The sequence below is a fragment of the Budorcas taxicolor genome, chromosome 5 (genome assembly GCF_023091745.1).
Source record: "Budorcas taxicolor isolate Tak-1 chromosome 5, Takin1.1, whole genome shotgun sequence".
Lineage (NCBI taxonomy): Eukaryota > Metazoa > Chordata > Mammalia > Artiodactyla > Bovidae > Budorcas > Budorcas taxicolor.
The window spans coordinates 28,259,953-28,404,131 of record NC_068914.1 but is presented as its reverse complement, the minus strand read 5'-3'; the positions used below and the strand labels follow the sequence as shown (position 1 = coordinate 28,404,131).

The following is a 144,179-nucleotide window of genomic DNA, read 5'->3' as shown; positions in this document are numbered from 1 at the left end:
TTAGTTGTGGCACACAGGCTCTTTGATCCTCTTGCTGCATGTGGTATCTTTATTTGAGACATGTGGGATCTAGTTTCCTGACCAGGGCTCAAACTCGGGCCTCCTGTATGGGGAGCACGGATGCTTAGCCACTGGACCACCAGGGAAGTCCCATTTTATAGATTCTTGCTCTTGGTAAATAGGAATTATTCTTTCATTTGAGACTGTCGTTGCCTTCCCCCACCCCTGCAGTGCCCAGTTCTAGGTAGCAAGACAGCAGTAGGTTTTTGTTTTTTGTTTTTTTTTTTTAGTTCTTTATTTTTTACTTAACAATATTGTATTGGTTTTGCCATACATCAACATGAATCCACCAAGGGTGTACACGTGTTCCCAATCATGAACATCCCTCCCGCCCCTTTCCCATAGCCCCCAGCTTTATTTTTTCATGAGCAGGAGAACACCTTGTCGCCTGTTTTCAGGCAGTGATTCTAGCTTTGGTCCTAATATCATCTAGTACTCTGAATTTCTCATCAGTAGCTGCTACAGCCTGAATCTGGACTCATGGATTCAGTTTGGCTTACTGTTTTCTATTCTATTTCTCATTTGTCCAAGAGTTTATCTTGACTAGCCTCATTGACAGATATAATGCCTAATATTATATTTTACCTATTACTGCTGTGATGTGGTAAAAATGTGAATTGTGCTCCATTGTGTGTGTGCTTGTAAATTTGTTATTAGATCGAAAATTATAAATATAATCCTACTGGTATGATGTGTTTTATTCCTCCAGATAAATTAGTAGGAAAAAAATTTAGGCAAGTAACCAAGAATTCTCGGTAACAATGAGATGATCTGGGATGGAAATAAGGAAAGCTTAGTTGCCGCTTACAGTTCTGCATGCAGGAATCAGGCAACCTTGGAATGATATTTGTGTCCCTCTAGTTATCTGTCAAATGGGATTTGGTATAGATATATAAAATGAATAACTGTGGAACAACCATGGCCTCCAAAATTCTGATCTCTTAGGTATCACTTACAACATTGTGGAATTCCATGGAGTAATACCATATTTTATAAGAAAAACAACCTTCCTTGATCAGATAAGCTTAATAATTCTGTTTAAATGAAGGAAAACAGATTTATTTACTGCTAGAATCCCAGAACCTTTAATGTACTCATGACGGGGAGTCTTCCTGAATGAGCCATCCATGCAACACTTTATAAGGTCAAGATGAAACAAGCAGGTTTTGTGTTGGAACCTGCATGGACAGGTTGGACTTGGAGCCTCCCTTCATTTGATTTTTAAGGAATAATTTTTTTTTTTGAGAGTTTGTGTTCTACAAAGCAAATGTTTAAAATTCAGTGTTTGATTTTTTAGTTAGAATGTACTTTCTAGAAGATAGCATATTGGTATAAACTACAACTGATTGTCGTCTTAATTTTGATGGAACTAACTGGGTTGAGTATAAACTCAAAGAACAATAATAACAACAAAAATCTGCCTAGGTCTTCAGCCCACTGTTTAACCTTATTAGCATCCTACTCCAACCACTTACAGAATTAAAGGTAAAAGGAAATTTGAATGGGACCTACCACAAATTCAGAGTCAGAATCTTATATTTGGAAAGAGAGAAATAAGCCAGTTAAGGAGAACAATTTCATGGGGCTATACTAATGGGCCCTCAAGTGCTAGCTTCTGTTCTTATGGATGACTACTCTAACCACTTAATTAGGTTAGATGAAGCCAGGACTTCTGTTTCTTAAAAGGGAGCAGATGTCATTTGCCTGTTTTTTTCCAACATGATGATAAGTAACCTGGACTACAAAGAGTTTTCAAATAGCACTGGTCAGCAATTTCAGTAATTATAGGATTTGGGGGATGATTTTTAAAATGAAAGTATACTAGATCTAAAATATATGTATTAGCAGATATATTTTTAGTCATTGAGTCAGGCATATGTCACAAAAAGCAATATTTAGATATAGTTTGTATATTTTATCTATATCCTTATATACCTATAGTAAGCTTAATTTGCTCTATTATTTGAATTAATATTTTTATACATTTTGTATCTTTCTTATAAGGTTCTATCTGGCTAATCTCTTGAGTTCTTATATTGTACTTTCTTGAAATTTGAAATCATTTCTGAGAAACCCTTGGTAAATATCCTCATTGTTTGCAATGAAGTGAGATGTGAGAACTGAGAGAGATTGCAACACAAGCTGAGACTGAGTTCTTAATTCCTTTTTTAGAGCTACTTCCCCTCTGGCAATTCCTCAGACAAGAGCAAAAAATGAGGTGATAATTTTGGAATTTTAGAATCATTTTAAGGGACCCCAGAGGTCATTGACTTATTGCTGCTTTCTGATGATAATCTGTAATAATCATTTAAAAGATGCTTGTAGCCTGCATCATTATTTCTGATGACTTTTAAATATAGCGAGCAATACCCTAGTTAATTAATTTCCATAATATTTATTTTCTTACCTTTGCCTCATTTATCCCCAGGCATCATAAGAACATAAAATAAAAAACATCTATAGTTGAATAAAGTCATTTATTTCATTCTTAGTTGCTTAATATGCTCTGCCCACCCTCACCTCCCTTGTCTCCAAAAAGAAGGATTTGAGTTGGCTTAGGGAAGAATGGCTCCCTAGCAAAAGCAGAACTAAGTTGAGACATTAAATGCCCTCATGATCTGACTCTAACTTAGCCCTCCAGTTGCAGCTCTTATGATTCTGTCTCGAAGTTTATTCTATCAGCACTTAATCTCATGCAACTGACTCATGGTTGAGTCTGATTTCTCCATCTGCAGGAATGGTCTCTCTTCCTACCCATGCCCAGCTTGTCTCTTAGCCTGGTGAACTTCCACTTTTTCTCTAAAGCTCCCTAAGCAAGACTAGGGACTTTCTAGATGGTCCAATGGTTATGACTCCATGCTTCCACTACAGAGGGCATGGGTTCAACCCCAGGTTGGGGAGCTAAGATCCTACATGCCATGTGGCCAAAAAATAAGTGTACAATAAAAATAAAACTGTCTTAAAAATAAGTGAGGCCTTGCTGAAACTCTTGGGTTGATAAGTGCCCTTTTCTGGACTCTCATAATATCTCATACAGAGGCCTACCTTGGCAAATTCTGGAATGTATTATGTTTATGTGTTTTGTTCCTTCTTGCTTGAAAAGAACAGATACATCTATGTGTATAGCACAGTAGGTGCCCTGGTCATGTTTACCAGGCTCATGAGTGCCATGTGGTGTAATTGCACAATAAAAGATTTTGGAGTTAGGTAGGTAAACTCCAGTAAAATGCAGATTAAAAAACAAAGCTTTTTAAACAATGAAGAAGGTTCAAAAGGTTGGAGATAGAAATTTCTGAAGACTTTAGTGGAGGATAATTGCTCTCTTGTATCACTGAGGTATTGATGTGTTCGATATAAATGAATTTATTGTATGTGCCCCAGTGCGTAAGTGACATGCTGAGTAGGATTTAGAAGCTGACTATATCCTGGCCCTGAAATTGGCTCTATTCTTACACCAAACTGCATTGCCTTCATAGTTCTCTGCTGTATTCTACAACTCAAAATAGGTTCTTTTTCTTTGGATGTATTTTCAGAGTACATGGCACAGTGCAATCTCTCTGGCTTACAGACTGGCTTGAAAAGTGGATTTGCTATTGCTGTTGTTGAGTCACTCATTCATGTTTGACCGTTTGCGATCCCTGGACTGCAGCATGCCAGGCTTTGCTGTCTTTCACTATCTCCCTGAGTGCGCTCAAATTCATGTCCATTGAGTCAATGATGCCATTCAACAATCTCGTGCTCTGTTGCCCCCTTCCCCTCTTGTCCTCAGTATTTTCCAGCATCTGGATCTTTTCCAGTGAGTTGGCTCTTCACATCAGGTGGCTAAATTATTGGAGCTTCAGCTTCAACATCAGTCCTTCCAATGAATATTTAGGGTTGATTTCTTTTAGAATTGACTGGTTGGATATCCTTGCAGTCCAAGGGACTCTCAAGAGTCTTCTCCAGCACCACAGTTCAAAAGCATCAATTCTTCAGCACTCAGCCTTCTTTATGGTCTAATTCTCACATCCATATGTGACTACTGGAAAAACCATGGCTTTGACTATTTGGACCTTTCTTGTCAAAGTGATGTCTCTGCTTTTTAATATGCCGTCTAGGTTGGTCATAGTTTTTCTTCCAAGGATTTGCTATAGGATAAGTTAAATTCTGAATATGGTGGTAGAAAAGGACCCAAGAGATTTATCAAATTTGTCATTTGCTGTGAGTTGACCTTGGGATTATATGAAATTTTAGGCTCTCTGCTCTCAGTCCCTGAAGACAGTGACTGAGTTTTATTAGCATTAGCTGTTAGGCTGTTTAGAATAGTTTAGGAAGTTCTCAGCAGCACAAAGTCCATGCTTAATAAATGTTCAGTGCCTGATATGCACATCCAACAATTTTTGCATCAAAGAATAATTTGTTAATTATTATTACAGTGATCTCTATATTTGTTTTCTGACTCAGAATCCCCAGTGTTTCCCATAAATATAGATATGAGATGTTTTGCTGCTGATAGTATTTTGTTCAAAGATAAAAGATATGTTGACCTAAATTAACTACAGAAAGCCAAGAACATCAATTGGAGCTTTAAAAAATTATCTTGCTTCCCTTACAGACACTTTGATCTTAAAGTATCATGCTGTCTGTAATCTCCTTACTTCTTAATCCCACTGACTGGAAATATCAATATTCTAGCAGGCTCAAGTGGGATGTTTCTGTGGAGGTGAAAGGGGGTCAGGGGAAGGGGAGGAAAAAGGCAGGAATAGAAACCAGATCTGTCAAAACTTTCAGATACAAATTCTTACTTGACTTTTCTCCTTGGATGTCTCATTGTTGTTTGAAATTTACCGTATCTGAAAATGAAATTTTTCGTTTTCCCCACTTCAGTGACTTCTGATCCTGCCATTTTCCACCATCTCATCAGCGCGAGTTTCATCTTCCTCTCTGACCTCCAATCTTTACTCTTTCTTTACTGCTGTCTTCTCTCAAATCCATCTCTAAACCATCTGCAACCTGAGTAGCTTTTGCCTTCACTTTAAATGAGAATCTGAATTTCCTTGTCCCTCTACGGCCACCACTCTAATCTAAGCCACCCAGACCCCTCACCTGGGACCACACACTAGCTTACCAACAGATTTGCTTGTTTACCTTTCTCCTATGTCGCCTATTTTTAATGGCATCTCAATCATCCTTTTCAAGTTTAAGTCAAGTTATGTCTTGTCTCTGCTCAGAAGCCTCCAAGAGCTTCCCGTCTCTTCCAGAGTAAAATTCAAAGTCTGTCCCATAGGAGACCAGCCATTGGAAGATCTCATTTTCTGTGCTGTCTCTCTGGTCTTCTTCAAGCACATCACATCCCCTCCTTTCTCAGGGCTTTTGCCTTGGCCTCCCTCTGCTAGAATGCTGTTCTCCAGGTATCCTCCTATCCCACTCTGATCTCCATCCTGTCCAGGTGTTATTGCATTATTGAGGCTTTTTTTTAAATCTGTCTACCTAAAATAATAACCCCCTCACATTCATCACTCCGTGACTCCATCCATTACACTGCTCTTTTTTCCCTTTATTACCTGTCATACAATGTATTTGCTTGCTTCGTTTGTTTTACCTTCTGTTTCTCTTCATTAGAGCATAAATTCCATTTGGTAATAATTTCTTTTCCTCCGTGCTTTGTCCTCACATTCCGAGCATTGGACATAGCGAACACCAAGTAAACATTCATTGACAAAATGAATTTGCTTGAAAAAGATTAACAAAGAATGTCCTTGTCCATTGACTCATTTGCCCCTCACAAGGAACCCATGATAATAATGGGTCAGGAATTCTTACTTCTGTGGTGGAAAATTTTTAAAAAAAGACTTCAAGAGTGTCTTTAGAATTCTTGACAAAGACCCACAAAAATCTAGAAAAACAATAGAGAGTACTCCCAAGTCTATGACATAGGGTGTTTCACAAAACTGGAATGCAGCAACAGGGTCTCAATAGAGGCTGGGGATGGGAACACTGTCAAGGTGATTCTGGCTTCTTCCCTAGGAAGGCATAAGAATACACGAGACTCAGTCTCCCCTTCCGCTATTGCCTCTTCTCTTCTTTCTACATTATTTTCTCCCTGCACATTAGCTTTTTCTGTTACTTTGTCCATATGACAGAATGACACTTTCCATAGCTTACCTTTTATCAACGCTGTTGGGGGAGAAAATCTGATGAATAAGGTCTAATTTGCCGTGGGTAAGGAGTATGCAGATGAGATGGACATTGCTTCTCAGAAAAATGGGAATCATTTCAAATTGGTCATATGCCCCCCCAAAATATCTGTTTAGAAGTGGAAAAAGCATCTCCCCAAAGTAACACATTGAAGGAGGGTAGAGGCTGGACTTGAAGTGGGGTCTTCTCTTCCTAATCTCATGCTTTTCAGACTTCTCCATATGTAGTGTACTCTTTAGTGAGTTACCTGTGAAACTTCTATATGCCTTCAATGACCGTTAGCAAGATTGGCTGGTTAAAAAGACAAAATAAAAATGGCCTAATTTAACATTTAAATTAAAATTAAAATTTAAGGAGAAAAAAATAGCATATAGGAAGGGGAACTTTGATATTCTGAGACCCCCAACCCCAATTACCATGCTGCTGGAAAGATGGCTGCAGCAGTCAGACCATTTGCTTAGGCTGCTCTTCATATCCAGGGTGCTGGAGAGTGTGGGGGGAGAGAAGTACTTGCTGCTTTTGTGTCTCAAGAGAGTGCCCAGTGGAACATCAAGGGCATTGGTCTGGCATAATTCCAGCACTGGTGAGCATAATCCTGCTCTGTAAAATATTTATTTTATCAAATTTATTTCAACTTCATTCCTTTCTGAGAAAGCAATGGAGGCAGCTCAGTGCTACTATTGCTTTATAAAAAATGTAATTTACTTTCCTTTCTGCCCAGAGTTAATTTAGCCCCATTGTGTCCTTGCCCCAAGTTCATGGGAATGTGACTTCACTAGGGAAGAATCCACATAAAGACTGTACATTATACTTTAATGTCAGAAAGGTGGATGAGTTGACATCTTAGAACGGAGAGTGTATCACCCTTTTACTAAGAGATGTAATAGCAGAAACAGTCTTGACTGTGGAAACTGCCATAATAACTGCTCTGCTCATTTTTTATTGATGATGGATAAAAATTCTCATAATACTGAAGCACAGTAACTTGCTGGAATATAGCTTCAGGCTGCCCCTAGGGCAGACTTTATTTATGCATCCCTACTTTCACTATTTGTAATGATAATGATGATAATAATATTAACAATAATAATAATAAATATAAGTACGTTCTGAATTACAATAGGAATTAGAAGTTTCAGCTATTTTCACCTTGACCTACTCTGCTGTATCTTCTTTTTAAAGATGTAATGCAAGAAACACCATTATAATCCTCACCATTGTTCTGGTTGCTAATAGACCTGTGCTAGCGATTTGGAACAGAAAGTGAAATCTGCCCACTGTGGGTTTTGCTAGTTTTGCAACTCTTAGTGTAGCCTTTTTAAAAATTATTAATTTATAAAGTGCCCTGAGCCTTACGGAATATAAGCAACTGAGCAGGCTGAGGGAATAAAGTTACATAAATCACTATTAAGTTAGTAGCATAAACCATAGTGACCCTACGATGGCTCAATACAGTAGTTTTGGAGAACAGGCACAACCAGAAAGTTTCAAGAATCTAAAAAAGGAGTATATTTTAAAATATGTAGATTTGTATCATAATTTATAAAAACAGGTAAAAATGGGGATTCATGGAGAACCCAAAGAATCAACAAAAACCAATAAGGTCAGGATAATGTTTAAAATTCTTATATAATTTGATATTTTGAGGACTTCAGAAGTGTTATGAGTGATCAAATTGTAATCAGGATAACAAGGACAAATCACAAGTGATAATCATGCTTTCCTTGAATTGGGCTTGCAGCCCACCCAGACTTGTAAAACTCGTCAGTGCATTTATTTGTTTGGTTGTTTTCATTGGAATATAATTGCTTAACAATATTGTGTTCATTTCTGCTGTACAACAGCATGAATCAGCTATACGTATGCATATATCCCCTCCACCTTGGCCCGCCACCTTCCCTGACCCCACCACGCTAGGTCGTGACAGAGCTCCAAGCTGAGCTTTCTGTGCTTCACAGCAGCTTCCCACTAGCTATCCATTTGACACATGGTAGCGTATATATGTCAGTTCTGATCTCCCCGTTCATCCCCCCCTCTACTTCCTCCATGGTGTGTCACATGCTTATTCTCTATGTCTGTGTCTCTATTCCAGCCTTGGAAATAGGTTCATTTGTACCATCTTTCTAGTTTCTACATGTATGCATTAATAGACAATATTTATTTTTCTCTTTCTGACTTACTTCACTCTGTATGACAAGACTCTAGGTCCATCTGCATGTCTACAAGTGACCCATTTTTTTTTTCCTTTTTATGGCCGATTAATATCCCATTATCTTTTTGTACCACATCTTCTTTATCCATTCATCTATTGATAGACATTTAGATTGTTTCCATGTCCTGGCTGCTGTAAATCGTGCTGCAATTAACACTGGGATACATGTCTCCTTTTGAATTTCAGTTTTCCCAGGAGTGGGGTTCATGGGTCATATGGTAGTTCTATGTGTAGTTTTTAAGGAACTTCCATAGTGCTCTGTGGAGGCTATATCAATTTACATTCCTACCAACAGTGCACAAAGGTTTGCTTTTCTCCACACCCTCTCCACCATTTATTATTTGTAGATTTTTTGTTTTGATGATGGCCATTCTGACTGGTGTGAGGTGATACCTCATTGTAGTTTTCCTGTCCAGAACACTGTGTAGTATAACTTTGCCAGGTGTAATAGGAAGAATTTCTGTCTAATCTTAGCACCAGCAACAGTAGCACTTCTGAGTAATGGGTTCATTTAGTATTTAATGGTCCACACTAATTGACCACACTTCCCTTTACATACTGGTAATAAGAGAGAAAAATTCTCATTTATAGCCTTCCCAAAGCAGTGTATAGATCCATATAGTAAGTGTCTTCTTGTCATTTCTGAATTCACTTTATATTCCTGGGGGCAGGAGGAGAAGGGGACGACAGAGGATGAGATGGCTGGATGGCATCACCGACTCGATGGACGTGGGTCTGAGTGAACTCCGGGAGTTGGTGATGGACAGGGAGGCCTGGCGTGCTGCGATTCATGGGGTTGCAAAGAGTCAGACATGACTGAGCGACTGAACTGAGCTGAACTGAACATGTTTTTATTATGTTTAGTTAGCTTTATACATCTGGTTAACTGCCTTACTTAAATCCTTTCTGGAATGAATGTGGGAGTTAGGGAGGAAGAGAAAAGGGGAGAAATTTGAAAATTTTAGACTTCGACATAAATATAATTTTCTATTACAAATTGAAAAATCTATTTTTCCTGTATTTACAAAAGAGGTAACTAAATTCCCCTTAAGGGATTCATATCCTTAATGCTAAATACCTTTGATAGTAAATATCAGTTTTAGCTTGTATCATGTTCAAGGATGTAACTGTATTAATCCACATTGAATATTACTGTGGGGTTTAAAATTGTGGGATAGTTTCTTAATAGGTTTCTTGCCTCTGTTCCAATTTATTCCTCTATAAAATGTCAGTAATTGCATGTACCTTGAAGGCTTGCAAAAGTTAAAGATAATCTCTATGAAGAACAAATCTTAACCTTCTTGTTCCTAAATGTTCTAATCTGTGAAATTGGTATAAAATAGAACCTATGTCACAAGTAGGTTTGCAAAGATTAAAGAAGAAGGCATAGTAACAAACTTAGGAAAATTCCCAGTACATTATTGTTATTATTTCTCATATTTTTATTTTACAAAAATTTTATAAATACCCAAAATTAATTTCTCCAACTTAAAAGTTGGAAATAGAGGTTTACTGAAATAATCCATAGTAGGCTTCTTAAATGGTCTTAAAATGGCCAGATTTTAAAAGTCATTTAGTTTACCAATGCCTCCTTGGGCTTCTCTGTTTACATTGATCTTAAATAACACAAGCTCAGTTACTGTGGAACTGTAGTTGTCAGCTGGGTGATTTTGACCCCTCCCCACCCTCTCTCTGCATTGGAGAAGGAAATGGCAACCCACTCCAGTATTCTTGCCTAGAGAATCCCAGGGATGAGGGAGCCTGGTTGGCTGCCGTCTATGGGGTCGCACAGAGTCGGACCCGACTGAAGCGACTTAGCAGCAGTAGCAGCACCCTCTCCCTAATGCTATATAACTTTGATTGTAAATATCAACTTTAATTTGTACCTTGTTCAGGGTACATTTGTCAATGCCTGGAGTCATTTTTGATTGTCATAGCTGGAGAGGGTATGCTCATGGCATCTAGTGAGTAGGGACCAGAGAGGCAGCTGAACATCCCAGAATACACAGGATTGGCTTGACACCAAAAAGCGATCTAGCCCTGACTGTTGACAGTGCCATGGTTGAAAAATCCTGGTGTAGATTTTTTTTTTTTCTTGGCCGAAAGGTGAATAACAGAAGAAACTGTTAGAAAACTGGTGGAAATCAAAATCTTTCTCATTCAGTTACTGCTGTTGCTGCATTTCTGCCCAGATTTTAGTTTTCAGTTTAGTTTAATCACAAGCTTAACAAATACAGTAAGAAAATTAGGAAATATAGCATGGTATAGTTTAAAAAATTCTGGCAACTGTCATTACCCACTTGCCTCTAAATACACAAACTGTTCTATCTTCAAAAAAGTCACTTAGACCCAAATGAAGAATCTCAGAAAGAGCTGTCAGAGACTACCTCTAGCACACATCCCAGAGGAACTCTAATGCATGTGAGTCCATGGGGCTATGCAGAACAATATTTTGGTAATGGTGAAAAGTTTCTAAAGGCCCATAAAAGGAAATGAATAGAGAAAATAAATTTAAAAATAAGTGAACTAGATATGTTTCAAAGTGGATAGAGGTCAGACATGATCTGAGTGAAAAAAGCAAGTTATCAAACAGCTTGTTAGAGTACCACCATTTCTATCAGAATCTTTTTTGGTGGTGAGTGAGGGGGGCCATGGAACTTTCCCGACCAGGTATAGAATCCACGCCTCCTGCATCAGAAGTGCAGAGTCTTAGCCACTAGACCACCAGGGAAGTCCAAGAGTCTTCAAAGAAAAAACAAAAAAAAAGAACAAATATCAGCAGCTAGGATTGTGTTTGGCTGTGTTTGCAGAAATTTAGTGGCAGTGGCTTAACCAAATCAAGGTTTATGATTTTATCTTGTAAGAGTTCAACTGAAAGAGATTCAGATGAAGGTAGCTCCAAGAAGCCATCAGTCAGGTCCCACAAAGTGAAGGGATGGGATGCTTATACAATTAATCAGGTCTGGTGGTCCAGAAAGGGGACAGGGTATATGATGATCACTTGTAAATATGTTTAGTTAGTCCATTTCTGATGGAGAGCTTGACAGTAGTTTTCTGGGGTCCTCAAACCTGCAACCAGAGTTCCTTCCCTCCTCATTCTATCTTTCTTTTATCTTCAAGATGGTGATAGCTCCCATGCCACACAGTGCATTCATGCATCAGGTCCACAGAGAGGGAGGGTAGAAGGTGACTCTGAATCTGAATATATGCACTCTTACCAAGAAAATGATGGGGTTTTTTTTTTCCAGAAGTTTCATCTTCTGAAATTCTGCTTCCACCTTCTTGACCAAAACTAGGTCACATCCTCTCCTCTGCTCCCCTCCCCTCCCCTCTTTAGCTGCACAAGAGCCTGGAGGGGATGATGAATGGCCTTCTTGGACACTGCTTCCTGGGCAAGACCAGGGTCCTGATAGAATGGAAGAGGGGAATGACAGTGATTAGGTGGACAAACAGAATCATCTTCCTCGAGTATTACAAAATGTTTAAAGATGGGTAGTGAAGACATAAAAACATGGGCTGGGAGACTATATCCCAAATTTATGAGAGCGTGTACCTCTAGAGAGGGAGAGAAAATCCCACTGAGTAGGCACACAAAGCAGATTTTCCCTTCATTCCTATTTTATTTATGTGTTTAATATGAAAGATTTCTGAAGCAGATATGATAGAATATTAAATTTTAAAAATCTGCATCTTCAATATATGAAATGTATACTCTGTTCTCTTATGTAAGTTTTCTAAGTTAAGGAAAAATCTCATAACTTGCGTTAACCTGCAAAGTACTTGGGATGATGGTATGTATTCTTTTGTCTCAAGAGAAAGACAGACATGAGTGAATCTACCCAAATAATGAGACAAGTGAGGACTGGGATGAAAAGTGGAGGGAGCAGCCTCCTCACTGGCCACAGAGCTGGACAGTCCTTGAAAGCACCAACCCCCAAACCCATATTGCATACGGCTTCCCCCAGGTGGATATTCTGAAACAATTAACTAGGATTTAAGCAGAACCATGGGGAAAAATTTTTAAGTATTCATGATTCATCTCGTTCTCAGTGAAAGTCAGCATAAAAGCTTGCACGTACAATGTTTCCAAATAGCTGACTGTCCTAACATTTTCTTTCATATGAGGTAGGTCACACGGGATACTCATACAAGAGGTGCTTTTATGAAAGGCACTTTATCCACCCCACCACCACCAAAAAAAAATAAAAAAGTGTAATGAATTATTTTCCAAAGCTGATGATTTCGGAGCACTCATTTTCATGAAAGTCAAAGTCACCCCCACTCAGTAATGAATTCCTTTTGGATGCAATTCAGACTTTCCAAGGTTACCAATTCATATTTTACAGAAAAAAAAATTATTACCAGTCTTCAAGAGATATGCATGAGAAGTTGAGGAACAAAAAGTTGAGGAAGCCAAAGTCCCAGGATGAGGTGACTGGGCATTTCCTGAGCACTTGAAGAGCTCATTTTCATGCCAAGGAAGAAGCCAGTTTAGAATAGGTTTTAATTTCTGTAAATGAAGAAGTCAGAGAAAGAATAAAAAGGAAGACTTAGTGATTTTCTTTCACTTTCACCTGCTGCAGACTCATGGCCCTGTGACCTATAGTGCTTCTACAAAAGAGGAAGAGCTTGGAAGGGAGAAGGAGGGAAAGATTCTGTGTCGGGGAAACTCAAAAGGCCCTCTGTAAAACAATCCCACATCTTCCCTGGCACAGTGTCTTTTATTAATTCGTCTAAGGAAATATGGTAGGGGTTTCAGTATGGGAAGGAAGAAAAATGAGTTTTATTTTTTTCTAACTCCATTAAATACAGAAAAGGAGACAATAAAAATAAAACACTTTGGCATAATTAATCCCAGGACCACAGAAACAACAGCAGCAATTTTCTTTGAACAAATGTGGACAACACAAAACTGTCTTTGGGAAGAAGCAGGCAAATTATTCGGTTGTCTAAAAAGCTAATCTGGGTTTTTCCACAGGATCTTGGCTAAACAAACATTTTGGCCAACCCAATACTTTAATATTCCTGAGGATCCGAGTTCTTGAGAGCAAATCAGTTTAGGGCCCAAAGAACCAAAGTGGTAGTTTTGTCCCATTCTGATGACGCTGACAGGTGTTCTTGTCATCTTGTGGAAGAGGCTTGGACCCACTTCCAGGGACAGCAGGACAATTTTGCTGGTCAAAGCTAAGTTTGGAAAGTTTCAGACCAATGGGAAAAGTGAATCTATTTAGATTGTGAAGTAGGTTTGTGTTCACTGCTGCTCACTGATGGATAGAATCATTTTGTGATGTGTCCCTGCCTGTGGAGCTGAACCTTTGGATTTGAGCTGTCATTCAGACCCAAAGATATGACCTTTGCTGTCCTTTTGGCCACTCTGAGTGCTCATTTCCTCAGTTGTTTAAGAAAACAAACAAAAAAAAACAAACCTTGCATGGTTGTGAGGATTAAAATAATTTGTGTGAAAGCTTTGGTTAAACTCTGAAATGTTGAGCAAAGAAGATTGTCTTTAGGGTGTTATAGATGCTATGTTATTAGCAGAAAACTAAACATGTTTAATTTTTTGTTCTGTTGTATGTATTTTGCTTTTGTGCAAAGCTCATTTGATCTTGAATGTGCCATTCATGAGAGTAAACCTAGGATGCCCCTTCCCTTCTTCCAATTTTCATTTCTTCGCCTTCAAAGAGGTAAGGAGATCTAACATCCCTTCAAGCTCAAAGGCTCCAAAGGTATGTGACTCAAAGTACAAACACAGAGCAGAATCTATCTTGAGTAAAATCCTTGTGTGAGCCAGTCGGAAAGGAAATCAACAGCATGACATGAGTAAGAGAGCATCGTTAAGGCAGTTGAAGCTAAAACATAGAAACTGGTTGATATTTGCTTTGGCTTCTCCGTGAAATTAGAGAAATGAGGTCTCTATCCTTTGGAAGAGTTTGATTGAAAAGAAGATTTTTATTAAGTTTTAGAAAAGTCATGAGGCAAGGGTGAATTCTCTGATAGCTGCTCAGATAGTTCCTGAACATTCTCCCTTTAAGGGACTGGAGCTTTAATGAATGTGGCTGTCACCCCCAGAGGTGTCATGCACAGGATAACAAATGGCTCAGCACTGGGATGTTCAGTCTTCTATGGAAGAACACAGAACACACAGATTCGAGGGGAAGCTGATTTTGCTTGGTGCTGAGTTTACATCTGGGCTGGGAGGTGTGCAGTTTTCAAACGTGAATTACCAGGATGCTGTAAATCACTGGCACTCAGGCTATGAAGAGGTGTGTGTGTGCCACAGATCCAGGGATGTCTGAGAGCTCAGTCAGGTCTGACTCAACAACCTCTAGAGTAGAAGCAACAGCAGATCCAGAAATATCAGCCGCAGCAGCTCAGGCTGCTAACTCTCAAGCCAGAATAAACCGGACTGAATGAACTTTTTTGTCACATCTGATTCAGCAGCGTGCAGCTTAATGGACTGCTTCCCCAGAGAGAAGTGGTGGACATCTGCTCTTAAATATGACTGACATTTTCCCCAGCTAGCGTTTTCTCTAAAGCTTTTGTGTCCTAGATTGCTGAAGGTTAATCTTAAACTTTTTGCAGAGTTAATGAAAGAGGTTCTAATCTGCAGGTATAGACCCTGTGTGTCTTCCTTTTCTGAGACTGTTTTTGCTGTGATGGAGATGGCTAGAATGTGATGTGCCCACTAAGTCTTCCTCTCAATCCACTGAATCTGTAAAAATAAATGTCACTGCTCCCTCACATGTGACAAATGAGCACGTTTTGTCCTGGACATGTACTGAGAACACACTTCAGATGATTCTGAAGGTCCGAATAGTGCTTTCAAGTCTTCCGTGGTGCTTTCGCACGGGCAGTGTCCCACCACTTTGAGCCTGGAAATATGGCTGAGTTCAGACAAAACCTCTCCAGAACAGCAGCATCCTTTGAAAAGAAGAGAAAAGATTATCTCCAAAATCATTCCAGGTCCATGATGAGCTCTTGCCTTGTTTGAGGGGTCCTACAGTGACTGTCCCACAGTGATTAAGAGCCATCACCTACAAAACATATTTTCAAAAAATAAACAACTTTCATTTCTTTTAAATCAGCCCTGTCAGATCTCCTTTCTTTTTTTGCATCCCCTCTTATATTTCCAAGTGTATGTTGGGAGCTTGGCTGGAAACTTAGGTCCTACAGAAAACCCAGAGAGAACTAAAATGAACCCTTCACAGGCATGAAGACAGGTGGTAGGGCATGAAGTTTTGGCAAGGTATAGTACCATTTGTGTGTGTGTGTGTGTGTGTCTGTGTGTCTGTGTGTGTGTGTGTGTGTGTGTGTGTGTGTGTGTGTGTGTACAAGCCATAGATATAAATTTCCTCAAAAGCAAGGATGATGACTTATTCATTTGTGTGTCCCTTGCATAGCTGGCAGTGGCTTATATGTGATAGGCTTTAAAAGAGATTTGTTGAGGCCATTGATCAGTCATAGGGCAAAATATTCTACAGATACTGTAAGAGTCAACATGGAGCATAGACAGATGAAGAAAGCAAGGTCCCAATTCCAGAGTTTCCACAGGGTTAGGTTCCAGGCTTCAAATTCCCCAAAACCCTAAGACAGGTACTCTTCATTTCTCCACATGAGGTTTTGTATTCCTTCACAGAGGTAATACTGACAAGATTGAGAGCTGAAGTTGTTCATCATAAAAATATAAATTAACCCACAGTTTTAACAACTAACTCTTTGGTATTTTTTTATCTTTAAAGATTTAATTAGTATATTATCCCATTTATATGAACTCATCTAGCTAGCTAGCTAGCTAGTTGTCATCTATGTCTATCCATCTATCATTTTTCTATCTGAAATAAAATATTCATGAAAGAATGATTATTATTTTTAATGATTAGTGATGAACATTGCAGTAAAGTGGGATCCCATGTGATTGTTGCCCTCTTACATTTCTATATGTTTGAAATCATTGCACTGAACATGTATGGCTTGTATAATCAGAGAAAAGCAGCACAATTATATTCATTATGCAAAAAAAAGAAATAGGATTCAGCAAACATGTGAATGAGGCGAGTCAAAGATGACAACTAAGACTAAGCCAAAATAACTGGAAGGTTGGTGGTTTTGTTAACAAGCATTGTGGGTTCAAGAAAAGGGCTGATTTCCCTGATGGCTCAGTGGGTTAAGAATCTGTCTGCAATGCAGGAGACATGGGTTCTACCCCTGGATTGGGAAGCTACCCTGGAGGAGGAAATGGCAACCCACTCTAGTATTCTTACCTGAAAATGGACAGAGGAGACTGGCAGGCTGCAGCCCAAGGGTTACAAAGAGTCAGAATCAACTGAGCATGCATACACTGGGAGAGGACACATTTTGAATCCAGCTGTGCACATGGTGGGCTGGGAGCACCAGGAGATCATTGCCATGGAAACATGAAGAAGATGCTTGGGAAGCAACTGGTGCTGTGGACCTAAGGGGCCACTGATGGGAGTGGGATTGCCAAGGGAGAGATCAGCCAGATGGACGAGCTGGAACTTGCACATTTAGAAAGTGAAGGAGCAGACAGACCCATGGAAAGAAGGAACCAGTAATGAGAAGAGATGAGAAATGGGAGGTGAGGATTCTCACATCACCAGGAGAGTGGCCACAAAGAAAAAGAATTCCGGGAACCCAAGGCCCAGTGCTGAGGAGGAGGACGGCTGGAAAAGCCTGTGGTGTTTGGTGAGGAGGTCTCCTTTTTAATTAATTTCATTGGCGTATAGTTGATTTACAATGTTGTGTTAGTTTCAGGAGTACAGTTGAGTGAATCAGTTATACGTATATCCAGCTTTTTAGATTCTATTCCTATATGTCATTAGAGAATATTGGGTAGAGTTCCCTGTGTGAAACACAAATATCATATGATATTGCTTATATGTGGAATCTTAAAACAAATGGTGATTAGGTCTTTTCCTACATTCATGCAGAAGAGTTTCTTGGCGTTATATTATCAAAGAATAATTAACATTAGGAAAAGCTCAAAAATGATAAAGGAACAAAGCAGAGTATATACATAAATATGTTTTATGTAAAAACACATTTTAATTTTATAAAAAACTAGAGATGTAAATAAGCACAGAGAAGTAATGTACTCACACGTAGTTTTTTAGCAGCTATTATGTGCCACCCACGGGGGACCCAGAGAGGAACAAGATACGTACTCTTGGCCTTTAGGTTTTCATTATAGATAGGGTAGACAATAAACAAATAAATTTATAAAGCAGAGATAATTTCCCCTAGTGATAAAATCTAGGAATACAATAAAGATAGAGGTGATGGAGATTATTCAGAAAGGGAAAACGTGATGGTCTCTCTGAGGACCCTGCACTTCAGCTGGAATCCAAATGAAAAGAAGGAGCCAGCTCTGGGGAAATGGGAGAAGGGGTGGGAGTTGTCCCAGGTAAAAGCACCAACAGAACAAAGACTCCCAGGTAGAAAGCAGCTTGGTGAATTCTGTAAACAGGCAAACTTTCAGTGTGTCTGGAGCAGCGAACTGGTTATAATAGAGTCTAAGACATGGTCCATGGCCTCAGACAGCTCACAGAGACATAAACAAGTCATTGCATGTATCATGATAACCACTGGGAAAGAGACAAGTGCAAAGTGCTGTCAGTACACAGTAAAGGCGAGGGGCTTGGTCCAGGAAGCAGGCAGATGTGGTCTTTGCGCTAAGCCTTCTGAAGCTTTTGTGGGGGTTTCTACCAGAGCTGGAGATCATTGCTGGGTGGGATGTATTGCTAGAAGGGGGACATTTCATAATCAGCAGGGGAAAATATCACTAAGACAGTTTAAAGAGAAGCTGTAAGATTACAGCTATCTGTAATACAGGAGAAACTGCCTCGTTCAGCCAGATCTGAGAAGAGGGGAAGGCTTCTGGGGACCACTGACCTGTCTCTTCTCCTGCAGATTCTTTTCCATGACCATGACTAGTGACAAAGCCCACAGCTCTCCATCCACGTTGTCTTACCTGACATTTTCATCAGCACTGCTGCTTCAAGGGAAACCCTAGAAACCAGGGAACCCCGGACTGGAGGATGTCTCTGCTTCTAGAAGAGGCCTGTGCTCACTTTCTTGGGTGCCCTTAGGATGCAGAATAACCTTTCCTGATGGGGTTGTTCTTCCTCCCCTAAAAATCAACTCTGGCTGGGGATATAGGCCACCCACAAGAGCTGAGGGATAAGTAGACAAGGAATTAATAGTGGACTGGTGGCAATGTTACACTGAAGAAAAGAAAAAGCAAAGCACGCAAACACATAGCAATGTAAAAAAAGCTCGCTCAGTTGCGTCAGACTCTTTGTGACCCCATGGACTGTAGCCCTCCAGGCTCCTCTGTCCATGGAATTCTCCAGGCAAGAATACTGGAGTGGGTTGCCATGTCTTCCTCCAGGGGATCTTCCTGACCCAGGGATTGAAACTGCAGCTCCTGCTTTGGCAGGTGAATTCACCACCTCTGTACCACCTGAGAGGAGAAGGCGATGGCGCCCCACTCCAGCACTCTTGCCTGGAAAACCCCATGGATGGAGGAGCCTGGAGGCTGCAATCCATGGGATCGCTAAGAGTCGGATACGACTGAGCAACTTCCCTTTCACTTTTCACTTTCATGCATTGGAGAAGGAAATGGCAACCCACTCCAGTGTTCTTGCCTGGAGAATCCCAGGGACGGGGGAGCCTAGTGGGCTGCCGTCTATGGGGTCGCACAGAGTCGGACACGGCTGAAGCGACTTAGCAGTAGCAGCCGCAGTACCACCTGAGAAGCCCCAGCTAAGTAAAGGATAATAGCAAATTTAGGAGATCATGAGTAGCATGTTATGGTGGCAGCTGCATGTGTAAGTGTGTGTGTGTTTGTGTGTGTGTGTGTGAGAGAGAGAGAGAGAGAAAAAAAAAAACAGTGATAGAAAACAAGATTGAAAAGTCAATTTTGGGCCAACTTGTGATAGGTCTTAAATGATTTCCTTCAGACTTTATGCTTGATCTTGTTGAAAGCAAGACATCGTCAAAGTGTTGAATAGAAGAGATGTGATAAATCGTGCCTTTTAGGATGGTTCTGAATGCAGTTTGGAATATTTGTATGGGGGATTAGAGCAGGAAGTTGAATGACCGTTTGAGAAATGACTGTGGTCAGCGAGGTAAGAAGTGATGAGACACTAAATTAGGGTGATAGCAACTGAACTAGAGAGGCAGGTCATACACTGAAAGGGATGATAAGCAATAAAAGCGAAAGAATTTGGAGATCACTTACGTAGGAAAGATAAGAAAGAAGAGCCAAGGGTCAAGGGTGTCTCCAGTTTTAGCACGGGTACCTGAGGGGCTAGTGGCTACAGGCCATCAAGTGGAACACAGGGAGAGGATATAATGCAATCTGAGTGTGGTACAATAAGTATTCTATGTATACTGAGTGTATGATGCTTGCAGAATATCTGGGGTCGTGGGAGGAGATGCAAATCTAGGCATAGAGTTTAGGAAAGAGGTGGAAGTTAGAGACTGATAACTAGGTATGGATAGGAGTTAGCTGAAACCAAGAGAGCTGATGAAATAATTACAGCTTTTGACCCAGCTGTTAGCTGTCACTTGGGTCATATGGGAACTCTTGAATACTAGAAAGAACACTCTTTGCCAGAAGGTAGAAACAACCCCCAAGATCCCAGAACCACAACCATCCAAATTCTCCAGCCACTTACTTGGCAGAAACTGAACGACTGCCTCCACAGAGAAAACATATTTTGTCTCATAAATCCAATTTTCCTTGCTTGAAATATCTTAGTTTAGATAAAAAGACTATATGATACCTGACATATGGTTGGTTTAGGGATTTTTGTTTTCCACAGTGATTTGATCAGATTTGCATACAATCCATTTGATCACTTCACCACCATCCGTTGTAAATTTAGTTAATATTTAACTAAAATCTTAAGAAGTTTATCTAAACAAATTAGATGGGCTATGGATATGAACATGGAAACAGATGCATAGACTCCTTCTGAAGTTTTCTCTTTTAGGGTTCCTTTAGTTCATTCTCTCTCTCCTGGGGAAATCAGCTTGACTTTTTAATTCAATGTGAAATTCCTATATGGTTTGTCTTGCTTGTATGAATGTCAGGGAGTGCAGAAGTGTCAGACGGGCCCTTGTAAAGTGGTCTCTGTAGTGTTCATCAAGACCCAATGGGTGATCTTGGTCAGTTGATTTTTCTGGCTTCTTTTAGATATATTCATTTTTTCATTTCCCAAGGTTTAACACTTCATAAAGCAAGCAGAATTTGACATGTCTGAAACCTTCGATTTATCTAATACATCTAAAATAATCCTTTGTTGGGTGAAAAAGATCAGTGTGCTTTCCCTTTAATTGCAAAATAATATTGGCAGCAGGCGCAGTTGGTGATATTTATTTTTCGTGAATAATAGCCATGAGCATTGGAAGCTTGAGCCATCATTTCATCCATGTACTAGCTACCGGTAAATTCATGGATAACATTTATAAAGAGTTTACTCATGGTTTTCTCCCTTACGTTTATGCAATAAAATATCTAAGTGATTGTTCCTTATTAGCATTTATAAGGAACATTCTTTTTAAAACCTATATAGTAGTATGTCGTGTGAAAGTAAAAGGGTCACTCCCTCAGTCGTGTCCAACTCTTTGAACTCTACAGTTGCTAAGTATTTGGCATTTATGTTTATTTCTATATAGGTATCGTTGTGTGTATATGTGTCGTGTTTGACTCTTTGTGACCCCATGGATTGTAGCCCACCAGATTCCTCCGCCCGTAGGATTTTCCAGGCATGAATACTGCAGTGGGTTGCCATTACCTTCTCCAGGTGATCTTCCCTACCCAGAGGTGGAACTCATGTCTCCTGTATTGGCAGACAGATTCTGTACCACTAGTGCCACTTGGGAAGCCCATTATGTAGTATATGTGTTCCCTAATTTAATAATAACCCTATTAATGGGCACTCCACTGCTGTTATAGAAAATCCTACTCTGAACAGGCTTGTGTATATATTTTTGCACACATTTATCTGCAGGATACATTCTTATAAGTTGACTTTGCTGGTCAAATGATAAATGTATTTTAAATTCTGACTGATACTGCCAAATGTCTTCCAAAGGAGTTGTACCAATTTGCGTCCTCACCAGCAATGAAAAAGATGCTTCTTCCCTTAATCCTTTCTGATAGAGCATTCGAAAAATTTTTTTTTTTTGGAATCTTCATCAGACTGTTCACTGAAAAATGGTATCTTGTAGTTTAGTCTGAATTTGAAAAATGGTATTTCACTGTGGTTTGATTTGCATTTTATTATTATTTTTTAATTATATGTATTTATTTTTTGGCTGTGCTGACTCTCCATTGCTACTCAGACTTCTCTCTAGTTGCGGGGAGCGGGGCCTGCTCTCTAGGTGCCGTGTGCGGGCTTCTGGTTGCAGTGACCTCTCTTGTTGCAAAGCACGGGCTTTAGTGCGCGAGCTTCGCTAGTTGTGGCGTGTGGGCACAGTAGTTGCAGCTCGCAGGTTCTAGAGCGCAGACACAACAGTGGTGGCGCATGGGTTTTGTCGCTCCATGGCCTGTGGGGTCTTCTTGGACCAGGGATCCAACTTACATCTCCTGCATTGGCAGGCAGATTCTTTACCCCTGAGCCACCAGGGAAGCCTGATTTGCATTTTCTTAATCATATCTTTTGCGGTGAACCATATACTTAACATCTTTTGTTCATATTTCCGGTGGTGTTCTTTTTCTTTTGCTTATTTGTGAGAGCTGTTTGCTTATTTGTGAGAGCTGTTTGCTCATTAAGAACTCATGCTTTCTTACATTTGTTGCAAAAATATTTACCCAGTTTTTTGTTCAACTTTTAAACTCACTTATGGTATATTTATGATATAAAATGTTTAGTTTTATAAGTTGAAATATATGTATCACCTATGGTTACTTCATTTTATATCTTGCTTTGAAAACATCCTCACCATTACAATTGTCGAAACATAGTTCTCTGTTTTTTATTTTTAATGTTTAATTCTTTGATCCATCTGGACATGTTTTAGATATAAGGATTGAGGTAGGAATCCAATTTAATATTATTCAAGCCTTAAACCTCTTATAATAGTCTATCACTATTTATCTTTTATCAAAGTCCTTGTATATTTCAGTTTATTTCTTGAACTTGTTCTGTTTCATTTTCCTTCTTGACAGAATCCGATTATCTTGCTTACGGTAGCTCTTTAGTAAGTCTAATGAAAGCACACTAATTTTTTTCTCCCTTTTAGTATTTTCCAGCTACTATTTCATGCTTATTTAATCATAATATTTTAGAATCAATTTGTGTAGTCATTAGAATTAAAATCTTGATTTATTCCAGAGATTATATTAAAATTTATAGATCAATTTAGGAGAAATTGATACTTTCTAAAATATCAAGACTTCTTCTTACCATTCCCCAATAGAATATATCTTTCTATTTGTTAAATTATTTGTTGAAGGTCCTCAAAGTTATTTCAAAAATTTCTTCACATGAATCTGGTACATTTCTTATTCAGTTTATTCCTATGTAGTTCATGGTTCTAGTTCATATTATAATGGAAATTTCTTCAAATTTATGTTCTATGTGATGTTTGTATATAAAAAAGCTATTGATTATTGTATAATTTCAGATTATTTGTAATAGTTTCTTAGGTTTTTTTGTGCATTTCCTGGCTGTTCAGGACACAATCATCTATAAGTAAATGATCAATTTGGCTCTTCCATTCTGATTTCTCTACCTGTCCTTTCTCTTCTCTGAGTGCACTGATACTCTTCTCCATAAAGGAAGGTATTAGTGATGTATTGGTGATACCTATTGCCATTTAGAAGTTTTAAATCTTTACAATCTGTCATTCTTTTCTTTCATAGCTTCAGGGGTTTCTAACTTGCCTTGGAAGGTATTTCCCACTCCCCAAATGCTAAAGATACATTTCATATTTTCTTCTAATATTTTAGAGTTTTTACTTTTACACTTAGATCTTCAGTCCATCTGGAATTCATTTCTATATATTGCATGAGATAAAAAATTAACTTTATTTTTTCCAGATGGTTTGCAGAATTTCCCAACATCATTTATAAAATTGGTCAATCTTTCCTCACTAGTTTGAAATGCCACTTTCATCACATTCTAAATAAGTCAGTTTTCTTTTTAAGCCAGAGCTTAAAAACTAAATGAAATGAATTACAGTAGAGAACAAATATAGGAAATGGAGGCATAAAAACAAACATTGATAGAGTTCTACACAAACTATTTAATGTATATAATACAATACAAATGTCATTCATAGCAAATAGTATAAATATAAACATTCAGAGCAAATATTCTTATAAAATATTCTAGTAAGAAAGATTTAGAGGATGGACACCCATGAAATATAAGTGTGCAAGAGTTATTTAAACATTGTTTACAGTTACTCCCATCATGTGGATTGTTATTTAAAGCCTCAAAACTATAAACCTCCTCAAGCTGCCTAGTTTAACTCCAAATCAGATGTTACTGCGAGAGGATCAGAATGTACGTTAAGTAAAAAAACAAAGCCTAAAATTAGAGGAAAAAAAGTAATGCTCTCTTCTGTTTTTAGATTTCTAGATGATTTGGCTTTTCACTGACATATCCAAGGCTCTAGATGTATGTCAGCGTGTATGTCATACATATATGTAGAGTGAAGGGGGAACAGTGGTTCTGTGCAATCCTTTTTCTCTTTTAACAGAAGAGTTAGTTCAGAGTCATTGAGATCAACTGCCGAAGATAACAAGAGTCAGTGTGAACTCTGAAACCTTGGTGGACATCCCCAAGTATGTGCACTAAAACCTTGGTGGACAGCCCCAAGGCTTTGAAAGATCTGTGAAATAACAAGTTAACAATTACTATTATGATACTGAACCCTATAGTTCTCGGCCACATCCTTTTCGTCTTCAAAAGCCTGAAGTGCTCCTACCCTTCACTTTGTTAGTGGCGCTACAACAGAGGTAACTGATGCATTTGTGTAACAATCTTCACTTTGGAAGATTAGAAAGAATATTATTGGCCAACAAAAATTTCCATTTCCTCATGTTATCTGTTCCAGCTTAAATAAAAATTAACAGAGTAGTCAAAAGAGAAAGACAGTTCACTAATCTTGCAGTGGCAAGTCATGTCCTCTAGGAAGTAGACAAAGTCCAGAAGATGATTGTGAGGCATGTTTCTACACAGCGCCACTCTGTCGTCTCACAAATGAAATGGCAGGATTTTAGGAAGGACATTCAACTGAGTTCATCCAGCAATTAAATAGCAACAACAGTAATAACAACAACAGCACCAACAACCACAAATAAACCACTTTGTTCAGTGGTGAGGATATGGATGTTCTGTGTCTGTGAGGGGTTGGTAGAGAGGTATGGCCTGTATTGCATTATATGAATGATATAAGTCAGTTATGTTGTGCAGATAAAGCAGAAGCCAGTCCCAGAATGTCAGCCTCTGGGAAGTAACTGCTGTCCAGGGCACTTTACAGCAAATACTATAAATGTTTTAATAGTTTAAAAAATATCCATAATACTATAAATGGATGTTTTCAAACATTACAATATTTAGCAAACTACAATAAAAACATGCAATTAACTAAGTCAACTTTTAAGTTTTCATCAAGGGTCCTAGGCATACAACCTGAACTTAGGTTTTATTTTTCAATAAACTAAATGAATGTAGATTTTCTTGACTATGAAAAAAGGTCCAAGAGAGTGGCTGTTCTGGCAGTCAGGTTAGCAGATGTTTCCCTTAATAGTCTTTCCTGGAAAATCTTGCAGAACATGAGTCTCTTTTGCATCCACTACTTGTTGAGACAGCTTGCCAGGTGGCGCTAGTGGTAAAGAACCTGCCTGCCAATGCAGGAGACGGGAGATATGGATTCAATCTCTGGGTCACGAAGATCCCCTGGAGAAGGAAGTGGCAACCCACTCTAGTTTCCTTGCCTGGAGAATCCCACGGACAGAGGAGCCTGGCGGGCTCCAGTCTGTAGGGTCTCACAGAGTCGGATGTGACTGAAGTGACTTAGCATGCACGAACTTGCTAAGATTGTCTTGGGTGCTCTCTGCCTTCCTGGCAGTGGGGTAAAGCTAGACTCTGGACTTTCTTTTTCCCAGGCCTTTGGAGGACTGCTAATTACAAAATACTTAAATACTAGAAATTCATTCACTGAGCCAAGCCAAGTCTCAGAGTCAAAAGCATTTTTTAAATATCTGCACAACAGCCATACTTCTTCATACTTTATCTATTTTTAGAGGCCCAATATTTGTTTTGCTGGAAAAGAAAAATTAAAGCATAAAAAGCATGCCCATGAGCAAATCTGCAATAATAAGCAGCACATACATGTTGTAGAGGAAAACATTCAACATAAGACAGTCAACATAAAAACAGATTCAGCTGAGTATCTTTATAAATAGAAGTTATTATTTTATGTTTAATTGCTAAACGTTTTAAATAACATGCCCTTAAAAGTTATCAAGTTCTTTATATAAATACAATTTCCTGATGCTAACTTTTCATAAAATTATTATGGAAAATTATAAATGTACTCTATTATTTTCATGTGTAATTTTGCAATCATCATATTGTTAAAATTAGAAACATAAGGAAGAAAAGAAACAGAAACATTATCAAGCACCAAAGAAACTATTAACTGAAAAATATTAATTTTTCTGTATAAAAAGTTTGTCTATGCAAGTATTAAATAATTTGAACAGATATCATGTCACACAGATTTATAGATAAAATTTGTCCCAACTGGGTGTCCCTAGGTCATATCCAATTTAAGTTCACACCCTGCCTTATCTTTAATGTCTCTTTCAATTCCTGAGCATAATAACAGGGTGGAATTATGCGTTGAACCCTAAAGGAACAGTTTTGGAGTTGTTTGCCTTATATAATTACTGCTATAAAGCCAGGTTAGTTTTCACACTGTATCTTTAAAAGCAAAAATCATTTTAAAAGGTTCTGAATCACCTCCAACGGGAACGTACAGAGGCATATGAAAGGAAAATACAGCTATTTCAGTACTGGGGAAATGCAGTCATAATGCAGGGAAGAAAAGCGAATTTCCCGGTTTCCACAATGCTGTGGCATTTTCTGACCCCCGTCACTCATCAAGGGCTGTCGGTGGTGAGGAGGGCTAATGCAAGCCTCCATCACCACCATCTTCCCGAGACCAAAGGCCGGCTCCAGCAGTGGCAGTTCAGAGGCACTCCCAGGACTGCAGGCGGACGCCAGCGATTGTGGTACCACTTAAAGGGCCTGAAATACCTTTATTCACTGCTTCAGTGCTTTCTTGCATCAACCCACATAATTCGACTTGGCAATATAGAAAATGGTAAAGTGGAGTTAAGGGAAATCCTGACGAAGACTGCAAATCATGTTCAGAGTGGAAATTGTGACTCTGTCAGCATTACCAGTATTTCCTGCCCAACAACCAGTAGATCTGTAACCAAAATGGCTTGCTGTGAATTTTGCAGCACCCAAGCCAAAGCAATAACATTTCCAGAAAAGCATATGCACCATGACAGAAGACCACAGCAGCCCAGAAAAATGATTTTCCTGGGAAGGTCCATGCAGTGATGAATAGGGCTCTTGATGCTATGGCAGCTGGGCAGAGATTTTCACTGTTTCCAGCCCACAGTGAGGTAATTTTAAAGGCACTTTCCCCTCCATTTGTTCTACATTCACTGAATGTACATTTTTTGATGTCAGAGGGACACTGCAGAAAAGATCAGATGAGATAGTCTGACAATAGAGCCAAAGTTCAAAGATGCTCCATTTTCAGGTAACAGCCGCGACAGTTTGTCTGCATTAAATCTCTTGAGGGCATGTCACTCTCACCCGGTCCACAGCTTTTCAAACAGTTCAAAACAAACAAATCACTTAGTCGTTGAACAACTCTAACATCTGATACCATCACACAGAAGTTGTAGCGATAGCCACTAATCAAAGTTCTTTTCATTCCGTTCAAAAAAGAAAATTCCTCAGCTTTGGTTTAAGATCACTTTTTATGTTGTTCTTTTGAAAATTATTATATGCCAAAGCTAAAAAAAGAGAGAAGATTCTGTCTGAAAGACGAACCAGAAAAGTCAAGCTGTCTAGCTGCACGCTGCTGTCAGAGACTAACTATGGTGTGGGGTGGGAGTCATCGGAGGTGACTGGCGAGGCCTGTAAAGGAATAGCCAAGGCCTCCATGGAACTGCCTGGCCAGGCCTCAGGTGAGACCCCACGCTCAGCAGGTACATCCGGGCATCTGTGCTCTCCTTTCAGGCGTTCCGGCTGACTTCGCAAGGAAGCGCGTACATCCAAGGCCAACACCACCAGGCGGTAGAACTGTAACACCACCACCAGGAAATTCTTGGCAGCAAAGAACACTAGCATCTGGTTGATCACTTCGAAATAGGTCATGAGTATGAGCCGCACAACAAGGAAGGGACCATCTTGTATGAAGATACTGATTCCAATGTTCCATAGGTCGGCACTGTATTGGCAGAAGAACCGGCTGGAGAACCCCCTGGTTGTCATGGACACAGGGCACACGACATTCTGTACTGAAAACACAAGACAGGCCAATTAACGCAGGTCTCTGAAATGCATAAAAGAATGGAGTGGGTAAAAGCCATCAAACATTGGGGCTACGCTAGTTCACGATTGGGAGTGAGCCTGTAATTTCATTCTGCGGGGCAGGGGCATAGAAACAGCTGAAACTACCCTGCCATTGGACAGCCTTCATCATTTTATATTCAAAATGCATCATCTGTTTCAAGTCCAATCAAACACATGAAAGAAAACCAGCCTCTACTTTCTATCCATGTAAAAAAAAAAATCCAGCTCACCTTCAAGTCCTCACACTGGGGAGAGCACCATTAACTAGCTAGATAAAGAACAGAAGAAACCGCCCTGTCTGTCTTTGAAGTCTGCAGCATAGGGAGGCATCAGGGCGGCAGGGTACTCTGGGCCTCAAGTCAGGGAGTCTGGCTGCTGCTTCTGGCTTCCTTACTTTCTAACAGCAAGATGCTGGCCATGTTACTTAGGCTGCCTGGGCCTGCAGTTTCCTCCTTTGAAAACTGCAGAACAATGATACCTTTGAGGAGAGGGCCCCCTATTCCCTGATTCTTTTTGTTTCCATTAGACTAACACCCTGTGGAGAAGGCAATGGCAACCCACTCCAGTACTCTTGCCTGGAAAATCCCATGGATGGGAGGAGCCTGGTAGGCTGCAGTCCATGGGGTCGCTAGGAGTCGGACACGACTGAGAGACTTCACTTTCACTTTTCACTTTCATGCATTGGAGAAGGAAATGGCAACCCACTCCAGTGTTCTTGCCTGGAGAATCCCAGGGATGGGGGAGCCTGGTGGGCTGCCGTCTATGGGGTTGCACAGAGCTGGACACGACTGAAGCAACTTAGCAGCAGCAGCAGCAACACCCTGGCAACTCTCCTTTCTCCCTGTCCATCTTTCCCTTAAGATAATGTATGACTTACCTGGCTGCTAAATTTGGAAGATGAACCGGAGTATACATGGCCAAGATCCTTCTGCATCCTTTCTTTGGTACCTACCTATTTACTGGCTGACTCACTCAGGCCTCTATGTAAATTGTGTTGTGAAAATTCAAGTGCTTCTTCAAATTCAAACTTAAGTCATGTTAAACATATTTCTCTAATGGTAGTGGGAAAAAAGCCCAAATAACTGCCGTTGTTATTGTATTTTGTCTAATTCCTTATGGTTTTGTTTCACAGTTTACAAGAAAGACTGGATATAATTACTGATTTTCCAGTTGAACAAAAGGAGGTCCAATCAACAATGGAACCTTATTTGTTTTAATTTTTAAAATGTAAATTTAATTCAGGGTCAAGGGCAGAAAATAATCCTTTTATAATAACACAGCCTTCCACGTGGAGTTTTCAAACAAAGAATGCCTTCGTCTATTGGAGCCTGCAAATACTATGAAGCCGCTTTGATATGGGTGCACATAATGTACTGTTTGTTGGAAAATACAATAGTGATTTAGTCAGAAGTAACATTTGGTCTTTGTTTTTCAAACAGCTGCATAACATTATCGCCCATGAAAGTTTACAAAATTTCTTTCTTAAATAAAAATTTTCTAAGTGAGGCTATAAACCACAAGATATGGGAGGGTGAGGACGAGCAGAGGGAATGACAAAAGAAAAACCAAGATAAGATCAATAATAGTCTTTCCTAAGATGTTAGGGTCAGGAAATGTCTCCCAGAGGATTTCCTGAGGGTATCATTCAACATCTAAACTGATGGTGCCTAATATGCTGGCAGAGGACACCAGCTGATCAATGGGTATAGAGCACGTGTGTGTGTGTGTGTGTGTGTGTACTTATTTGTATACATTTGTTTGCAATTATTAACTCATAATTAGGTTCTGAGCATTTCCAAAAAGCCACAGCCATGCTTTCCATCTATTCTATTGACAGTTTTGTTTTGCAAAAGTGGATGATAAGGTCTAAAATGGCCTCTGAAACCTCTGTGCTTATCAAAGTGGACCAAAAAGGATGCAGAAAAATTAAATATCTTTGTACAAAAATTCATTCTACCCCTGAGGTCATCAGGTAGGGTTCCATAAGAGAGGAATCAGACTTGAGGAAAATATAACTATTCAATCCAAGAACTTATTCAGAGTGAAATGGCATCCAGGAGAATTGCTACATCAAAATTCTAGGGCTCCTAGAATTTATAGGCTCACTCCAGGTCAATGCAGTACAATAAAACCATCGGTATTAATAAAAAAAAAATTACATTCTATATCTGTGTTAACAACACAGCCATGTATGACCACTGAGCAGGCTAGTGTGACTGAGGAACTGAACTTTTAATTTGATTTAATTTTAATAACTTTAAATTGCCACATGTGGCTAGTGGGTACTGTACTGGATAACGTAGCACTGGATCATCAGTATGAAATGCCTGAGGAACAGTTTACTTCTGGCAAAGGCTTAGGGGGTGTATGTCTTTATTAAAATAAGCCCAGGGGAGTATAAGACCCACTACTGAGGAAAAAAATCTAGTTTTCCATGTGGCCCTGAAACTGCTCTTATTCCTTTCGACTTTCTAATACAAAGGTCTGACAAAAGAATGAAAATGACCCCTTAAAAATATCAAGAGATAGCATTTATATGCCAGTAACTATGCTAATAAGCACAGTTGTTGCAAACTACATCTTATTTTTGTCACCAAAAGAACACTCAACCCTTACTACAACAATTATCAACCTTATTTCATGGATGAAAAACTGAGGCTCCTAACTAATTTTCAGAAGTGATGGAACCACTGTGTGAAATGGACATAAGGCTGTGCTCTTATCCTCTCAACGACCTCAGGTTCACCAGGTACCCGAAGGGAACCTTCTTGTGGCTCTCCCCAGCTTCAACCCGCTTTTCTTCTAAACTGAGCTGGAACTAACACTGAGCTATCAAAGTGATAAGAAAATGATAGTCCTCTCAAATGATTCCTTAGCTTCATTACAGTTTCATAATCAAGAGCTGTTATTTTCGGTTTCTCTGAACAAACATCAGATACTTACCTGCCAGGTCAAGTGGAAACTGTAGCATGCTCCAGGTCCATATAACAAGGATGGAATAGACCAAGGCAGGGCTGTTCCTGGGATGTAGACAATATTTTAAATTAGTGATGAAAAACATGATCACATGCAGAAAAATATTTCCTCTTTTCTCTCCTTTTTGACTATACTCTAATAAATGAGAGCTGTCAAAATATCTTGGCACCAAGATATTTTGACAGCTCTCATTTACTAGGGTATAATATCTAATATTATAAGATATTATCTTGGTGATCACCAATATATATTTGTGAAAAATCCATGCATGATTAAAATGAAATAATGAAAAAGAAGTTTTTAAAAATATGAAACTTCAAACCCAACTTCCACATGTGGCAACATCTATGTGAATCATGGCAAAACCTCTCGGTCCCATATTGCAGAATTTCGTTTTACAGAATCACAGAAGCATTATAGGACAAAAGTTAGATATTAACCTGAAAATTCAGAGGGGTTATTTCAAGAAATTTGAAGGACAGAAAGTGAAAACTGTCCCAGGTTCCCAAGACTCTGACTTAAAAATCCCTCTCCAAAGGGTTGGATAAAGCTCAACAATTAAGAGCTTAGCATGTAAAAGAAACTCCATCCTCAGCTGGAGAAAAAAGTGGGAGGATAAATCCAATAATCAAAGGTTTACAGTGGACACTAGGAGGTAAATTATTTCATTCACAATTGAACGTGTTTCAGTTGTGAATCAAGGAATATGATTGTTTCATTCACCGCTGGATTCCCAGTGCCTAAAAGAGTGCCTGGGAAATAACAGTCACTTAGCAAATATTTATGGAAGGAATTGTTGCATGTACAAAAGGATCCATACCTGGAAAATGTACAGATGTCATAGACCGAGGAGAATGGTCTCAAAGACTAAAGTCAGAAAGAATAGAGGTTACAAAAATATAAAGGATATGAAAGAAGAATCAAAGTCACTCTTTTACAGCAAAAACCCAAAGGAAGTTATCAATTTGAGGTTAGTGGTGTAATAACAGATTTTGTTGCCAACTTCTCTGTCAAGAGGGATTTCCAGAATGGAGAGGGATAGAAAAACATCAGGGAAGAGTAATTGAAACCAAATTCAATGAGGTGATTGTAAGGGATGTTTTTAAATGTTCCGAGTATTGAAGTCCTGAAAAATTAGATCTCAAAACTCTGAGAGAATTTGTAAATGAGATTTCTAAGCCATCATTATCTGTCCTGGCAGATGATGGTGCAGACAAGGTTGACAAAAAATGAGGTCTTAACTTTCAAAACGAAGCAAAAGTATATCTTGAACTATAAAAGTACATTTACTATTAATCCCCAGTTAGATTATAAAACTGGTTACTTGAAAGATTTCTGAGAGCCTGTATTGAAGAGAACAGTAATTACTAGGAATCATCATAGGTTTTCTGAGAACAAAAGCACTCATCTAAGATTATTTTCTCTCTCTCTCTTTCCTTTTCTTTAAAAATAGAGTTAGGATTACTAAGCAGGTAATGATATATAAATTAATAATAGACATTTGGATTTAAACAAGGCTCATGAAAAAGCCTCCCGTGGTGTTCTTATTAGCAAGATGAAGAAATGTTCTGGGTGTGAGTACAGTTAGGCGGATTCCTAACTGCGTAAATGACTCCCCAAAGGAAGCTCTCTACCGGGTGGCTGCGGCCCTGCTTTTGATTCTGTTGCACTTCACATTTCATCCCTGAGTTGGTTGCTGATGCTGATGGAAGGCTTCTCCTATGCACATATGACACTGGAGGTTGGATCAGAAACCAATACCCCAGAAGACACAACCAGGATCCCCAGAGATCTTCACAGGGTGTAGCTGAATGACCTTTAATAGGATAGAAGAGGTGGCACTTCATAGCAGCCATTCGAAACGCTCAAGGATTTTCCCTTCCTATTATCTAGTTATGAGTCCACAGTGTGATATAATTTTTGATTTTCCAAAATCAAATGCAATCATAGATCACTTTCCAAGAAGTATAAGTCAAGAATTTTAAATCCAAATGCCTGGGGAATGTGATCTATAATTTTCCCTTTGCAGTTTCAATGTCTACATTTAGCAGACCTTCAATAAGTGCCTGGATTTTTAAATAATCTTACCTGCAGTTTCTGAGCTCATACTATGTGCCAGGGAGTTTTCTACGTATTTAGCTCTGCAGTCACACTTAATCCTCATACCGGCTCAACAAATGGGTACACTTATGATCCCTATTTGGCCAGTGATTTTAGCATCCACCCTTTTAACCTTTATGTGATAGTATTTCCATGAAGAAAATGGAAAGTTTTAGCCCTGCTCTGTTCTACAGTGTTCAGAGTATATCTGAAATATTATGTGCTGCCTTCATGTTTTAGGAGGAACGTTTAAAACGTCTTTGGTCCAAAAGAGAGACTCTTGGATGGTGAGAGACCTCAGAGCTATGTTAGACGTGGCAGAGTTCATGAAACTAAAAACCAGACGATTCCTTAAAAACTGAAAGCGTTATCATCTGAAAATGAATTAAACTTATTTCTTGTGACTTCAGAGAACCAACTCAGGTTCAAAGGATTTTAGCTGCACCTATAAGAATCCAAATTTCATCACAATAGAGGAAAGTACTTTCTTATAATATTAACTCAAAATAGAATGAGTTGCCCCTGGGGTTAGTATATTCTCTATTAGTGAAAATGTTCAAAGAAAGTCTGGACAAAAACTTATTGAGAACATTTTGGAGAGGATTTTGCAAGAGATGTAAAATAGATTTCTCCATAGATGGTCACTTTTGAAGTTTCTTCTCATCTCAGACTTCAATAATTCTACCAAAAACCTCATGTGCAATTTTGTCTGCAAGGCAGTAGAAAGAAATGGTAAGGCATGAACTCTGGTGCTGGGTTGCCAGAATTCAAACATCAGCTCTAACCCTCACCAGAAAGACAGGGCATGGGCCTCCAATTCCAGACTAATCATTTACCAGCTACCTGAATATGAACAAATAATATAATACCTATGTGCTTTAGTTTGGTGGTTTAGTTGCTAAGTCAAGTCATGTCTGACTATTTGTGACCCCATGGACTGTAACCTGCCAGGGTCCTCTGTCCTTGGGATTCTCCAGGCCAGAATACTGGAGTAGGTTGCCATTTTCTTCTCCAAGGGATCTTCTCCTGCTTTCGTTCATGCACTTTCAATGACAGTAATAATAGCTACTGGATTTTATTTGATAGTTGTATTACATGTTGTTTAAATATGTTAAACATATAAAATCAGCTCTCAGAACAGCACATGATACAGGCTAAGCATAGTTGAGTGCTACAAGCTATATATATATATTACTAGGTAACCTTGAGACTGTCACAACTTCTCTTGACTGCCACTGTTAAACTTACAAAATCCTGATACTGATGGTCTCTACTTAATGGTGTTATTGTAAAGACTAAATAACTTATCACAACTAAAACCCTTAAAGCAGTGCTTGGAACACAGCAAGAGATAAATATTACCAACCACTACTATTAGTAGTAGTAATAGTATTTTTATTATGGGAACATACTTCTTAAACACTTTGTGCTTTAACTTCATTATTATACAAAATAGGGATAAATGATAAACTGACCTTGACCCTAAATAAGATTCTAACTCTATGATACTGAATATATATTTTTTGCAAGTGTTCTCTGAGCACATGCAGTATGGGAGAATGTGGGTATTGACAAATGTATTAGTAAAGTTATCAAACATAAATTTTGAAAAGATGACAGAAAATCTTTGGAGCAAATTTGCATTATGAATTCAGGCAGTAAAATTTACTCAGGAAGGTTAAATGCTGGAATATAATTAAATCACTAAGCTTAAATGGCAAACACTCCAAACTTATGAAGGAATTTTGGAATGAATTTATCCAACATTATCTCTATTGTGTAATTGTCTCCCCCACTTGTCTTGCCCCATTTTCTCATGTGTAATCTATCTTCATAAATGTCAGCTGACAAGCATGTAAGCAGACAATGGACTCTATTCATAGAGAGACAAAAGATCTTTTGAAGTATAATTATAGATGTGAGTATCACTTCTCTACTTGGAAAACTTAGGAGGATAAAAGACTGACATTTGGTAGATCAGTACACCAAAACTATTGAGTGAAAAACTAAAGATAAAGTCATGCACTGCTAGTTGTTTTTAGTTTTTAAGTTTATTGATTTACAATGTTGCGTTAATTTCTGCTGGACAGCAAAATGACTCACTTATACATATATATATGTTCTTTTTTTTTATTCCTTTCCATATGGTTTATCCCAGGACGTTGAATATAGTTCCCCATGCTATACCGTAGGACCAGTTGTCTCTCCATTCTATATGTAAGAGTTTGCATCTACTGACCCCAACTCCAACTTCCATCACTTCTCCACCCCACTTCTTGGCAACGATGTTTGTTCTCTATGTTCGTGAGTCTGTCTCTGCTTTGTAGGTAGGTTCATCTGTGTCATACTTTAGATTCCACATAAGTGGTGTCATATGATACGTCTTTTTCTGACTTACTTCATTTAGTATGATAATCTCTAGTTGCATCCATGTTGCTGAAAATGGCATTATTTCATTCATCTTTAATGACTGAGTAATGTCCATTGTATACAATAGATATTTAGATCATTTCCCTGTCTTGGCTATTGTAAATAATGCTGCTATGAATGTAGGAGTGCATTGTATCTTTTTGAATTATAATTCTGTCTGGATATATGCCCAGGAGTGAGATTGCTGGATCATTCTGTGCTGTGCTGTGCTTAGTCACTCAGTCCTGTCTGATTCTTTGTGATCCCATGGACTGTAGCCCACAATGCTCCTCTGTCCATGGAGATTCTCCAGGCAGGAATACTGGGATGGGTTGCCATGCCTTCCTCCAGGTTGCTGGATCATAGGGCAAGCCTATTTTTAATTTTCTGAGGCTCCTCCATACTGTTTTCCAGAGTGGCTGCACCAATTTACATTCCCAGCACAGTGTAGGAAGGTTCCCTTTTCTCCATGTCCTCTCCAGCATTTGTTATTTTAGACTTTGTAATGATGGCTATTCTGACCACTGAGAGATGATACTTCATTGTAGTTTTGATTTGCATTCTCCAATAATTAGTGATGCTGAGCATCTTTTCATGTACCTATTGGCCAGCTGTATGTCTTCTTTGGAGAAATGTTTGTTTAGGTTCTTCTGCTCATTTATTTATTTATTTATTTTGTGTTGTTGAGTTGTGTGAGCCGTTTGTATACTTTGGAAATTAAACCTGATTGGTCACATTGTTTGCAGATATTTTCTCCCATTCCATAGGTTATTTCATTTTGTTTATGGCTTCCTTTGCTATAAAAAAGCTTGTACCCTTGATTAGCTCCCATTTGTTTATTTTTGTCTTTATTTCTATTGCCTTGGGAGACTGACCTAAGAAAACATTGGTATGATTTATGTTGCAGAGCATTTTGCCTATGTTCTCTTCTAGTTTTATTGTGTCTTGTCTAATTGTGTCTTTATGGCATTTTGAGTTCATTTTTTATGCACGTGTAAGGGTGTGTTTTCATGCATTGCTAATTTGCTTAACTATGTCTTTTTGGAAGTGTAAATTCGTCCATAAATAACAGATAATCAGTGGATAGACTTGCTCTAGCTTTTTAAAAAGCATCTGACAAGCTCTTCAGAGGAGGGGACAAATTAAGGGGAGAGAGAGAGAAGGAACGAAAGGAAATGAAGTATTAATCTAACCTGGAAGAAATGTTTCACCAAGCAAAAAGAGCTAAATTAAAAGAACACACAGTGTGAACATAGAAAAACTCTCCTTTGTTTGGTCAAATATTTACAGTGAAGTTGCAATAAGGCTACAGGAACATTTTACCAAATGTGTTTTTTCTTTTCAACAGATGATCTATGTTCAAAAAAAGACTGCACAGAGTGATCTCCAAAGGTGTAAATAACCACTTAACTGTTGCTGGCAACTATATGGAAATTTAGACTTGTTAAAATGTTGGAGGGTGGCTTTAGCAGAATGAAATGGTCAGCAAACCCTATCCCCAGCAAACATACATAACAATGGAAAAATTATCGAGAACAACCACTTCATATCTCTGGAAATAAACCAAAGGCAAATAGTAAATTGAGTAAGTTATTCATGAAAACCTGGTAGAACTTTAGTTAAGAAGAGTGACTATCTAAGGCATTCTTGCCCATGGGATATTCCTTTATCCCTCCAGCTTTGTATGCAAAGGAAAAATTGCATCAGACAGTTACATAAATGAAGACTTCATTGAAGGTCATTGCAGTAAGGGAGAGAGACTGAATTCACCCCCATTGAAACAAAAGGCTGAAGCGTTTTTAAACAGGGGGGTAAACCAGTGGAAAAGTACTAGAGGACATTAAAGAGGGAAGTTGGTCAATGTGATTAGGCTATCTGTATTTGCTTATTGGCACTGATCTAAGTTATGTTCCTATCATCCCAAAGAGTCTAGGAGACAGAAGTGCTATCTCTCTTGATGATCAAATTTCAAAGGGCTGGCTCTTACATCCTTAAAAAAGATATTCCTGGGTCATATTATAAAACTGGAAAGAGGGTGAGAAAAGACTTGCATCTCAAAGGGACAGAGGAAGAATTTACAACCCCAAGTGTTTTTTTTAAATAAATGCTTTAAGGAAAGGAAAATCAGAGGCCTATATGCAGGAATAAACCTTTTTAAAGTTTAGTCAAGATGAGGGAAATGTTAAAATTGTCTTGGTCAATCGGAGTAGTGGTTTTTACAACAGGGAGAGCTTGACAATGAAAACCAGAAGCTCCTTGTAATCAGAGTATACTGACTTGATTTGGAGTAGAGTGTGGAATCCCATGGTTAAAGGTGTGGTCAGTGAAGGTAACAAATTTGGTTGGAAATGAATGGAGAAGTCAAAAACTTTGCTACTTTGAGGTTTCAATCCCAGTCGGGGTGAGTGGTTGACTAACTTGAAATTTAATGGAGAAACTCCGAGAACAAGAGAGCCAGAGAAAGGCTAGGTAACATCTCCATGTATGCCAGACATATGCAGAGATGATCCAAGAAGGGTCAGTAAAGATTTGAAACTGGATAAATATGAAAACTTTGATGTGCTTTCCAGTTCATAAAAAGATCCATTTGTTCATGAAAGGTGGAAATCAAAAAGGCTAAAGGCATTTGATCATAATCGCTGCTCAAATCATTTGACTGATCATAAGCTGTGCAGTTATAGGTGTGACTCTAATAGCCACACTAAAGACAAAAATAAGAAATAAAAAGAAACAAAACAAGATCAAGCAGAGACATCAGTGACTGGAATCCAAGGGAAGATAGAATCCTCAGAATAAATTCAGGCAGTTTATTGAGACAACAAAAACAAGAAGATGCCTGAGGCATATGGGGAAGCCTGAGGATAATATATTGCAACACAATATAAAATGTCTAGTTTTTAGCCAAAAGAGTATGAGACATGCAGAGAAACAGGAATGTGTGATTCAGCTCAGGAAAAAACAACAACAATCAATCAATCAATCACTAGAAACTAACTCTAATGGGGTCCAATTGTTGGGTTTAGCAGATAAAGACATCAGAGCAACATAACACATATCCTCAAACAATGAAAGAAAACTCTGTTCCATAAACCAAAGAAAAGTATGATGACAATGATTCAACAACTAAATAAGTGAACTATGGAATATAAACTAAAAAGAGACTTAAATAGAAATTCTGGAGTTGAAGATATGGGAACTGAAATGAAAATTTCACAGGTGAATTCTGCAATTTGACTCTACATATATATATTGGAGATGGTAGACAAATCAGTGACCTGAAAGATAAATCAGTGAAAACTAACCAGTCTAAAGACTAGAGAGTAAAACAGGAGAAAAACAAGAGTCTGAGAGACCTACAGAATGCAATTAAGTGTATCTATTTGTGATAGAAGTCCGGATTCATGTTGATGTGTGGCAAAACCAATACAATATTGTAAAGTAAAAATAATAATAATAATAAATAAATAAAAAGAAAGTCAAAAAGAGAAGACTCAGAAAGAAGAGACAATGGAGGAGAAAACGTGAAGAAATTATGGCTGAAAAGTCCTCTGTATGAAGAAAAATATTAATTTACATATCCTAGATCAACAGATCAGAATAAACTGGAAAATTCTGAAACAGATGGGAATACCAGACCACCTGACCTGATTCTTGAGAAACCTATATGCAGCTCAGGAAGCAACAGTTAGAACTGGACATGGAACAACAGACTGGTTCCAAATAGGAAAGGGAGTGCCTCAAGGCTGTATATTGTCACCCTGCTTATTTAACTTCTATGCAGAGTACATCATGAGAGACGCTGGGCTGGAGGAAGCACAAGCTGTAATCAAGATGGCTGGGAGAAATATCAATAACTGCAGATATGCAGATGATACCACCCTATGGCAGAAAGTGAAGAGGAACTAAAGAGCCTCTTGATGAAAGTGAAAGAGGAGAGTGAAAAAGTTGGCTTAAAGCTCAACATTCAGAAAAGTAAGATCATGGCATCCAGTGCCATCACTTCATGGCAAATAGATGGGGAAACAGTGGAAACAGTGGCTGACTTTATTTTTGGGGGGCTCCAAAATCGCTGCAGATGGTGACTTCAGCTATGAAATTAAAAGACGCTTACTCCTTGGAAGGAAAGTCATGACCAACCTAGACAGCATATTAAAAAGCAGAGACATTACTAAGGTCTGTCTTGTCAAGGCTATGGTTTTTCCAGTAATCATGTATGGATGTGAGAGTTGGACTATAAAGAAAGTTGAGCGCAGAAGAATTGATGCTTTTGAACTGTAGTATAGGAGAAGACTCTTGACAGTCCCTTGTACAGCAAGGAGATCCAACCAGTCTCTCCTAAAGGAGATCAGACCTGGGTGTTCACTGGAAGGACTGATGTTGAAGCTGAAACTCCAATACTTTGGCCACTTGTTGCGAAGAGCTGATTCATTTCAAAAGACCCTGATGCTGGAAAAGATTGAGGGCAGGAGGAGGAGGGGACGATAGAGGATGAGATGGTTGGATGGCAATCACCGAATCAATGGACTTGAGTTTGGGTAAACTCTGGGAGTTGGTGATGGACAGGGGAGGCCTGGCGTGCTGCAGTTCACGGGGTTGCAAAGAGATGGACACGACTGAGCGACTGAACTGAACTGAACTGAACTGAACTGAGATCAACAGAGTCATAGTAAGAATAAAGACAAAGATATCCAAACCTAGACACATCTCAGTGAAACTTTCAAAAGTCAAAGAGAAAAAGTAACTCTTGAAAACAGCAAAATAATTAAATAAATAAAAGATCATTTGTGCTGGGTAACAACAAAACAATGGCTAACATCTCATTAGAAAATAGAAATAATGAAGGTCAGCAGAAAGTGGAATGATACATATAAAATGCTAAAGTAAAAACTATTGACCAAGAATTCTGTATACAATGAAACTGTTTGTCAAACATGAAGAACAAATACATACATTTCTGCCAAAGATGAGAAAAATTTGTTGCTAACAGATTTGCCTCAGACGTGACAATAAAGGAAGTCTTTCAGGTTGGAAGAAAAATGACACTGAAAGTAACTCAACTCCACAAGACGGAATGAAGAACATCTTCAAATATGTGGGTAAATATAAGTGAACATATATAATCATATCTTAATTTCTTAAAAATTAATCTATATAACGGTAATGATAAAACTGTACTGTTTGGTTCATAACATATAAAGATGTCACTCATATATAACAATAATAGTAAAAAAGAAGGGGAGGAAATGGAACTATTAGAATGTGAAGATTTAAATATATATATTGTCTTCCCTACTTACATCAATAGAAAAATCAATAGAGGAACTAAAATTGTTCATTAAATATATTTTTAAAGCAGTAAATAACATAAGAACAAAAAGGAAATGAGACGTAGAGAAAAATGAATGCAAAATGGCAGATATAAATTCAACCACATCAGTAATTACATTAAATATTAATGGATTGAACACCTTTTAAAAACTTAGAAAGTGTCCACCCAAATTCGTGTGTACCTAGACTTCAGAATGTGATCTTACTTGGAGGTAGGGATTTTGCAGATGTAATAAAAATAATATGAGGTCATACTAGATTAGCATGGGTCCTAATCTAATGACTGGTTTCCCCAGAAAAAAGAGGGAAAATTGGAGACACAGACACACTGGAAAGAATGCCATGTGAAGACAGAGGCTAGAAGACAAGTTTCTGTTAGATTAAGCCACTGAGTTTGTGGTATTTTGTTATGGCAGCCCTGGGAAATTAATATACACTCCAATTAAAGGACAAAGATTGTCTAACTGAGAGGAAAATACAAGATTTAAGTATGCTGCTGCTGCTGCTGCTAAGTCGCTTTAGTCGTGTCCAACTCTCTGCAACCCCACAGACGGCAGCCCACCAGGCTCCCCTGTCCCTGGGATCCTCCAGGCAAGAATACTGGAGTGGGTTGCCATTTCCTTCTCCAGTGCATGCAAGTGAAAAGTGAAAGTGAAGTCGCTCAGTCGTGTCTGACTCTTAGCAACCCCATGGACTGCCGTCTACCAGGCTCCTCCGTCCATGGGATTTACCAGGCAAGAGTACTGGAGTGGGGTGCCATTGCCTTCTCTGAGTATATGTGGTATATAAAGAATACAGTTTAGATGTAAACATACAGAGTTTGAAAAAAGAGTCCATGTCAATAGTCATAAAATAGAGTGCCTAGATTCATGAGAGGCAAAATAGACTTTTAGACAAGAAATATTACTAGAGAAAAAGAGTGACATGTCATTATGAAAAACAATTACTACATCAGGAAGAACTTTTAAAAATTGCACATCTTAAAACAGGACCTCAAAATACATGAAGCAAAACTGACAATACTGAAAAAGAAACAGACAATTCAACAATTAGAGTTGAAGATTTCAGTGCCCCACTCAATAATTAATAGAACAACTAGGCAGAAAATCAATAAGGATATAGAAGACCTGAAGAAATATATCAGCCAATTTGACATTCTTTAAATTTATAAAACACTCAGTTAAGCAACATGTTCTTTTCAAGCACATATGGAATATTCTCCAGTATAGGCTGTATGTTAGGCAACAAGATAAGTCTCAATATCTTAAAAGAGTTAATTTTGTATATTCTCAGACTACAGCAGAATTAAGACAAAAAAATGCAGGAAGAAATTCAGGCAATCCCCATATGGAAATCAAATAGCTTTGCTTCTAAACAATTCAGAGGTCAAAGAAGAACTCACAGGAGAAATTGGAAAATAATTTGAATTGCATTAAACAAAAAAAGATAACATATCAAAGCTTATGAGATGCAGATAAACCAGTGCTTAGAGGGAAATTTATAACTTTGAATAGCATACTAGAAAAGGGGAAAGAGTTCCAATCAATAAGCTTCTATATTAAGAAACTAGAAAACAGAAGTGCAAATTAAAACAAAGCAAACAGAAGGAAGGAAAAATTAAATATCAGAACACAAACCAATTAAATAGAAAACAGAATAATAATATAAAAAAGTCAGTGAAGCCAAAAATTAGTTATTTTAAAAGACTGAGGAAACTGAGAAGTCTAAGGAAAAATAGAGAAGACGCAAATGACCAACTCAGAACGAAAAGGGCAGGACCATAATAAGTGACTCTACAGGAATTGACACAGGTATAAAGGAATAACAGAATGTTCAGCTTCATACGAAAAATAAACTTAGATAAAATGGAAGAAATCCTAAAATGTAAAATATAATAAAACTTGACCCAAGAGGAAACAGGATAACAGAGTAGCCTTATTAGAAATAGTGATATTGAATTGGTAATAAATATCTTCCCACAAAGAAAAACATAGGCTTAGACAGCTTAAGTGAATTCTATAAAATATTTAAAGAAGAAATAACACCAGTCTTATACAGAGCCTTTCAGAAAATAAAGAAGGAACAATTCTTGAGATATTCATTGAGGGAGTATTACCCTGATAGCAAAGCCAGGAAAAATGCCATTTGAAAATATTACTGAAAGACAGTGTGTTTTACAAATATAGATGTAAAATAATTAACAAAGTGTTAGCAAACCAATTCAACAGCATACAGAAAAGATTATACACCATAACCAAGGGATATTTATCCTAGGAAGCTAAGGTTGATTTACCATCTGAAAATTAGTTAATGCAATACACTATATTAATAGAATAAAGAACAGCCACCACATAACGATAATAAGAAAAACAGGAACATATTTGACAAAATTAAATGTCCATAGAAAGAAAGGAGAGAGAAAGAAAGAGAGAGAATGGAAGAAATAAAGAACTCTCAGTAACCTAGATAGGGATTTCCTCTAACTGATCAAGGGCATCTAATAAAAATATCTGTGTAAAACCTATAGCTAGCAACATCCTTAAATGAAAGACAGAATGCTTATCCTTTGAGGTTTAAAAGTTCACTCATATTTATTCATTTATTTATTTATTTTGACCATGCCTCATGGCATGTGGAATCTTAGTTCCCCAACCAGGGACCAAACCTGCACCCCCTGCAGTGGAAGCATGGAGTCTTAAGAACTGGACCACCAGGGAAGTCCCCACTCATACTTGTGTTCAACACGGCATGAGAAATTTTAGCTGGAGCAATAAGGCAAGAAAAAGAAATAAAAGGCATATAGATTAGTAAGAATCAAAACTATCTTTGCTTTCAAGTGATATTCTCCTATATGTAAAAAGCCCTAAGGAGTCTACAAGACTAATAAGCATGATCGATGGGTACAAGATTACTACACAGAAGTCAACTGTATTTCTATGTAGTGGTAATAAAAACATGAAAATGATATTAAGAAATTAAGGAAATATTTCTATCAAAAAAAATACTTAGGAATAAATTTAGGAAGTGGTGTAAGACCTATATGTTGAAAATTATGAAACACTGCTAAGAGAAATCAAGGAAAATCTGAATAAGTGATGACATAGTTAGGATTCATGGGGTGGAAGACTTAATATTGTAAAGATGCCTCTTCTTCATAGAAATCACGGTGTTAGTTGCTCTGTCATGTCCAAATCTGTGACACCTTAGACTGTAGCTTATCAGTCTCCTCTCTTCATGGAATTCTCCAGGCAAGAATACTGGAGTAGGTAGCCATTCTGTTCTCCAGGGGATCTTCCCAATCCAGGGATTGAACCTTGGGTCTCTTGTATTGCAGGCAGATTCTTTACTGTTGGAGCTACCAGGGAAGCCCGAGGCTTAGATTTAATACAATCCTTATTAAAACTCCAGCAGTATTTTTTTTTTTTTAGAATTTGACAAGCTAATAATAAAACTTATATGAAATTGCAAAGCATCTAGAAAAATCGGAACAATTTTTTGAAAGAATAATGCTAGAGAACTTAAGAATATCTAGTTTCAAAACTGATCCTAAAATGTCAGTAATCACAGTAATGTGGTACTGGCATAAGGACAGACACACAGAGCAGATAGACACACAATAGAAAGTTCTGGAAAACTCCTTACATATGTGGTCAATTGATTTTTGACAAGGAGTGCCAAGTCATTTTAATAGGGAAGGGATAATGTTTCCAACAAATGGTGCTGAGACAGTTGGCCCCAGCTGGGACAAAAATTAGAGCTGGAACAATGCCAAAACACAAAATGAAATAACACAAAATATGAACTTAGACTCTTACCTCAAGATACACAAAAATTAAGTCAAAATATTAGAGAAAAATAGTTCTAATTTTTCGTGAGGAAAATATTTCTTAGAATCTATGATTCCCAAAGCCCTACATAGAAGAAAAAAATGATAAATAGGATCTTATCAAAATTAAAAAAAAATCCGTTCGTCAAATGACAGCATTAAAAAATAAAAAGTTATACACTGGGAAAAATATTTACATTTATGTATCTAATAACAGACTTGTAACCAGAATATATAGACAACTCAGTAAAAATTTAATCCAGTGAAACATGGGCAAAAATTTGAACAGATACTTTCACCAAGGAAGATATATAAAAAGCTAATCAGCACATGAAAGATACTCCACTTCATTAATCATTAAGAAAATGCAAATTAAAAACACAATCCAGTAATACTATGAGCCCACTACAGTGGTTATAATCATAAACACTGAAAAAAATGTGTTGGTGACGATGTTGAGAAAATGGAACTCTCACACCTTGCTGGTGGGGGTGTTTTTACATAGGTATAGCCACTTTGGGGGGCATCCCTGCTGGCTCAGTGGAAAAGAATCCATCTGCCAATGCAGGAGATGTGAGTCCAATCCCTGGGATTGGGAAGATCCCCTGGAGAAGGAAATGGCAACCCATTCCAGTTTTCTTGCCTGGGAAATCCCATGGACAGAGGAGCCTGGTAGGCTAGTTCCAGGAGATCGCAAAGAGTTGGACACGACTTAGCAACTAAACAACAACAACAGCAATAACAAATAGCCATTTTGCAAAACAGTTGGGCAGTTTCTTAAAAAGTTAAACATGTACTTAGCATAAAATTGAGTCATTCTACTCCTACATATATATACAAGAGAAATGAAAACAGATGCATACAAAGGCTTGTAACTGAATGTTCCTAGCAATATCATTTTCAATAGCAAGAAAACTGACTACAGAATGGATAAATAAAACGTGGTATATGCATAGGATACTAGTCAGCTATTAAAACAGAGCTTGACAACCCATACAATGAACAATGGGAATGAATCACTGAAATATTACGCTATGTGAAAGAGCCAGACACAAAGACCATACACTTTATGATCCCATTTACATAAAATTTCTAGAAAAGGAATTTCCATAGCGATATAAAGCATATCAGTGTTTGCCTAGAGCTGACAGTGGGAGTGAGAATTGACCGCAAACGGACACAAGGAATATGGATTCTGGTGATAGTTACACAAATCCATAAATTTCAAAATATCACTGAACCATAGAATTACAACAGATGCATTTGTGTTGTATAAAATGAAGTTGTTACCAAAAACTTGCAATATCTCATGAGTCCATGCAAATTCATAAGAATCAGAAAGATGAACTTTGTGTAGGTATATGGAAGGAAACTGATTTAGGTTAAAAAAAACAAACAAACTGGATTTGAGGTATTACCCAGGATGCAGGAAAGAGAGGTAGACATCATTATGATATAGACATCATTGCAGGTTTTCTCCTAAACCTGTCAGCTCAAATTACAGAATAAAATAAAAAAGAAAAGAAAATGTTGTAATAGTAAGTGATGCTAAGTAGGTTATAATGAAGTAACCCTCTTTTCTATATTACATGGAAACATCCTTTACATATACACTAAATTTATGCTTTATGATTGTCTTTTTGAGGCCAAAAGGGAAAGCTATGCTGCAGTGAGAGAGTTTGTCTTTCCTTTGAAAACATGGCAATCTGCAGTGTTTATTCTTAACAGTATGGAACCTGAGATGAAGTCAAACTTGGGAGGTGGGCCTTAGGTGGGAATAAAAACTCTCAGTTCTTTCTGGGCCTTGATTTTGGAGGCTTTGCGTTGTGAGATATGCAGGAGTGCAGTGGAAACCACAGACGGTCTCTAATACAATGCAGTTACATTACAAATAAAATGATTTCATTTGAGATCATGAAACCCAAAAAGAAATTGAAAAACAATAACCTGAGCAGCGTTGATTCCATTCTATTCTCAGGACTGGTGTAAGTTTAGAATGAATAAAATGATTTATAAAACACTCAGATGAATGTGCAGGTGGGGGAAGAAAATGCTGAATTGAAATTACCTGGGTGAGGACAGGATTGTGTATCCTTTGGTTCATCACTTGGTCCCTATTAGCTCCCCAATCTCCAGTAGCACACTTCTGGCCCACACTACATAATCAGTCAAGAGTTGGTGAATGAATGATCTCTCATGACTTTCAGAGTGTTTTTTCAATTGCCTTGGACGATCGACATTTTAGTCATTAACATATTTAATATTCAACATCTATTGGCAAACTGGTCTATAAAATGCCTCTTGCTGTCACTTGTGGATGGGCCTAAAACATTTGAGCATTAAGATAGCCATAAAACCGTCTTTAGATGTGAGAAAGATCAGATGAGTCCCTCAAAACGTATTCCTCCCTGAACTTCCCCCTCTTCTACCTCATATCCCTTGGATCTCACTAGATATTTGGCATTTATGTGTTTATTTCTATGTAGGTATAGCTCTGTGTGTGTGTGTGTGTGTGTGTGTGTGTGTGTGCGTGTGTGCACGTGCTCAGTCGTGTCTGACCCTTTGCAACCTCAGGGACTGTAGCCCGCCAGGTTCCTCTGTCCATGGGATTTTCCAGGCAAGAATACTGGAGTGGGTTGCCCCTTCCTCCTGCAGGGAATTTTCCCAACCCAGAGACTGAACCTGTGTCTCTTGCATCTCCTGCATTGGCAGGTGGATTCTTTACCACTGTGCCACCTGGGAAGCCCCATAGGTATAGTCAATTGTGTGGTGCCTGTAGTTTTTTATTGTTTTTATATGCTTGGTCATGATTTTTAAATGTTTTTCTTGTAACCTCACTGTATTATAAATATTCTAATATGTCTGAAAATATGTTACACAATGTAAAGCACTGGCCACATGTAAGGTATTAAAGCCACAAAGCTAAAATCAACATTTTCGGGACTTCTTTGGTGGTCCATTGGCTATGACGCCTTGCTCACAATGCAAGGGGCCTGGTTCAATCACTAGTCAGGGAACTAGATCCCATAGGCTGCAACTAGGAGTTTGCATGCTGCAACTAACACCCTGCACAGCAAACTAAGTAAATATTCTTTAAAAAATAAAATTGGCATTTTGAGGACAATGGATCAACTTAGACTAGATTCTTTTTAAAATTCTATATCTACTTAAGATATGAGAAAACAGTATAAATGGAACAGGAAATGATCATATAAAGGTAACCTCTGATAATGATACACTTTGTACTATAATTGGGATATTAAGTTTACTCAGTAGGTTAGTGTATTTTGCTCAGCTTTATGTTTCGTTATTTGAGAAACATAGCATAAAGTAAACGGTAGCATTAAAAGCCAGCCTCATTGCAATTTATTTTTATAGCATAGTGCATAACAACCTGAGCTGAAAGTACATTCAGGCACTGAGACTTAAATCCCTAAAGGTAAGAAAGTGTTCCATAAACAGATGTGATCACGGATTCTGGGTTTATTTGCTTGTGGCAAAAATAAAAGTACCAACTCAATAAGTTTTAATTTATAGGCATCTACACCAGATAGCCTTTGGGCACTTTGAACAGAACTGATTAAAAATAAAATTTAGGAAAATAAAACCTAATCTGCGCCATTCTCCATTCACACCAGGGAATATAAATTCCTCAGTCAGCTAGGGGAGAGAGTCCTCCATGCCTCCTTGAGGTACTTTCCTGGAATAGTAGCTCTGCTCTGCAAGAGACACTTAAGGTTGCCTACATTCCTGGACACTTGAGCATGTGAAAGGGGAGCCAGGGATGGTTTTCAAGTAACCATGGCTTCACCTAACCTGTGGTCATGCAAATAGGCAGAGCTTCTCTGTTCTTACCCATGGGAAATATTATCAGCCTTTTTTCTGTAGCAGCAACGTCCTTTACGTATTCAGTCAGACACAACTGAGTGACTAACACACACACACACAACTTTATTTACATATTCATATACAACTTCTACATATGTACATAGCACATATATGTGATACATACAATTATATATATATATATATATATATATGTATATGCATGCGTGCATGCTGGATCCCTTCAGTCATGTGCAACTTTTTACAACCCGATGGACTATAGCCTGCCATGCTCCTCTGTCCATGGGATTCTCCAGGCAAGGAAGACTGGAGTGGATTGCTGTGTCCTTAGCCAGGGGATCTTCCCCAGCAAAGGATCGAACGGGCATCTGTTATGCCTCCTGCATTGGTACGCAGGTTCTTTACCACTAGAGCCATATAGGAAACCCAGATATGTGTATACATGTATATATGTGTGTGTATGTGTGTCTGTGCACATTGGGGTACTGGTTAATATATACCTGAACAGCAACAAATTCTATGATTCTACCACTGGATATATGATATACTGAAAAAGCTTTATTAATGCAAAATATAAATAATAGAATGAAAAAGCAGGTGTGTGGGCCTGACCTTGAAAAGAAGGTCTTTTCATTGCAGGGCCTACTTACCTCACATTTTCTTCTTCCAGGGTCTCACTTGTGAATTCCAATATGTCAGCAGCTGTCCCCACAAACATAAGGAGAAGTTGAGAGAGTTGATCCCGAGTGATCCCACTTCCAATGGGGAGAAGCCATCTTCCAATTATTAGCATTAGAAGGAATGTCTGATGGAGTCCCAAAGTCCAGACTTTCTCACATACTGTAGATAAGTTATTTACAAAAACTTTGGCCTGTTTAACAGAAATGTTATGCAGACAGAGGAGTTATGAACTAGAACTTTAGAAAGGCCTTTTTCACCATGGTTTTCAATGAAGAGTCAGCTTTTGTGGAAGAGCATTTCCAGAAAATAATTCTTCATTTACCAAAGAAAGTAAAACTCTTTTTAGCTGAACAGTCTTTTAAAAAAGAAACAAATGCTAATGTCTCTTTAAAATGGGGCAGCCTTATAACTGAAAGTAATTTAAATGTTTTACTTACTAGTGAGGTTGTACTTATATTTTAAATGCTAATTTTGTAACTTTTCACAGACAATTTCTCATATTATTTCATCAGTCTCTGTAATAAGTATAACATATCGCAACATTTTTTAAATTCCATATTAAAATTTTAAAGTTCCTATATTTTTATAGATTTCAAATTTGAATTTACTAATCCGGTAATATTTTCAGCATGGTACAGACCTTCTCCTTTGATTTTTATTGCTTTAAAACACTATCAAAGGAGAAAATATATGTTTATTACCTAAAAGAAACAGAAGAATTATAAGGTTATTTTTATTCTGAACATTTATTATTAAATATAAGCAAGCAACCAAATTTCTTCTGCCCTTATTCTTGGACTCTGGAGAAAATTTCCATCCCATTCATGTATTCCAAATACTATCTCTTGCCCACTTAACATCTAGTGTTCAATATCTTATTGGCCTTATAGGTTATGATCTTCTAAGGACTACAGGGGTGTAGCTCTCCAGTGGATGGACAGTGATTCCAACTGACTTATACAAGTGACTTAACTATATTTCTACAAATTTATTTACCCCTCTTGATCACTTGCTGAGGTAAAATGTAAAGGTGACGCGAGAGAAAAATACGTCTGTATGCTAACCTGATTGAAGCCATGCAAGAAGATCAATAATCTTTCATTTGCACATTTCATTATATGTCTTCTATGACTCTTCCCATTGCTGATGTTTAGTCCCTAAGTCATGTCTGATGCCCTTGCGACTCTATGGACTGTAGTCCTCCAGCCTCCTTGGTCCATGGGATTTTCCAGGCAAGAATACTGGAGTGGGTTACCATTTTTTCCTCCAGGGCATCTTCCCCACCCAGAGATCAAACCCTTGGCTCCTGTGTTGGCAGGAGGACTGTTTACCAGTGTGCCACCAGGGAAACACTCATGAGTCTTTCCAAACATCTTATTTGATTCTTATAGGATGCATGTTGTAGTAGTTGCTGTTTAGTTGCTAAATCACGTCTGACTCTTTCACAACCCCATGGAATGTAGACCACCAGGTTCCTCTGTCCATGGAATTTCCTAAGCAAGAATACTGGAGTGGTTTGCCATTTCCTTCTCCAGGGGATCTTCCTGACACAGGGATTGAACCTGTGTCTCCTGCTTGGCACTCCTCTTTACCACTGAGCCACCTAGGATATAGGAATGTATGCTAGCAGGGTAAATATTAATGTTTTCAATTACCAGATGATGAACTGAGAGACGGTGAGATTGATTTGTTAAAAGTGACATGAGTAAGCTGTGATTGAAGGTTGAATTAGAACCCAAAACTAGTTCTGTTAAGCTCAACAGAATCAATAGCCTATCTTACTATTGGAAACATGGTTCAGTGAAAGGGGCCTTGGTCTTGAGTCTCTCATAGGCCATAGTTAGTTTGCCAAATATCAAACATGGGGAGAACAAAGAAGAGATTCTATTTTGGCTGAAAACCTTCCCTATTGTCAATATAAGCACCTAAAAATATAAAGGGCAGAGGAGATCAAGAAGGCAGAGGAGTAAGTGGACAGTACATCTCTCTCCATGGCTGTATCAGGAATACACTTTCAGACACAGAAGTGCACGCAGAGCACCAGCTGAGAGCAGACAGGAGGACCTGACAAGAGGAAAAGAATATACAGAACCATGCAAAACTCAGTAGGATGAAGAACTAGGGGCAGAAACAGGAGTGTTAGTAGGATGGGACCTGCACTCAGGGGATGGGGGAACTGAAGCAGGGGTCACCCAATCCCCACAGGGGCAACTGTCTGAGTCAGAGGAGAAACATTTAAGGCTGAGAGTGAAACAGCTGATCTGTGGTAGCCTAAATGGAAAGAGAATCAGACAGTCCTTGCTGCAGCCATACATACCCCAGACAGGGATGCTGGTCCCCCTGCATGCGCAGCAGCTGGGAGCTGGAGTTTAGGGATTGTGGAGCAATCCCAGGGCAAGGACTGCTGTTGACTGAGAAAGATGGAGTGAGGGTATGTGAGGGAGGAGATCCTGATGGGAAATGCCAGTAGAGGAAAGTCAGGCAGCCATGTAAGCAAGGCAATGCTGCTGAGTCATGCATACTGGGCGGAGCCATCACTGTAGCCTCTCTCTTCCCACAAGCCAGCATCCGCAGCTGAACAGTAGAGATGCTGGCCCATTCTAAAGCCTAGTGCACTGAACTACAGAGTAGGACCCCACCGAGGGTGCTCTTTTAAGTGACTGATGTGCCAGTCTAGAGTAGGACTCCAGCCAGGGGGCCCCTCTCTATGTGCCTGATGCACTGAACTACAGAGGAGGACCCCAGGCAAGGGAGCCTTCTAAGTACCTCAACGGTTGGAGCTACAGAGAAAGACTGGCCAAAGAGGCCTTCTGATCGATTGCCAGCTACAAGAGGCTTGGAAACAGACTCTGATAGGGCCATAACTCCTGTGGCGGAGGCAGTCCATGTTCCTGCACACTTGGCACTGCCAGGGTCCCCACAAGACAAGCAGTGGTGCCACCTTCATGCTCAGCTCTCACTGGGGCAGAGGTGCCACAGGCAAAGAGTCTTGTGTCTATGCACACAGGTTCACTTTGGTTGTGTCTGACTCTTTGCAACGCTGTAGACTGCGGCCTGCCAGGCTTCTCTGTCAGACAGGGGCGTTCTCCAGGCAAGAATACTGGAGCGTATTGGCCAATACTGGTTGCCATACCCTTCTAGAGTACTGTATTTCCTGCTGCCCTAGCCACCAACTCCCCTGAGTACCTGGTGCTGCCAGAACCCCTGCAACCCAAGCAGCTGCCGCCTCCACACCTGGCCCTCACAGGGGCAAACCCAAGTCCTCCAGGGCAGGCTCAGGAGCAAACCGCAGTGGACAACCCACATGTAGAGGTGGAAATAAAACCACAATCGAACCCCAGGGGCAGTGGGGCTAAGGCAGAAGACCCAAAAACCTTCCCACCAGCTGTACAAGTTGCAGATTGAATCCACATGATCAACTAGGCAGACTGTGTGCCTGTGGAATATATAAAAGGTCATTGAGAGCTCCCACAAAAGAAAACACACTAGTTCTAATAGCTGTGGACATTGGAGGCAAGAACACACAAGAGTAGGACCAGAGCAGAATCTGAGCGGCCCCCACAGCAGGTCCAGAGATCAGCAAGCGCGGTGTTGGAGGGCATCCTAGGGAGGTGAGGTGGACTGTGTCTCCCAGTGAGGGAAAGGACTCTGACTGCCGTGACTCAAGGAAAATATGTATTATTCTTATTTATTCTTATTTTTTGACTTGTTCTTTTGATTCTTTTAGATTTTCCCCCCATTTTCCCCCCTCTGTTGTAGTTGTCAATGTTATTGGCACTATGAAATCCAATTAGGCGTTGAGCTTTTTTTTTTCCCTCAGTCACATTTTTTTATTGTTGTTATAAACCTCTGCCTGTATGTTGGGCTTTTGCAGTTCTGTGGAGTTTTCCTTTTTTATGTTTCTCTTTTTTTAATTTTAATTTTTAGTTTTTTAAACATTATTTTTTCTACATTTAGTCTTTTGTTGGCTTTTCCTACTGTTCTTTTCCCCTTACAGTTAATCTTTAACAAATATAAATCTTCCTTATCTACCTCTAACTTTGCATATCTATTCTTTCATTCTTTTCTTTCTCTCCTTTCCTCTCAACATATTTGTTAGTTTTATTTTCATTGCTTTATTCCCCAGTTGGCACCTTGCTTTAGTTTTGTTTTCCAGTTTTTGCTTTAGTTAGTTTTGTTCTGGTAGATAAAATTTTTGGTTTCCTTAGTTTGCCAGGTCAATATATTGTACTTTATTTTTGCTGGACTATTTTTATTTTGCTTATGAGTGTATATGTATACATGTACATTCAGTCACATTTTTATTGTTCTAAACCTCTGCCTCTACATGGGGCTTTTGCAGTTCTGAGGAGTTTCCTTTTATTTTCTCTATTTTCTCTCTTCTGTTTTCTTTTTTTTTTCCTTTTCTCTTTTCTATAATTGCAATTTTTAATTTTTTAAAAACTATATTTTTTCTATATATTCCTTTGTTTGCCTGTCCTACTGGTCTCTTCCCCTTGCAATTAATCTTTAATGTGTATAAATCTCCTCCATCTATGTCTATTTAAATTTGCATATCTATTCTTTCTTTTTTTTCTTTCATTCCTTTCCTCTCAACATATTTGTTAGTTTTGCTCTCACTGCTTTATTCCCCACTTGGCACCTTGCTTTAATTTTGCTTTCCAGTTTGTGCTTTACTTAGTTTTGTTCTTAAGTAGTAAATATAATTTTTGATTTCCTTTGTTTGCTGGATCAATCTACTGTACTTTATTTTTGTTGGACTGTTTTGACTTTTCTCATGGGTGTATATGTATATTCCATTATTTTAATTATTATTTGCCTGATTCTGTAACTACCATTTGTCTGGGGTTCATCTCCGGTTTCTCATTTTTGGATATTTGTTTTAATCTTACTTAATGCCATAACAAACCACTTGTGGAATCTTTGCTCCTGACCACTCTGAGCCTTTGGAGTGGGAACACTGACTCCAAGACCCTAGACTACCAGAGAACTAACCCTAGGGAGTATCAAATAGTGAGAACTCACACAAATGAAACCACTTGAATACCAGACCCAGCATCACCCAACCACCAGTAGCACCCTGTGCAGAATGCCTCATCTAAATAATGAAAAAAACAAAACTACAAACCAAATCATCAGCAGACAGGAGTACCACCTCACTTAGCATTGCCCATCAGAGGAAAAACAAACAAAAACTCAATACAAATCTCACCCTATATGAAACTTACACAAGCCACTGGACCAGTGTTAGGAGAGCAGAAACCAAAAGGAAGATAGAATCCAGCTTTCTTCAAGGAAGGAATTCAACTTTCCTTGAAGCCTGGGAAAAGGAGACCTCAAACACAATAAGTTAAAAAATAAATAAATAAATAATGAGAAGGCAGAGAAATACTACACAAATACAGGAAAAAACTAGAAACACAAAATCCAAATAAATGAAGAGGAAACAGGCAAACTACCTGAAAAAAGAATTCAGAATAATGAAACTAAAGATGATCAAAAACCTTAAAATGGAGAAAATGGAAGAATCAATTAACAAAGACCTAGAAGAATTAAAGAAAAAACATAAGAGACAAACAACACAATAACTGAAATTAAAAATACTCTAGAAGGAATCACTAGCAGAATATCTGAAGCAGAAGAATGAATCAGTGAGCTGGAAGATAAAATGGTGGAAATAACATCTGAACAGCAGAGCAAAGTAAAAGGAATGAAAAGAACTGAGGATAGTCTCAGAACTCTGAGACAACACCAAACACACAAACATTCAAATTATAGGGTTCTCAGAAGAAGAAGAGAAAAAGAAAGGGTATGAGAAAATTTTTGAAGAGATTATAGTTGAAAATTTCCCCAGCATGGAAAAGGAAATAGCTAAGAGGCACAAAGAGTCCCATACAGGATAAACCCAAGGAGAAACACACCAAAACACATACTAATCAAACTAACAAAGACTAAACACAAAGAAAGAATATTAAAAACAGCAAGGGAGAAGCAACCAGTAACATACAAGGGAAACCCCATATGCTTAACAGGTGATCTTTCAGCAGAAACTGCAGGCCAGAAGGGAATGGCAAGATATAGTTAAAGCACTGAAAGGAAAAAATCTACAACCAAGATTACTGTACCCAGCAAGGATCTCATTCAAAATTGATGGAGAAATAAAAAGCTTTTCAGATAAGCAAAAGTTGAGAATGCAGTACCAGGAAACCAGCTTTACAACAAATGTTAAATGGAATTAAATAGTCAAGAAACACAAGAGAAGAAAAAAGATCTACAAAACCATCCCCAAAGAATTAAGAAAATGGCAATAGGAACATATATATCAATAGTTACTTTAAATATAAATGGATTAAATGCTCCAAGCAAAAGACACAGACTGGCCGAATGGCTACAAAAGCAAGACCCATATATATTCTGTCTACAAGAAACCCACATCAGACCTAAGGACACATATAGACTGAAAGTGAGAGGATGGAAAAAAAAATATATCCCATGCAAATAGGAAGCAAAGGAAAGCTGGAGTAGCAGTCCTCATATCAGACAAAATAGACCTTAAAGATTACAAGCTACAAGGAAGGACACTACATAGTGATCAAAGGATCAGTCCAAGAGGAAGACAGAACATTGGTAAATATCTATGCACCCAACATAGGAGCACCTTAATACTAACAGACATAAAAGGAGAAATTGACAGTAACACAGTAATAGTAGGAGATTTTAACATCCCACTCACACCAATGGACAGATCATCAAAACAGAAAATTAATAAGAAAACACAAGTCTTAAATGATACATTAGATGAGATGGATCTCATTGATATCTTCAAGACGTTCCATCAAAATGCAGAATACCTTCTCAAGTGCACATGGAACATTCTCCAGGATAGACCGCATCTTGAGTCAAATCAAGATCAAACCTCAGTTATTAAAAAAAATTGAAATCGTATCAAGCATCTTCTCCAACCACAGTGCTATGAAGCTAGATGTCAATTACAAGAAAAAAGCTGTAAGAAACACAAACACATGGAGATTAAACAACACATTAAAAAACAATGAACAGATTACAGAAGAAATCAAAGGGAAATCAAAAAATTTCTAGAAACAGATAACAATAAATCATGACAACTCAAAACCTACAAAATGCAGGAAAATCAGTTCTGAGAGGAAGTTTATAGTAACATAATCCTACCTCAAGAAACAAGAAAAACACTGAATAGACAGCCTAACTTTACACCTAAAACCACTGGAAAAAGAAGAACAACAACAACCAAAAAACAAAAACCCAAAATTAGTATAAGGAAAGAAATTATAAAGATCAGAGCAGAAATAATGAAAAATAAAGAATGAAACACTATTAAAGGTTAATAAAACTTAAAGATGTTTCTTTGAGAAGATAAACACAATTGACAAATCTTTAGCCAGACTCATCAAGAAGAAAAGAGAGAAGAATCAAATCAACAAAATTAGAAATGAAAAAGGAGAGGTTACAACAGACAATGTAGAAATACAAAGGATTATAAGAGACTATTATGAACAACTATATGGCAATAAAATGGATAACCTGGAAGAAATGGATAGAGTGTTAGAAAAGTTCAATCTTCCAAGACTGAACCAGGAAGAGATAGAAATTATGAACAACCCAACTGCAAGCATTGAAATGGAAGCTTTGATTAAAAATCTGCCAAAGAAACAAAAGCCCAGGATCAGAGGGCTTCACAGGAGAATTCTATCAAATACTTAGAGAAGAGCTAATGCCTATCCTTCTAAAACTCTTTTAAAAAATTGCAGAGGAAAGAACACTTCCAAACTCATTCTACGAGGCCAACATCATCCTGATACCAGAACCAGATAAAGACAACACAAAAAAAGAAAACTCCAGGCCAATATCACTGATGAACATAGATGCAAAAATCCTTAACAAAATTTTAGCAAACAGAATTCAGCAACACATCAGAAGGCTCATACACTATGGTCAAATTGGGTTTATTTCAGGGATGCAAGGATTCTTTAATATATAGAAGTCAATCAATGTGATACACCATATTAACGAATTGAAAGATAAAAACCATATGATCATCTCAATAGATGCAGAAAAAGCCTTTAACAAAATTCAGCACCCATTTATGATTAAAACTCTTCCAAAAATGGGCATAGAAAGAACCTACCTCAACATAGTAAAGGCCATATATGATAGGCCTATAGCAAACATTATTCTCAATGGTGTAAAACTGAAAGTATTCTCCCTAAGATCAGGAATAAGACAAGGATATACACTTTCGCCACTATTATTCAACATAGTTCTGGGAAGTCCTAGCTGCAGCAACCAGATTGGAAAAGAAGTAAAGCTTTCACTGTTTGTAAATGACATGATACTGTACATAGAAAACCCTAAAGATAGTATCAGAAAATTACTAGAGCTAATCAGTGCATTTAGCAAAGTTTCAGGGTACAAAATCAATACACAGAAATCACTTGCATTTCTATATGCTAACAATGAAAAATCAGAAAGAGGAATTAAGGTATCAATCCCATTCACCACTGCAACAAAAAGAGTTAAATATCTAGGAATAAGCGTATATAAGGAGACAAAAGAATTGTACACAGAAAATTATAAAACACTAATGAAAGATATCAAAGATGACATAAACAGATGGAGAGCTACTCCATGGTCTTGGGTAGGAAGAATCAATATTGTCAAAATGACTATACTACCAAATGCAATCTACAGATTCAATGTGATCCTTATCAAATTATCAACGGCATTTTTCACAGAACTAGAACAAAAATTTCACAATTCATATGGAAACATAAAAGACCCCAGATAGCCAAAGCAGTCTTGAGAAAGAAGAATGGAGCTGGAGGAATCAACCTTCCTGACTTCAGGTTATACTACAAAGCTACAGTCATCAAGACAGTGTGGTCCTGGCACAAAAACAGAAATATAGACCAATGGGACAAGAAAGAAAGCCCATAAATAAACCCATGCACCTATGGATACCTTATTTTTGACAAAGGAGGCAAGAATATACAATGGGGCAAAGATAGCCTCTTCAATAAATGGTGCTGGGAAAACTAGACAGCTGCATGTAAAAGAATGATATTAGAACACTTTCTAACACCATACACAAAGATAAACTTAAAAGGGATTAAAGACCTAAACGTGAGACCAGAAACTATAAAAACTCTTAGAGGAAAACATAGGCAGAACACTCGACTACATAAATCAAAGCAAGGTCCTCTATGACCCACCTCCTAGAGTAACGGAAATAAAAACTGAAGTAGACAAGTGGGACCTGATTAAACTTGAAAGCTTTTGCACAGCCGAGGAAACTATATGGCAAGGTAAAAAGACAGCCCTCAGAATGGGAGAAAATAATAGCAAATGAAACAACTGACAAAGGATTAATTTCCAAAATATACAAGAAGCCCATACAACTCAATCCCAGAAAAACAAACAACCCAAGCATAAAATGGGAAAAAGACCTAAACAGACATTTCTCCAAAGAGGACATACAGATAGCTAACAAACACATGAAAAGATGCTCAACATCCCTCATTATTAGAGAAATGCAAATCAAAACTACAAGGAGATATCTCCTCACACTGGTCAGAATGGCCATCATCAAACAGTCTACAAACAATAAATGCTGGGAGAGGGTGTGGAGAAAAGGGAATGCTCTTGCACTGTTGGTGGGAATGTAAATTGATACAGCCACTATGGAAGATGGTATGGAGATTCCTTAGAAAACTAGAAATAAAGCCACCATATGACCCAGCAATCTCATTCCTAGGCATATACCCTGAGGAAGCCAAAACTGAAAAAGACACATGTTCACTGCAGCACTGTTTACAGTAGCTAGAACATGGAAGCAACCAAGATGTCCATGGACAGATGAAGAAGTTGTGGTACATATATACAGTGGAATATTACTCAGCCACAAAAGAAACACATTTGAGTCAGTTATAATGAGGTGGATGAACCTGGAACCTATTATACAGAGTGAAGTAATTCAGAAAGAGAAAGATAAATATCATATTCTAATGCATATATATAGAATCTAGAAAAATGGTACTGAAGAATTTATTTATAGGACAGCAATGGAGAAACAGATATGGAGAATAGAGTTATGGACATAGGGAGATGGGAAGTGAGGGTGAGATGTATGGAAAGAGTAACATCGAAACTTACATTATCATATGTAAAATAGATAGCCAAGGAGAATTTGCTGTATGGCTCAGGAAACTCAGTCAGGGGCTCTATATCAATCTAGAGGGGTGGGATGGGGAGGAAGATGGGAGGGAGTTTCAGACGGGAGGGTATATATGTATTCCTCTGGCTGATTCATGTTGAGGTTTGATAGAAAACAACAAAATTCTGTAAAGCAATTATCCTTCATTAAAAACTAAATTAATTAAAAAAATATATATAGGGCAGATCCCAATCTTTTCATTATATCATTCCTTCACAATTGTCTGTATCTCTCTTTGTACATAGGTCATCTGATCTAAGTGTTAAAGGTTCCTTAATACTGCAAGTTAAATATATTTATTAATGCATATAAATATATATGCCCATTAGGCTTGTTAAATATGTTCAATAATAGTTCAAAATACAATTATCTTGTGACTTTCTGAGCCAAACAATTGGCGAATTTCCCTAGGGAAGAATGAGCTGAAAGGTATAGAAAGTGGTATTCTCACCAAGTGAAAAGGTGATTTGTTAGATCCCTTACCATACAAGGAGAAAGCTCTCACCGTCTCAATGAGATCATCTGCTCTGTTGGTATGTTCAGCTGACAAGAGAGTTTGATTGAAGTCTTCTTTTCTGCTGGTATTCTGTGACAATCCTCCAGATTGGCCACTGCAATACTAAGAAGTATTTTTAAAAAGCAATGTATCAGAAAATATCACAGTAGGCAGCATTTAAGATGGCTTCAGTGTATCTAACAGAGTATGAGCAAAGATGTGAAGTTTCTGTAGTATGCATAAACATTTTCAAAAATCAGAATATAGCCTTGAGGTAGAAAACACTTTTAAGTTAATATGAGAAAAAAATCAACTATACATGTCTCATTTTCCCACAAGTCTATGAGGCTGTAGATGCTCTAAGTTCACTGTGGAGAGCTGTAGAATTTATGAATTGATCTCTGGGGTCCCTTTCTTAAATCATGGAACAATTATAAAACAAACCAACAACCAATGAAAGCATGTATGATCCTGGTCAAAGCATTCATTCAACGATTTTATTACTTGTTCAGAGCCTCTTTATTTAAAATACCATTTTGCTGATGTAGGTAATTCAGTTACTTTCAATCATGTCTGTTAAGCACTGTAACAACCCCCCAAAAATGATAACATATCTACCCATCAACATATACATTTTACATCACTCTAGAAGCCAATTTAGATTTATAGAAAAGTTAACAATAGACCTAAAATAAATGGCATTTCCCCCTCCTTATTCTTTCATTTTGCATGTAAATTTCTTTATGTTACTATGTGTGATTTTTAATCCAACCAGAAGCTGGGAATCTGAGGTAGAGAAAGAAAAGAGAAAAGTACATAAGAGAGGAAAGGTATGACACTTGAAAATGTAAGTGTAGCCAATGATTATTTCACAAACTCATTAAAAAAACAGACTGATTTTTTAAAAAATCTGCAGAGCCAACATACATTTGAAGTGCACACACACACACCCACACACACAAACACAACCACCACTGCACATCCATGATCACACATTTGGATTTAGAGAGATTTTTTTTTTTAATGCTATCACTGAGAAGTATATTTTTCTTAATTAATTCTGGATACTTCATTGATCATACTATGAGCTACTTGGAAAAGTAGAAAGGAAAGTCTGTCAAGAAGCTATTTTTTTCCCCTTCCATCAAAACAACTAGTGTTATGGATGGAAAAAACAACAATAACAACAACTAGTATTATGGGTGAAATGACAAGAAAAATTAAGAAAAATGGCCATGTGCCATATCTCTAAGAGCAAAAATGTAGTTGTTTGCACACTTTTTTTTTAATATATAGCTAAGGCTCCAAGAAAAGATAATGAAGATAACAAATTAAATCTTTGAACCAAGCAACAAATCCTCATGGCAGGAGCTCTGTGACTCTAAGAACCTAATGTTCAATAGGAAACATATTTGAACACTTCTTGGCAGGCATGAAAGCAGATTGTATATTAAAAGTGGTGACCTTGATATGTTTTTCACATTTTTATCACTAAAAATCCATAGACATCTTGTTATTTTTTAAAAAATTAGTCATCTGTACTGCAGCATAAGATAACATGATGGCAAATGGCTTTGTAGCTCATATTATGGTATAAAGACCTGAGTCCCTGTTCATTCTTAGAATTCTGTTTGTTATAAATTGATGCAAGTTTATTTTAAGTGGCAGTTGTACTGGATTGCACAGAACAAACTCCTAAGACCTAACCTGACTTATATTGGTTTTATAGTAATACTGTTTACAATCAGCATTATATAAGTGAGTTACATGGATGATCTGGGTGCCAGAAAGTCACTTTTTCATGGGCTATGTCTGAAAACCTTTAAAAGCTTCAAAAACATTCCTTTGGTTCAAACCAGACATCTTCAAGACCAGAATATTTCCATTGCTTTAACTGTGCCAATTCATAAATAGACTTGACTAAGAGTTAAGGTCATAATTGTTGTCACAAACATTTTCTTTCCATTCATGTATACCCAGTCAGATTCAGAAGTGAAGGTACAGAATTGATCATCTAAGGGAAATGTTATCATGAAATAGGTCAGGATGTTTTTCGAATGCCAAGTCATAGGTTAGAATGTTTAGGGTGCAGAGTAAATGGAAAATGTGAAAGCAAATTAAATTATCCTTTTCAATCATGAAACATTCAGATGATATTGATGCAAATTCCTATAAAACATAAAACACATTATTGAAAAAGGCAGTGTGATTTAATGAACTAGGGGTTAAGACCCAGGTTCTAAACCCTAGAACTGCTGTTGATTAGCTGTGTGGCCTTGGGAAAATTACTTAACCTTGCTGAGTTTCAGGTTCCTATTCTCTAACATAGAAATCTACATACCATGTCTAACTTAAGGAGTTGCTGGGTATATGAATGAAAAAAAGTATCTGAAAATAGTTTGAAATAAAGAACTATATGAAAATGTATGATATGATTATTATCGTAACCAAGATTTCCTACATGAATAGACTAAGAATTTCCGTACCTTCCTTTATTCTGACATTTTTTATTTCTTTAAATGCAATTCTAATACTTTTTTTATCTCTCTCTCACTTTTTTCCACTTCCAACTCCGCCCACCCTGCCCAATTCACAATCTGGGCATTCATTTTAATTCTCAGTGTCAAAATGAGTCAGATCCATTACTACTAAAGGTCGAATTTTTTTTGTAGTGTGAAAATTAGAGAGGTACTGCCTGGGGGCTCAAACATCTTTTATTTTATTTTATTTTATTAAAAAGAGAGTTTTTGGTTGCATGCTATTTGTTGTAATGGGATTTGACCTGTATATCAATTGACTGTGCAGAGCTTTCTACTATAAAAGCATTTGGGGAAATGAATTGTTATTGTGGATGATAACCTTGTCATAGAATTGGATGTGAAAAAAGTGATTCAAGTCACCAGAGCTTATTCTCGTACCCCTGAAAGTAGTAAGTAGTAAGGAAATTAAAACAGTCCCTTGATATCCTAAAAGCTGTAGTAACTTGAACCAACCAATCTACTGTGACAAAAATTCTTTTGCTACAAACATAGAGATAGCCTTTGACATTAATATTCTTTAGACAGGAGATTTAGGCAGACAGATGTCTTCTTCATGCCTACATTATTGGTACATGCTTGTGGAATTCCACAAAACTAGTCCACAGAACTAAACTCCCCTCTGTGTGCCTAAAATGTTGAGCAAACATTTTCCAGATAAGATTTGAATATCTGAAACATGTATCAGAGGCTTAACTTTGCTATAAAGTGACCTTCTATAGCAAAGAAATCTGTGACAGTCTCACAGATTTTACCAGTAAAGATACAACATTATTATATCATAACTACAGTTCATCTATAAAACATAATCCTGTAACCTGAGCCCTGAAGATGTGAAGTCCAGGCTGCAGTCCAATGGACTGCACAAAGTGCCCCCACTCCAGTGTCATATAGGAGCATTGATGACAATCAGTGGCTGAATCCAGCCTAGATCCTGCTACCTAGGGTTGCCCATATAAGAAGTAATTCACTGAAAAATCAGCACATCTCTCTAGAGCGGGATGGGGAGAGGCATGGGAGGGAAGTTCAGGAGGGAGAGGATATAAGTCTGCTGCTGCTGCTGCTGCTGCTGCTAAGTCACTTCAGTTGTGTCTGACTCTTTGTGACCCCATAGACGGCAGCCCACCAGGCTCCTCCGTCCCTGGGATTCTCCAGGCAAGAACACTGGAGTGGGTTGCCGTTTCCTTCCCCAATGCATGAAAGTGAAAAGTGAAAGTGAAGTCGCTCAGTTGTGTCCGACCCTCAGTGACCCCCTGGACTGCAGCCTTCCAGGCTCCTCTGTCCATGGGATTTTCCAGGCAAGAGTACTGGAGTGGGGTGCCATTGCCTTCTCTGGATATGTCTGCTTATAGTTTATTCATCTTGTTGTACAACATAAACTAGCACAACATTGTCAAGCAATTATCCTCCAATTAAAGAAATTTAAAAAATTAAGTCAGTGCCTCTATTTATAGATTAGGGACTCATATTGGAAGCCACTGTTTCTTTTCTAGGTCAGTGTGGTCTTAATATATATAGCATACCCTTCCTGATCATGGGTTCCCTGGTTCCTCTCTTTTACACTTATTTTGGGGCACTTGAATGAAATTCATATTTTACTAAGACAGCTCTTAGGACCTCAGAAGTGAATCTCCTATAACCTGCAAAGCCTGTATTTTAAAACAGACTATTTCAAATAACCCTTCCGAGTTTGACAGTGTTTGTATAGCAGGGCACAGATGATGGAGTTTTGTTTTCGTTGTTCCTGTGCATGTGTGCTAAGTTGCTTCAGTTGTGTTTGACTCTTTGTGACCCTATGAACTATTGCCCACCTGGCTCCTCTGTCCATGGGATTCTCCAGGCAAGAATACTGCGGTGGATTGTCATACCTTCCTCCAGGGGTCTTCCCAACCCAGGGATCAAACCTATGTCTCCTGCAGCTCCTGCATTGCAGATGGATTCTTTACCCCTGGGCCAAAGGGGAAAATGTCATTTTATAGGATGCTAGACGATTGAGCCTTGCCCATTCTTTTTTTTTTTTTAATTTTTATTGGAGTATAGTTGCTTTACAATATGGTATTAGTTTCTGCTGTACAGCAAAGTGAATCAGCTATATGTATATATATATACATATAGCTCTTTCAAATTCCTTTCCCATTTAGGTTACCAAAGGCAATGGCACCCCACCTCGGTACTCTTGCCTAGAAAATCCCATGGACTGAGGAGCCTGGTGGGCTGCAGTCCATGGGGTCACCGAGGGTCGGACATGACTAAGCGACTTCACTTTCACTTTTCACTTTCATGCATTGGAGAAGGAAATGGCAACCCACTCCAGTGTTCTTGCCTGGAGAATCCCAGGGACGGGGGAGCCTGGTGGGCTGCCGTCTAGGGGGTCACACAGAGTCAGACACGACTGAAGCAACTTAGCAGCAGCAGCAGCAGAGCACTGAGTAGGGTTCCCTGAATTATACAGTAAGTTCTCATTAGTGATCCATTAGTTATCTATTTTGTACATAGTATCAATAGTGTATATACAACAATCTTAATTTCCCAGTTCATCCCACCCACCCTCCATTACCTTGGTATCCACATGTTTGTTCTCTCTGTCTGTGTCTCTATTTCTGCTTTGTAAATAAGATCATCTATACTAATGTTTTTTCCAAATTCCACATATATGCATTAATATATGATATTTTTCCTCTCTTTCTGATTCACTTCACTCTAAGATACTGCCATGGGGCTTCCCAGGTGGCTCAGTGGTAAAGAATCCACCTGTCAGTGCAGGAGATGCAAGAGACATGGGTTCAATCCCTGGGTCCAGAAGATTCCCTGGAGTTGGAAATGGCAACTCACTCCAGTATTCTTGCCTGAAAAATTCCACAGACAGAGGAGCCTGGCAGGCTAGGATCCATGGGGTCACAGAGTGCAGCACGACTGAGCGACTAAGAACAACAGTCTGTCGTACAGAGCCCTGCCCAGTCTTAGTACAGTAACTCACTGAAACTGCAAGGGATAAAACCAAAATTGTATACCCCCATGTAAACTGTAGCATATTGGAGGGGCAGTGTTAGGAACAAGATCTCTAACCCAGATTATTAATGAATACTCTTAAATCTTAAATGAAAGTGACACTTTCATTAGTTTAGACAGATCGTGGATTCATTTCCTTTTTGCTGAAGGGTCTTATTTAGTCAATTCTTGATAACTCCAGTTCCTTAGAAAAGTGCATTTCTGACAGAAATTGGATTATAATAGGAATGTAGTTTGTTGCTGAGTATTCAACTCTCCAAAAGTACATACCTGGGTTTCATGGTGCATTTCAAGAAGCCATAATGATGGAACAATGCTAATCAGATATAAAAATATGGCTGGTGAAAACCTGTGAACGAGGTAAAAAGATAGTTCAGCTTTCATAATTTTTTTTAAAAGAAAGAAAACAAGTGCACATACCCTGACCACACTGAGTCAAACCTTTTAATCTCAAATGTTTATTTCAAAGGGGAAAAATGCATTATGTGATTCCTGCCATATGGATTATAGAGAAACAAAGCAACTGTAAAAGGCACTAGCAGCTGTCATTCTCACTGAATTTCTAATCCAATTAATAGATGTTAATTTTAATACGGTTTAATGGGACACTGCCAATTAGTCTCAGGCACAAAACTGGATATTTTGTGTTTAATATGAAAGCAAATACAGCAACAGTAAATCTTGATTTCTGAACACTGTAATTTCGGGAAGGTTGCCTACGTTTTTCAACATTAACCTGAAATTCTGAGAGCTCAAAAAATAACATTCTGCTAGAAGACAAAAATCAGATGATAAGGAATAAGACTAAACAGAAACAACTGGCTTTGTGTGTTTCTGCTAAACCTAGGAAAAATAAAAATACAGGCACACCTCATTTTATTGTGCTTTGCTTTATTGAGCTTCATAGATACTGTGTTTTTCTTTACAAATTGAAGGTTGGCGGCAACCTTGCGTGAAGCAAGTTTGCTAGTACCATTTCTCCAACAGCATTTGCTCACTTTGTGTCTTTGTGTCACATATTTCAAATTTTCTTCTTATTATTGTGCTCTGTGATCACTAATCTTGGATGTTACTTCTAAGATTCACTGAAGACTCAGATATAGCTAGCAATTTTTAACAATAAAGCATTGTTTAATTAAGCTTTGTTCATTGTTTTTTCAGACATAAAGTACACTCAGTAGACTATGGCCTATTGTAAGTATACTTTTAAATGCACTGGGAAACCAGAAAATTCATGTGACTCTCTGTATTTCAGTGGTATGGAAATGAACGTCCAATATCTCCAAGGAATGCGTATATAAACAAACCACAGATGAAGGGTTTGGTATCTCTTTGAAGGCTATCTATAGTAATTATTTTCAGACTCAAATTCAGAGGGCAGTCCGTAGAGAGGACTCTCATTTGTACCTGGACACATCAAATTTAAATGTTAGTTTTGCCACTGACCTCCCAGTTTGCTTCCTAATCGACAAAATGGGAACAGTCATGTATTCGTCGGCTCAGGCTGCCATAACAAAACCCATAGACTGGGTGGATTAAACAACAGAAATTTATTTTCTCACAGTTCTGGAGGTTGGAAGTTCACAATCAGGCTTCCAGAATGGTTGGGGTTTAGTAAGAGTTCTCTTCCTGGTTTTTAGACAGCCACCTCCCACTGTGAACTCACATGGCCTTTCCTGAGTGCACACACATCACAAGAAGAGAAACGGATTTCTCTCTTCTCTTCTTATGAAGCCACCAGTCTTAGTGAATTAGGACCCCATCCTTGTGACCTCAAATAACTCTACTGACTTCCTAAGAGCTCGGTCTCTAAATATAGTTACTCTGGGACTTAGGGCTTCAACGTATGAATTTTGAGGCAACACTGTTCAGCCCACAGCAGTCACATTTATCTCACAGGAATTTTTATGATATAGTTGACCCTAGAACAACATGGAGATTAGGACTCTCTGTGTAGTTGAAAATCCACATATAATTCTGAGATCGACCCTCTATATCCACAGTTCCACATCCACAGATTCAACCAACCATGGTACTGTAGTATGTATTTATTGAAAATAAGATGCATATAAGTGGACTTGCACAGTTCCAACCCATGTTGGAACTTTCTATAAAGCAGTGTCTGGCAGAGTTGTACATTCTATAACAAGTAGCTGTTACATAATTATGGGATGTCATGCAATGAAAACACATCCTTCAAAATTTGAACTGAGATAAAAATTACATACTTTACAAATTTATTTCTTCCAATTGCATTTTATTTTAGATTGGACTCTTGCTTTATAAATCATCTTAAAACTGTAAGTCAGTGTAATTTTATTAAAATACTTTTAGTACATTCATGCGATGGTTTAAGATGACCTGAAAAATAGAAATGTTAATTGCTCAAAAACAGAATTTGAGATGAAATTCCACTAAAATCATATGGTTATAATCCGGGGGAGGAGAAAGGGAGTGAATAAACCTAAATGGAGGAAAATATTTAGAATGGACTGTTTAAAGGCTATTAACCTTTTCACTAATGTCTCCTTTCAACTTCTGGGAAGAGAAAGGGCAAGTGAAAGCAACTCTTAAAAAAAATCAGTATTTAAATAGACATTACCCTACCATCAATTTCCTGCAGAAATTAATTTGAAACAAAGGGTTATGGGTCAAGATATTATTAGAATCTGACTTAGACAATGGTTGGGCTGCAGAAAGATATCCAAGGCCGCCATGTCAAACATGCTTTTAGAAGGAAAAGGAACACTTAATTCTTTGACCTCCCATATCAACGGAAACATCAGGAGAGAATATTTCCTTTGTGAAATTAGGGAAGGATATGAATTCTGGTTGGAGGGACAGTTGGACTCTGTAAATCTTCTTTTGTATGTGTCAGATTTGGCTGGGCTGCAATTTTGTTGACTCTCTCAGGATTAATTTTAGGATTAATTCGCCTGGCAATACTGTTAAAATAATAATCTAAGGAAACTATATACTGAACATATCATAGTTCTTGGAAGAGTTCAAGAATAAAATAAACAATCAATCACCCTTAACATCTTCTGTGCATGAAATTTATTTCTACAATTGGAAAAAAGACTATCCTGTTTCAACATGTTTCCTCTAATTAGAAATCTAGTTATGCGTTTTAAAAAACATTCAAAATCTAGGATTTTCTCTGTTGCCTATTACAAAGATTAAAAATTCCCTAATCAGATACATATTCAAAGCCTTTTCCTTTCCTCATCTTATCTCTACTTCCCTTTCCTCTACCATATCCTATCAAGCTGAGCAACTCAGCAGTTTCAACCTGCTGTGTATTTAAAATGAAACAAAACAAAATGTTTTGGAAAGTTTCCCTTGTTCCATCCCTCTTCATCGTCAGACCTCTTTGACGTCTGTGAAAGGGGGTGGGAATCCCATTAAGTGCCTGAGAATTAATCATATTCAAGTCAAGAGCATGTGGGTCCATTGTCTTCCTCCTCCCCCACCCCTGTTCCTGACCCTCTTAACCCTATACCTAAGAGGATTTGCTGGAATTCCCAAAGGCTTCCAGGTAGAATTACCAAGGAAATGCCTAGTCCACAACGTGATTAATAGCAATTCAGAATTAGGAACTTCCTCCCCTAGCTCCTCTCTCTCTCCCTCTCCAGTAGCAGGCTATGGTAGTTGTTCAACTGATTTTTTTTTTAATTATAGAGAAAATAAAAGTCTGTTATCTAGAGAAGTATTGAAAGGTATAGATACATTGCATTTTTACATGAAGGGTACATTTCAGTTATATGTTTTATTGGACCATGGGTCCCTGTTAAGAGCAAAGGGCTCTTTCGTCCCTTCAGGTTGGTCCATCTGAGAAGAGAGGTTCTGATGTGGATTTTGGAGCAGATGTCCTTCAAATTATGACTACTTGTTTCAGAAAGCCCTGCTCTTATATCTCTATCAGTACCCTTCCTATATTTTGAAATACAGGAATTCACTGCAGTAATTAATTTTAGCTTGTATTTCTCTTGTGACCCAGCACATTCTCCACTGTTTTCTTGTTGTGTACATTTATCATACGATTCGGCAGATCCTGAGTCTCTAATTTATGTCCTTTCCCCCTTCCATCTCCTTCATCTTTTCCTCTCCTCAGTAGTCCCTGCTGTCTTTTTAAATCTCCATTGTTGTTGTTCAGTCGCTAAGTCATGTCTGACTCTTTGCAAACCCAAGGACTGCAGCACGCCATACTTCCCTGTCCCTCACTATCTCCCAGAGTTTGCCCAAGTTCATGTCCATTGAATCCAGTGATGCTTTCCAACCATCTCATCCTCTGTTGTCCTCTTCTCCTTTTGCCTTTAATCTTTCCCAGCATCAGGGTCTTTTGTAATGACTCGGCTCTTAACATCAGGTAGCCAAAGTATCGAAGCTTCAGCTTCAGCATCAGTCCTTCCATTGAATAGTCAGGGTTGATTTTCTTTAGGATTGACTGGTTTGACCTCCTTGCTATCCAAGGGACTCTCACGAGTCTTCTCCAGCACCACAGTTCGAAAGCATCAATTTTTCACACTCAGACTTCTTTATGGTCTAACTGTCACATCTGTACATGACTACTGCGAAGACAATAGCTTTAACTATATGCACAATTTGTTAGTAAAGTGAGGTCTTTGCTTTTTAATATGCTGTCTAGGCTTGTCACAGCTTTCCTTCCAAGAAACAAGTGTCTTATAATTTCATGGCTGCAGTTACCCTCCACAGTGATTTTTGAGCCCAAAGAAGAGAAAATAGGTCACTGCTTCAACTTTTTCCCCTTCTATTTGCCATGAAGTGATGGGACCGGATGCCATGACCTTAGTTTTTTCAATGTTGAATTTTAAGCCAGCTTTTTGCACTCTCCTCTTTCACCTTCATCAGGAGGCTCTTTAGTTCCTCTTTGTTTTCTGCCATTAGAGTGGTGTCATCTGCATATCTGAGGTTGTTGACAATTACCCGGCAATCTTGAATCCAGCTTATAACTCATCCAGCTCAGCATTTTGCATGATATACTCTGCATATAAGTTAAATAAGCAGAATGACAATATACAGCTTGTTGTACTCCTTTCCCAATTTTGAACCAGTCATTTTTTTTTCCATGTAAAGTTCTAACTGTTGCTTCTTGACTTGCATACAAGTTTCTCAGGAGACAGATATCCCATCTCTTTAAGAATTAGTGTTTATTTATGAATGCTTAAAGTTAATACTTATTAAGCAAATGCTTAAATGTTTGAATGACTAAATTTATAAATAAAGGGAAGACTGAGAAAGCTAAACAGGTGATGGCTGCTAGCATCTACAAGGACCTTTTGTTCATATTTCAGCAGGCCTGGTAGCAGGTACAGTTTCTAGGTTGTGTCTCTTGAGGAACTGTTACACTGCAGTAGAAATTTCATGAACTTGAGAGACCCAAATTTGAATCTTGCCTCTCCCATTCATTCATCTTTGGAAATTCATTACTTTTTCTGAGACTCAAGATCCTTGTCTATGAAATAGGTTATATCAACCTCAGGATGGTTATGAGGAGTAGAGAAGACAGTGTTATGGGCTTGATATTGTACTAAAAAAAGAGAAAAAAGCTAAGTTGATTTCTAACTCAAACCTTCACATATGTATTTCTCCCCCTTGAAATACCTCTCTCCCTCACTTTTCACCTTATCATCTCCTTTTCAAAGTTCATATCAGCGCTGTAGGACTGCACAGAAGAACTTTCCTTGTCTTTCCATGCTTCAGTTGGGCCTCCTTGTACAATTGGGCCTCCTGCTTATCCTAGAGCACTCTTCACTCTTATTCCATGGGTGTTAAGAGAATTTCAACATTTATATGTGTGCATACAGGTGTGTGTCTGTGTGTGTGTTTGTGGTCACTTGTCTCCCAGCAATTCTAAGTGATATAAGCAAAGAACTGTACCTGACTGTGTCTATCTGCACATCATGTCCTCAGCTCCTTCCACAGTACCTGGCACGTGATGGTCCATCCCAAGTATTAATAGTGATCTCATAAGGTCCTAGTTGATTTACAGTTCTGACTTTCTTGACACTCTGTTGCTGGTCTGACTGGAAATCTCCTTTTGAAATATCATAAATTGATTCTTATCAAAAGTTTTCCTGAAGGAAACATTATTCTGTGCCTGGATGAATTTGATATTTTTTCTACGATGCAGGATTTAATATTTCAAGGTGACATTTAGACATTACATATTATTTTGAAGGTTTACAATATTCCTGATAGTGCATTGTCAGTGCAGTTCATTTCTGGAACCAAGGAGAATGTGAATCCTAAAAATTAAAAACTAAGCCTGATCCCACCTTTTTCTGTATAATGAACCAAACTGCATACCCTTTCATAGGGGCTTCATATCATTTTACTCTAGTTTTCATGTCTTAATTGTATTGAAAATAAGTAGATGCCAACCATAAGCCCTAATATCAGAGAGGGGTCTAGCCACCTCAGAAATAAGTGAAATCAAGTTTCTTGATGATTGTTTATAAAAAATAAGTTACACCAATCATAGACTGACAAAAACTGATAAATATATGAATAAATGATTAAGATACATCCAAGTGGGATACTTTTAAAACATTGCTATTCAGATCAGTTCAGTCATTCAGTCATGTCCGACTCTTTGTGACCCCATGAATCGCAGCACGCCAGGCCTCCCTGTCCATCACCAACTCCGGGAGTTTACTCAAACTCATGTCCATCAAGTTGGTGATGCCATCCAGCCATCTCATCCTCTGTCATCCCCTTCTCCTCCTGCCCCCAATCCCTCCCAGCATCAGAGTCTTTTCCAATGAATCAACTCTTTGCATGAGGTGGCCAAAGTACTGGAGTTTCAGCTTCAGCATCATTCCTTCCAAAGAACACCCAGGACTGATCTCCTTCAGAATGGACTGGTTGGATCTCCTTGCAGTCCAAGGGACTCTCAAGAGTCTTCTCCAACATCACAGTTCAAAAGCATCAATTCTTCGGTGCTCAGCTGTCTTCACAGTCCAACTCTCACATCCATACATGACTACTGGAAAAGCCATAGCCTTGACTAGATGGACCTTTGTTGGCAAAGTAATGTCTCTGCTTTTGAATATGCTATCTAGGTTGGTCATAACTTTCTTCCAAGGAGTAGTCATCTTTTAATTTCATGGCTGCAATCACCATCTGCAGTGATTTTGAAGCCCCCAAAATAAAGTCTGACACTGTTTCCACTGTTTCCCCATCTATTTCCCATGAAGTGATGGGACCAGATGCCCTGATCTTAGTTTTCTGAATGTTGAGCTTTAAGGTCTGTGAAGGTCTGTTTTGTATAGTTCTTCTGTATATTCTTGCCACCTCTTCTTAATATCTTCTGCTTCTGTTAGGTCCATACCATTTCTGTCCTTTATCGAGCCCATTTTTGCATGAAATGTTCCCTTGTATCTCTAATTTTCTTGAAGAGATCTCTAGTCTTTCCCATTCTGTTTTTTCCTCTATTTCTTTGCATTGATCACTGAGGAAGGCTTTCTTATCTCTCCTTGCTATTCTTTGGAACTCTGCATTCAGATGCTTATATCTTTCCTTTTCTCCTTTGCTTTTTGCTTCTCTTCTTTTCACAGCTATTTGTAAGGCCTCCCCAGACAGCCATTTTGCTTTTTTGCATTTCTTTTCCATGGGGATGATCTTGATCCCTGTCTCCTGTACAATGTCGCGAACCTCATTCCATCGTTCATCAGGCACTCTATCTATCAGATCTAGTCCCTTAAATCTATTTCTCACTTCCACTGTATAAACATAAGGGATTTGATTTAGGTTATACCTGAATGGTCTAGTGGTTTTCCCTACTTTCTTCAATTTAAGTCTGAATTCAGCAATCAGAAGTTCATGATCTGAGCCACAGTCAGCTCCTGGTCTTCTTTTTGCTGACTGTATAGAGGTTCTCCACCTTTGGCTGCAAACAATATTATCAATCTGATTTCAGTGTTGACCATCTGGTGATGTCCATTTGTAGAGTCTTCTCTTGTTTTGTTGGAAGAGGCTGTTTGCTAAGACCAGTGCGTCCTCTTGGCAAAACTCTATTAGCCTTTGCCCTGCTTCATTCTGTATTCCAAGGCCAAATTTCCCTGTTACTCCAGGTGTTTCTTAACTTCCTACTTTTGCATTCCAGTCCCCTATAATGAAAAGGACATCTATTTTGGGTGTTAGTTCCAAATGGTCTTGTAGGTCTTCATAGCACCATTCAACTTCAGCTTCTTCCGCATTACTGGTTGGGGCATAGACTTGGATTACTGTGATATTGAATGGTTGCCTTGGAAACAAACAGAGATCATTCTGTCATTTTTGAGATTGCATCCAAGTTCTGCATTTTGGACTCTTTTGTTGACCATGATGGCTACTCCATTTCTTCTAAGGGATTCCTGCCTGCAGTAGTAGATATAATGGTCATCTGAGTTAAATTCACCCATTCCAGTCCATTTTAGTTCACTTATTCCTAGAATGTTGACGATCACCCTTGCCATCTCCTGTTTGATCACTTCCAATTTGCCGTGATACATGGACCTAACATTCCAGGTTCCTATGCAATATTGCTCTTTATAGCATCGGACCTTGCTTCTATCACCAGTCACATCCACAACTGGATATTGTTTTTGCTTTGGCTCCATCACTTCATTCTTTCTGGAGTTCTTTCTCCACTGATCTCCAGTAGCATATTGGGCACCTACCGACCTGGGGAGTTCCTCTTTCAGTATCCTATCATTTTGCCTTTTCATAGTGTTCATGGGGTTCTCAAGGCAAGAATACTGAAGTGGTTTGCCATTCCCTTCTCCAGTGCACTACATTCTGTCAGACCTCTCCACCATGACCTGCCCATCTTGGGTGGCCCCACGTGGCTGTGGTCCATGTGATTAGATTGACTAGTTTTCTGTGATTATGGTTTCAATGTGTCTACCCTCTGATGCCCTCTCGCAACACCTACCTTCTTACTCGGGTTTCTCTTACCTAGGGCATGCAGTATCTCTTCACAGCTGCTCCAGCAAAGCACAGCCGCTGCTCCTTACCTTGGACGAGGGGTATCTCCTCACCACCACCCCTCCTGACCTTGAACGTGGAATAGCTCCTCTCAGCCCTCCTGCACCCACACAGCCACTGCTCCTTGGACATTTTGCTATTACCCTAGTAGAGACATTACTTTGCCAACAAAGGTCCGTCTAGTCAAGGCTATGGCTTTTCCAGTAGTCATGTATGCATGTGAAAGTTGGACTGTGAAGACAGCTGAACACCAAAGAATTGATGCTTTTGAACTGTGGTGTTGGAGAAGACTCTTGAGAGTCCCTGGGACTACAAGGAGATCCAACCAGTCCATTCTGAAGGAGATCAGTCCTGGGTGTTCTTTGGAAGGAATGGTGCTAAAGCTGAAACTCCAGTACTTTGGCCACCTCATGCGAAGAGTTGACTCATTGGAAAAGACTCTGATGCTGGGAGGGATCGGGGGCAGGAGGAGAAGGGGACAACAGAGGATGAAATGGCTGGATGGCATCACTGACTCGATGGACGTGAGTTTGAATAAACTCCGGGAGTTGGTGATGGACAGGGAGGCCTGGCGTGCTGCAATTCATGGGGTCGCAAAGAATCAGACACGACTGAGTGACTGAACTGATCTGAACTGAACTGAATGAGCTATCTGCCCTTGGAAACTCAGATTTATTACAGTTCTAATTAGCGTTCCCTTATCACAATACAGAATATGCCCAACATTAAGACTTTAATGTCAAATTGCTTCCCTTTTGGTCAGCTATTTTTTCTAAATTTACCTTCCTAAAGATAATTTTTCTCCACAGAAATTTTCATTTGTTTGTTTATTCACAGCCCTTAGCCAGTAGGCCAGTTCTCCCTAAATATACAGCGGCGCATCATCCTTATTTTCCTTTATTTATTATATACTTACTTGTTGACTAATATGTTTGTAGGTCTTGCTACATGCTAGACCCTACTCTGAGCTCTTAAAGAACTATACTCATTGTTTTATTTTCAGTTCACTTCTTCCAAAAATAAAATATTATTTACCCTACAAAGTTGTCATTTCAACATGACATAATGTTTTTCACAAAATGATTGTGTCATGACATTGAGCAATTTAGCTCTGCAGTGGATTATATTTACTTCAACTTACCATTAGTCTAGAAGTAAAATTCCATTTTCCTCTTCCCCAAAATGATATGTATTAATGTTTTCGTATTGAAAAAGTAACATTTGTTCATTTTAGAAATGTATAACAATAGAAATAAGTAAATAGAAGAAAATTAACCATAATATCACCCAATACCCTGCATAGCTTTTCTCTCTGCATACAATGAGGATTCTAATCTTCTAATTATATGCATAAATCTGAATAGATAATATTTAAATGAAGCCAAAATAAAGTTCCAAAATTACTCTGAGGTGAACTGTCATTTATTTTGTATTTCACTTCTGAGTATTTCCTACTCTACAAAGGCAGAGTGGAATTATCAGGATATACTAGACCCAAGTTTCAAAATCTCATGTTAAACCACCTCAAGGGTCCTCAGAATTTCTGGAGCCCTTTATAATAATAGGTTTATTTTCATGGAAATTAAGAAACTAGGTCAAGATATCCTTTCATACACCCCTGAATCCTATCTAACAACTTAAGGACTGTCCTCCTTACATGGAGACTGGTTTCTTGAAGTGGGCCAGGGTTTGCATCTGGGCTGCTCAGGAGGCCTCTCTGTTAGCACAGGGAGAAAGGGCAACTGATAGGATGGCCTCCAGCTACCATCTATCTCTCTGCCACCCCTCAGAATGCACCGAGTGCTCCTGCAGAGCACACAGCCCCCGGATGCCTAGGAAGCCTCTTATCTGCACCTCTCTCCTAGAGTCCTTTGCCTGTGTCTGCCCATGAGAGGAAGGACTTGGCGGGAGAAGACAGGCCACAACCAAATGGCCATAAGCTGGTGAGAATGCCCCACAAATGGAGATCTGAATAGGAAATGTGTATGTTTCAACAGGTACCAAGATCACATGATGGGTTTGTTTTCTCCATGATCTTTAGCGGGGAGGTGGCTCAAATGGTCAAAAATCTGCTTGGAATGCAGTAGACGCAGGTTCAATCCCCAGGTCAGGAAGATCCCCTTGGAGAAGGGAATGACAACCCGCTCCAGTTTTCTTGCCTGGAGAATCACATGGACAGAAGAACCTGGTAGGCTACAGTCCATAGGGTTGCAAAGAGACACAACTGAGAAAAAAACAACAGACTAATAATGAGAACAAAAAAGACAGGATTTCAAATTGGTCAGGAATACTTATTGTAACAGCATTTTCAAGTGTTTGAAAAATGCCCACAGTTAGGTTTTATAAAAGGGGAATACTTGTGAAGGTGAATACTAGCACTCTTAATTAGAGCTTTCGTGATTTGTTGTTGCTGACTTTGTTTTTTAATTTTTTTTTTAAGTTTGTTTGGGTGTGCTGAGTCTTAGTTGTGGCATGTGAGGTCTTCCATCTTCATTGAGGCATGTGAAATCTTTAGTTGTGGCACACGGGATCTTTAGTTACGCCATGGGAACTCTTAGTTGAGTCACGTGGTATCTAGTTCCTTACCCAGGGATCAAACTCAGCCTCCCTGCATCGGAAATGAGGAGGCTTAGCCACTGGCCCACCAGGGAAGACCATAAATGTTTTCTTTCATAAGGGAATATTCTCAAACTATAATATCAACCTCCAGCAAAATTAATATTATATATTTCACTAAAAAATTTCCAAGTGGATATCTAAGGCAAGAACAAACTCTATTAAAATTGAAGTTGCTCACATTCAAAGCTCAGGAAAATGCCTCACAATGACTAAAGGAGCTATAGGGACAAAATATGCATTGATTTTATGATCTACATTACTGTTTTTTCTCATAAAAATTCTGATCTAGAGAACATCATGACCTCTTCCTAAATGAACTGGTTCCAGCTGAAACCCTATTGCCACCATTCCCTCAACCTGAAAAGCCCTTCTCTCTTTTCTTCTCTTCACTTTTGTAAAACCACCAGCCACTTAAAAGGCCAGCACCTAAAGCACATACCTGAGAAATTTTCCTTGTCTAACAAGCCTATTGCACAGACTGTATTTTTATTCCGCAGCCTTTCTGCTCTTTTGGACTTAATTTGTCAAAAATTATTTGGTACTCAGAGTATTGTTTTGTCTTGTCCTCATATAACTGCATATGTTTTATGTTCCTTCAAGAACACCATCATAGTGCCTAGTATAATAAATGAATGTTTAATGAACAAGTAAACTTAAGTGCTAATGACTACAGGAATTTTAATGGTCTCTCAGGGGATTCAATGGATTATGGATGTTATTTATGTATAACTTTAATTTATTTCACTCTATAAAAGACAGTGGTATTTATTTCTGTTCTGTGGAAGAGTTTGGTTGTTCACTTTAGGATCCATGAAAACAGTCTAGAAATTTTCCCCTTTTCTATCTTCTTTTGCTCTGCTTTGATTTTAAAGGGATGTTCTGAGCTGTGGCTGTGTCTAGTCTAAAATTTTCTTCTTTTTTAAAAAATACTTATATATTTATTTGGCTATGTGGGTCTTACGTGTGGCATGCAGGATCTTTTTTCTTTCTTTCTTTCTTAAGTTGCAGCATATGGGATCTTTAGTTAGAGCATGAAAACTCGTCTTAGGAATCTAGTTACCTGACCAGTGATTAAACACAGGCCCCCCGACATTGGGAGCACAGAAGAGTCTTAGCCACTGGACCACCAGGAAAGTCCCTTAAATTTTCTACATTCTCTTCTAAGCAAAACCATTCTAGTGTTCATTTAGCAAATCACCTAGGATTTACCTACCCAATTTTGAAGCAGAGAAAATACTTTGACCCTTTCTGTACCAAAGAGAATACTTGATCCCAAAAATGTCTGCAGTTGTACTGTCCACAGCAAACCCAGTTTGGTTGCTGAATGTAGAGTACAGCATCTAGGTGATGGAGCTCAGTCCAGGCATGGGAGTACTTCTCTGGGTTTGGCTTCCTCATTTACAAGCAGGAAATAGCACCGGGCTTTTGTGAGGAGTGAATGAGGGAATCCAATCAATGCAAAAGTCTGGCTCAGGAAAAGTGAGGGTTCACAGGTGCTAGGATTGTTTTTATGACTTATTATTGCTAGTTGTGACCTTTGGTAAGTGATCTAGCCTTGCTATGCAGCAGCATCCTCATCTTAAAATGGTAATAAAGATGAAAATGAATTCATCAGGTCATTGTGAGGATTACATGAGATAATGGATAGAAAGCAGGCTTGGAGCATCATCAGTACTCAGTATCTCAGTAACTGTTACCAACTCCATGATCAGCATCACCATCACTTTCATTGTCATCCTCATCCCCGTTATTAACAGACTATCAGAAAATGGCACAGCCAATTTATTAAGAGGCTTTTCCTAATAATAAAATAGGTGTGTGGAACAGGAAACTGAGTTAAGGAGATACTAAGCAAAGGACCCCTACAAGACCCAACGAGGGCTGGCAAGGGCATGCATCATCGAGAGGACTTCTTTTTTCCCCAAGGTTACTCATTTTTATTCTAATAAGCATACAACATTAAGTCAGTGTTACACCAGCTACCTCTTGGACAGCCCAAAGATAAAATATAACCCCCTTCCCTGAACAACTATGGATGGTAAGTTTATATTCAGAGAAAATAAAATCAACTCCACCTTGGCATTTTATATTAATAGTTGTGAATTGTTAATAACCATTAGTGTGACTTTGAAAGAAAGTTCATTTTTTTAAAAAACTGCATGTCAAAAACCTATATTAAAAAACACTGATTTTCTTTAGCAAAATGATTTATATACCCCAGGTCTGACACAATAACATCAGTATTTTAGAGGAATTTCTGAAATAGGGAGAGACATTGACATGGGGAAAATAAACCTGGAAGTAAAGGTGAGTCTTCCTTTGATGGAAAAGTGAAGGTATTCAGATGTATCCTGATGCTGTATGGATAATAATGCCGCTGCTATGAGAAGCAGAAATACATGAAATTTAAAATTAGATAGATATTAGATATATATGCGTGTGTTATTCCCTCAGTCAGGTCTGACTCTTTGCAAGCCTGTGGACTGTGCCCTGCCAAGCTCCTCTGTTCATGAAATTTTCCCAGTAAAAATACTGGAGTGGGTTGCCATTTCCTTCTCCAGGGATCTTCTTCATCCAGGGATTGAACCAGGGTCTCCTGCATTGCAGGCAGATTCTTTACTGTTTGAGCCACCAGGGAAGCCCTTAGATATATATCTAATTCTAAATTATATATATATATATATACATATATACACACGCTGACTCATGGGAGCTGCCCATACTAATTTGCACTTTGATTTTCTCCCAAACAAGTACAAGTAATTATAAAGTATTATAACCTTAATTTTCAGCTCTGAATATATCAGGTGAACATAGTATGTGGAGAAAAACATGGGTATCATTCAGTGGTTCAGCTTCCTAGGAGTCCCATTTTAAATGTAGACAAAATTATTGTTTTGATCCCAAGTTGCAAGTCCTCAGTTTCCCCCTCAGTCAGTCTCTCCTATCAGGAAGTTACCGTAAGCCTCTTATCATTCTCCATCAGGGGGCGGACAGACTGAAAACCACAATCACAGAAAACTAACCAATCTGACCACATGGACCACAGCCTTGCTAACTCAATGAAACTGAGCCGTGCTGTGTAGGGCCACCCAAGATGGGCGGGTCATGGTGGAGAGTTCTGACAAAACATGGTCCACTGGACAAGGGAATGGCAAACCACTTCAGTATTCTTGCTTGAGAACCCTATGAACAGTATGAAAAGGCAAAAAAATAGGACACTGAAAGATGAACTTCCCAGGTCGGTAGGTGCCCAATATGCTACTGGAGATCAGTGGAGAAATAACTCCAGAAAGAATGAAGGGATGGAGCCAAAGAAACAACACCCAGTTGTGGATGTGACTGGTGATGGAAGTAAAGTCTGATGCTGTAAACAGCAATATAGCATAGAAACCTGGAATGTTAGGTCCATGAATCAAGGCAAATTGGAAGTGGTCAACAGGAGATGGCAAGAGTGATCATCGACATTTTAAGAATCAACAAACTAAAATGGACTGGAATGGGTGAATTTAACTCAGATGACCGTTATATCTACTAGTGTGGGCAAAAATCCCTTAGAAGAAATGAAGTAGCCATCATAGTCAACAAAAGAATCTGAAATGCAGTTCTTGGATGAAATCTCAAAAATGACAGAATGATCTCTGTTTGTTTCCAAGGCAAACCATTCAATATCACAGTAAGCCAAGACTATGCCCCAACCAGTAATGCTGAAGAAGCTGAAGTTGAACAATTTTATGAAAACCTACAAGACTTGGAACTAACACCCCCAAAATATGACCTTTTCATTATAGGGGACTGGAATGCAAAAGTAGGAAGTCAAGAAATACCTGGAGTAACAGGCAAATTTGGCCTTCGAGTGCACAGTGAAACAAGGCAAAGGCTAATAGAGTTTTGCCAAGAGAACACACTGGTCATAGCAAACACCATCTTCCAACAACACAAGAGAAGACTATACACATGGACATCACCAGATGGTTAACACCCAAATCAGACTGATTATATTCTTGGCAGCCAAAGATTGAGAAGCTATATACAGTTAGCTAAAACAAGAATGGGAGTTGACTATGGCTCAGATCACAAACTCCTTATTGCCAAATTCAGACTTAAATTGAAGAAAACAGGGAAAACCGCTAGACCATTCAGGTATGACCTAAAACAAAACTCTTATGATTATACAGTGGAAGCGACAAATAGATTCAAGGGATTAGATTTAATAAACAGAGTGCCTGATGAACTGTGGATAGAAGTTCGTGACATTGTAGAGGAGGCAGTGACCAAGACCATCCCCAAGAAATAGAAATGCAAAAAGGCAAAATGGCTGTCTGAGGAGGCCTTACAAATAGCAGTGAAAAGAAGAGAAGCAAAAAGCAAAGGAGAAAAGGAAAGATATACCCATTTGAATGCAGAGTTCCAAAGAACAGCAAGGAGAGATAAGAAAGCCTTCCTCAGTGATCAGTGCAAAGAAATAGAGAAAAACAACAGAATGGGAAAGACTAGAGAGATCTTCAAGAAAATTAGAGCTACCAAGGGAAGATTTCATGCAAAGATGGGCACAATAAAGGACAGAAATGGTATGGACCTAACAGAAGCAGAAGATATTAAGAAGAGGTGGCAAGAATACACAGTAGAACTATACCAAAAAGATCTTCACTACCCAAATAATCATTATGGTATGATCACTCACCTAGTGTCAGACACCCTGGATTACGAAGTCAAGTGGGCCTATGAACAAAGCTAGTGGAGGTGACGGAATTCCAGTTGAGCTATTTCAAAACTTTAAAGATGATGCTGTGAAAGTACTGCACTCAGTATGGCAGCAAATTTGGAATACTCAGCAGTGGCCACAGGACTGGAAAAATTTCCGTTTTCATTCCAATCCCAAAGAAAGGCAATGCCAAAGAATGCTCAAACTACTGCACAATTGCACTCATCTCACATGTTAGCAAAGTAATGCTCAAAATTCTCCAAGCCAGTCTTCAACTGTACATGAACCATGAACTTCCAGATGTTCAAGCTGCTTTTAGAAAAGGCAGAGGAACCAGAGATTAAATTGCCAACTTCCGTTGGATCATCAAAAAAGCAAGAGAGTTCCAGAAAACATCTACTTCTGCTTATTGACTATGCCAAAGCCTTTGACAGTGTGGATCACACAAACTGTGGAAAATTCTGAAATAGGTGGGAATACAAGATCACCTGACCTGCCTCTTGAGAACCTGTATGCAGCTCAGGAAGCAACAGTTAGAACTGGACATGGAACAAAAGATTGGTTCCAAATAGAGAAAGGAGTATGTCAAGGCTGTGTATTGTCACCCTGCCTGTTTAACTCATATGCAGAGTAAATCATGAGAAGTGCTGGGCTGGGTGAAGCACAAGCTGGAATCAAGATTGCCGGGAGAAATATCAATAACCTCAGATATGCAGATGATACCACCTTTCTGGCAGAAAGTGAAGAAGAACTAAAAAGCCTCTTGATGAAAGTGAAAGAAGAGAGTGAAAATGTTGGCTTAAAGCTCAACATTCAGAAAATTAAGATCATGGCATCTGGTCCCATCATTCATGGCAAATAGATGGGGAAACAGTGGAAACAGTGGCTGACTTTTTTTATTTTGGGGGGCTCCAAAATCACTGCAGATGGTGACTGCAGCCATGAAATTAAAAGACACTTACTCCTTGGAAGAAAAGTTATGACCAACCATGACAGCATATTAAAAAGCAGAGACATTACTTTGCCAACAAAGGTCTATCTAGGTAAAATTCTAGTTTTTCCAGTAATCATGTATGGATGTGAGAGTTGGACTATAAAGAAAGCTGAGCACCAAAGAACAGATGCTTTTGAACTGTGGTGCTGGAGAAGACTCTTGAGAGTCCCTTGGGCTGCAAGGAGATCCAACCAGTCCATCCTAAAGGAAATCAGTCCTGAATATTCATTGGAAGGACTGATGCTGAAGCTGAAACTCCAATACTTTAGCCACCTCATGCAAAGAACTGACTCATTTGAGAAGACCCTGATGCTGGGAAAGATTGAAGGTGGAAGGGGAAGGGGAAGACAGAGGATGAGATGGTTGGATGGCATCACCGACTCAATGGACATGAGTTCAAGTAAACTCTGGGAGTTGGTGATGGACAGGGAGGCCTGGCATGCTGCAGTCCATGGGGTCACAAAGAGTTGGACACGACTCAGTGATTAAATTGAACTGAACAAGTCCCTCGTGAAACAAAATAAGAAAATATGACTTTTTCTTGAAAATAAAGCACAATGCTAACTCAAGATAACATAAGAGTCTTCTTCCTAAACCATGACTCAGATCCCTGAAAACAAAATCATTTACTGGTAGCATTCAGTACATGCCTACAAAAATGATGCAATTTTAAGTCACTCTTTTGCATTGGAAAAGACCCTGATGCTGGGAAATGTTGAGAGCAGGAGGTGAAGAGGGTGACAGAGGATGAGTTGGTTGGTTGGCATCACCTACTGAATGGACGTGAGTTTGAGCAAACTCCAGGAGATGGTGAAGGACAGGCAAGCCTGGCATTCTGCAGACCATGGGGTTGCAAAGAGTCAGACAGGACTGAGTGATTGAACAACAGCAAGGCTCAGGATAGAAAATGCCTACACACAAACACACATAAACATGAAGATAATGAGTATTGTAAAACTCTATATACGTGGCAGGCAGTGCTGATAAATCCAGTGCACAGTGGAAACTGTTAGTATTATTAACTAAAAAAGTTAAGGAGAGTTATCAGGCAGTCCGTATGAATTCGCTATTTGGGCAGCAAATGTAAGGAAAGAAATAGTTTATCTCCTGGGAGAATTTCTAGTGCCCACATTGGCCACATGGAAATCATAGGGTCTCCTTCTTTACACCTGCATTTCATCCTCTCTGATACCCCGTAAGATGGGGGGAAGAGTACTTGTATTCCCCAACTTTGTGGCATTTTTGTAAGCACTCTTGGTAGAGGGATATACATACTATCAAATACTACAGAATTATATCCGACAAAGGTCTTCTCTGCTACTCAGAACTTGTTCATGATCAGACTTCATATGATATCTGTCAAATCTAGGTTTTTCATTTCTTCCTTTGAACCCTCTAAATATTGTACAGTTGAGTAATCAAAACATTTCATTGAGTTTTTTTACAGAATTGAATTGAATTTGCAATGAAATTAGGACAGAATCTCTTTTGATTCCTAATTTATCTTTCCTGTGTTTAGTTGGAGGCCACCCAGGCATTTTCTAACATATGATGTTTCAAATGAGATATGGTAACAGTTACACACTAGTGTATATAAAATAGATAAACTATAAGGACCTATTATATAGCACAGGGAACTATATTCAATATCTTGTAATAACCTATACTGGGAAAGAATCTAAAAAGACTACATATAGTCATATATATATACATATATATGATCCATATATATGTGTGTGTGTGTATATATATATATAGTCTTTCTGTAGTGATTCAGCTATACATATATATCACTGAATCATGTGTTGTACACCTAAAACATTATAAATCAACTATGCTTCCATTTTTTTCTTAATGAGATATGGTAAAATATAAAATTTAGAAGGAATTTTTCACGTAGATGAAGGGGACATGGTGAGAAGAGACAATGAAGAGTTGAAGAGAAAGTCAGTACTTCTCTGTCTCCTGGGAGGGTGTCAGAAGTGACCCAGGACATGCTTAGCTCTTCCTTCTCTCAGTCCTTTTTGCCTCCCTGGCTCTTCCCATGCCTGACTCCTCTCTCTAACAGGCTCAGCTCCCTGATCGCCTCTCAGCAAGACATCTCACTTTCCACTCAGTAGAACCTTCCCCAAGTCCTCCATCCATCTATAACCCAGCCCATTTAGCCCTTCACTGTTCTGCTCAGTGGGTTTTTTTTCCTTCCCATTTCACTACGTATAACTGACACACAGTACTGTATGAGTTTAAGGTACACAGCATAATTATTTGACTTATATACATCATGAAATAATGACCACATAAGTTTAATGAACATCCATCATCTCATACAGATACAAAATAAAAGCAAAAGGAAAAAAAATATTTTTCCTTATGATGAGAACTCTTTAAGATTTACTCTCAGCCACCTTCACCTGGGGCTTCCGAGGTAGTGCTAGTGGCTAAGACCCTGCAGGCCAATGCAGGAGCCGTAAGAGACACGAGTGGGAGTTTAATCCCTGAGTCAGGAAGATCCCTTGGAGGAGGGGAGGCCATGGCAACCCACTCCAGTATTCTTACCTGGAGGATCCCATGGACAGGGGAGCCTGGCAGGCTATAATTCATAGGGGCACAGAGTCAGACACAAGTGAAGCAGTTATGACTCATGCACAGGAGCACCCATGCGTGTACTTTCATATCTAACATAGAGCAGTATTAATTGTTTCAATCATGTTGTACATCACATCCCCCATACTTATTTGTCTCATAACTGAAAGTTTGTACCTTTTGACCTTCATCCAATTCCCCCTCAGCACACCTGTTTATTATTTATTTATTTTCTGAGTCCTCTAACTAAAACATGAGTTCTTTTAGGGCAGGATTTTACCTGTTTTATTCACCTCCACTTTCTTGGCACTAAAAAGAATATCTAACACGTTTGAGATGTACCAGGTATTTTTGCTGAAAGAAGAATAATAAGGCTCTGTGCTTCCTCCAGAGAAAAGTGCTCTCTTTCCCACCCTCACTTCCCTCAGGATGTTCATTACCTACCCAGCCTCCACTTCTCTCTCACCCGTTTTTCCTGCTCCCGTTCACACGCTGTAAAGTCCCTTCCCCCTCCCCACACACCATAACCCCCACACCGCCTCCTTCCCCCACGCCAACCCCACCCCGGCTATCACTCCTCCTCACATCCTATCTCTGGGAAATTGTTAGTGTATTAATATCCTTGCTCTTCCAATCGCCAACTCAGTGATCTCAAGTAAAATGATTTAACAGCTTTGTGTCTCAGCTTCCTCATCTCAAAATGGGAGAAAACAGAAAATAACTATAGCCGCTGTCAAGATCACGTGGGAAATTCTGTAAAACACTTGAAAGAGCCTGAACATCACTAAATGCTAAATATTCATAATAATTCTTATCCCCACATATTTGAACACATCATTGAACTGCTACCTTTGATTTTAAAACTTCAAATGTGTTTGCTTTCTGTTTCTTTACAGTATCTAGCGTGTCATGCCCACTTATTAAGCAAGTGAACAAAAGTGGTTGTCTGATTCAACTTAATAAAGGGAAACAGAAATAATGAAGTAACCAAGTCAGTAAGATATTTTGTTCACTCAAAGATATGTACCTTGTATTCTTGAAATTTTGATGAAGAAAGCTCAGTGCTTAAAATTCTGTACTTTCAGCAATAAATTAAACTTATATTTTTACATATTCTCAGATAATGTCTGCTTGAAAGTGAACAGGCTTCAAATTTGTCAAAGTCTTGGTCACTTTTTTTCTCTCCTGAGCAATGTTTTATCAGTATTAGCTGGAAAGGAACTGGAAATCTTGTCTGCTACTGGACTCTACCTAAATGATAATTCATGGGGCTTCCTAGGTCGCACTCACGATAAAGAACCCACCTGCTAATGCAGGAGATATGAGAGATGCAGTTCGATCCCTGGATCAGGAATATCCCCTGGAGGAGGGCATGGCAAGTCACTCCAGTATTCTTGCCTGGAGAATCCCATGGACAGAGGAGCCTGGCAGGCTACTGTCCATAGGGCTGCAATGAGTCAGACACCACTAAAGCGACTTAGCACACGGGCATGCAAATGGTAATTCACAGATCCTTTTGATTGTTGCCCAGACAATAGAAAATAAAATCAAGGAAAAAAATTAAGCAGTAATCAAACTTAGAGAATGCACTTATGGTTGTGGGGGAGCTGGGGGAAGAATGAGGGGGAAGAAATAGTTCAGGAGTTTGGGATGGACATGCACACACTGCTATATTTAAAATGTATAACCAACACAGGGAACTCTGCTCAGTGTTATGTGGCAGTCTGGATGGGAGGGGAGTTTGGGGGAGAATGGATACATGTATATGTAAGGCTGAGTCCCTTTGCTGTCCACCTGAAGCTGTCACAACATTGTTAATTGGTAATACTACAATATAAAATGAAAAGTTTTTTAAAAATAAAGCAGTGATACTAATTTTTATCTTAAATGAATATAAGTGAATAGCAGATGAAATTAATAAATACTAGGGCAAAAGAACCAAATTCCACCAGCACACATTTCTTGGACTTCATGAGGAATGTGTCATTGGCTTCCCTTCTTTATCCTATATGATCCCCCCAAATTAAGCTTTTCCAACTGGCAAGTTCTTAGTGCTGATGTAATGTTGCCTGTCCCTGGACAGCTGAGCTCAGCAGCTCTAGTTCCATTTTTCCTTTCCAAAGAATAGCTAAAGAAACATTCTTTGGATAAGTGTAATATGTTTGCTACGTTACAAGAAATTTTGTTCACATTTTCCTCTATAGCTCTGTTTATTGCCCCATTATTTCTATAGATTTGATTTATTTGGGGCCAGGTGCAAATTTTAATAAAAAGAAAAAAGTTCAAACCAGCCCAGAGCAGTCTAAAGGAGGCTTATAGATCTAATGTTCCAGAAAAGACACTTTCATTTCATGTAGGCACAGAGTTCAGTCCACCGTTCAGACCTCAATTGATGGATTGATTTTTAATATGAGAGGGTTTTCCCTCTCCTCCTCCTTTCTCTTCTCCTTTTTTTTCTCCTCTCATTCTCTCCCTCCTCCTCCCTGCCAGCTACCCTCCCCTCCACCTCCCACTTCTTGACTAGTACATAGATAATGTATTCAATTGATACAAAGGATAATTCTTTGATAAGTTTGTTTTTAAAGAAACTGAGGCAATAATATATACAGCGCTGTAACTTTATCCTGACAATGTATCATGGACATTCCTCAAAGTCAATACTAAAACCTACCACAGTATTTTCAATACCAGCAAAATATTCTATAGTATGGGTAGTGTACAATTTTTCATAATCTCTAGATGAATGGTCAGGTCGCTTTTAGCTCTATTTTCCACTATCAAGATGAAATTTAGTATTTTTGAATGTATGTCTTTATATACAGGTACTTTCGGTTCTATAGGATAGAATAAAAGATGTAAGACAAATGGATTAAAAGGTAACATATATATTTATATAGATCTCTATAGTAACATGTTCATAGAGGTATAGATGCTGCCATAACTTTGTCTTTTAAAATATCATTTTAACATTCCATTTTCTGATTTTTTTCCTCAAATTCATGAAAGAACATTGTGTGAGCTTTGTCCATCATGCAAATGATCATATTTATAGACTCAACTGTAGTTGATAGCAACAGTAGAACAAAGTTTTACTAATTACATTTGTATTTAGATCATTTTACAAAGATTCCTTTGTTCCTGAATTTGTATAATAAACCAAGTCTATCAAGGGTTTTTTTTTTTTTTTGGCATATTCTCAAATATGGTCTAGATATTGAGTCAGCTTTTTTTTTTTTTTTTTTTACTGCTATATACAAGGTAGCTCAGATTGTAAAGAACCCTCCTGTAATGCAGGAGACCAGGGTTCAATCCTTGGGTTAGGAAGATCTCCTGGAGAAGGAAATGGCAACCCACTCCAGTATTCTTGCCTGGAGGATTCCATGCCCAGAGGAGCCTGGTGGGCTCTAGTCCATGGGGTTGCAAAGAGTTGAACATGACTGAGTGACTAACACTTTCACTTTACACATTTTTGCTATAATATAAAATATACATCATGGTCCTATTCTGAAACAAAGGTGAGAATTGTTTTCTGCTTTTTGGCCCTGAACCAATGGTTTATTGGCTAGCCTCTCAAAGTTTTTTAACTTGAAAATGTGTCCACTTGACATAGAATAATTTTTAATAAGAAAAAGTCTAGGATCTCGAAAAGACCATCTCTTTTGTATTCACTGATCATCAACATGTATCATTTCATCTAATTCATAATAACCTATAAGATATGTATTTATAGATAAGGAAACTGAGACTGGAAAAGGTTAAGCAACTTGTTCAATGCCTCACAGCAAGTAGGAAAACCCAGATTTTACTCCATTATCTGTCTGATTTTGAGGCCATACTCTCTATACAAACATTCCCCTAGTTTCCTGTTTAACTTGACACATTGGCCATCACCTGTTTTTGTCCCAGCCTTTTTTCTTTTCTTGGTTTTAAGTTACATGTCCATCTTAGCAGCCAGTGGTCAATGGTGAAGGTGCCATCGACTAGAGTATTTCTACACAACTGGCATGCAATTTTGACTTAATGTGAACTGAGCCCTCTTGTCCACTCTTGGAGAAGAAAGAGGATGTTTCAGCGCCAGTTAAGCTCGTCCTTCTTCTGAGGCTGACATTTTTTCCAGAGCCCTGATGGTGGCTGCTGGCAGGACTACTTTCCATGGAACATATATCAGCCTCAGTCTTCATCCTCCCCTTACTGAAGATCTTTTCTACCCCAGCATGTTAAAGCTACTCAGTAAACACTAAATCAGTCTCATGTGAAATGCTTGCTAGATGAACACTTTTCTCCCTTTTGTTTCTTTAACCCTAAGGCTTATCTGGGGAACTAATACCATTTATCTTTGAGACTTCCAAAAGACACGCTGAAAAGTACCTCAGATCTCTCCTATTTAATAAGCTGTTAATGAGGGGAGGGTTAGTGACGTGGTTCCAGTCCTTATTGTATTAAATTAAGGTTCTACTTGAATAATTTCTTCACTGATAATTCTAGAAATTTTTCAACATTGGAAAATTTAAGGAAGAGTCACATCATTTTAAGAGACAACACATTCTCTCCCTTGGATTGTCGTGAAATACACAGCCTGTTATAGTTTAATATGTAAAATCGTTAAAAGGTTTTTTTTTTCTTTTTTTACTTAATATTCCATCATGTATATAATTCTTGAATTGGTTAATAGTATTTTCCTCTTTTTCATAGCAGTACGATTTTTTTTTAAATATGGACATACATGAAAACACAGACTCTTTTAAAAATAATAATAATAATAATGATAATTCAGGAAGAGGACTAACTCAGATAGTTGGGATGAAAATCTCCTGGGAGTGGAGCGATAGAGATAGCCGGTCTTGTAAATGGCAGGAAATCTTTCTCTCAATTCTTTGATTGCCATCCAAGTCTTTGGGAAGGAAATAAAGCATCAGGCAGAACCTGTAGTGTGGCACGTTGAGTTTAAGGCTGAACCACCGCGTGCCAATCCCTTCCCCAGCATCGCAACCCCTCTTTGACAAGATGGACTCACCACTAACCAAGGCTGTGAAGCAAGCCCGGATGCTTCACAGAGCTTGATGCCAAGCCAGGGCGCCCTGGGCTGGTACAAGCGAAGCGGCTAAAACCACAGACGTGCTGCGAGTGGCTTCTCGCCCCTGGACGCTGCCCGATGCGCACAAGCTCTCACTCAAGGCTGCCCAGAGAAGAGCATTCCCATAACTGCACGCAGCCAGGCTAAACTGTGCACACTCACACCTCAAATTCAGAATGCCGAGGGCCTGACGCCCCTGATGAACTCTCCGCAGAGCAAGCAAGCGCTGCCCTTCTTTTTCCCGTCTTCCGAGTTGCCAGCCCTGGGACTGGGTGGCACGTGGGTGCGACTCGAGCCTTCCCCGTGTTGCCCTGGGACCCTGGGGGCACTTCGGCGTGCCCAAGAGACGCCCAAGCAACCCGCGCTGCTTCGACGCTCCCAGAGAGGACAAAAGGGGTCCACATCCCAGTAAAGAATCGGCAGCCTGCAAGGAGATGGGCTCCAGGGGCGGCCAAGAGTGCCCCAGGGGAGCGTCCCAGGGACTCGGAGCGCCCTCCCTCTCCCGGGGTGCGCTCACCATTTGTAGCCTCTGCCGCGCTTGAATTTGAGGGTCAGCGCCGTTTCCAGAAAGAGCAAGAGATTAAGCAGCGCCAGCAGCCAGTACCACGGCTCCTTCTTCACCACGGTCACTCGCCAGACTCCAACCAGCGAGTGCAGCACGAAGAGGAGCCGGGTGGCCAGAGCGTTGAGCAGGACCAGTCCCTCCATGCCGCCCGGCGCGCGCGCTGCCCGCGCCCCGCAGACCCGGCCGGCAGCCGGGGGCGGAACGTGACAGCTCCGAGACCTGCGGCGGCTGCCGTCCTCTCACCCTCCCAGAACAGGAGAGAGCCGCGCGCCCCTCCCCCAAACTTCCTGAGAACTCTCCAAAGAGAGGAGATGCTAGCCCCAGCTTTCCAGGCTTTCCGGGGAGTATGGGGCTGCCCTGCTCCGGCTCCCAGGCGTTGTTCTCCTGCTTTTGTCCATCTCCCCTCCCAATCCCTGGGGGTCCTCTTTCCATCCCTGCCTTGACCCCCCCACCCCTCAGGCTTCCGTGGGGTCACCGAGAACTTCCCCCATTGGAAAGAGGACGGAGGTGCACAAAAGGGCTTGGGGCTGCACACCAGGAAAGGGGAGGGGGTGCGCACGGGGAGTGTCCCTTACTTTTCCACTGAAGTACTTTCATTCACTCACATGTTGTATAGGAACCGGGTCTCCTGATGACTCTAAGATGCGATGCAGGAAAGCCAGAGAATCTGCTATCCAGGCAGGTTTAGACATACAGATCCAGCCCAATTTGAAGAATTAAAACTTCCCTGGACTAGAGGAAATGAGGCGGGCTAGGTTTTTTTCCGCAGAGCTCTCAGTACCTCACTTAGCAAGACAGGTAGCTGGGGTTAGCTCTACTTTTGGGACAGGTATTATTAAAACAAAGGGATATTCTTTATTATGTCTCTCCAACCCTCACCCACTACCCTATTTTTTTCCTAAAGGAAATAGAGTGGCAAAACAGGAAGGCAGGGGGACAGTGCAGAGGAGATACAAGATAAAGCCAGGCTTAGATTGGAAGGAGAAATTCATGGAGTGGAGAACTGTACCCTTGACATCAATGACTAATGAGGTAAACTGCCTTTCCAGCATCCAAGGCAAAGAGGAAACTGGAGTCAGGGTTTCCCAAAACACCTCCATGATTTTTGTTTCCTTGTTTGGTCTCCTACCATCTGTACCACTATTTACTTAACATTTTTCCTTAAACGAACTCAAATTTTTACTGAAATAATGTTTAAAGGAAACTTTCTATCACTTATAAATGGAAAATCAGTGCAGTAGGCTACAAATGGGAGGTAATTGCAAAAATAAATAAGATAAAATGAAGCTAACTTACTGAGATCGCACTAGAGATTAACTATTACCTTCCAAGGCTCTATGCCTCAGCTTCCCTTTTTCTGGGAAAATAAAGACATGCTGCTGCTGCTGCTAAGTGCTGGGAAAGATTGAAGGCAGGAGGAGAAGGGGATGACAGGATGAGATGGGTGGATGGCATCACTGACTCAATGGACATGAGTTTGAGTAAATTCTGGGAGTTGGCAATGGACAGGGAGGCCTGGCGTGCTGCAGTTCATGGGGTCACAAAGAGTCAGACATGACTGAGTGACTGAACTGAACTCAGTCCTGTTACTACCAAGCAGGAATACTCTCTTGCCCACATTAGTAAAATTAAAAAGTATAACTTAAAGAGAATATTTCTTGGTTAGGTTTATTCAACTGAAAGTCACCCCATACCTTTCTTAAAATTAGGTTGAAATTTCTGAAGTCTGTGATTATTGTCTTCATTAGGTGAAAAAAGATCCAACTGCTTAAAAGAAGTTCACTTATTTCTGGTGATGTGATTAGGGATCTTTTTTTCCTGTGGAAACCCGGTAGTGATATCCTGGAGCTGTTTCTCATGTGCCCTTCAGTGTAGGCTGATGGCACTGTGACCAGCGACTGTACAGGAGTGATGCATGAGAGCACATAGAGCATGGAGGGGGAGGTAGCCCGGAGTGCACACTGGAGCCCTAGCCTGGAGTCAGCTGGCTGTGTTGGACTCCTGGCTCAGCCGCTTGCACTGTAAACTCTGTACCTCCATTTCCTCACCTGTAAATGAGGTACGAAGCCTCTTGACTCATGGGGCCATTGTGGGTATAAAAAGAGTTAATACAGGGGTCCCCAGACTCCAGGATCTAATGCCTGTTGATCTGAGGTTGAGCTGATGTAATAATAATAGAAATAAAGTGCACAACAAATGTAGCGCACTTGAATCATCCTGAAACCACCCTCCCTCCCACCTCGTCTGTGGAAAAATTGCCTGGTCCCTGGTGCTAAAAAGTTTGAGGACCACTGAATTAATTCATATAAAGCAGCTGGCACCTTGTAAGGGCCTGGGCAACCTTGGGACTTACTGCCTGGATCAGGATCGTTAGTCCAGGGGAACTGCTCTTTGAAGATCTGTGACAAGTAATAATAAACGTGGAGAGAAAAATGTGACATTCCCAAGACCTGTCAAAATCCTCTAGTCCAACACCGCCAGGAACACATCTGTTGCTGAACAAATTGGTTTTATTACTATTTAGGGAGGGAGTACACACTCCATGGAGAACTGTGGGGCATCTCACTAAGAAGTTGTTAGAGAGGTTGGAAAAGACTTACTAGAAAGGATTGGTCTTGTGTTAGGTGATTTTAAAAAGGGCTGAAAAAGGCACGGCTTTACTCTAAATCGGATGCTATCAGGAAGTTGGATTAATATTTCTAAGGTTGGGTATCTTAATAAAGCTAAATGTTTGGGGAATGTTTGGTCTTTTTTTGTGTGTGTGGTTTGAACAATGTTAATGTTTTGGCTGTGTTCAGACACGATTTCAGAGTGATCCACTTTTTGTCTCATCCATCACGCTCACAGAGACCTTGCTTGATATCCTGTGAAATGTTTATGTTCACCAGGAGGACACCAAGGCCTAACTACAGTGTCAGACTAGTTGCCTCCTTTAGGAAGTTGCTTTTCTCTTTCTCAGGCCTCCTAGGTGATGCCATCCAACCATCTCATCCTCTGTCGTCCCCTTCTCCTACTTTCAATCTTTCCCTGCATCAGGGTCTTTTCCAATGAGTCAGTTCTTTGCATCAGGTAGCCAGAGTATTGGAGTTTCAGCTTTAGCATCAGTCCTTCTAATGAATATTCAGCCCTGATTTCTTTTAGGATTGACTGGATGAATCTCTTTGCAGTCCAAAAGCATCAATTCTTCAGCACTCAGCTTTCTCACATCCATACATGACTACCAAAAAGACCATAGCTTTGACTAGATGGGACCTTTGTTGGCAAAGTAATATCTCTGCTTTTTAATATGCTATCTAGGTTGGTCATAACTTCTCTTCCAAGGAGCAAGTGTCTTTTAATTTCATGGCTACAATCACCATCTGCAGTGATGTTGGAGCCCCCCAAAATAAAGTCTCTCACTGTTTCCCCATCTATTTGCCATGAAATGATGGGACTGGATGCTATGATCTTAATTTTTTGAATGTTGAGTTTTAAACCAACTTTTCATCCTCCTCTTTCACCTTCATCAAGAGGCTCTTTAGCTCCTCTTCGCTTTCTGCCATAAGGGTGGTATCATCTGCATATCTCAGGTTATTGATATTTTTCCCAGCAATCTTTTTTTTTTTTCTCCCAGCAATCTTGATTCCAGCTTGTGCTTCATCCAGCCCAGCATTTCACATGATGTACTTTGCATATAAGTTAAATAAGCAGGGTGACAATATACAGCCTTGACATAATCCTTTCCCAATCTGGAACCAGTTTAGTTCTTATTTTTTTATCCTTTAAGAAATCATCCTTCTTGCTTCCTTCTGGGCAAGGCAGTTTGAACAGGAGATGACGGAGGCATGGCAGGCATATTGACTGACACACCTAGTACCATCTAGCTCTTGGGTTGACCCATACAAACCCTACACCTGCAGTGCTAGAGTTGTCCCTGCCTGATACTATCCAAATATCATGCAATTATGGACCCACTTATGGCCTGTCAGTAGCGATGCATAACAAAGTCATGTCTACACCCAGAGCCACCAAAGTCGCAGGCTGGTCTCAAAAGTCACAACCTCTTTTTAATATTCATTTCTCCCTTAGCCCCATTTTGATCCTATTCAGACATCACTTTAATGCACACACTCAGTAGCAGTGATGTCAAAGTAAGGAGCGTTCCCCTGAGCCTCTGAGAGCTGGTGCTTAACGTATCTCATTCAGGCCTTGGTAGAGCTGTCTTTACCCCATCTCCCAGCCCTGGTTAATGCAAAGATCCACATCCACTCCCAAGGATGCTCTGATTCTCTTTACATCCTTACTGAGAGTCTCCCTCAGCTGACCCCCATCTCTCTTTAAAGAACATTTCTCAGATTTTAGCTGGAGATCATTGATGACCCTAGGTTAGAAGTAGAGATGGTCCCCAATATAGAAAGTCTGAATATAGTTACTGAATAAATATCTTTACTGAATAAATATCTCATGCATAACTGTTCTTTGCACTTGCTAATGTGACTTAAACTTCTTAAGTGTTCTCATAGAAAGAACCATGCTCACCTCTGTTCTCTTAGACTGTTTTCTTTTGTTCTGCTATTTCCATTGACCCCCTCCAACTGTATTCTATCCTTAAACTCCTCAAAATGTCCAGTCCATAATGTTTTCTAGCAGTGTTTTAATTGCATCCTTTCTGGCTTTCAAAATATTTTCTATTATTTCAGAGGTGAAGTCCTAGCTCTTACTTCACAAACTTTAACTAGGAAACTCACCGATTTATTTGCTCTTCTGAAACGTACGGATTAAATAGGAACTTTGCAGCCATTGCACATTATGTATAATAGGAGAGGAAACACAGAGTTTTACTAAGTTAGTAATAACCATAATAATTACTCTTCTTAAAAAAAGTAAAAGTCACTGGTAATTGTCAATCTTCAGACACTTTAAAAGCTAGCGGGAAAGAAGAATCTGAAGTGTAGGAGAAGGGTCTGGAATGAGGCTGCCTTCAAGTTGCAGTCTTCAAGACTTGGCACCATCTCTTAAGTGATTGTTGGCAAGTTATCTATTCTCTTTGAGCCTTGTTTTTTCATCTATAAGGTAAGAATAATGATGATACCTTCATCTATTAAGAGGGCTAAATTGATTGATATTTCTAACATGCTAAGAAAAATGCCCCAAATATATCAGGCACTCAGTAAATATTTCTTGAATAAATCAATTAAAATATGAATGAGGGCTGAATAAACAACACCCCAAAACAGAAACATATTATTCCCCATCTGGTATCATAGCTGAGTCATCTCCTAAGGCCAGCTGGTTGTAAATGATGGGGTAAATACTAAAGTAGTCAGTGTCATCGGTATGAGCTCAATGCTTCATTCTATCACATGAAAGGAGATCAGATCCATGGAAACATGGCATGATTGATGATAAATCAGTCTAAAAATGCTGGTGGTTTTACTACCCTGAATAGTGTGAGACTCATCCTTTAGGATAGCTAAATAATTAAGATTTTGGCTTGGGAGTCATGCAGCTTGGGTTTGAGTCACCATTCCTGTCAGGGGCTGAATTATGTCCTCCCAATATCCATGTTAAAGTCCCAATCCCTAATTGTTGTTCAGTCACTCAGCCACGTCTGTCCCTTTGCAACCCCATGGACAGCAGCATGCCAGTCGTCTCTGTTCTTCACCATATCCTGGAGTTTGCTCAAACTCATGTCCATTGACTCAGTGATGCCATGCAGCCGTCTCATTTTCTGTCATCCCCTTCTTCTCCTGCCTTCAATCTTTCCCAGCATCAGGGTCTTTTCTAATGAGTCAGTTCTTCGCATCAAATGGCCAAAGTATTGGAGTTTCAGCTTTAGCATCCATCCTTCCAATGAATATTCAGGATTGATTTCCTTTAGGATTGACTGGTTGGATCTCCTTGCTGTCCAAGGGACTCTCAAGAGTCTTCTCCAACATGACAGTTCAAAAGCATCAATTCTTCGGTGCTCAGCCTTCCTTATGTTCCAACTCTCACATCCATACAATCCCTTGTACTATAACTCAGAATGTACCTGGATTTCAAGACAAGGTCTTTAAAGTGATGATTAAATTAAAATATAGCCATTCAGACGGGTTATAATCCAGTTTGACTGGTGTCCTTATAAAAAGAGGAAATTTAGGTGCACAGAGACAACTGGGATGTGTATGCACAGAGGAAAGGCCATGTGAGAATTCAGTGAGGAGGTGGCCGTTTGCAAGACAAGGAGAGAGAGACCTCAGACATAAACAGACCTGTCAACGGTTTGATCTTGAGCCCTCTGTGAACTAGGACTGTGAGAAAGTAAGTATCTGTTCTTGAAGCCACTCATTCTATGGTATTTGACTATGGCAGCCCTAGCAAACTAAATGCTTCAAGAATATGATCTGGGTAAATTTGGGTGTTTCTTTATCTCGCTAAGCCTCAGTTTTCTCATTTGCAAAATGAGAATATTAAGTAGCACTTAAACCATAGATTTTGAGGATAAAGTGAGATTATTGCTTAACAGAGATCTGCCTTACCTTATAAAATGTTACTCACTCAGTTGTGTCTGTCTCTTTGCGATGCCATGGACAGAAGCCCGCCAGTCTCCTCTACCCGTGAAATTCTCCAGGCAGGGATACTGTAGTGAGGAATCCCTTCTCCAGGGAATCTTCCCGACCCAGAGATCAAACCCAGGTCTCCTGCCTTGCAGGCAGATTATGTACCCTGTAAGTCACCAGGGGATATTAGCTATTATTATTATCACTATCATTATAATATCGATGATTATTATTGGTGTTATTAATGTCCCCAGAGGGGCAGTTATCAGGCCCCCTTCCTATCTGATTGAAAAATGAGCAACATTGTTACACATCCAAAATGTTATATCTCTTTGTAAATCACAAGCCTGTTTTACAGGTGAGGAAACAACTTCCTTTTAAGGATTTTTGAGGTCTAATAAAAAGGCTTGAATCTTTAAGAAAATCACATATGACTATCGAACACAAAACCATCAGTTTGAGAAAGGAGAGTTCATTCCAAATGTGAATTTAAATTATGATTGGTTCATGTAGGTTTTTTTAATGTTTTTTATTTTTGCCTGCACTGGGTCTTGTTGCTTCGCACAGGCCTTTCTCTAGCTGCAGCAAGTGGGGGCTTCTCTATAGTTGTGGAGCACGGACTTGTCGTTGTGGTGGCTTCTCTTGTTGTGGAGCGTGGGCTCTAGAGTGCCTGGGCTTCATGTAGTTGCGTCACGTGGGCTTTGTTGCCCTGTGGCAGGTAGAATCTTCCTGGACCAGGGATCAAATCCATGTCCCCTGCACTGGCAGGCAGATTCTTTACCACTAGACCACCAGGGAAGTACCATGTAGTTTGTGGTTACTTGATTGGTTGATTGGACCTGTTGATCCATTTTGGATTTGTTCAGATAAGCCTAGGATTATAGCTGTAGCCATGAAGATAACATGTATCATTTAATCATGAGAATTCTTAACCACAAGAGCACTGAAACAAACATATACTTGAAAGCATTCTAAAACATTGCTTCTTATAAATGCTTCTTTTGAATGTGATTTAGAAGAAGTGGTTGAGGGTTAGGGAGAGATTGATTGAGTGCAGTTACAATGCCTTAGTTCTGGCCCCCACCTCAGGGTCTTCCTTTGTAAAATGGGGCTGAGAACGCCAGGCTTGTATACACCATGATCCTTAAAAGAGTCACATGATGTAATGAAGATGAAGTCGCTCCATTAAAGGACTCTGAGGTCAAGGTTAACTTTACAGTTATCAGTCAAGTTGGTGTACATTCCCTTGATATGATGTGAGGAGAAGAGCACTTCTCTGTGGTCTTCCTCCCCCAAACCTATACCCCCCGTCTATCCATGAGAAAAATATCAGACAAACTTAAATCGACAGACATTCTGCAGGATCCCCTCCCAGTACTTCTCGAAACCATCACAGTCATGAAAACCGAGCAAAGACAAAGAAACTCTCACAGCCCAGAGGAAATTAAGGAGACATGGTGACTCAATGTGGTATCCTGGATGGGATCCTAGAACAGAAAAAGGAGATTAGTGGAAAACTAGTGAAGTCCTAATGAGGGCTAAAGTTTGGTTCATAGTAATGTAAGATATTAACAAAATGGAAGCTGGATGAGAGGTATACAGGAGCTCTGAACTATTTTTGGAAACTTTATGCAAAGCTATAATTATTATAAAATTTAAAAGTATTTGTAAAACAGGAAATTGATATACTAATATAAGATTTATTTATTTCATTTTATTTGAAAGCAGCTTATAAATTCAAAAACTCACTTTAGAAATTTCAGGTAAAGGAATTATTGTGTAATAATTTGAAAATACTTTTAGGATAGCAGAGTTAACTATTTTTCTCTATTACTCATGCATAGAGCCTCTGGTTTGTTATCATTGTCATCAAAAAAATCATCTCATTACTGAAGAGTCCACTGAGTTTACTAAGTCTTGTCTCCTCATTTTGCAAACGAGGCCCAGAATGGGCAGGTGACTTATTTAAAGTTTATAATAGTATTGATAATAGGGAGAAAAAGATAATTTTATTGCACAAAAAATATGAATAAATATGTAAAGAAATACATGCACACATATGTCATATACTGCATTATCTAGAAAGTATTTCTTTTTGATATAAATGAGATGTGAAAGCACAGGACGGTCTCTATAGTGAGTCTGCTTTTTTTTTTTTGAGTGTTATTTTTTTGTTTTGTCTAGACTTAAGGAAACACATCCGGCTGAGTTTAGGAAGTAAATTGATAACAAAAACAATAAATGAAACTGTGTCACTCTTATGTGAAAGGCCTGCACTAAACTGATGATTTAAAAGTGAGCAGTATCAGGTGTCTGACCTTGAGGCCCTCCCAACCTGGTCCAGGCAGCAAACACCTAAGCAGTTTATACTAGCATGTTGGAAGCAAAGGGTTAGATGGCTATGCCAAGAAAGCTCTGAGGAGTCACCTGACCCAACGAGGGGCCCAGCCTGATGGAGCCCTCCTAGAATGAATGACCACCTGAAATGCTTTAAAAGAGGAGTGAGGAGTTGGCCAAATGGAGAGGAAGGAGGAAGGGACTCCAGGCAGGAAAAGGGACTCCGTGTCCTCTGAGGTTGCAGAGAAGGAAGGAAGCAAGTGGATTTAGATAAGGTAGAGGATGAAAGGAGACAGGAAGATGACAGAGATCAGGCCTGAGGACTTCAGCCTTCACAGTGAAGTAGGGTATGAGCCCAAGCGCTGACAGTGAGGGGTGGGCACTGGCTGGAGGTCTGGATGAACATGGTAAAGCCTTGGGCCCATATCTGAGGGCAAAGAGAGTAGACTGTAAGCAGAGGCAAGCAAAGGGTGCATGACAAATTCTGAGTATTAGCACCAGTGTAGAGGAACATGAAGTTTCCTCTGCAGTCTCCAACGGTCCAGCTATAGAGAGAGCATAGAGCAAGTGGGACGTAGCATTCATCTTGGGCTCAGTTTTCCCAGACAGGGTGAACAGAGTGGAGGAGCCCAACCAAGGATGGTGACTATTTGCTGTTCAGACCTCAGTTGTAAATGTCATGGCGGGGCAGAAAGGGAAAGTGGGGAGGTCAGCTGACTGGAAGAAAACAAAGACAGCGTGAAAGCTGATGTTCCTGTAAGGATAAGGGAAAGTCAAAGTCTCTCTCTCTCTCTCTTTTTTTTTTTTAATTAATTTTGATTGGCATATAGTTGCTTTACAATGTTGTGTTAATTTCTACTATGCAGCAAAATGAATTAGCTATAAACTTAGTCGCTCAGCTGTGTCCGACTCTTTGCAATTCCATGAACGTAGCCTGCCAGGCTTCTCTGACTGTGGCATTCTCCAGGTAAGAATACTGGAGGGGGTATCCATTCCCTTCTCCAGAGGATCTTCACAACCCAGGGATCAAACTCTGGTCTTGAGTGGAGGGGGTCTGTTCGGCCCAGTGACCCAGCTGCTGTCCCTCCTTGTGTCTCATTGATTGACTGCTGACAAACCACTGCAGCTCCTGGGCCAAGATGCCTTCCTGGGGAAGATGAGTGAACCTCCATAGCTGATGGCAGGCCTCTCCCCTCTCAAAGACTGGAGGAGTCTCTGCGTCAGTTTCCCCATCTGGACAGCAGAGGGCTCTGCCTGTCCCCCATTGATATCATTATGGAACCCCAGCTGGGATCCCCTATTCAGTGCTGACCGCCCCCCACACACATACACAGCAGCTGCTCCTCCAACCACACCCCTCCTCCTGCTCCCCCATCCACAGCCCTTGAACCTGGCCAGCTTCCCCCTAACCAGGTCACCAGATGGGCTCCTGAGACCCTCCCCCTGGCAAAAGGCTGCCTGCGTGCAGCTCATTCCACTGGGGGTGGAGAGCAGGAGTGTGTGCACTTGACCTTGGACTAGCAAATAGAGGCCTGGAGTGGGGGGTCAATGTGCCTCAGATTCCTTCCCAACAACACTGAATTTTTATAATATCTAAAAATTGAGGGGGCTTCCCTGGTGGCTCAGCTGGTAAAGAGTCCTCCTGCAATGCAGGAAATGTGGGTTTGATCCCTGGGTCAGGAGGATCCCCCGGAGAAGGAAGTGGCAACCCATTCCAGTACTCTTGCTTGGAGAATCCCTTGGACAGAGGCGCCTGGTGGGTTACAGTCCGTGGAGTTGCAGAGTCAGACACAACTGAGCTATTGATACACACACACTGCATTGCAGGCAGATTTTTTACTGTCTGAGACACCAGGGAAGCCCCCTGGTATGTATGTATGTGTATGTATGTATGTATGTATGTATATATATATATATATATCTCCCTTCTTTTTTGGATTTCCTTCTCATTTAGGTCACCACAGAGTACAGAGTAGATTTCCTTGTGCTATATAATGGTGGTGGTGGTTTAGTCGCTAAGTCAAGTCTGACTCTTGTGACCCCATGGACTGTAGCCTGCCAAGCTCCTCTGTCCATGGGATTTCCCAGGCAAGAATACTGGAGACGGTTGCCATTTCCTTCTCCAGGGGATCTTCCCAACCCAAGCATTGAGCCCACATCTCTTGCCTTGCAGGTGGACTCCTGCACTGCAGGCAGATCTTTACCAACTGAGCTATAAGGGAAGCCCGTGCTGTAGAGTAGGTTCTCATTAGTTACCTGTTTTGTACGTAGTATCAATAGTGTATATATGTCCATCCCAATCTCCCAGTTCATCCCACCCCTTCCCCTGCTTGGTATCCATATATTTATTCTCTACATCTGTCTCTATTTCTGTTTGCAAATAAGATCACCTTAACCATTTTTCTAGATTTCACATGTATGCATTAATATATTTGTTTTTCTCTTTTTGACTTATTTCACTCTGTTTGATACCCTCTAGGTCCATCCATGTCTCTTAAAACTAAATATGTTAGAAAAGAAAACTAATCCATGTGTCTAGCTTCTGAGTAAATAAAAGGAAGTGTATGGGAGTTTAAGAGAAGCAGAAGATGTTAAACCCAGGTGCCACTGCCTTCAACACTCATAAGGAGGGCGAAGTTCCGTGGGGTGTCAGGAGAACGTATCTGGGGTGTTGGGATTGTTGGGGATACAGAATTGAAGAACAGTAAGGTGCCACTAGCGGTGAAGAACCCACATATCAATGCAGGAAAAGAAAGAGATGTGGGTTTGATCCCTGGGTCTGGAAGATCCCCTGGAGGAGGGTGTGGTAACCCACTCCAGTATTCTTGCCTGGAGATCCCATGAACAGAGGAGCCTAGTTGGCCACAGTCCATGGGGTCACACAGAGTCAGACACGACTAAAGGGACTTAGAACACACAAGGGATAAAAACACAGCAAAGAAAGGAGATGGAGTGCTAGGAGATGGAGTGGACCAAGGATTAGAGAAAACAGGAAGAATGATCAGAATAGATGCTCCTAATGTAACTGGGAAAGAAATAGCTCATGGTGAAGGGCTTAGGTACCAAGTGACCATAACTATGTAATGACAGGCAAGTACATTCATCTAAGCCGCTCTTCCCTCATTGTAAGAGTTCTGCTCTAACAGGCTATTGTGGCACTGAAGAGAATAATGCACCCGGACCACAGTAAATGGTACCTACGAAAGAAGAGCCAACTTTGGCGCTATGGCTGAGAATCCCGGGTGGTCTGGCTAGTCTATGTAAGACCTGCATACAGAGAGGTGGTGATGCCTAGGCACCAGGCAGGTAGAGCAGCAGTTGGGAGTCTAATATGACCAACAGCTTAGATTTGAAAACTTATGCATGCGTGCATGCTAAGTTGCTCAGTCATGTCTGACTCTTTGTGACCCTGTGGACTATAGCCCACCAGGCTCCTCTGTCCATGGGATTCTCCAGGCAACAACACCGGAATGGGCTGCCTTGCCCTCTTCTAGGTTGAAAACCCTAGCAAGAGTTTCATATTGAAGCCTACTTTGAAATTTAAAAAAAAAAAAATGGTGGAGATTGATATCCAAAATCATTACTGCAGATATGTGTTTTAAAATCAGTTCTCTTTTTGGACCTGATGGCACCCCAGGAGGCTTATTTGCTTATAGATGAAGAAGAGGCATACCCATGGCAGAAAGTAGAGGGAAAGAGTGTGGAATTTTATAAGGAACACAAACAAAGAGACAAAGGAAAATCTTTATGGAGGCAACACTGTCAAGTGAACTCAACCGAATTCTGAATTCCGTGGCTCTGGGCGCAGGTTCTGTGTGTTCATGAGGAAGAGCCATTCATGAGATCCAGAGGGTCTTTTGCACTCATTATTTCTAACAAGTTGGTTATGTTTATAAAATAGAATCATAACTACATCTGGAACTTTTACACAGAAATTAAGGTTGACGTATATGCCAGAATGACTTATATTCCCTGATAAGATGGTAAAGTAAAGATTTATTTTACTTTGCACTCTCACAGCTTGGATTATTATTCATACTTTATTTTGCAAATTGGTGGTAACCCAACTGCAGCCAAATCAAGAGTTCACATGCCAAGTTTTAGTCTGGAAAAGTTTTGCATCCAATATAGACTTGGCCACAAAAATGAGGAGATCGAATAATAGAAGAGAAAAGAAAGTGTTTCATGCACTCGGGAGGTCAAAAACAGATGTGAATAGGGTTCTCACGGAGTATGGCTAGCTAACATCTGGTAATCCCTAATGCCTTTCACTGTCCATTTGTAAGTTTTCCCCCAATGTTTAATATCAACAGCTATTCAGGAACGTAGTGACTTGCACAAAAAATAAAATAAAATTTATAGATATGAAAGACAAAGCCAGAAAATTACCCTGTTCTTGGCTTTCATCCTTTCTGGGCAAGCACTTCGTATTTTCTTTCTGTCGATGCTATGTTTAATAAAGCTATATGATTGGTTAGATTTCGATGGGGCTGAATGTGTGTTGTCTTGTTTCTTTTGTATGACTCAGTCAAAAAAAGAAACATAAAACCTTATGCTGACTTTAATCAGAGAACTCTGGATTTTTTTGTTTCTGTGTAACCTGAAGAAAAAAACGAGAAAATAGTCCCTGAAGGACAAGTTGTGCCTATAGCAGGGGAGGAAGGCAAGAAAGGATTGTTGAGGAAGGTGGATAAATTAGCCCATCTTGTTTTCTTGGCACAGTCTCTCTGATTTCTTGTTCCCTTTCAAACAACTCCCTTCTTCAAAGACCACTCCCACAAACTGCAGAATTTGTCAAGTAATTTACAGAGGAGGGCAGACATGTCTGTATTTCCAGCCACAAAGGTTACAAAGGCTGAGGGACACAACTGCAAAGTTGATGGCTGCTAAATGCAGCATGAAAGGTTGGACATATGTTCCCCACTTGTCCATAGATCTATCTTGTATTATATAAATTAGAAGAAGTCTAGACATTCCTTTGGCAGATTAGTCAGGCCCACAAAATTGATTAATTAATAACTGATTCAGAAATGATAACAAGGGAACAACTTGTATGCCTACTCAGGTCCTCTGGTAGTAGCTGCCAGGAATACAGAGCATTAGAAGAATGCTAAAGCTCTTCCCAAGCTCAGTGGGAAAGTGCATTCCTGATAGACATTGGATGTTGGCCAGGGCAGTGGGCAGGGAGGGTAGCAGCCCATGAGCCACTTAGTAACCATCCTTGCTTTAACCTATGGTGTTTGTCATGGTAAGATCTGTTTCCTAAGCTTTGGGAATTTTTATTCAAATTAAACCCACAGTCACACATGCATGTGCATGTCATGCAGTAATAGTAATTCATTAGATCATTTGATGATACTGTGTATCTTCAGAAGAGCTTTTTTAAGTCATCTGATGAGATTCTAAAGTGATCTTATAACACAGAATGCAGATGTGTTTCTATCCCCCTCTCTGAATGAAGAACTAGATTTCAGAGCAGATAACTCATCCTAGGTCATGCTACCAGTAAGTAGAGAATTTAGGAAATACTTTGTAGTCATTTTAATGTTTTGTAATCCCTCAAATTTCTGACTAAAATTAGGAGTCATAGAATTGAGAATTCTGACTACGATTTCCTGTTTCCTAAATTTTGCAGCAACAAGAACTAAACATGAAATGTTTACAATAAATGTGTATACACATGATTAAGTGACAACTAGTGGGAGACAGCTGGCCTTTGAAATGCATGACTAGTAGTCTGAGTTGTCCAGGAAAAAAGAATGTATTTATGAATGTAATTGTTTATTATAAAGACTGAGTCATGTGCTTATGGAGGTTGGCAAGTCCAAAATCTGCAGAGCCTGTGTCCCAGTTGGAGTCTGAAGAACGGCAGCTTCTCATGGAATCAGAAAGAACAGATGTCCCCTTTTGAAGGCAGGAGAGAGAATTCTCACTTGTTTGTAGAAATCTGAGTTTTGTTCTATGCAGGCCTTCAACTGATTACTGGAGGCTCATCCACATTATGGAGGGCAATCTGCTGTACTCAGTCTGCCAGTTTAAATGTTAACCCAATCCCCATCACCCTCACAGAAAAATCCAGAATAATGTTTGACCGAATATCTAAATACCTCATGGCTCAGTCAAGTTGACACATAAAATGAATCATCACAAGTTCACCCCTTGTCAACTTGTCATCCATATACTTCTTCGTAAGCCATATTTAGTCTCCAGATAAAGAAAATGACAGGTTATCCTTATACCTAACATGATACAACCATCCTGTGTACAACCAAAGCACTCTAAGCTTTCTTCCAGAAGAGGACGAAAAACCCTTGAGCAATATTTACTCTTCTCGTTTATATGTCATGGCTTAAGTACTATGAGGGTAGAATGTTACAGACTGAACTGTGTTGCCTTAAAATTCATATATTGAAGCCCTAAAGTCAGATGTAACCATGTTTGCAAATAAGGGTTTTAAGGAGGTAATTAGGGTGAAACAAGGTCATAAGGGTAGGGGCCTAACAGTATAGAACAGGTGTCCTTACAAGAAAAGGAAGAGACACCAGAAGTCTCTCTCTCTCTCACTCTGTGCATGCACAGAGGAAAGCCCACGTGAGGATACAGCAAGAGGGTGTCCATCCACAAACCAGAAAGAGAGGTGTCACTAGACGCCAATCCTGCAGACACCTGGATCGTAGACTTGCAGCCTTTAAAACTATGGGAGAATCAGTGGCTGTTGTTTAAGCCACCCGGTATGTGATGTCCTGTCCTGAGCTAACTAATGACCACAGCCTTACCTGAGAACATTTATTGCTATCACACAAGAGGGACTTTAAAGTGCATCGGCCCAAATGATACAAATGAACTTGTTAACAAAACATAAACAGATCCACAGACTTAAGAGAACAAATTTATGGTTACCAAGGGGGAAGGGTGAAATGGAGGGATAGTTAGGGAGTTCGGGATTGACATGTACACACTTCTATATTTAAAACTATAACCTACAAGGAACTGCTGTATAGCACATGGAACTCTACTCAATGTTATTCGGCAGCTTGGATGGGAGGGGAGTTTGGGGGAGAATGGATACAGGTATGTGTATGGTTGAGCTTCTGCTGTCCACCTGAAACTCTCAGAACATTGTTAATTGGCTATAGTCCAATGTAAAATAAAAAGTTTAAGAAAAAATAAAGTCTATAAGTCCAGTAATTGTCTGCATGTGTTAATTCATTCTGTTAAACTACTAGGCTGGGCATAGACCCAAAATACCCTTCCTGGTACTTCAAGGGTTGGATTATAAATTATAAACTGCTGAATCTTCCTGTTGTTTCAAAGGCAGCATGGCAAAGTTGCTAAGAGTAGGAGGATGATTGGGAAAGAGAGGAGTCGTCAATCAGTTTTATGGAAAGCTTACCATATGCTGAGCCTTTGTGACACAGTGGGGAAAAGATGCAGGCAGTATTCTGGAGAGTGACCTGGGTTCTAGGCTGGGGGCAGAGTATTTTTCCCTCTGAATATTTAGGGTTGTAAAAAATTTGACTAAAAAATGACCCCCAAAATTGATTTTAAAAAGTTTATTTGGAGGTTGTAGCAGAAACCCAACTATTCATATAGGCTTACCTGAAAGTTACTCTTCCATGACTGGGGAGAGTGTGCGCTTTTTCTCTAATCATCTTTGGCTGTTGGCTAGGCTGCTGACGCTGTGACCTGGTTATACTGATGTCTTAACATTGTGCTGCCTCTGGATTATAGAAGACTTGATTTAGGTTTAAGGAGTTTGCAATCAAGGCATGCCAAGATAAAAAACTAAACTTAATCATAGTGTGCGCTGTGTGTGTGTGTTTAATCCATAACTTTTAGGGTCCTAATTTGTTGCAAGGCCCCTGTTTTAAAAATTAAATTTATTTATTTTTAATTAAAGGATAATTGCTTTATAGTATTCTGTTGGTGTCTGCCAAACATCAACATGAATCAGCCATAGGTATACCTATGTCCCCTCCCTCTTAAAACTTCCTCCCATCTCTCTCCTATCCCACCTGTCTAGATTGTTACAGAGCCCTGGTTTGAGTTTCCTGAGTCATACAGCAAATTTCCACTGGCTATTTTACATAGGGTGATGTATGTTTCCATGTTGCTCTCTCCAGCCCCGTGTCCCTAGGTTCGTTCTCTATGTCTGTGTCTCCATTGCTGCTCTGCAAATAAGTCCATCAGTACCATCTTTCTAGATTCCATATATATGTGTTAGTGTACAAATTTGTTTTTCTCTTTCTGACTTCGTTCACTGTATAATAGGCTCTAGGTTCATCCACCTCATTAGAACTGACTCAGATGCGTTCCTTTTTATGAAGATCCCCATGTTTGTAAGGAATTGGTTTTCATTCTTTGTACTAAACTATTTTTTGACAAAGTTGAAGAGAGCTCTTGAAAAGACAATTTCAGTGTTGCTATCACATGTTTATGCTGTAAGTTCTAAAGAAAAGCCAAGCAGAGCGTGGCCTCCAGCAGCACACGCTGTTTCAGCCTCTCACTGTACTGCAGTCACAGATTTTGGAGATGACCTACGAAGCCGTAAATAAAAGCGGTACAATTTCTCTCTCAAACTATTTCTAAATTCTCCAATAGGCACAATGATAGATTCACTTAATAGATTGGTACAGACTTTCCGTGGGGGAAACCTAAAGGGTTTTATTTATTTATTTTTACCCGAGTCAAAAGTTGATAATGCAGAAATGTTGCACAAATACCACTGACTACAGCATCTTTTCTTTTTATTGGACAGCAGTTGTGGTTTGGAAAGTAACTGTCTTTGGAAAGTTTTAAGGACTTCAGAGCAATGGCTGAAGCTATGTAGACTCTCCAAATTACCTAATGGAATAGGTAAGTTTTATGCCTTTAAAATGGGCCATATGTACATTTTTTTGAAGCCTCCAGAGCTTTCTGGTTCATAAGGTTTTGTTTTGAGCATGAAATTGACTGCAGTTCTTACTGTTGCCTTTTTTTTTCTAAGTCCCCAATGTAGGAAAAAATGGAATTTTTAATTTTTTTATTGTGATAAAAGTCCCATAATATAAAACATACTATTTAACCATATTTAACTGAACAGGTCAGTGGCACTAAGCGCATTCACATTTTTGTAAAAAAAAAAAATAGAATTTTTAACAAGCCCATGATTCAAAGAGTATACCAATGTTGTCTTTGTTTCCCATAGACCCTTAAGAAAAATCACTTCTCAACACAGCTTCTGCTAAGTCACTAACTTCTATCAAATGTATGCTTCTAACAACAACAACAAATTCCGCAAGATGTGATGGTATGATGCATGATGAATAATGAAAGGAAACAGTAGGGAGTAGGTTAATAGACAGTGGCACTTCTTACAAGAAACTCAAGAAACTTCAAAAATAGCCTCTTATGAATCAGTCCAATTCAATTTTGAGTCAAGGACATTCAAGACAATTTTTACCATTTTCTGAAACTATTAAGAGCTGAAAATTTAGTCACAGATGAAAATATTCTTAATCAAATAAGCTAACAACTGATTACAAGGAATGAAACCCTGATGTGTCTGACCACAGAAACCTATCAAGGAATATTGAGGGCAGAGGAATATTGAGCCTTAGACTTGCTAGCATGGAAGACAGATGATCTCAAACTGCCTCTCCACGCCACTGCCTCTCCTCCTCACAGCCCAGCCCCACTCCGTATGGAACTACTGAAATTTGCTCTCCTAACTTGAGAGAGAAAGAAGCTGTTTATCTTCCCTTTCTACCATCACCCCCAACTGTGACCATTTCAGGCTCATAGACCTAGCCATGCCCCAGGTGTCTGTAGGACCCATAAGTCTCCAAGAACTTGAATTTCATCTGGAGCAGGGAACTGGCCTGATGCAGGGTGGGGTGGTGAATGGGAGACGAAGTACAGCAGGGCCCCTGAGAGAAATTACTTACCAAGCTGCATGAAGGACTCTGGCTCTGTGAGTCAGTCTGAGGTGAGCCGCCCGACAGGGGAGGAAGGAAAGGTCCTATGTGCCGAGTGAGGCTGCTCTATAACTCCTCCAGCCCTGAGTCACCTGTATGCTTTGGGTGAGAGTTACAACCAACTATCACCAGGGAACCAGGCCACTCCACCATGCACGTCCCCCGTGAGCACTGAGGTGAGAAAGGAAAGGTGTCTGCCTACTATCTTAAAGAAGAGACCCAAGGAGTCCAAGGCAAGTAATACCAAAGCTCCACGTGCAGCCTTGGCACCTTTGGAGATCATCCTCTGTCTCAAGGGCACTGATCTTCAAACAGGACGGAGGTTGCATTAGTCATGCATGCCAGCCATCCGCCCTCACACACTTGAGAAAAGACCCTTTTGGGGACTTTGTCATAAGCTGGACAGACCTGGGAACATTTGAGTTGCATGTAACTTAAACCACATTCAGTCGAGACTAATTCATGATTACAAAGCAAACCAAAGCTAGTGTTAAGCACGTAATTTAGACGTTCGCTGCTAGCCTGATGGACCACCTGCTCCCTTTATCTTTTCTGTGTTCGTTTTTGTTTGGGTTGCTTCATTTGCAATCAAGAAAGGGCAAAAGTGAGTCTATTTAATTTTTTATTAATTATTTCAATGTCTTTGCTCACTCTCAGTTCAGTTCATTTTAGTCACTCAGTCATGTCCAACTCTGCAACCCCATGGACTACAGCACGCCAGGCCTCCCTGTTCATCACCAACTCCCAGAGTCTACCCAAACTCATGTCCATTGAGTCACTGATGCCATCCAACCATCTCATCCTCTACTGATGTTTTAAAATTTTTATTTATTTATTTTAGGCTGTGCTGGATCTTCACTGCTACACAGCTTTTTCTCTACTTGCGATAAGTGGGAGAGACTCTATAGTTATGTTGCATGGGTATCTCATTAAGGTGGCTTCTTGTCGCACAGCACACAGGCTTCAGTAATTGCAGCTCCTGGGCTGTAGACCACAGGCTCAGTGGTTGTGGCACATGGACTTAGCTGCTCCGCCGCATATGGGATCTTCCCAGATCAGAGATTTGAACCTTTGTCCCCTGCATTGGCAGGCAGATTCTTTGTCAGTGAGCCACCAGGGAAGCCCAGGTCTATTTAATTTTTAATTCTACACCTTTTCATAGCAAAAGAGAGTCTTCATTTTAAATTCTGCACTCCTAATCAAATACTGTTCCTATGAATTATAACTTGCCTTGAGGTCTGAACCCACAATAGCATAAAGGCAATAGTTGAATTCTGAAAGTAGAACATAAGGAGAAGGAGTTGAGGGTTGAGGACTCAGCCTTTGGGGATTTTCACTGTTAAGCACTGGGGGGACCCTAGGAGAAGCAAGAGTTCAAAGTCAGTTGCCCCATGTAAAGATCAACCAGCCCAGATATCCATAGTACCTAGTACAGACATTGAGTCTTATGGTCTCTTTAAATATAGGACAAAGTTGACTTATTCATACATATAATGTAGTGTTAGCCACTCAGTCATGTCTGAATCTTTGTGACTCCATGGACTGTAGCCTGCCATGTTCCTGCCATGTTCCTCTGCCATGTTCCTCATGAACTTCTCCAGGCAAGAACACTGGGATGGGTAGCCATTCCATTCTCCAGGAGATCTGCTTGACCCAGGGATGGAACCCAAGTCTCCTGCATTAACAGGCAGATTCCTTATCATCTGAGCCACCAGGGAAACCCATACTTATATAAATATATATGAATGAGGAATTTCTCTATATATTTATATGGATAAAAGATCTGCATCTCCAAATAGATAGATGTGTATATTTCATAGATGTATATATCTGAAGTAACAGCAGAAGATAGGAGAAAAGAAAAACAGAATGTATTTCTTCTGACTCCTTCCTGTCTAATCTTTTTTCTTCCAGTTACTGCCTTGGAATTACTGTTTCAATCAGATGGACCCTGTTCCATGGCTCAAAGCTTTCTCTGATCTCTCTACCCTTGTCCCTACATGTAGGACAGCTTCCCAATGTTACCAATCCCTGGCTGTTTCAGCATCCTATTGACTCCACTAATTCTACCCACACCTCTATAAATTATTTCTCATGAAACATGTCGCCTTAAACAAAAGTTAATCTTTGAGAATGCCAGATAACCCATAATGAAATCTGGATTGTGACAGGAGCTGAGTTCATGTTGATCTTCCTATTAGGCATCCAAGTGAAGATAGAGATAGGCAAGTAAAAGTGAGTCTGGAAACACCTTAAGGCTGGAAAAGTCTGGGCTGGAGAAAATAGCATTTAGTCTTCAGCCTTTAGATGCAGAAGGGAATAGTTATGACCTTTTGCTCTCCAGAAAAGCAAGTATCTCCTCTTGCTAACCTGCCCACAGTCTTGGATTACCATCTTGTTGGATTCAAGGCAATCCCGGACTGCCCCATCCTTACAATGAGAAAGCCTGACATCCAGAGTTAAAACCTGAGCTTATCACTCTCCTTCTTCTAAGTGTCTGTCAAGACCAGGCTCCCCATGCCTCCCATCACTGCTTACGAACAGAAGCCCAAACTTCCCAGGCATCTACTTTTACCAGAATTCTCATCTCTTTACTGCTTTGTACCACCCAGTAATAGGAACTAATTCTTCTGTCCCTCTCAAAAATCTCTTCCTTTAAGCAATTTTAGATTCTTAATCATATATGATTTAGTCTATGACATAATTTTAAAAAAGTCCTAAGATTTGTCCAAGAAGTGCACAAAATAAATTGACTTAAGCTATTTGTTCATAATCACAGTGGACTCAATACACTTCATCACTGAGCAAACTCCAAGATAAGCATTTGGCCATAAAGACAATGAGCCAAATTATACAGATTTTTTTTTTTCTTTTTGCTATTTTGGGTTTGCACTGACATACATGGCCATAGACAGTTAATTGGATCTATAAATACTCCCAGTTAAGTTTAATTAGTTCTTGGTGCAGAATCTTAGGTTATGTTAACTGTGGTGATAATTTGGGATAATTTTTTTTTTAATTCTACAGAAGTTAGTTTTGCAAAATTGACCTATAATATGCTCTGAGATAAAAGGTAAAAAGAAATTGGATAAAGCAGTGAGAAATAAGACTATGAAAGGATTAGTTACTCTGTAAAAAAGCCAATATGATTGTGGAAGTATTAAAATCCCTGTAGGAGATTTACAGAGGAAGTCTGCCCTGGATTAGAATTTGATATCAAATAACTTAACTAAAGTCATACAATTTCTGTGCCATTTGTAGTTGAGTTAATAGCATATGTTCCTAGAGGATTACAGCCAATGATTAAGGAAATTAGGTTTTGTTTGAATTTAATTTAGTTATATAAAGCTGCTACTATAATTTACAGCTTTGATATTTAATATTTAATAACCCAGATCTTAGAAGAATACTAGATATAGCCATGTCATTATGCCTTGAAATATTATTCCCATAAGTCATTTATATTTGCTGGCTGATAAGGATGTTCATCAAGTAGATGGACTCAACATGAGTCCACTGATAAGGCCAATGCAGTTTTATAGTTTGCTCAGTCCTTGTACTTTTCCACTCCATTTCCTGCACCTGTAACCTACTGAATCATAATTTATCTGGCCAGTCAATTGTCATAATAAAGAAACATAACAGCCTTTCCTTCAGAAGCCAGCTGTGGGAATGAGTCAGCTCTGCCTTTCTCTTACATTTCATGTATCTGTGACTTTTACTCATTAAAAATCACATGGATGTCTTTGGAAATACTGGACCCTAAGTATTTTTCTTTCACTGCTTTGCTGCATTTTCCCCCATCCATCTCCTTGACTTTTTCTTCCTTTTTTCCTTCATTTTTGCTGAAGCTCTGTACTAATGATTCCAATTTTTTGCTGAATATACCTATAGCTCTTTGTCAGAATTTAACTTTTCTTTTTTTCTCCAGTTTACAAAAATGAGTCCTAAATTTCTAATCCCGAGGCTAGTTTTTATTTCCTAACGTTCCCATTATTTTCTCCCTGTGTGTTGGTCACTCAGTCATGTCCGACTCTTTGTGACCCCATGGACTGTAGCCCGCCAGGCTCCTCTGTCCATGGACTTTTCCAGGCAAGAATACTGGAGTGGGTTGCCCTTTCCCTCTCCATATTTTCTCCCTAGATAATAATATTTGTATTAAATAAACTATCTTTTTCCTTTAGTCCTTGTGGAACCTCTTATCTCTTGTATGCATGAGCTGTCAATGTCCTTACAACTACTGAGACCCCTCCCCATCACTACTCTAGTTAGCTTTGTCACTCTCCCTTGCTTTTACTTTCTGGTTTGTGCTTCCTTCAGAGACAGGTCAGATCAGCCTTTCTGAAAATTCACAAGGTACAGTCTCTAGATTCAAAGATTTTAGAGGTCTAAACAGAGGACTTATGCAAGAATATCTACTTTAAGTGAAAGTGAAAGTCGCTCAGTCGTTTCCAACTCTTTACGACCTCATGGACTATACAGTCCATGGAGTTCTCCAGGCCAAAATACTGGAGTGGGTAGCCTTTCCCTTCTCCAGGGGATCTTCTGAACCCAGGGATCGAACCCAGGTCTCCCACATTATAGGAGGATTCTTTACCAGCTGAGACACACACACACACACACCCTTTAGGTAGGAAGCAAAGTGTAGAAATTAATAAAAATGAAATATTTGAAGTAGGCTAATGCATAAGCATGCAAGCTGAAACAACAGGAGTTTGTTGGAAGGGAATGAAAAATGCATTAATATATTCTAAGAAACAAGTTTATTTTGTGCTTTCCTGCCAGACCTCTTAAAATTCCAACTTCGTGAATACCTTTACTGGTAATAATTAAAATGTATGGAAGCATAATGATTAAGCATGTGGTTTTCTGGAGCTAGAATGGCAGAGGGGCAATCTTGGCTTCACCATTTATAGCTCTGTGACTTTGGACAATCACTTACTCTTTCTATGCCTCAGTTTTCAAATATATAAAATAAGGATACCAGTAGTACTCTGTTGACGAAGTTTTGGTGTTATTACATGTGAAATGCTTAGAATTATGCCTTGTTTATAGTAAACTCTCATTAACTATTAGAGTGGTTTACTATTATTTTTGTTATTGCCATTGTAAAATAAAGCACCAATTAATAGAAAACAGATCAGAGTGAATATTAAGAAACAAACAAGCCACAATGCAGTTATTGTAAAGTCATTTACTAAATCTGTATCTGGTTTTTTCCCCTTGCTTCGTTTCTGGAGTTAAAAATTTTAGGCATTCTTTAGAGTCACCTCCAAATAACACATATCAAAATCACCAGTAGAGTACAATAATCACTCTTCTTAGCACAAAAGTAACCCCTGTAAGGAGGTGAAGGAACCTCTGCATCAAGCATATTTGAGATGGGAAGTCTTTTTTTTTTTTTTTTCTACCCCAAGATAGTGAGCTACTTCAAATCCTGCAAAGTTTGAAGCTCTGGTGACTTAAACATTCCAGCTTAAGAACTAGAGAAATAGTATGTTTGCACTAAAATAAAAAACATAAAGCACCAACCAAAACTGGATCAAAAGATCCCACAACTCAGATTAGCCTTGCCTGATTGATTGAAGAGAATTCACTGAGTGCTAGCTGTACAGAAGTACTTACCTCCACCCAGGAAGGAAGTTAAGAACAAGAGGGTAACTAGAACAGCAGTTCTAACCCTTCATATCTGATACAAAGGAAAGAAAGGTGAGAGTTCATTATGTTCCAACTAACCAGGTGAAAATTGGAGGCTCCCCAGACAGTTGTCAGCTCAGTCATGAAGTAAACCAGATCATTCAGTGAAAAAAAAGAAAATTCACATTGATCAAGGAGAGAAACAATGTGAAAGAAAATTCACATTAATCAAGAAAGAGAAACTTTCTCTAGCTATGTTTTTGTTTATTTGAGAGGTGGACCTATAGAATACTGGGCAAGGGTAATAATCTTGGTAGTGACTAATAGCAAGTAAAGCGTCTTCAGGTGTAGGGGGAGACAGACAGAATGTGTCAGACCTAAAAATATAGCAGCAGAGGCTATAAGAAATGTAGTTTTAAGTTATCAAGGGAAGAGAGAAAGAGGGTGGCTAATGATGGGCATTCCTAGGAACAAGATTCCTGGTAATAAGAAACAACCACAGTCAAATCCAGGTCTATTACAAAATTACATTTAATTACATAAGACTTTTAAATAGCCTCACACTTACAGAGTTTTGGGGCTTCCCCAATGGCTCAGTAGGTAAAGAATCCGCATGCAATGCAGGAGACATGAGTTCAATCCCTGGGTTGGGACGATCCCCCTGGAGGAGGAAATGGCAACCCACTCCAGAATTCTTCCCTGGAGAATCCCATTGAAAGAGGAGCCTGGTGGGATACAGACCATGATGTTGCAAAAAGTTGGACATGACTGAGCACATGGCACATTTATAAAGTTTTAGAAATTGCCACTTTTTGACTCAGGAAATCTGAGAGTGAGTTAATCTATACCATTTATTAAAAACCTATGATGTGAGCAGTCATAAAGCTTGCTGACCCTCATTCTTTCCATAAGGAAAACAGATGTAATAGTATCTACACAGTGCCACCTTAAAGGGTTTTAAGAGTAGTCAAGTAAAATTATGCTTTGAAACATAAAGCACTATTGGAATGTAAATTGTTAATATCACTCAGCTTTTGACTGATTTTTTATTGGTGAGGATATTACTGTTTAATTATATTATTATGACTAGTTCTAATTGTTAAAGGGAAATGATCGTTCAATATATGAAAGATATATATATATATGTATACCTTTATACATATATATAAATTCCACACTCATTCTAGCTATATCTCCTGGTCCATCAGAATTAAATTTAATCTACTATCCAGTGGTATTTCTTCAATAATGATAGCTATCACAACACTCTCTTAGTTTTCTTTTCTGTATATTACAGAGAAAAGTTCAAGGGTTGGTTAATACAGTTGTTTAATGATATGGACCTAACAGAAGCAGAGATATTAAGAAGAGGTGCAAGAATACACAGAAGAACTGTACAGAAAAGATCTTCACGACCCAGATAATCACGATGGTGTGATCACTCACCTAGAGCCAGACATCCTGGAATGTGAAGTCAAGTGAGCCTTAGGAAGCATCACTATGAGCAAAGCTAATGGAGGTGATGAAATCCCAGTTGAGCTATTTCAAATCCTCAAAGATGATGCTGTGAAAGTGCTGCATTCAATATGTCAGCAAATTTAGAAAACTCAGCAGTGGCCACAGGACTGGAAAAGGTCAGTTTTCATTCCAATCCCAAAGAAAGGCAATGCCAAAGAATGCTCAAACTACCGCACAATTGCACTCACGACACACGCTAGTAAAGTAATGCTCAAAATTCTCCAAGCCAGGCTTCAGCAATACATGAACCATGAACTTTCAGATGTTCAAGCTGGATTTAGAAAAGGCAGAGGAACCAGAGATCAAATTGCCAGCATCTGCTGGATCATGGAGAAAGCAAGAGAGTTCCAGAAAAACATCTGTTTATGCTTTATTGACTATGCCAAAGCCTTTGACTGTGTGGATCACAATAAACTGTGGAAAATCCTGAAAGAGATGGGAGGCACCTGACCTGCCTCTTGAGAAACCTGTATGCAGGTCAGGAAGCAACAGTTAGAACTGGACATGGAACAACAGACTGGTTCCAAATAGGAAAAGGAGTAGGGCAAGGCTGTATATTGTCACCCTGCTTATTTAACTGATGTGCAGAGTACATCATGAGAAACACTGGGCTGGAGGAAGCACAGGCTGGAATCAAGATTGCTGGGAGAAATATCAATAACCTCAGATATGCAGATGACACCACCTTTATAGCAGAAAATGAAGAAGAACTAAAGAGCCTTTTGATGCAAGTGAAAGAGGAGAGTGAAAAAGTTGGCTTAAAGCTCAACATTCAGAAAACTAAGATCATGACATCTGGTCCTATCACTTCATGGGAAATAGATGGGGAAACAGTGAAAACAGTGTCAGACTTTATTTTTTGGATCTCCAAAATCACAGCAGATGGTGATTGCAGCCATGAAATTAAGAGACACTTACTCCTTGGAAGGAAAGTTATGACCAACATAGAGAGCATATTAAAAAGCAGAGACATTACTTTACCAACAAAGGTCCAACTAGTCAAGGCTATGGTTTTTCCAGTAGTCATGTATGGATGTGAGAGTTGGACTATAAAGGAAGCTGAGTACCAAAGAATTGATGCTTTTGAACTGTAGTGTTGGAGAAGACTCTTGAGAGTCCCTTGGACAGCAAGGAGATCCAACCAGTCAATCCTAAAGGAGATCAGTCCTGGGTGTTCATTGGAAGGACTGATGCTGAAGCTGAAGCTCTGATATTTTGGACACCTGATGTGAAGAGCTGACTCATTGGAAAACACCCCAATGCTGGGCAAAATTGAAGGCAGGAGGAGAAGGGGGTAATAGAGGATGAGATGGTTGGATGGCATCACTGACTCAATGACATGAATTTGAGCAAACTCTGGGAGATAGTGAAGGGCAGGGGAGCCTGGGTTGCCACAATCCATAGAGCCACAAGGAGTCAGACACTAAACCCTATTTAGCACCATCTTTTAAAGCTCCTGATCATCCCTTTTGCCCACCTGAGATGATCAGCTGGTTGCCAGCAAACTGATGGTTTTCCACCTCGGGTTTCTTGAACTTCCTCTCTTCCCAAAGATCCAATGCCATGTGAGGTAGCAAGAGGAATATATATCCTTCCCTCTAAGCTTCTGTCAATAGGGAACAGGATTCAGTGGAGCTAGGGGATTAAGTCTCCATGCACTCTGGTGGGTCATTTCTGAAATGCATTCCATACAGTGTCTCAGAGGGCTCCAACAGAGTCCAAGTTGCCTGCAGCAGAAACCCACTTATTAACTCACCTTTTGCTGACTTGTCTTCCTTTCTGGTCTCACTTTTCTTACCCCACAAATTAGCTTTCCTTGACTTTGGGATCACCTTCTAAAGAAATCACATGTGCCTAAGACCTTTTCTAGGATGTGTTTTCAAGGAATCCAAATGAAGACTAGTTTGGTATTCTGTTACTTGCAGCTGAAAGCTTTCTGGTGCAAATATGCTGGAGCAGTGCCCTCCAACAGAACTTTCTTTGATGGTGCAAATGTCCCATAGCTGTGCAGTCCAATCGCCACTAGGCACATGTGGCTGATGCACCCACAGAATTTAATGTTGCATCTAATTTCATTTAAATGGCCACATGTTGCTTGTGCTGTAGATGCAGTTCAGAGAGGGCCACGTGAGTGAAAGAATTGCATCTCTGTTGTTTTGTTTTATTTTGTTTTAATACTTATTCACTTGACTGTGCTGGGTCTTAGTTGTGGCACTTAGAATCTTCAATCTTTGTTGCTGCATGCAAGATCTTTAGTTGCAGCACCATGTGGGATCTAGTTCCCTGACTAGGGATTGAACCTGGGCCCCCGGCATTGGGAGCACAGAGTCTTAGACACTGAACCATCAGGAAAATCCCTCCCTATTGTATTAAACATCAGAATTATATTCCACATCTATATATTTTGCACAATGAAGATTTATACTAGACTAGGCTTTGTGAATAACACAAAGATGAATAAACAGCTTCTGCCTTCTAGAATTCAATCTAGGCAGGAAAATACAAGTAAAATATAACTATATGTGTAAATATATACAAATAAAGCAGGATAGATTTTACAAGAGTAGCATAAACAAAGCACAATGGAAAATAAAGGGATTCACAATTAATTTCTGCTGTGGAAATCCAATAATATGTTACTGAGGTAGCTGAATCTTGAACACGAAAACAGTGAGGCTGAGAGTACACAAATCTTTGAATCTCATATTAACACACTTCGATTCTATTGCCCTATAAATGACAGAATCATCAAAGTGTCTGAGCTGGATGACAAGGATGGTGGTGTTGGTGACATAATTGGTTACAGATTACACTTCATGGCAAATAGGTAGGGAAACGATGGAAACAGTGAGAGACTTTATTTTGGGGGCTCCAAAATCACTGAAGATGGTGACTGCAGCCATGAAATTAAAATATGCTTGCTCCTTGGAAGAAAAGTTATGACAAACCTAGACAGCATATTAAAAAGCAGAGACATTATTTTGCCTTAAGCTCTGGTTTTTCTAGTAGTCATGTATGGGTGTGAGAGTTGGACTATAAAGAAAGCTGAGTGCCGAGAAACTGATGCTTTTGAACTGTGGTGTTGGACTCTTAAGAGTCCCTTGGATAGCAAGGAGATCCAACCAGTCCATCCTAAAGGAAATCAGTCCTGGGTGTTCATTGAAAGGACTGACCCTGAAGCTGAAACTCCAATACTTTGGCCACCTGATGCGAAGAGCTGACTTACTTGAAAAGACCCTGATGCTGGCAAAGACTGAAGGCAGGAGTAGAAGGGGAAGACAGAGGATGAGATGGTTGGATGGCATCACCAACTCAATGGATATGAGTTTGAGTAAACTCTGGGAGTTGGTGATGGACAGGAAAGCCTGGTGTACTGCAGTCTATGGGGTCACAGAGTTGGACACGACTGAGCAACTGAACTGAACCAGCCAGAGACGTAGAAATTAAGTAGAAATTTATAACATTAGTCCATGTAACAAATGATATTAATGTGAACTTTGTCCATATCACTGAGAGTAAGAACAAGAGGCAGGTTCAAACATATTGCTCAAGTAGACATGGTAAATCCCCACCATAAACTGAAAGTAGGTCATGGGAGAGAATAGTTAGAGATGGCCCCTATGTTTTATAGGGAGAACCAGGTTTGAGAGAGAAAGATAATGAATATATTGGGATGAAAGAGATGTTCAGCAGATGCTTACACAGGCAAATTCTGAGTATTTGTCATCAGCTATGTCAAAAGAAGCAGACTTTGAGCAGGAAAAAGTAAGACAGGAGGCTCTTTGTAGTCCGAAGAGGATGCAAGAGTTTGGAAAAACTAAGCAAATCAAAGGAAATAATTAGTTTTTTTAATGACCACCTTAAGTACTTTAAGATAAAATTGAGTAAAAGATGGTCATTTATTCCTATTAAGTTCACTTGATTCTGGTACATCATTCCAGTCTACTGAGTTTATTTTTTCACTAGCAGTCATTGCATAGAAACATTGCTCAGTTTTTCCAATTGTATTCTTTTGTATATTTAGCCTCAAAAAGTTATTTAAGGCATAAAATTATTGAATACAACAGAAAGCTAATCATTTTCCTGAGAAATGAAGCAATATTGTAAAAATTGTGTAGTGGACACTGTGGCACACCACCTGTGTCTGCATTCAGGATCAGCACTTATTTCCAGAGGTTGAGTGTTGACTACTCACAACTCATAGCTGAGTCCTTCCCTAAAAATGGCCTTGGCCTTGCCTGTTAGACCTCCCTCAGCTGTGTCTGTTGACTCACTGAAGTAACCCCTTTCTTTCAATTCTGGTCAGTAGAAGAATCATCCTAGCTCTGTAGCCTCTGATGGGATCAACTGACGCCTCTGTTGCAACTACATCATAGTTGGACTTCTCTGCAGCCTTCACTCTCTCATAGGTTTATTCTTACAGGCATTCTAAAGCCACCTACAAACAAATCTCCATCGTAATGTCTATATCCCCAAGGAACCCTACCTAAGATGAATTTCAAATCAAAATATTAGTCGGTATTTTCTGACTTGACAGAACCATTTTAGACATCATTTAGACTATCAGGATCCTTTATACATTTGAAAAAGAAGATTAATGAGGATGACTGCTTTTAAGTTATGTTATTAATTTAATCCACGTGGCACTGGTATAACAATAAAGAGGGAAATGAATAGAGGAGAATAGATATCTCAAACAGATTCTACTCCATACAAGAATTTATTCTATTATAAAGGCCAGTGACATCACAAAGCTATGATCAAGATTAATGACAGAACAAATTGAAGAGGAAGGGAGAAATTACTCAATAAATAGTGCTGGGACAAGAGGATCAGAAAACTAAATGAATTCTTTTATCATGCATTAAACTAAATCCAAGACGGATTAAAAATGTTCAACTTTACTAATAATCAAGGAAGCAAATTTAAACATCAGTGAGATACTGTCTTTTGCTTGGCATATTGGTATGGAGCTTATTGATGAGGGCATGGTGATAAAAGAGTACCTTCATAATACTTGTGGAAATTTAAATTGTTATAGCTTTTGAAGGACAATCTGATATTTATTGTAAAATTTTTAATTGTGTGTCTTTAATTAATTTACTAAACTTTTTAATTGGAGAATAGTATAAAATATTAAGAACAGCATATGTGTATATGATAAACTTCAGAGATCTTAAAGTTTGTACAAATTTATATGTTTTTCCACATGTAACAATAAATATATACAATCATATAACCACCACCCAAATCAAGATATGAGATGTTTTCAGCACTTCAGAAGTTTACCTGGTATTCTTTCCTGAATAATTATTTCCATCCCAATAAATGACTAGAACAGAGCATGTTCTCTTATGGAGCTTATGGCTTACTGGCAGAGGTGAATATTAAGTAAAAATATACACAAATGAGTATTAATACTTGGTATCAATATTATATGAAAAAAGTGTGAAAGAGAAATACTATTTAAATTGCAGAAATTGATGGAAGACAAATCAGAAGAAGTGATATTTAACATGACGAATGAGTAGGAGTTAGCCAGGCAAAGAGAGTAGGAAGGGAAGAGCATCGCAAGGAGGGAAAACAGTACATGGCTCGAGTTGAAAAAGAGCTTCAGGGACCTAAAAAATAAAAACAGTGTTGGAAGAGGCAAGAAAAGAGGAAATTCTAAGCAGAAAAGAGGCAATTCTGGAGACTGGAGAAACAGGCAGGAGCCAATTCCAGCAGGGCTTTTTAAGCTGGTTAAAGATATATATTTTAAACTTACTGTAATAGAAAACCAATAGATGGCTTTAAAGGAAAGTACATTTTAAATGATAACTGTGGGCCACTCTGACCTTAATAGATTGTTGGGAAGATAGAGTGGAAGTTGGGAGATGACTTATAAGGCTATTACAAGAGAGGATAGTGACTTGGACCAGAAAGCAAAACAAAAAGAAATGGAGAATTTAAAACATATTTGGAAAGTTGCATCTACTGAGCTCAGCAAGGGATGAGAAGGATGAGGCCAAAGGATATTGTAAGTTTATGTAAAAGGAAAGCTTTGAAGGATAAATGTCAGACTTCTAGCAGTTATCTCTGCTTTGGGTTTGGATGAGGAGGGAGAAAGATTTTCACTTTTAAAAAATTAATTAATTTTTTATTGAAGAATAATTTCTTTACAGAATTTTGGTGTTTTCTGTCAAACCTCAACATGAATCAGCCATAGGGATACTTGTATCCCCTTCCTTTTGAAACTCCCTCCCATATTCCTCCCCATCCCACTCCTCTAGGTTGATACACAGTCCCTGTTTGAGTTTCCTGAGCCATACAGCAAATTCCCGTTGGCTATTTTACATATGGTAGTGTACGTTTTCATGTTACTCTTTCCATACATGTCACCCTCTCCTCCCCCTCCCCTTGTCCATAAGTCTATTTTCTATGTCTGTTCCTCCATTGCTGCCATGTAGATAAATTCTTCAGTACCATTTTTCTAGATTCTGTATATATGTGTTAGAATATGGTATTTATCTTTCTCTTTCTGACTCACTTCACTCTGTATAATAGGTTCTAGGTTCATCCATCTCATTAGAATGGACTCAAATGTGTTCCTTTTTATGGCCGAGTAATATTCCATTGTGTATATATACCACAACTTCTTTATCCATTTATCTGTTGATGGACATCTAGGTTTCTTCCATGTTCTGCTGCTGCTGCTAAGTCACTTCAATCATGTCCGACTCTGTGCAACCCCATAGACCACAGCCCACCAGGCTCCCTCGTGTCTGGGATTCTCCAGGCAAGAACACTGGAGTGGGTTGCCATTTCCTTCTCCAATGCATAAAAGTGAAAAGTGAAAGTCAAGTCGTTCAGTCGTTTCTGACTCTTCGCGACCCCATGGACTGCAGCCTACCAGGCTCCTCCGCCCATGGGGCTTCCATGTTCTAGCTATTGTAAATTGTGCTGCAATGAACACTGACATACATGTGTCTCTTTCAGTTTTGGTTTCCTCAGTGTATAAGCCTAGAAATGGGATTGCTGGGTGATATGGTGGTTTTATTCCTAGTTTTTTAAGGAATCTCCATACCATCTTCCATAGTGGCTGTATCAGTTTACAATCCCAACAATAGTGCAAGAGTGTTCCCTTTTATCCACATCCTTTCCAGCATTTATTGTTTATAGACTTTTTGATGATGGCCATTCTGACTGGTATGAGGTGATATCTCATTGTAGTTTTGATTTGTATTTCTCTAATAACGAGCGACGTTGAGCATGTTTTGTTTGTTAGCCATCTGTATGTATGTCTTTGGAGAAATGTCTGTTTATGTCTTTTTCCCACTTTTTGATTGGGTTGTTTATTTTTCTGGGATTGAGTTGTATGAACTTCTTGTATATTTTGGAAATTAATCCTTTGTCAGTTGTTTCAGTTGCTATTATTTTCTCTCTTTCTGAGGGTTGTCTGTTCACGTTGCTTATAGTTTCCTTTGCTATGCAAAAGCTTTTAAGTTTAATCAGGTCCCACCTGTTTACTTTTGTTTTTATTTCCGTTACTCTAGGAGGTGGGTCATAGATTTTGCTTTGATTTATGTCATCAAGAGTTCTGCCTATGTTTTCCTTTAAGAGTTTTATAGTTTCTGGTCTTACATTTAGATCTGTAATCCATTTTGAGTTTATCTTTGTATGTAGTGTTAGGAAGTGTTCTAATGTCATTCTACATGTAGCTATCCAGTTTTCCCAGCACCATTTGTTGAAGAGGCTGTCTTTGCCCCATTGTATATTCTTGCATCTGTTGTCAAATATAAGGTAACTATATGTGCATTGGTTTATTTCTGGGCTTTCAATCTAGTCTCATTGGTCTATATGTCTGTTTTTGTGCCAGTACCATACTGTCTTTATGACTGTATCTTTGTAGTATAACCTGAAGTCAGGAAGGTTGATTCCTCCAGCTCCATTCTTCTTTCTCAAGACTGCTTTGGCTATTCAGGATCTTCCATATGAATTTGTGTTTCATATGCGTTTCCATATGAACTGTGAAATTTTTTTCTAATTCTGTGAAAAATGCCTTTAGTAATTTGATAGGGGTTGCATTAAATCTGTAGATTGCATTTGGTAGTATAGTCATTTTCACAATATTAATTCTTCCTACCCAAGATCATGGAGTATCTCTTCATCTGTTTATGTCATCTTTGATATCTTTCATTAGTGTTTTATAATTTCCAGTGTACAGTTCTTTTTTCTCCTTAGATAAGTTTATTCCTAGATATTTAATTCTTTTTGTTGCAGTGGTGAATGTGATTGATACCTTAATTTCTCTTTCTGAATTTTCGTTGTTAGCATATAGAAATGCAAGTGATTTCTGTGTATTGATTTTGTATCCTGAAACTTTGCTAAATTCACTGATTAGCTCTAGTAATTTTCTGTTACTATCTTTAGGGTTTTCTATGTACAGTATCATGTCATTTACAAACAGTAAGCACTTTACTTTTCCAATCTGGATTCATTTCTTTTTCTTCTCTGATTGTTGTAGCTAGGACTTCCACAACTATGTTGAATAGTGGTGAAAGTGGACACCCTTGTCTTATTCCTAATCTTAGGGGGAATGCTTTCAGTTTTTCACTATTGAGAATAAAGTTTGCCATAGGCTTATCATATATGGTCTTTACTATGTTGAGGTAGGTTACTTCTATGCCATTTTTTTAAAAGAGTTTTAATCATAAATAGGTGCTGAATTTTGTCAGAGGCTTTTTCTGCATCTATTGAGATGATTATATTGTTTTTATCTTTCAAATTGTTAATATGGTATATCACATTGATTGATTTCTGTATATTGAAGAATTTTTGCATCCCTGGAATAAACCTGACTTGATCATGGTGTATGAGCTTTCTGATGTGTTGCTGAATTCTGTTTGCTAAACTTTCATTGAGGATTTTTGCATCTACATTCATCAGTGATACTGGCCTGTAGTTTTCTTTTTTTGTGTTGTCTTTGTCTGGTTTTGTTATCAGGGTGATGGTGGCCTCGTAGAGTGTGTTTGGAAGTGTTCCTTCCTCTGCAATTTTTTGAAAGAGTTTTAGAAGGATAGACATTAGCTCTTCTCTAGATGTTTGATAGAATTCTCCTGTGAAGCCATGTGGTCCTGGGCTTTTGTTTTTGGGGAGTTGTTTTGTTTTATTTTTTATCACAGCTTCCATTTCAGTGCTTGCAGTTGGGTTTTTCATAACTTCTATTTCTTCCCGGTTCAGTCTCAGAAGATTGAACTTTTCTAAGAATCTGTCCATTTCTTCCAGGTTATCCATAATATTGCCTTATAGTTGTTCACAATAGTCTCTTAAAATCCTTTGTATTTCTGCATTGTCTGTTGTAACCTCTTCTTTTTCATTTCTAATTTCGTTGATTTGATTCTTCTCTGTTTTTTTTTCTTGATGAGTCTGGCTAAAGGTTTGTCAATTTTGCTTATCTTTTCAAATAACCAGGTTTTAGTTTTATTAATCTTTACTATTGTTTCTTTCATTTCTTTTTCACTTATTTCTGCTTGGATCTTTATGATTTTTTCCTTCTACTATTTTTTTTTCCTTCTTGTAAAGTTAGTCTGTCTATTCAATGTTTTTCTTGTTTCTTGTGATAGGATTATATTGCTCTAAACTTCCCTTTTAGAACTGCTTTTGCAGCATCCCATAGATTTTGAGTTGTCATGTTTTCATTGTCATTTGTTTCCAGAAATCTCTTGATTTCTTCAGTTACCTGTTGGTTATTTAGAAACACGTTGTTTAATCTCCATGTATTTGTGTTTCTTATAGTATTTTTCTTGTAATTGATATCTAGTCTCATAGCATTGTGGTTGGAGAAGATGCTTAATACAATTTCAATTTTCTTAAATTTACTGAAGTGTGACTTGTGACCCAAGATGTGGTCTATCCTGGAGAATGTCCCATGTGCACTTGAGAAGAAGGTGGTTTCTTCTGCATTTGGATGGAATGTCCTGAGGATGTCAGTGAGATCCATCTCATCTAGTGTATCATTTAAGACTTGTGTTTCCTTATTAATTTTCTGTTTTAATGATCTGTCCATTGGTGTGAGTGGGGTGTTAAAGTTACTACTATTAATTATTGTGTTGCTGTCTATTTCTCCTTTTATGTCTGTTAGTGTTTGTCTTATGTATTGAGGTGCTCCTATGTTGGGTGCATAGATATTTACAATTGTTATGTCTTCCTCTTTGATTGATCCCTTGATCATTATGTAGTGTCCTTCCTTATCTCTTGTAACCTTTTTTATTTTAAGGTCTATTTTTTCTATTATAAGGATTGTTATTCTAGCTTTCTTTTGCTTCCCATTTGCATGGAATATATTTTTCCATCCTCTCACTTTCAGTCTATATGTGTCTTAAGGTCTGAAGTGGGTTTCTTCAGACCTTATATAGACAGAATACACATGGGTCTTGTTTTTGTATCCATTCAGCCAGTCTGTGTCTTTTGGATAGAGCATTGAATCCATTTACATTTAAAGTAATTATTAATATATATGTTGCTGAACTGAACTGAACTGAACTGATGTTGCTATTGTCACTTTCTAATTGTTTGGGGTAGATTTTGTAGATATTTTTTCTTCTCTTGTATTTCTTGACTATATAAGTCCATTTAACATTTGTTGTAAAGCTGGTTTGGTGGTACTGAGTTCTGTTAACTTTTGCTTGTCTGAAAAGCTTTTTACTTCTCCATCAATTTTGAATGAGTTCCTTGCCACGTACAGTAATCTTGGTTGTAGATTGTTCCCTTCCAGTACTTTAAATATACCCTGCCATTCCCTTCTGGCCTGCAGAGTTTCTGCTAAAAGATCAGCTGTTAAGCATATGGGGTTTCCCTTGTATGCTACTTGTTGCTTCTCCCTTGCTGCTTTTAATATTCTTTCTTTGTGTTTAGTCTTTGTTAGTTTGATTAGTTTGTGTCTTGGCATGTTTCTCCTTGGGTTTATCCTTGGGTTATGGGACTCTTTGTGCCTCTTGGACTTGATTGGCTATTTCCTTTTCCACATTGGGGAAATTTTCAACTATAATCTCTTCAAAATTTTCTCATACCCTTTCTTTTTCTCTTCTCCTCTGGGGTACCTATAATTTGAATGTTTGTGCTTTTGATATAGCCCCAGAGGTCTTTAAGACTGTCCTCAGCTTTTTTTTCATTCTTTTTACTTTATTCTGATCTTCAGAATTTATGTCCACCATTTTATCTTCCAGCTCACTGATTCGTTCTTCTGCTTCATATAGTCTGCTATTGATTCCTTCCAGAGTATTTTTAATTTCAATAATTGTGTTGTTTGTCTCTGAATGCTTATTCTTTCATTCTTCTAGGTCTTTGTTAATTGATTCTTGCATTTTCTCCATTTTGTTTTCAAGGATTTTGATCATCTTTACTATCATTATTCTGAATTCTTTTTCAGGTTGTTTGCCTATTTCCTCTTCATTTATTTTGACTTCTGTGTTTCTAGTTTGTTCCTTTCTTCATGAAGTCTTTTCATTTTTTTTCCTTTCATGTTTTTAAGTTATTGTGTTTGGGGTCTCCTTTTCCAAGGCTTCAAGGAAAGTTGAATTCTTTCCTTGAAGAAGATTGGATTCTGTCTTCCTTTTGATTTCTGCCCTCCTAAGGTTGGTCCGGTGGTTTGTGTGACCTTTGTATAGGCTGAGATTTGTGCTGAGTTTTTGTTTGTTTGTTTGTTTTTCCTCTGATAGACAAGGCTGAGTTAGGTGGTAATCTTGTCTTCTGATGATTGGGTTTGTATTTTTGTTTGTTTGCTGTTTAGATGAAGCATCCTGCACAGAGTACTACTTGTGGTTGGGCGATTCTGGGTCTTGTATTCAAGTGGATTTTTTGTGTGTGAGTTCTCACTATTTGATACTCCCTATGCTGTGAGGGACTGGGGGCAGGAGGAGAAGGGGACGACAGAGGATGAGATGGCTGGATGGCATCACTGACTCGATGGACATGAGTCTGAGTGAACTCCGGGAGTTGGTGATGGACAGGGAGGCCTGGCATGCTGCAATTCATGGGGTCACAAAGAGTCGGACACGACTGAGTGATTGAACTGAACTGATTGTTAGTTCTCTGGTCATCTAGGGTCTTGGAGTCAATGCTCCCACTCCAAAGGCTGAGGGTTTGATCTCCGGTCAGGAAAGAAGATTCCACAAGTGGTTTGTTATGGCATTAAGGGAGAGTAAAACACATATCCAAAATCACTGCAGATGGTGATTGCAGCCATGAAATTAAAAGATGCTTACTCCTTGGAAGAAAAGTTATGACCAACCTAGATAGCATATGCAAAAGCAGAGACATTACTTTGCTGACTAAGGTCCATCTAGTCAAGGCTATGGTTTTTCCAGTGGTCATGTATGGATGTTAGAGTTGGACTGTGAAGAAGGCTGAGCCCTGAAGAATTGATGCTTTTGAACTGTGGTGTTGGAGAAGAATCTTGAGAGTCCCTTGGACTCCAAAGAGATCCAACCAGTCCATTCTGAAGGAGATCAGCCCTGGGATTTCTTTGGAAGGAATGATGCTGAAGCTGAAACTCCAGTACTTTGGCCACCTCATGCGAAGAGTTGACTCATTGGAAAAGACTCTGATGCTGGGAGGGATTGAGGGCAGGAGGAGAAGGGGATGACCGAGGGTGAGATGGCTGGATGGCATCACTGACTCAATGGACGTGAGTCTGAGTGAACTCCAGGAGATGGTGATGGACAGGGAGGCCTGGCGTGCTGCAATTCATGGGGTCACAAAGAGTCAGACACGACTGAAAAACTGAAGTGAACTGAGCTGAAAACACATATCCAAAAATGAGAAACCAAAGGTGAACTCCAGACAAATGGCAGTTACAAAATCAGGCTAATAATAATTAAAATAATGGAATATCAGTTCAGTTCAGTTCAGTCACTCAGTTGTGTCCAACTCTTTGTGACCCCATGAACTGCAGCACGCCATACTTCCCTCTCTGTCACCAACTCTCAGAGCTTGCTCAAATTCATGTCCATCGAGTTGGTGATGCCATAAAACCATCTCATCCTCTGTCATCCCCTGTCCTCCCACCTTCAATCTTTCCCAACATCAGGGTCTTTTCAAATGAGTCAACAAATATGTTGAGAGGAAAGGAAAGAAAGAGAAGGAAGTAAGAATAGATATGCAAAGTTAAATAGAGGTAGATGAAGATTTATATAAAGATTAAAGATTAGCTGCAAGGGGAATAGAACAGTAGAAAAGGCAAACTAAGGAATAAATGTAAAAAAAAGTAGGTTTAAAAAATTAAAATTATAAAAAAGAGAAAAGAGAAAAAATGGAAGAAGAAACAAAAAAGGAGGAAAAAAAGGAAAACTCATACAGAACTGCAAAAGCCCCACGTAGAGACAGAGGTTTATAACAACAATAGAAAGTGTGACTGAATATACACATACACATATATACCCATAAGCAAAATCAAAACAGTCCAGCAAAATTAAGTACAGTAGATTGACCTGGCAAACAAAGGAAACCAAAGTTTATATCTACCAGAACAAACTAATTAAAGCAGAAACTGGAAAACAAAACTAAAGCAAGGTGCCAATTGGGGAATAAAGCAATGAAAATAAAACTAAGAAGTATGTTGAGAGGAAAGGAGAGAAAGAAAAGAATGAAAGAATAGATATGCAAACTTAAATAGAGGTAGATAAAAAATATTTATATATGTTAAAGATTAACTGCAAGGTGGAAAGAACAGTAGAAAAAGCATACAAAGGAATAAATGCAGAAGAAATAATAATAGGTTTAAAAATTTAAAATTAAAAAAAAGAGAAAAGAAAAAAACAGGAAAACTCCATAGAGCTGCAAATGCCCAATGTAAAGGCAGAGGTTTATGACAACAATAAAAAATGAGACTGAGGAAAAAGAAAAAGCCCAAAATCTTAATTAAATTTCCTAGTGCCAATAAAATCAACAACTGCAACAGAGGGAGAGAAGGGAAAAGAAAAAGAAAAAAAATCCAAAAGAATCTGTAAAACAAGCCAAAAAATAAGAATAGTAAATATTTTTCTTGAGTCACTGCTGTCAGAGTCGTTTCTTGCACTGGGAATCACAGTCCACCTTACCTACCTAGGATGTTCTCCAACACTGTACTTATCTCTGGACCTGCTGTGGGGGCTGCTCAGATTCTAATCTGATCCTACTCCTGTGTGTTTTTGCAGATTTTCACTTTTTATTTGGTATACGCCAAACTAAAATGGTAGTGGTGTTGCTGGTACTGGTGATGATACTACTAGTATTACTTTAGAGTTATTTAAATGACCTTGCATTATTACCTCTGATTCATTACACTGTTTAATGGAAATAAAAGAAACTATAAACAAAATAGCCGTTAACTTGACTTCATAAAATAATTTTTATTCTATAAATGAAAGAAAACATAATCTAAATTAAAATACGAAAATACCCTGGAAGCAATGTTATAAGTATGAAAGTGGGTTGAGATAATTTTTACATAAAACATCAAATAAATTATTCAGGTTTGTATGAGGGTTTCCATACTGACTAGCAATTCACAAAAGAAAAATTAGAAATATTTTCCTAGTTTTATTGTGATATAATTGACATATTTTTTTCACAGCTATTTGTAACGCCTCTCCAGACAGCCATTTTGCTTTCTTGCATCTCTTTTCCATGTGGATGATCTTGATCCCTGTCTCCTGTACAACGTCACGAATCTCATTCCATAGTTTACCAGGCACTCTATCTATCAGATCTAGGCCCTTAAATCTGTTTCTCACTTCCACTGTATAATCATCAGTTTAGTTCAGTCGCTCAGTCATGTCCGACTCTTTGCGACCCCATGAATCGCAGCACGCCAGGCCTCCCTGTTCATCACCATCTCCCAGAGTTCACTCAGATCATGTCCATCGAGTCAGTGATGCCATCCAGCCATCTCATCCTCGGTCGTCCCCTTCTCCTCCTGCCCCCAATCCCTCCCAGCATCAGAGTCTTTCCTATGAGTCAACTCTTCGCATGAGGTGGCCAGAGTACTGGAGTTTCAGCTTTACCATCATTCCTTACAAAGAAAACCCAGGGCTGATCTCCTTCAGAATGGACTGGATGGATCTCCTTGCAGTCCAAGGGACTCTCAAGAGTCTTCTCCAACACCACAGTTCAAATGCATCAATTCTTCGGTGCTCAGCTTTCTTCACAGTCCAACTCTCACATCCATACATGACCACAGGAAAAACCATAGCCTTGACTAGACAGACCTTAGTCGGCAAAGTAATGTCTCTGCTTTTGAATATACTATCTAGGTTGGTCATAACTTTTCTTCCAAGGAGTAAGCGTCTTTTAATTTCATGGCTACAGTCACCATCTGCAGTGATTTTGGAGCCCAAAGAAATAAAGTCTGACACTGTTTCCACTGTTTCCCCGTCTATTTCCCATGAAGTGATGGGACCAGATGCCATGATCTTCATTTTCTGAACGTTGAGCTTTAAGCCAACTTTTTCACTCTCCTCTTTCACTTTCATCAGGAGGCTTTTTAGCTCCTCTTCACTTTCTGCCATAAGGGTGGTGTCATCTGCATATCTGAGGTTATTGATATTTCTCCTGGCAATCTTGATTCCAGCTTGTGTTTCTTCCAGTCCAGCATTTCTCATGATGTACTCTACATATCAGTTAAATAAGCAGGATGACAATATACAGCCTTGACGTACTCCTTTTTCTATTTAGAACCAGTCTGATGTTCCATGTCCAGTTCTAACTGTTGCTTCCTGACCTGCACACAGATTTCTCAAGAGGCAGGTTAGGTGGTCTGGTATTCCCATCTCTTTCAGAATTTTCCACAGTTTATTGTGATCCACACAGTGAAAGGCTTTGGCATAGTCAATAAAGCAGAAATAGATGTTTTTCTGGAACTCTCTTGCTTTCTCCATGATCCAACGGATGTTGGCAATTTGATCTCTGGTTCCTCTGCCTTATCTAAAACCAGCTTGACATCAGGGAGTTCACGTTTCACGCATTGCTGAAGCCTGGCTTGGAGAATTTTGACCATTACTTTACTAGCGTGTGTCGTGAGTGCAATTGTGCAGTAGTTTGAGCATTCTTTGGCATTGCCTTTCTTTGGGATTGGAATGAAAACTGACATTTTCCAGTCCTGTGGCCACTGCTGAGTTTTCCAAATTTGCTGGCATATTGAGTGCAGCACTTTCACAGCATCATCTTTGAGGATTTGAAACAGCTCCACTGCAATTCCATCATCTCCACTAGCTTTGTTCATAATGATGTTTTCTAAGACCCACTGGACTTCACGTTCCAAGATGTCTGGCTCTAGATTAGTGATCACATCATCATGATTATCTGGGTCGTGAAGATCTTTTTTGTACTGTATAATCATAAGGAATTTGATTTAGGTCATACCTGAATGGTCTAGTGGTTTTCCCTACTTTCTTCAATTTAAGTCTGAATTTGGTAGTAAGGAGTTCATGATCTGAGCCACAGTTGGCTCCTGGTCTTGTTTTGTTGACTATATAGATCTTCTCCATCTTTGGCTGCAAAGGATAGAATCAATCTGACTTTGGGTTGACCCTCTGGTGATGTCCATGTGTAGAGTCTTCTCTTATGTTATTGCAAGAGGGTGTTTGCTATGACCAGTGTCTTCTCTTGGCAAAACTCTATTAGTCTTTGCCCTGCTTCATTCCGCATTCCAAGGCCAAATTTGCCTGTTACTCCAGGTGTTTCTTAACTTGCTACTTTTGCATTCCAGTCCCCTATAATGAAAAGAACATCTTTTTTGGGTGTTATTTCTAAAAGGTCCGATCACTTCATGGGAAATAGATGGGGAAACAGTGGAAACAGTGTCAGACTTTATTTTTGGGGGCTCCAAAATCACTGCAGATGGTGACTGGAGCCATGAAATTAAAAGACTGTATGATATCACATATATGTGGATTCAAAATCCACATATATGTGATATACAGTCCTTTTTTAGGATTTTTCCACTTAGCATGATGCCCTCATGGTCTGTTAATGTTGTGGCAAATGTTAGCATGTTCTTTCTCATGGTTGAATAATATTCCTTTGTGTGTGTATATATATATGTGTGTGTGTTTATACGTATATATTTGACATAACTTTTCCTTGGAAGAAAAGTTATAACCAACCTACATAGCATATTCAAAAGCAGAGACATTACTTTGCCGACTAAGGTCTGTCTAGTCAAGGCTATGGTTTTTCCAGTGGTCATGTATGGATGTGAGAGTTGGACTGTGAAGAAGGCTAAGCACCGAAGAATTGATGCTTTTGAACTGTGGTGTTGGAGAAGACTCTTGAGAGTCCCTTGGACTGCAAGGAGATCCATCCAGTCCATTCTGAAGGAGATCAACCCTGGGATTTCTTTGGAAGGAATGATGCTGAAGCTGAAACTCCAGTACTTTGACCACCTCATGAGAAGATTGACTCATTGGAAAAGACTCTGATGCTGGGAGGGATTGGGGGCAGGAGGAGAAGGGGATGACTGAGGATGAGATGGCTGGATGGCACCACTGACTCGATGGCCGTGAGTCTGAGTGAACTCCGGGAGTTGGTGATGGACAGGGAGGCCTGGCGTGCTGCGATTCATGTGGTCACAAAGAGTCGGACACAACTGAGCGACTGAAGTGAACTAAACTGAATTGACATATAAAGTGTTGATTTGATACATTTATGTATTGAAAATGATTATTACCATAATATTAGGTAATACTTGCAGCATGTCACACAAATACCACTGTTTTTTTGTGATGAGGACATTTAAGATATATTCTCTTAGCAAGTATATTATACAATAGTATTAACTATAGTCACTCTGCTGTACATTAGATCATCAGAACTCATTTATCTTATAATTGGACATTTATATCCTTTCACCAACATCTTCCCTTTTCCTCCACCCTCTAGCCTCTTTTAACTCCCCTTTTAGTCTCTATTTCTGAGCTTTGCTTTTTTTTAAAAAAATCTACATATATGTGATATCATACAGTCCTTTTTTTGAATTTTTCCACTTAGCATAATGCCCTCATGGTCTGTTAATGTTGTGGCAAATGTTAGCATGTTCTGTCTCATGGTTGAATAATATAGATCTGATAGATAGAGTGCCTGATGAACTATGAAATGAGGTTCATGACATTGTACAGGATACAGGGATCAGGGCCATCCCCATGGAAAAGAAATGCAAGAAAGCAAAATGGCTGTCTGGGGAGGCCATACAAATAGCTGTGAAAAGAAGAGAGGCAAAAAGCAAACGAGAAAAGGAAAGATATAAGCATCTGAATGCAGAGTTCCATAGAATAGCAAGAAGAGATAAGAAAGTCTTCTTCAGCGATCAATGCAAAGAAATAGAGGAAAACAAAAGAATGGAATAGACTAGAGATCTCTTTAAGAAAATTAGAGATACCAAGGGAACATTTCATGCAAAGATGGGCTCGATAAAGGACAGAAATGGTATGACCTAACAGAAGCAGAAGATATTAAGAAGAGGTGGCAAGAACACACTGAAGAACTGTACAAAAAAGATCTTCACGACCCAGATAATCATGATGATGTGATCACTAATCTAGAGCCAGACATCTTGGAACGTGAAGTCCAGTGGGCCTTAGAAAACATCACTGCGAACAAAGCTAGTGGAGGTGATGGAATTGCAGTGGAGCTGTTTCAAATCCTCAAAGATGATGCTGTGAAAGTGCTGCACTCAATATGCCAGCAAATTTGGAAAACTCAGCAGTGGCCACAGGACTGGAAAAGGTCAGTTTTCATTCCAATCCCAAAGAAAGGCAATGCCAAAGAATGCTCAAACTACTGCACAATTGCACTCATCTCACATGCTAGTAAAGTAATGGTCAAAATTCTCCAAGCCAGGCTTCAGCAATGCGTGAACCGTGAACTCCCTGATGTTCAAGCTGGTTTTAGAAAAGGCAGAGGAACCAGAGATCAAATTGCCAACATCCGTTGGATCATGGAGAAAGCAAGAGAGTTCCAGAAAAACATCTATTTTTGCTTTATTGACTATGCCAAAGCCTTTGTGTGGATCACAATAAACTGTGGAAAATTCTGAAAGAGATGGGAATACCAGACCACCTAACCTGCCTCTTGAGAAATCTGTGTGCAGGTCAGGAAGCAACAGTTAGAACTGGACATGGAACATCAGACTGGTTCCAAACAGGAAAAGGAGTACGTTAAGGCTGTATATTGTCATCCTGCTCATTTAACTGATATGTAGAGTACATCATGAGAAATGCTGGACTGGAAGAAACACAAGCTGGAATCAAGATTGCCAGGAGAAATATCAATAACCTCAGATATGCAGATGACACCACCCTTATGGCAGAAAGTGAAGAGGAGCTAAAAAGCCTCCTGATGAAAGTGAAAGAGGAGAGTGAAAAAGTTGGCTTAAAGCTCAACGTTCAGAAAACGAAGATCATGGCATCCGGTCCCATCACTTCATGGGAAATAGATGGGGAAACAGTGGAAACAGTGTCAGACTTTATTTCTTTGGGCTCCAAAATCACTGCAGATGGTGACTGTAGCCATGAAATTAAAAGACGCTTACTCCTTGGAAGAAAAGTTATGACCAACCTAGATAGTATATTCAAAAGCAGAGACATTACTTTGCCGACTAAGGTCTGTCTAGTCAAGGCTATGGTTTTTCCTGTGGTCATGTATGGATGTGAGAGTTGGACTGTGAAGAAGGCTAAGCACCGAAGAATTGATGCTTTTGAACTGTGGTGTTGGAGAAGACTCTTGAGAGCCCCTTGGACTGCAAGGAGATCCATCCAGTCCATTCTGAAGGAGATCAGCCCTGGGTTTTCTTTGTAAGGAATGATGGTAAAGCTGAAACTCCAGTACTCTGGCCACCTCATGCGAAGATTGACTCATAGGAAAGACTCTGATGCTGGGAGGGATTGGGGGCAGGAGGAGAAGGGGACAACCAAGGATGAGATGGCTGGATGGCATCACTGACTCGATGGCCACGAGTCTGAGTGAACTCCGCGAGTTGGTGATGGACAGGGAGGCCTGGCGTGCTGCGATTCATGGGGTTACAAAGAGTCAGTCACGACTGAGTGACTGAACTGAACTGAACTGTGTATATATATGTGTGTGTGTGTGTGTGTGTGTGTGTGTGTGTGTGTGTGTGTGTGTGTATTTGACATGGGTTTGATCCCTGAGTTGGGAAGATCCCCTGGAGAAGGAAGTGGTAACCCCATTCCAGTATTCTTGCCTGGGAAATTCCATGGACAGAGGAGCCTGGTGAACTATAGTCCATGTAATCACAAAAGAATTGGAAACAACTTAGCAACTAAACAACAATGATAATAATATATATATGTTCAACTTCTTTATCAATTTTTCTCTCAATTAGGCTGATAGACACTTAGGTCATTTTTGTATCTTGGCTGTTGTGAATAATAGTCAAGTGTGCAATGAACACAGGGGTATAGATAATATTTTTGATATACTGTTGTAATTTCCTTTGGATATATACTCAGAATTTAGATTTCTGAATCATATGGTAGTTCTTTTTAAAAATTTTGAGGAAATTCCATATTGTTTTTTAGTAGCTGCACCAATGTATGTTCCTACCAATGATACAAAAGGGTTTTCTTTTTCCTACATCCTGTACCCTGGTTGTTATTTCCACTCTATTACAGCTGTGAAGAGATATCCCATTGTGGTTTTCATTTGAATTTCTCAGATAATTAGTGATGTTGAATATCTTCATGTACCTATTGCTGAACCATTTCATGTACCATGGACCCTGACGGTTAGTGATATTGACCACGTTTTCACGTATCTGCCATTTGTGTGTCTTCTATTCAGTTCCCTCTGCCCATTCTTATTCATATTGTTTTTTGGGGAGGAGGGTTGTTTGCTTTTTGTTTTGCTATTTATTTGTATCAGTTCTTTGTGTATTTTGGATATTAACCAAATCAAGAGTGAGGAGTCAGCAGGGAGGTGGAGAAATCAGCGAGATGGGTCATTTTAAAGCATCCATGCTGTAAGTTAAATTGTTATGAATTGTTATGTATTGTTATGTTATGGTTGTTAGGCGATATTGTATGTAGCTATTACAGTTTTTTTATTCTTTGACTTGAACTTTTACCTCAGAGACTCTAACGAAATGAGCACAAATATTTGCTCAATGAGCACAAATATATGGGTAAAATAGTGATTTTACACATTCCATAGCCATTATTCATAATACAACATAGAGGCATTATAACATACAGCAGTAGTAAATGGTATATCCATGGTTATCATATAGTCATCTGAATTTATATGGAGAAATGCTGAAGCTATAATTTAAAAGAAAGCATGTTTTATGTATGCTTGATACCTTACTCATCTATGACCCTCGCCTTGTAACCTTAGTCCTGCCAGTATCAGCAATCAGATTTGACCTCAATGTAGCATTTCCACTTCAACCTTGAATAATCTTTGGCAAGCTCATTTACATCTCTGTCTACTTATCTCGTTTCTCAGATCTCCAGCCACGATATTTAGGATGGGTGGAAATCACTGTTTTAAGGAAACCTGTAATAAAATTGAGGTACATTTGAATGCTGTAGTCAAATTGACCTTATATATGTAATAAGGAACACATTCCAGAGGAAATAAATTCTAAAGTTGGAACTGTAAGATAATCTTAAAATCTATGAAAAATAAAAAGAGAGATGCTATAAAGGTGAATGAAGATAGAAAAGAAAAACAGTCTGCAAGAAGCTAAGCAAAAAATAGAACTGAAAATTTGTAGTTGTCAGTATATATAATACTCTGTCCTGTGTCTAACAGGCACTCAAAATCTGTCTGTCAGTCAGTGACAACGTTTAAGTTAGTTTTGTCTTCAAAAGCAGAGCATTTGAAGGCCCTTACCTACTAACTTACTTGTGGAGAAACTTACCTAGTATGGAACATTTTGCATTCAAATTGGGTATCCTCTGTGCCTAGAGCACCTAGCCTTGAGGCCAGCAGACTGAAAAAACAGACTGAAACGTGAAATGGGATTGGGGGAGAATAATACAAGACAGTCACTCTTCCACGTCTTCAAATACTTCACTTTTTATAAGAAAACTCTGTATCATTTTTTGACATTTTTTGTAATTGATATGCATTAATTATATTAAAAATGAATACATAAAAGCATATTACTACATCCTCCATGGTCTTTTGTTATGTAGCATATGAGAGGACCCCAGTGGCTCAGAAGTAAAGGATCTGCCTGCCAGTGCAGAAGAGTCAAGAGACTCGGGTTTCATCCCTATCCGCTGGAACAGGGAATGGTAACTGGCTCCAGTATTTTTGCCAGGAAAATTCTGTGGACAGAGGGTCTTGGCAAGCTACAGTCAACGGGGTCGCAAAGAGTCGGACACGACTGAGCACACAGGCACAAGAGGTATGTATGCACCTAGTTTATCTATGTGTTAATCATATGCAAACCCAGGATGAGAAATACCTGCCTGAAGCAAATCCAAGAGAAGAATAATGCTGTTTGTGGTGGGGTAGCAATTATAGCAGCAGCAGTAGTAGTAGAAATAGTAGTAGTTGAGCCTTACATATGTGTGTCACAGCCCTTGTGAGTTCTAAATGACCTTCATTATCACCTTTGTTCAATGAAACAGCAGTGTAAAATCATTCCCATTTAACTAAAGGGAAAAATGGGGCTCAGTGTTTTTGCCTAACAAATAGTATACAGCTAACAAATGATAGAACTCATATAAAATTCTGTCATTTGACTCCTAGACCTTTGTTAGTTTCACTGTTTTTCTAGGCATTTTATACTCAACCATCCCAAATCAATATAGACAACAAGTTGGCACAAATATTTAGGCCAGTGGCATATTATAACTTCAAGTGTTCTATTTCTCAGTATGAAAAATATAATCAAATAATTTTTCATTATTTAATTGATTTATCCTAATCATTGAGCCTAATAATAGCAGGGATGACTCACAGGATCTTCTGATTTTATTTATCTCATTGTCAATGACCTTTTTCACAGAGAAAGTAAAACTAGGCAGGTATAAAAATAAAGTTCAGTGTGTCCTTGGGACACATTATAATTCTGAAGTAGTTCTGAGTAGGAAATGAAATGATTTACTGTAGTGGCTAAAATGAAAATTACTTGCAAGGTCATCTGGATTTCAGAAATTAATCTAAAGAATCCTAAGCTTAATATAAACTTGATGTGAGTTATCAACTTATAGTCTTTTGTGCTAACAAATGTCATCCCTAAACAATATTATTTAGTGACAACTAATAAACCTTACTGAAGTTTTGTTCCTAAGCAAGTCACCTCCTCCTAAAGAAACTGTAAATCTACACTTTACAGTTTTTGCTGAGACACACACTTCCGGAGTTAAATTGATGACCATTTTAGAATTGTGAGTTTTTGCATCCATGAAGTGTGCCAGTTTGTTATGTTCATCTTGCTGTGAATCACTTCTGAACTGTCATTTCCTCTTACTTTTCCTGGCATTCCTAAAGATTTGCCATAATCTAATACTCACTGGGGTACTTAACATGCTGTTTTTTCTCTAGTGGCTACATCCTGTTTTCTGTGATATGGGAACTTGTCCACGACTCTATCATCATCACCACCACCAGCACCACCATCAGACAAGAGACTCTTACCCAGCACTTTCTTTGGAGCACAGTCTGGGTAAGACCTTCTTCTTTCCTTGTACTGGGGTCCAGACCTCTTCTTTGAATGCTCAAATATCTTATTTTTCTTTAAACTATTTCAATAGCAGCTATACATTTCTTTTTTGCATCAATGGACTATACTTTCCAATCAGATTTTTAGCTCATGAAGATACAGGAAAAGGTGAAACTAAGACTTACTGATGATTTTGAGATGCTAATATTGTATACCGAGTATTTTACCAGGACTAAACATATACCCTGTGTGTTTAATTTGAGCAGAAAAGTGAGAAAGTGAAGTATCAAGACAGAATGCCATGAACAAGAATTCTTAAAGTCTGGAAACAACTTCCAGCATAAGGCCTTTCAGAAGGGAAAATTTGAGATGCAATAATATTTTCCTCCTTAATTAATTCAGATATAAAGCTCTGTCTTGGATAGTTGACACTAGTGGTAAAGAATCTGCCTGCCAATGCAGGAGACATGGGTTCAATCCTTGGATCAGGAAGATCCCCTGGAGAAAGAAATGACAACCCACTCAAGTATTCTTGCCTGGGAAATTCTATGGTCAGAGGAGCCTGACAAGCTACAGTCCATGGGGTCGGAGAGTCAGACACATCTGAGCACACGTGCATGCCTGGTTTGGATAGTATATTTTTTTTAATCTAGCATTTTGAGAGGGGATATACCAAGAACACTTCCCAATATTTTACATTCGATGTCTCTTATAAATATCACAATAACTTTAAAGATAGATACTGTTATGCATATTTTATAGGTTAGACACAAAGGCTTAAAGAATTTAAATAACTTAGGCAAATCAAATCGCTATTAAGAAACAAGAACCAAGACTTAGTCACAGATCTTTCTCTAAAGAGAATCCAAATTTTAGTCAAGTGTGGAAAAAGGTACCAGAAACGTCTACTAGATTCAATAAAATTTTTTTGATGGGGCATATTGCCTAAATCATGTTTGAGTTATTTCATCAGTAAACAGATCTTCACCACCTGTTTTGTACTGGACACTGCGTAGGTATTGGGTTAAAGTCCCAGCACTCCGGGTACAGAGAAAAAGTAAACAGAAAGAAAATTACATAAGGTCAACCCTAAGGGGTTTCCCTGGTGGCTCAGTGGTAAAGAATCCACCTACAATGCAGGAGACACAGGTTCGATCCCTGGGTTGGGAAGATCTCCTGGAGAAGAAAATGGCAGCCCACTCCAGTGTTTTTTCCTGGGAAATCCCATGGACAGAGGAGCCTAGTGGGCTACAATCCATAGGATTGCACAGAGTAAGACATAACTTAGTGACTAAGCATGCATGCATGCATACCATACTACTACTACTATTAACTGTAAGGCAGTAAAAATCACAAAATATGTCATGAGAATAAGGAAAAAAACCGGCTACACAGAAAAACATTGGAAATGACACGGGGCTTGGGGCACATTGCAGGTTAACGTATCAGTCAGAATTGCAGTGCCATTTGACAGTCACACAGAGACATAACATGCAGTAACTGCAAATAATCTTCTGGCTATATTTAGTTTTGGCTGAGCTTTCACAAGGACAAGGCATTCCACTGTGACCACATTCTAAGCAAGATGTGGGAAACTTGGAGAGGGCCCAAGAGGTCGCTAATGAAAATAATTAAAATTTAAGAAGAAAAGAAGTCCTTGAAGAAATACTGAAGGATGAGGGGTTATTTGGTCTGAAGAGAGTGAAGATGTGAGCAAGGTGAGCCTTAGTAACTATTTCAAAATACAAAAAAAGGTTTTTCTCCAACGATGGGAAACAGCTGTTCCCCTTGTACACTGAAGAAAGAGCAAAGGAACTGTGTCATCCTCAGGATAATACCATAAAAGTGATAAAGAGGTCATTTTTTATCCTGTTTAAGAAGAGTCATCTTAATTCTCCCTCTTGGGACTTGTAAGTAGGCAAAAACAACAACTTGAAGATGGTCAGAGGACAAAAATTTCTCTTGGCAAACTTTGCCTGAGACACACAAAGCCAGGGAGTGTCCGTCTACCAACTAAAGACATAAACAAATCCATAAGCAGCGTGGATGTTGCACATTCATGGGGTTTCCAGGAAGAATGTACAGCATAGGCCAAAGGTCTGAAACTCTTTTGGTTGGCCACACATTTTATAAATAAAATTACTAAAATTAAACTGGGGGATTGGGATTGACATATATACACTGTTGATCCTGTGTATGAAACAGATAACTAATGAGAACCTACTATATAGCACAGGGATCTCTACTTATTGCTCTGTGGTGACCTAAAGGGGAAGGAAATCCAAAGAAGAAAGGATACATGTGTACATACAGCTAATTCACTTTGCTGTACAGTAGAAACTAACATAACATTGTAAAGCAACTATGCCCCAATAAAAAAATTTTTGAATAGTTTATTTTAGATAATAATAGAAACCCTTATGTCTCTAATTAAAAAAAAAAAATCAGAATACCTGGCAAATCTGGACCCATTCTTACTGGACTGGAGGTGTGTAGTGCAACCCATATTCAATAGTACATGGGCCTGCATTCCAAGAATTTCCTACCTGGCCTAGTTCACTCTTTCTTGCTGCCTGCTTTGTCCCTTTAGATATTTGAGTCTGCAACTATGGGCTTAAATTAAAAGCATCAATGAAAGAGAGACTGTTCAATCGCTTGGCCATATCTATCACACTTACAGAGTTTTTCCCCACCCCAACCCTCTTACTGTCATATTATTTTAGAGCTGTGTAACCAAGATTGTACCTGTATAGGGTCCCTAGGCAAAAGTGCAGGAAGAAGAGGTACAAAAAAGAGATAATCCTCCAGAGCCATCCAAAAGTATTCTCTGGAGCCAGGCTTCTCTAGGATTGGGACAGTGTGGTAGGATCCATTTCAAGACACAAAGAACTTCAGTGACTGGGTCTTCTTGGAGCATCAATTTTTTTTTCAATGAGGAGTAATTTGAAATACAGTTTCTGTATTAAAATACAGTTTATAGTTTGTAAAATTCAAGAACCTTTACATGATAAAGCATGGAATTTCAGACATTTGTCACTAGGACCAGGAACCAGGGTTCTCATACTCCTGCTATTGGTGGGTATTTTGTTGGTAGAATTTGAGGGGCATTACCAGATTTCTTGGAAGAAAAGCTTTGGCAAACCTAGACAGAGTATTAAAAAGCAGAGACATCACTTTGCTGACAAAGATCTGTATAATCAAAGCTATGATTTTTCCAGTAGTCATGTATGGATGTGAGAGTTGGACCATATAGCAGGCTGAGTGCTGAAGAATAGATGCATTCAAATTGTGGTGCTGGAGAAGACTCTTGAAAATTCCCTGTACTGCAAAGAGATCAAACCAGACAATCCTAAAGGAAATCAACCCTGAATATGTATTGGAAGGACTGAAACTGAAGCTGCAATACTTTGGCCACCAGATGTGAAGAGCTGACTCATTAGAAAAGACCCTGATTCTGGGAAAGATTGAAGGAAGGAGGAGAAG

The 144,179-nt window shown here is 39.1% G+C and overlaps 1 protein-coding gene across 1 annotated transcript; it reads right to left on the bottom strand.

The window, feature by feature from the left end:
- Positions 1-27,609: 27,609 nt before the first annotated feature.
- On the bottom strand, positions 27,610-91,220 carry TMEM26 (transmembrane protein 26). The gene is made up of 6 exons (XM_052641338.1): positions 91,030-91,220; positions 65,817-65,895; positions 60,010-60,123; positions 49,225-49,445; positions 31,033-31,109; positions 27,610-28,034 (listed from the first exon to the last, which is right to left on the bottom strand). The coding sequence occupies exons 1-6, from the start codon at positions 91,218-91,220 to the stop codon at positions 27,610-27,612; spliced, it is 1,107 nt and encodes a 368-aa protein (XP_052497298.1).
- Positions 91,221-144,179: the final 52,959 nt, after the last annotated feature.

Bases quoted from the DNA above. Each gene is read 5' to 3' on its own strand.
- TMEM26 (XM_052641338.1), bottom strand. From the start codon at position 91,220: ATGGAGGGACTGGTCCTGCTCAACGCTCTGGCCACCCGGCTCCTCTTC. The intron at 65,896-91,029 runs GTGAGCGCACCC...CCTCGTTCACAG, and splicing joins CGCGGCAGAGGCTACAAATG to GTTTTCACCAGCCATATTTT. The intron at 28,035-31,032 runs GTAAGTATCTGA...TTGTGTTTTCAG, and splicing joins GTTTCCACTTGACCTGGCAG to TACAGAATGTCGTGTGCCCT.